General features: G+C 32.0%; 7 protein-coding genes across 8 annotated transcripts; 4 read left to right on the forward strand and 3 right to left on the reverse strand.

Annotated features, from left to right (window-relative positions):
- Positions 1-6,784: 6,784 nt before the first annotated feature.
- LOC134685262 (sulfotransferase 1B1-like) lies at positions 6,785-14,369 on the reverse strand. The gene is made up of 5 exons (XM_063544843.1): positions 14,181-14,369; positions 12,535-12,864; positions 11,524-11,621; positions 10,271-10,439; positions 6,785-8,453 (listed from the first exon to the last, which is right to left on the reverse strand). Exons 1-5 carry the CDS (start codon positions 14,362-14,364, stop codon positions 8,344-8,346), a joined length of 891 nt encoding a protein of 296 aa, XP_063400913.1. The 5' UTR covers positions 14,365-14,369; the 3' UTR covers positions 6,785-8,343.
- Positions 14,370-22,387: 8,018 nt separating this feature from the next.
- LOC134685261 (farnesyl pyrophosphate synthase-like) lies at positions 22,388-35,048 on the forward strand. 2 transcript variants are annotated; one of them, XM_063544841.1, is made up of 9 exons: positions 22,388-22,463; positions 25,498-25,698; positions 26,191-26,325; positions 26,747-26,827; positions 27,595-27,717; positions 28,702-28,866; positions 30,387-30,464; positions 32,544-32,678; positions 34,746-35,048. In XM_063544841.1, exons 2-9 carry the CDS (start codon positions 25,528-25,530, stop codon positions 34,944-34,946), a joined length of 1,089 nt encoding a protein of 362 aa, XP_063400911.1. In that variant the 5' UTR covers positions 22,388-22,463; positions 25,498-25,527; the 3' UTR covers positions 34,947-35,048. The 2 variants fall into 2 exon arrangements, with proteins under 2 accessions (XP_063400911.1, XP_063400912.1); XM_063544842.1 differs by lacking the exon at positions 22,388-22,463 and adding an exon at positions 22,509-22,608.
- A 327-nt stretch (positions 35,049-35,375) lies between these two features.
- Positions 35,376-36,419, reverse strand: LOC134684361 (adhesive plaque matrix protein-like). The gene has a single exon (XM_063543647.1). It carries the CDS (start codon positions 36,417-36,419, stop codon positions 35,376-35,378), a length of 1,044 nt encoding a protein of 347 aa, XP_063399717.1.
- Positions 36,420-37,669: 1,250 nt separating this feature from the next.
- On the reverse strand, positions 37,670-53,843 carry LOC134685263 (cleavage and polyadenylation specificity factor subunit 3-like). Its single transcript, XM_063544845.1, has 17 exons — positions 53,754-53,843; positions 50,915-50,978; positions 50,021-50,118; positions 49,661-49,789; positions 48,924-49,008; positions 47,369-47,461; positions 46,091-46,180; positions 45,337-45,487; positions 44,940-45,115; positions 44,305-44,463; positions 43,432-43,578; positions 42,749-42,901; positions 41,795-41,906; positions 41,086-41,279; positions 40,496-40,583; positions 39,215-39,378; positions 37,670-38,147 (listed from the first exon to the last, which is right to left on the reverse strand). The coding sequence occupies exons 1-17, from the start codon at positions 53,822-53,824 to the stop codon at positions 38,043-38,045; spliced, it is 2,079 nt and encodes a 692-aa protein (XP_063400915.1). The 5' UTR covers positions 53,825-53,843; the 3' UTR covers positions 37,670-38,042.
- Positions 53,844-54,033: 190 nt separating this feature from the next.
- On the forward strand, positions 54,034-69,757 carry LOC134684362 (uncharacterized). The gene is made up of 16 exons (XM_063543648.1): positions 54,034-54,075; positions 57,456-58,070; positions 58,513-58,589; positions 59,226-59,341; positions 60,337-60,358; positions 60,854-60,962; positions 61,778-61,879; positions 62,308-62,409; positions 63,094-63,195; positions 63,522-63,623; positions 63,915-63,976; positions 64,598-64,781; positions 65,573-65,736; positions 66,488-66,605; positions 67,921-67,996; positions 69,484-69,757. The coding sequence occupies exons 2-16, from the start codon at positions 57,569-57,571 to the stop codon at positions 69,755-69,757; spliced, it is 2,112 nt and encodes a 703-aa protein (XP_063399718.1). The 5' UTR covers positions 54,034-54,075; positions 57,456-57,568.
- A 2,453-nt stretch (positions 69,758-72,210) lies between these two features.
- Positions 72,211-90,162, forward strand: LOC134684363 (heat shock 70 kDa protein 12A-like). The gene is made up of 9 exons (XM_063543650.1): positions 72,211-72,550; positions 72,931-73,130; positions 80,350-80,408; positions 82,076-82,363; positions 85,346-85,435; positions 86,127-86,437; positions 87,062-87,280; positions 87,874-88,027; positions 89,105-90,162. The coding sequence occupies exons 1-9, from the start codon at positions 72,374-72,376 to the stop codon at positions 90,160-90,162; spliced, it is 2,556 nt and encodes an 851-aa protein (XP_063399720.1). The 5' UTR covers positions 72,211-72,373.
- Positions 90,163-94,506: 4,344 nt separating this feature from the next.
- LOC134683667 (inactive pancreatic lipase-related protein 1-like) lies at positions 94,507-102,358 on the forward strand. Its single transcript, XM_063542979.1, has 6 exons — positions 94,507-94,609; positions 96,028-96,314; positions 97,063-97,291; positions 99,252-99,350; positions 101,419-101,499; positions 102,073-102,358. The coding sequence occupies exons 1-6, from the start codon at positions 94,558-94,560 to the stop codon at positions 102,312-102,314; spliced, it is 990 nt and encodes a 329-aa protein (XP_063399049.1). The 5' UTR covers positions 94,507-94,557; the 3' UTR covers positions 102,315-102,358.
- The last annotated feature ends 10,734 nt before the right edge of the window (positions 102,359-113,092 follow it).

The raw sequence follows: 113,092 nt of genomic DNA on the forward strand, positions 1-113,092 counted from the left end.
ATCTGGTCTATATACCAGCTTTGATAAGTGTTAGGAATTACTATAATTTTTCACTTCTTCGTACTATGAACTTCAAAACTATTTCCTTTCTCCTTTTATACTGTATATATCACACTTCCGCGTAGAAGTTTTATCGAGCACCAATTTTATAGTTTAATTGATGATATTCATCCCACATTTACCAGTTATTAAAATAGTTTAACTGGTATACAAGAAATATCTTGGTGTTCCTAAACGTACGGTTATACAGACAGAAGAAGTATACGTGTTTACCTGTTTACCTGTACTGCAACTCCCTCCTATGTCAGGAGAACCATCAATCCTAGAATCGGTGTGATATCACTCACGGTTAAAATCCTCAAGATTATGTTTAAAAGATAAAACCTTTAAAACTATAAAAGAGATATTAATTATCTCCTCTGGGGGATGTGACCCTATCACCATTATATTGTATTGTATACTTATCTACAAAATTGTTTTCATTTACCTGTGTTTAATTTTGATATTCCAAATGGCGTAATTTTTTTTCAAAGCTGATGTTTTTCTGAAATTGTTTAGGATTTCACAGCGTTATAATACTTTTACTTTAATAATGCATCTTTTTTTTATTAACTTTGTATTTACATTGTATCATAGGTCAAATTTATTCGTTCAGTGTATGTTCATTTGGTCACTACCTCTTTTGATGAGTTAAGTAATTCCAATTAATATTTTGTAGTGTGTCTTTCTATGTGCTGTTACACTATTGTTTCAGATAGGGGTGAATGTTTGGTACTATTAAAACGTTTAAACCCGCTGCAATTATTTGCACCTTCTTCTTCTTAAAATTTATTCTTTCCTCCACTATCTGGAGTACCACTACTTTTGTCGTGTAGCACGAGTAAGCATCTGATTGAAACTGTAAGCAACTGTGTGCATGTGCAGGAATATTTTACAGTGAATATGATCGGTGCACAAACCTGTATTATTTCGCCTAAAATTAATTGTCCAAGATACTGGTGTAATGGATATAAACACAGCCTGGCGTACCCACCACCAATTTACAACGCAAAGGCAGTTGTCCTAAGCCAGGAATCTGATGTTCAGTAGTTGTCGTTTGTTGATGTGGTTCATAAGTGTTTCTCGTTTCTCTTTTTTATATAGATTAGACCGTTGGTTTTCTCGTTTGAATGGTTTTACACTAGTAATTTGTTTGGGCCCTTTATAGCTTGTCGTCCGGTTGTGAACATATATTTGTTCCGCATAATACTTGTTCCCCCTGGAACAAACTATGGATAACAAAAGTTCTTTGGAACAAAAATTACATAATATTAATTCCACCTTAATAAGATTTTTTCCTGGAACTTAAACATCATATGGTTTCATAATATTTGTTCCTTTAAAGAAAGAGTGTCATTTGATTTTTTTACACCTGATTACATCTTAATTAATGTTACCTCACATGAAATTTACCTGTACATGTAGTACATACAAAGAATGGAGTATGAGGAATACATTTATTTTTACATATTTAAACGATGGCTCTTATTCTAGACAAGGTATGAAAATGTCTGTACTTTATTATTGGAAATTTACTTCCATACATTTGTAGGTAGAAATAATTTTGGATATTGTAGTATATATTCCTAGAACTTTGATCATATAAAAATATTTCTAGAACTTTAATTATCTAACAACCATGAGAACTATTTCTGGAACATTTATAATATAGCCAATATTCCAATATGCCTGGAACTTTTTTAATATAACAAATATTCCTAGAACTTTTATAATACATATATATAGCAAATATTCCTGGAACTTTTATTATATAAAACATTGTCCATACTAGTCATGATAATATTCCAAAGAACTTTTAGCATATGACAAAAGAGGGACGAAAGACACCAAAGGGACAGTAAATCTAAAACAAACTGACAACGCCATGGCTAAAAATGAAAAAGACAAACAGAAAAAGTTCCATTGGGAACTTCCTTATGTAATATTTTATCCTTTGACAAGGAAATTTTCTCATAGCATTGGATAAAATATTATATAAGGAAAGTTCCCAATGGAACTTTTGTTATATGCTAAAAGTTCTTTAGAACAAATATTATAATTTGTTACATATAATGCATATTTTAAAGTTTTCCTTGTCGACCGTGGGGCGTCAGGATTGATCAAATAAAAGACCGATCATAAAGAAGTCTTCTATTGGACACTTCTGAAACCACGTGGTGTGTAATACAACAAGACACACCTCAAAATATACATTATCTGACTGATGCATGATATATCGCAAAAATATTATTTTTGTAAAACTTTGCAGGATTTCCATACTATTTTACCGGTCATTCTGAAGGCGGGTATTATTTTTGACTTAATACGCTCTAGATCTACGGCTAATTAGTTAAGTGAAATAAAACTCATTAATTAATCTACATTAAGCAATCATTGTTCAGTTCAATAGGATTATCACTGTAATTACAGGATATTAAAGACACACACGAATTGTTACGGTGTATAAAAAGTACAAGCCACGTTGTAAGAAATTTATTATCAACTTAGTTTATGAAAGGGGGATGATATGAGTTTTATTTGTTTATACTTTTGTGACATTTTCATCGCAGAAAAGCACTTTGGAACGACAATACATTTTTTTAAACAGAGAACTGAGTCAACATTAAATAGTACTTCATCCCCACCCCCTTATCATAACGTGGCTGTAAATATTTGATCATTTCATCATATGATCGAGTAAAAAGTATCGGTATTTATAGATGTAATGAATTCAGAACTGACACGACCAGAGCACAAAATCGTGATATATGTACAAATATCACGAAAAATAGATAGTTATAGGTCAATGTAGGATTTCAAAAATTTTATGAAGTGTTTTGTATTTTAAAATTTATCTAAAATATTGTCCCTCCATTGTAGCGATACATTTACAAAATTTTACATTATTTGTTTCCAAAGTTAAAATGTGCATCCACGACTATATTTTCGTGATTAAATCTTAAAAAAAATATGACAGGATTGTTTATTTCTTATCCACAGCAGTGCATGATAATTATCAAACGAATTAAATGTTCTAAGTAAATTAGAGTTAGCATATAATTACACAGTCAGGTCATTATATCATGCCTTGAAGCAAATTCAATTGAAACTTGGTATCGTCCGGGTTATTTCTTCAAAGGAGAGACCTGTTGTTCTGAAAGGAAAATATCTCCACATAGGTACTAGTATATATTAATTCCCCATACCTGTTGCAATCATCAGTGTTATCTATAGAAAAAAATGTTATTAAAGTATTAAAGCTCATAGCTACCCTTAGATAAATCTTAATTTTCTCGTTCATCAAAGCAGCAAACACATCTTTCTTTATATACTACTATTGTAAGATAACGTTTAAGACGAATTAGTTAATAATAAAAAATTATAATAATTATAAATTAACAAACCTGAATTGAAATTTTCAAGTTGAAATTGAAATGTCGTTGTATCTACCTCTTCTGTTATGATATTATGATCTGAACAGCCAAGTATATATACATCTATACATCTACGTAATGTGTGGTATGTTGTTGAAGCTGTTACATCTTGTCGAACATATATTTAAATAACGTTGTCAGCACGTCGATTAAAATATACCAGTTGACATTGGTTCAGGAAGCTGAAATAAATAATGGTAATATTTATGTTATTTAATGAAACAGCAATACAAAAAGGAACATTCCATCAGTCAAAGGAAAACAGCCTAATACGAATACACAAAAAACAAGGTTTAAGCATATTTCTGAATAACAATCAGCATACAACAAAAACTTGAACTAAAAGAAACCTAACATATACCAGGGATCAACTCTGGTACTCCGAAAGGGTGGGGTGTTCCTGTTTCACTGCTTGCACCTACCATGACATTTTAAGTTAAAATGAGGCCGCATTCGGTGATATCATCAGCAAAGAAACAAGAAAGATATTGTGGCGACAGGAAGTGTAACTAAAGTCTTTGTGTTTGCCTAATATTCCATATTTGTCAACAGACAGCACGATTTGAAACTAATTTACATAACATTTTGTTGTATAATGCTCCAAATTCAGAACAATCATTTGAAAGAATGAAACTATTGATAAAGTCTAATATGGATTCAAATAATATATCTACTCTTCACAAATATCACAAACTATGTGAATTTTAGTAATATTGTTTAGGATAACGAGAAGTGCCACATGTCGAACAAACATTTTGGAAGAAGATGTTCCTGTTCTAGAGTTTGAAGTTCAAACTTATACTAATATTCAAAACATATACGTAAATCAAAACGAAATATTCGATATTGAAAATAACGTTTGGTCTAAAAATGCAATGAGACAATATTTGATTTGTCAAAGAAATCTGAAAAATATATCGTGAGAGAAAAAAATGAACTAACTGTAAATAACAGGTACCATTACGTATATAAACGTTAGGGTATGCAGGTATTAATTCAAAATCTAAATAATAGCTCAAGTACAGAATAAGAACATTTGAATTATTTCATGTAAAAAAAAATACATCGGCTAACTGGGCTGGTGATAACATTTTCGACAAATAGTGGCATCGAACCAGTGGTTGTAAAAACTACGTAAAAATACCAGATATATTTCATTAAAACATCAAGTTGTGCATTTACATGATATTGCAGTCTCGGGTTTACTATTTCTGCAAAGTAATTTTATCAAGACTATGGATATACTTACCTTTCAAAACGCATTGCCGCTTTTCCATTTACCATTTATATCTTAGTACGACGCACAGTCTCTTTTGTACGCACTTTTCGATTGACATTTATTTAGTGACATTGGATAGACACTATTCTAATGTTGAAGGGACATGTTTGTTAGGTTGCAGACTCATTGACGAATACTCATATAAATGTATGTTAATATTAAGGGCCCAAAGTTTCATCAAGTTGAACCTTGTTATGGCTAGCTTAGCATCCCACTTTTTTTACAGTTGTTTATGGTTCCGCTATGTGATACATTGGGTAAGGAGCAAAAACTGATATGCTTGTTAAATGTGACAATTATTGGGTTCTATCAGCCAAAACTTTAAACAACATGGTTATCATATTACAGTCTGTCTTCAAGCACTTTACTACTGGAATGATACGCTATGTCACCATTCATATTTCTAAGCGATGCTTACCATCTATTCAATATGATATCTTCCTTTATATTAAGATTTATCGTTACATGGCAAACTGATTTTCAATAGGTACAAACAGTTACAGATAATAATGATTCCATGAACAGATCATTCATGAACAAAATTTTAAAATTAAGGATTTACTATCCCTAAAAGCTCACCTTACTTCTCAACAGATAGTATGTCGAAATACCAAAATCAGTGTAATTTAAGTAATTTGATAATGAAAATGTCAATACTGCAAAAAATATCTAAAATAGCAGACATATTTCTAGATCGAAATCAACGTAAGGATTCAAACTAAACAGGCATAGATTATCTTAGCTGTATTTAGCAAAACTTTTAGGAATTTTGGTCCTCAATGCTCCTCAACTTCGTACTTTATTTGGCATTTTTAACTTTTTTTTTATTCGAGCGTCACTGATGAGTCTTTTGTAGACGAAACGCGCGTCTTGCGTATATACAAAATTTAGTCCTGGTATCTATGATGAGTTTATTTACTACCACTGGGTCGATGCCACTGCTGGTGGATATTTATTTCCCCGAGGGTATCACCAGCCCAGTAGTCAGCACTTTTGTACTGACATGAATTATCATTTATATGGTTATATCTATAAATTAACTGTTTACAAAATTTAGAATTTTTGAAATACTAAGGCTGTTCTACCTCAGGCATAGATTACCTTAGCTGTATTTGGCAAAACTTTTAGGAATTTTGGTCCTCAATGCTCTTCAACTTCGTACTTTATTTGGCATTTTTAACTTTTTTTGAATTCGAGCGTCACTGATGAGTCTTTTGTAGACGCGCGTCTGGCGTATATACAAAATTTAGTCCTGGTATCTATGATGAGTTTATTTGTACTAATATCTATATGAATATGTGTATCAAGGTTATTTCCTTTGAGAAACTTATGGAGTATTTTGATCTTATTTTGTGCAAACATTTTGTTTTTTAGATAAGTCTATTATGAAATTAAATAAGGAGGAAAATTCCATTGAAAACTTAAATGAATAATGCATGTATGGTAGTATGAACGTTTTCATTAATTTTTTTCATAACATGACATCCAGAAAATAAGCCTTGATTTGATCTGTTCCTTATTGAACCTCCACTTTAAGCTTTGATTAAGTTTGCTTTTAAAAATGTATTCTTTTTATTTTGTTATTCTATGAATCGCACTTATATTTTAATTGTCGTTATTTCAAATGAGTCAAGATTAGATAGATTGTCCATCTTTTACAATATTAAGGCATAAAAAAATGTTCCGTTGTTTGGTCAATTAGTGTAATAAATAATTTAGTAGTTGGTTTTTTTATAATAATTTAGATGATGATTTATTCTCTGCTGGACAAATCACGTTTGCAATAACATGTTTATGAATACATGTTTTCAATATTTGTACATGTATATTTTTAAAAATATTTGTATATAAAATATAACTAAATGCGACATCTTGTATGTCAAGAAAAACATAATAAGTAAGCATTTCCGCATTTAAATATATATTTACATAATGATACATAAATTATCTTATGAATGCAAAATGATGTAATCTTACTCTTGAAAGTGCAATAATTTCATCTTTAATAAGTTAAAATGTTTAAATGTTTCAGACATGCTGGTATATCAATATAGTTTTAGCTAGCTTTCAAAACTTCCGTTTCTATTTTTGTTGGCGTTTGTCTTTGTTGCAGTTCAGTGTTTCTATTGTTCCGATGTTTTCCCTTAATAGTTGATGTGTTTTTCTCGGTTTTAGATTTGTTTCCGCTAAATCGATTTATGACGACAATTGAACAGCGGTGGTCTACTGTTGCCTTTATTTACCTTTAATGCAGGTTTGAGAACAGTAACCTTGAATAGAAAATTTCTACTGCTACTTGTGTTATTATGTCAAGGTTTTTCGTCATATGATTAAAATAATAATTTCATAGGGCCGTTTGGTTATTTTCTAAAGTAAAGGTAATGTGTATACGACTTTGGTTAGTAATCACTTGAAAAAATCACAAAGACATATATCAGTAGCTTATATTTCTGTGGAAAGACCTATTGTATTTGTCTGATTATTTTTTTACTTCTTCTGCCAAATTTCAAAACTTTTTATGGATTTGAAAGACGTCACTTAGACCTTTTGCATATGATATCAAACAGCTATTGCGCTTTTGTGACTGACCCTGTTAAGTCGAAGATTTTTCTTTTAAGAGTTATCTCCCCAAACACTGTTTTCTTAGTGGTTAGATCTCCGTGATTGCTCGCTATATCATCAGTATTTTCCCCCCATTTTGACGGAAGAAATACGAAGATTCCATATGAATGTTATTTCCCCTATTGCATTTTAAATAAGCGATATGCATTTGTAACTGGTAGACCATAAGTGATAGAGACCTAGGGTCTGTTGATTGGACTTGATTAGTAATATAAAAGTAGGTCAAGGTCAAATTTTAAATGTTGATTTTTCCATGTTCCAATATCTCCTCTGTCACGTTTAAAATTAGCTTCTCGATCGTCAATAATTTTTAAATCTGCTTCATATTTAGACCTTTTTCTCGAAATGACTACTGATGATAAATACCAAAATTTATGACAAACCCGATGATTTTAATTTTCCCATAGTCAACTTTCCATTTCTGTGTAGCGACATCCCAGCGGCACTAGCATATGGAGTATATGTGTCTCGAATGATACGTTACTCTAGAGCTAGCTCAAATTAAGTTGATTTTGTTGAGGAAAACTGCTTTCTCAAAAGTTGCTAAGACAGGGTTATGAATCAATCAAATTAAGGTCATCACTCGAGAAATTTTACGGTCGCATCATGAGCTGATCGGCCATTATGACAAAAGTGTGTCAGAAATCATATCTGATATTTTTCTTCCGTCATAATTACTCCATCATTACCGTGTACAGGTGCCGTTTACGGTGCAGGAAGTGCTTACCCTGTCGGGGCACCTGATTTCACTCCCGGTTTTTAGTGGAGTTCGTGTTGTTTCTTATTTATTATTTATAACTGTTGATGTAAATGTCTTTTAGTGTTGTGAGTCTTTGTTTACTCCTTGGTTTTGATTGTTATTGTCTTATAAGGTTGATGTGGAAAGACTTAATTTTATTCATTTATGTTCTGATATGCAATTTTATGTGTATCTATAAAAAGTCAACAACTTAAAATGTTTTGTAATATTTAGGAAAATTTAAATTCAAGATTAGAGTCATTCATTTCAGCTTTGAACTGTTTATCGAAGATCACATTTTGTGCATCTGAGAACCAGTTTTTCCAATCACCAACTTGACCTACAAATAAAATAAAATCTAATTTTAAGATGTCTGTAATTGGTTTCACAAAATTGATAAAACTTATGGATAATTGGAGTTGAAGAACAGAAATCATTACTTAAAAATTAAAAATAAGATTGATCACAATAAAACAAATTTCAAGTGTCCAGATTTACTGAGTCCCTTGTTATCCCCTTTTTTACTCCCTTAGTCAAAATATATGTTTTAGATTTAAAATCCATCCAACCTCCCTGATTGCTATTCACATGAAAAGATAAATTTTCCAGGTTTTCTAAATACAAATTATATAAAATAAAAATGTAATACAAAATAAAGGTCACAAACACTACATTTAATGGAAATCTCTAATAAACCTGTAATAAAGTGACGGTGAAAACAAATGCTTAGATGTCTAGGCGCACACAACGTGTTTCTGGAATAACCTTGACCTTTCCGTGTGGTTAGATTATTCCCACGTTTTTTTAAGACCCAGGCCGTGACGTGACGGTGGTTTAATGCTTTTGTATCGTTTAGTATACCACACATCGAATATACATTTGTGTACAAAGTTCAAAAATATAAAACGTTTAAGAGTATAAAATGGCCTGCACAGAATTACCAGCTAACATAGTTTATTAAAACTGTATCGTCAAAATAATGCTAGTACGAAAAAAACCTTTGGGAACGAGTACGAAAAACCCGTTGGGAGCGACAATTTAACTTCAAATTGGGGTATGCTTTTTGTCCTAAAAAATATTCTGATCCTCAACTTGATGTAAACAATCTTGTGGTAGATCAGATGAAAGATTTTGTTTATCATTTTCAACTTATAATACAAGATAAAACAAGGCACCACTTTCTGAAGATGTTTACATGTTATATTTGATTTTTGTCTAATGCTTAGTCCGTTTCTTTGTTTGTTACATTTTAACGTCGTGTCGTTGTTCTCCTCTTTATATATTTGATGCGTTTCCCTCGGTTTTGGTTTGTTACCCCGATTATATTTTTTGTCCATAGATTTAGGAGTTTACGAAAATTAAACAAACCAAATTTATTTTAACAGCGGTATACTACTGTTGCCTTTATTTACATAACATTTCAAATATTGTTTTTGTATATGTTCTTACTTAAAAAGACGTGTAAAGTAACCTTTTTCAAAGTCCTTTGAAAAAATATAAGAAAACTAAAACAAACTTTGAACCACACTATTCCTCTGATATTTTGTATTGGATATACGTATAGCAGTTTGAAAAACACTAAATTTGAACATAAAGAAGCTAAAAATATTTCCTTATTAAACAATACAACGTGATTAAAACGTTTAGCTGAATTTTACAGAGTTACCTCCCTGTAGTGTTAGGTGCCACCTGGTCAAAGTTAATATTTTGACAAAATTTTAAGAAAATTAAACGAGACAAATTTATTTTAGTCAAGGTGTTAGGTACCATGTACTTAAACAGCCTCTTAAAGTCCGTTGTTGAATATAAAGAACAATGTTTGTTGATAACTTAATTTAATTTTGGATGTAACGCGTCTTCTGATTGGCTGACGTTATTTTGTTATCAGCCCATAGACATCATTAATTTAGTCATGTGACCATGACGTCATCAACGTTTTTTCATGGTTTTTCACGATTTAAAATGGAATTTAGAATTAAATTATGAGAAATGACTGTAATGTTTGTTTCTGTCTATTCGAAATAACATTAAAAAAAATATGGTGGACACTGTTAAATAACCCGCTACGCCCGTTATTCAGTATGCACCAAATGTTTTTATGTTATTTCTTCATAGACAGAAATAAAATATTACAGTCATTCCTTAAGTACAATATACCTTTCCGGAATATTAATCCTTTGCCTTCAGGGTCAGTCATCTTTGATAACTCCTTCTTATTTTGTTTCATATTTTCAAATGATGTAGTTTTAATGATGTCTGTAACTAAATCGTTGGTACAAGATATCTCCAAAGATTTTGCTAAATTTGTTATGGCTGATTGTGGTTGCTGAAAAAAAGTAGGACTGTAAATGTAAACTGAAACTCTTACAATTTAATTAAATTTAAGACATGCAAAATAATAAAAGAAGATGTTATATGGATCGATGCCAATGATACAAATCTCCAGTAAAAGACTAAATAACATTGACATTAACAACTATTATAATGGATCAACGTAAGTTGATGAACAAAACCCATACTCCGTACTGCATATTCAGCTATCAAAGCCCCTAATGACAAATGTAAATCAATTCAAATGAAAAAAAATAATGTTTGAAATGTACTTTAATATGCTATTGTTTCAGAAAAAGGGAGAAGGTTTGGATCCATTAAAACGTGTAATCCCGCTGCAAATGTTTGCACCTGTCCTAAGTCAGGAATCTGATGTACAGTAGTTGTCGTTTGTTTATGTAATATATACGTGTTTCTCGTTTCTCGTTTTGTTTATAAAGATTAGACCGTTGGTTTTCCCGTTTGAATGGTTTTACACTAGTAATTTTGGGGCCCTTTATAGCTTGTTGTTCGGTGTGAGCCAAGGCTCCGTGTTGAAGGCCGTACTTTAACCTATAATGGTTTACTTTTTAAATTGTTATTTGGATGGAGAGTTGTCTCATTGGCACTCACACCACATCTTCCTATATCTATTATGATAATTTATATTTCTGTATAGTTATAAACCAAATGTAACAAAGCAAAACAAAATTAAGATGAACTTTGCGTACAACCTAACAGGAAAAGTCAGTGTCCACGATTTTCTTAACAGCAATAGCTACAGAACAAAACAAATAATGGAAACTATAATGTATAAGGACATATATATATTATTTACATTAAGAAAAAGTTTGCATTGAATAATTAACATGTTTAAATTCTAAACACAACAAACCTAAACACGTCATTTTACTAAACACTTTAATGACGGACACGTAAGCACTTTCCTAAACATGTTTAGATATTAAACATGATTAGTCCCAACCAATTCATTAACATGAAATGTACTTTGAAAAGTGTTAAGGCCTAAACACAACTTTTACAGTGTAAGCCTCCCACTTTTATGACTTATTGTAAAATATTCCTTTATTGCTCCTTACCGTCAATAAATCTTCGTACTGAAGAAATGTTATGTTCAAGCCATTCTTCTTTGCCTTTTCAAATTCTTTTACATGTCTGTACCATGAGCCATACGGTACTGTCAGAACAAAACTGAGTTAGGGCTATTCAATTGAAATGTATGTGAGAGGGTAGGAAGGGAAGTTTAGTTATTAAATGTGGGTCATGGGTCTTTTTTCAATATGTGTCTATATTAATTATCATTAAGCAAAATAATCTAAAAAATGGTTCCTGGTTGCAAGGATATTTTTTCCTTCCCATATACATTGTAATGGAATAGCCTTTAAGATATGTGTATCAGTACGAATAAGTTTACGGTACGGTGAAATAATGAAAAATATAAGTATATGCAAGTCTGTATATCCATTTAATTACCATACCCAGATATGTTAAGAAAAATTATGGACGACCGTCTTTTTAAAAAAAAGTTACGTCTGACAAAACAAGAAAACTTTTCTAGTTTTCACAGAGAGATCAGATATAACAAAAGAAATGGACTAAAACAAATAATTAAAAAAAGTGTTCATATACGCTGCAGCTTTAGTGATCCATTTGTCTTAAGTGAAACATTAAAGTTTTTTTAACAACATATTCTTTATTATATTAATTTTGGTTGTTTAAGATCAGAAATACTAGATAACTATTGACTGAGTGTATACTTTATTTCAAAACTTTTAGAAAAAAAACGATAACCTTTCCTGTTTCAATAGTACTTACACAAAATGAAAATTTTAGGAACTGAATTTTCGGCTCTCCCTTAACACCATTTGCGAGAATGATCTTAACAAACGATGATAGTCCGTTGGAAGGGGACGATAAATGGCTGACCAGTGTTAAGAGAGAGCCATATTGCTTGCACTTTAAAGACATAGATTTCGAAAAAGAGCAGGATAATGCGGCTACAAGGCAGAACTCGCAACCGCTAAGTGGAAAGGGATTGATATAAGTTGTAAAACTTGTTTCCTCTATATATAACTATAAATAGTACTTACACTCATTCCGTGTCCATATATCAAAGAAGTCATTCCAAGGAACATCTAATAAGTTTTTAACGAAGACATCTTTTTTACTGTGATGGTAAAATGAAACACAGACGTCCTTTGGATTTCGTAATATTACAACAATTTTTATCTTATTTAGCTTTTTATTGGACATCAGGAACCGGAGGGGTAAATGAGTATGGAGCGTTCTTCGTGCCATGGTCAAGTTTTGTAGATTATCAATGTCGCAGAATTCCAAAACAAGATCAGGGAAAATCGTCTGTGTTAATTCACCCTTTTGGTTAACTATCAATTCTATGATTTCTAGTGACCAATGATTTCCTGAAAAGATTAGAAATATTGATAACCATGTTCTGTTGATTCAGGATATATATCAGTGTTATAGAAAACACTTGATTCATGATCTATCAGTGTTATAGAAAACACTTGATTCAGGATATATCGGTGTTATAGAAAACACTTCATTCAGGATATATCAGTGTTATAGAAAACACTTGATTCAGGATATATCAGTGTTATAGAAAACACTTGATTCAGGATATATCAGTTATATAGAAAACACTTGATTCAGGATATATCAGTGTTATAGAAAACACTTGATTCAGGATACATCAGTGTTATAGAAAACACTTGATTCAGGATATATCGGTGTTATAGAAAACACTTGATTCAGGATATATCAGTGTTATAGAAAACACTTGATTCAGGATATATCAGTGTTATAGAAAACACTTGATTCAGGATATATCAGTTATATAGAAAACACTTGATTCAGGATATATCAGTGTTATAGAAAACACTTGATTCAGGATATATCAGTGCTATAGAGAACACTTGATTCAGGAAATATATCAGTGTTATAGAAAACATTTGATTCGGGATATATATCAGTGTTATAGAAAACACTTGATTCAGGATATATCAGTGTTATAGAAAACACTTGATTCATGATATATCAGTGTTATAGAAAACACTTGATTCAGGAAATATATCAGTGTTATAGAAAACACTTTAACTGTAATGAATTCCTAGCCCACACATATTTTTTAAATGTGTGGCTTTTTAGCTGAAATTAACGGACGTACATACTCATGATACTGGAGGGGGAGGACAGGGGTAAGGGAGACAGAGATAAAGGGGGTAGGAGAAAGGAGAAAGGGGGTAAGAGAAAGGAGAGGAAGGCTGGGAGAAAGGAGAAAAAGTTGGAGAAAAAAATAAAATATGAAAAAATAAAATATCTCTCTTTTTTCCTGTAATTTAAAAAAAGAAATAAGGAGAAGAGGGGTAGGAGAAAGGAGAAGAGGGGAAGGAGAAAGGAGAAGAGGGGTAGGAGAAAGGAGAAGAGGGTGGGAGAAGGGAGAAGGGTACCCCCTGTCCTCCCCCGCATACCGATTACTGCAGGACACCGCCAACTCACTAGATCATCGTCATTATTTCAACTTTAACAGTCATGGTATTTATAATTAATACGGTGGTTCAAATATTATTCCGCAGAAATTAATTAAAGATGCAGCATTATAAATACTAATCTAATTAAAATAGTGATCTTTGATTTCGTTATAAGTACATATAACGAAATCAGAGATCCATATTTTAATTAGATTGTACAAATACAGTATTTATTATAATAATGTCACCTGATTTCGGATAACCGCAAATTAGTATGTCGCTTTCAAGGAAGTTAAATTCGGTAATTTCTTTCATTCTCTTCTCAAGTCCGTCCCCTCTTAGAGATGAAAAGGCTGGTAATTTGATATCTTGGTAAACTAGTAATGGTCTTGGCTCCTCAGTAAGGAATACTTCTATATTTGCTTCTGACATCCTTAAAAACAAAAACCTCAATATACCACATGCACACCTTCTAAAAAAATTCTAGCATTCAAACTGCATGAGGTGTTTTCCATGTTTTCTGGAAACGCTATAGCATATGCACCTCTTATGCAATATATATATAATCCAAAAATGACAAAGTTCAACTAACTACAAAAATTAAATATTAATAAAAATCTAAACTCTAACCACATGCTGCTTGCACATCTTTAATATATAATACTTTAAAAAAAACAGCCAGCAAAGTGCATGAAAACTTCGGCCTAGCATTCAAAGTGTAGGAGGAGTTATCTGGAATAACTATATACCCATAATGAGACAGAAGGATGGAACTTTAAGGAAATGAGACAGAAGGATGGAAGGACGGACGGATATAGATAAAACCATATGTACACGCCCCCCCCCCCCTTCTCAACATTTAGTTGCGGGGGGTAAATGCAGCAAAGCAAGGTGGTAACGAGCACCAGAAACATACATTTAACATAAGAATAAAAATCAGAATTAGAACGGGGAATGTGTCAAAGAGACAACAAAGACAACAACCCGACCACACAGCAGAAAACAGGCCAAGGCCACCAATGGGTCTTCAACACATCAAAGTCAAATCATATACTAGTAACAACAAAGATCACTAAAATAATAAAAATAAGTACAAAAGACACTTCTTATAATTAATGTACAATTTAGGCATGTTATATTACTTATCTGATTTTATAAGTCCAGCCACTTGCCCTGTGTGATTTAGCAAAACAAATTACCACTGCATGGATGAATGTTTTTTTCAATCTTTTTACGTGTTGACATAAAATCAGTCACCCAGGATGCATAATATATAAACAGTGCTGAATATTTAGTTCAAGGACGCTTGGTTTAATCTTACAGACGACGGTTCATTTAAACTAAGCAACAATTTAAAAGTCGGGTAAAAATGTATAAAAAAGAAACGTAAATAGTTTGAATGACACAGCTAGGTGGAGTATTTGGAGCTAGTCAATGTATATCTATAGTTTTTAATTAACATTCAATTGTGCAGTTCTGCAGTTGCAACTAAATTATGCTGTTGCAAACAGTACAAATGTGGATAAGGGACTAATTATTTTTGACCTGAGAAAGGGCTGGTCATTTTGAAATCAAACCTGTCAAATTTTCTTAACCCCCACCCCCTAATATTTATTTATTCTTCAAAACATTTTTAAAATATGAATCCCCCCATTTGTAATTTAAAACAAAAAGCTCCCAGGGCACAGCTTGATATGACCGCAGAGGTCGAACCCTAAACAGTTAGGGCAAGTATGTGGACTCAACATTCAATCTTGATACAGCTCTAAATTTGGATTGTGATAAAAATGTTGACACAACACAGGTTTCTGACACAGAATGAATGTGGTCTAAGAACTTAAGCTTAAAAACTTTAAAAAATCTTTTTATTGGCCAATATCCAAAATCTAAATACATGGTTAGATTCAGCATATAAAAGAACCCCGAGAATTCAATTTTGGACCATTTAGACCTCAGTGTGGACCAATTTGAAAACAGGACCAAAAAGTAAGAATCTAAACACACACTTAGTTTCAGCATATCATTGAACTCTAATAAAAAAAAAATATGAAATCAAATAAAGTTTAATTTTGGACCCTTTTGTCCCCTACTTCCTAAACTGTTGGGACCAAAACTCCGAAAATTAATCCCCTAATCAAAAACTTTGTGTAGTAGATTTCTATTTATTTATACCAATTTATTGTGCGAAAACCAAATTTCTCCGGACGACGATGACATGATATGATAATATCAATATACGATCGCAAAAAAATTGTTTGCGGTGGTATTAATAAGCTTAACTTTTTAAAACATGCAAAACCATATAAGGAGGAATAAGTGCCTTCAAATAGGACTCTTCCGTGAATATAAGTAGGTGGAGCAAGCCAGTGCTTATGGAAGCTTTTACTGAGCTTTTTTCTAATTTTCTTTATTGGGCTATTAAAGGAAACTTGTCTTAAGTATCTCTGTAAAAAATATACATTAAAAAGTAAACTTTTTGAACTAGTAACAACACATTGTTTACTAAGAGGGATCAAGCATATGTCCCTCTCTTAAACACTGCATCAGTAAACTTAATTTTACGTTAAGTCATATGGAAATCTCCATTGAGTCTGTAAACTTTCATGTGATATTTTACTTGATTGTATATGAATGGTGGTAAAAATATATATCTCCATTTGACTTTTGTAATGTTCTATTTGACATTTTGTCTTTTGAAGTATGTTAACTATTTATTTCCATGTACATGAAATGATTACCTCCTTCGTGGGTACTCAGGACAAAATCATGAGCAGATCCCTTGTATGTAACATGCATTTATTTCTTATGTCAATTTTACCGATATGCCGAATCTCCAAAACCAGTGTATGTAAAGTGTGGATCCAAAAATATAAATTTCACGTATATGCCATAAATTTCTGATGTAGAATGATTAATAGACAGACGATATATTTGATTTTTTAACAAAATGAAGAAAATGAGTTAAAATGTATATGTTTAGAACTAGATAATACTAGTAAGACAATGTAAGAGATGCGAACGGGGTTTAATCGCGCCTGAAGCCATCCAGCTGTGAAATATATACCGAAATAGGTGAATGTTTAGGACATTTCACGAACAGATCGGGCAGGTGATTTAAACTAGCAGGTAAGATGTTGTTGCAGAAAATTTTCATTTCAACACAATTATTAAAGTTGTATAACGTAGAATCATAGATTAGCGTCGATAATCTGTTTATCGATATTTTACATCTGAAGACGCTGTAAATTTCATGTCAATTTCGATAGCAACGTCAGGTGATCCTTAGTTCCATCTCAAGCGAACAGCTATGAAAAATTATCACAAAAAAAAAAATCAAATGAAAAATGCACAAAATAGCGATAATATATGCTGGCCGGATGCGGCCATTTCGCCTTTTCGCGTTTTCGCATTTTCTTCTTTCACTTTCACGCGAAATCGAGAAATCGGGAAATCAGGAAATCGAGAAATCGAGAAATCGAGAAGCGACATCGGGAAATCAGGAAATCGGGAAAGCGAGAAAGCGAAAACGCGAAATCGAGAAATCGAAAAATCGGGAAAACAAAAACACAAAATCGAGAAATCTATTTCATTTTCGCGTTTTTCGCTTTCTCGCTTTCCCGATTTACTGATTTCTCAATTTCTCGATTTCGCTTTCTCGCTTTCTCGCTTTCCCGATTTCTCGATTTCTCGATTTCGCGATTTCATGTTTTTTAAGTAAAAGGAGAAAACGCGATAACGCGAAAAGGTGAAATGGCCGCATCCGTCCACCATAATAATAGGTTTTATCATTCAGTTTCTTCATATTGAACTAGATGATGCTTTCTTTATGCGAGTCATGTTTACTATCGAATACTGATACTATACTTTCATTTTCAATGTAGAGCGATTCATTAGTATTGTATATGCGGTGCATTTTCACTATATGAATTTTTATAAAATTTTTTTATCTATTAGTCTTAATTTAGCCGACTTGCTAAAACAATAGATACAGTAAGAGAAGGATTTGAAAAAGTCCAACTTGCGAACGAAAGCTTGATTTAACACTCTGTTAAATTCAATAGAAATAACATTTATTTCAAATGTATTCCATTTTAAAATTTCTTATAAATCGATGGGATCATTTTATCCGTGGTTTTATTAATCCATTTCCATGACACTTCATCACTAATTACGTACATCTTGATAGATTGAACCGTTGGTTTACCCGTATGAAAGGTTTTACACTGGGGACCTTTATAACTTGCTTTTCGGTGTGAGCCAAGACTCCATGTTGAAGACCGTATTTTGACCTATAATGGTATACTTTTATAGATTGTGACTCGGATAGAGAGTTGTCTCATTGTCACATATGACATCTTGTTATATCTATCTATGGTTCAAACCGAAACGGGATTGGATAAAAAGGGATAAAAAAAAAGACACACTGGGATGAGTGTTGTCAAATCGTACAATTTTGTCTAACCGGTTACTCGGATAGTCGTTCCAACGGAAACATGAAAAATAGGATTCTTTTCTATATTGTGTTTTCAGCAGGATGGATTTTAAAAGCTGTTCGAAAATGAATGTCTTGTTGTCTTTTTTTGTGGGATTAATTTATTATTTTTATAGGTGTTGCAACCTTTTCGTGTTCAATTTTATAAAGTAATTACCAATCTGGAGTCTTTCCTTCTGTCAGAGAGGCTGCGCCATTAAAGATGGTGTATCATGTTACCAACGCTTGAGATGTTTCTGTATTTGTTGGTAACACAACGCATTGTAGCCCTCCTTTAAACTTAGTTTTTCAATGCTATCTATCTATATATGTCTTGTTGTAAGTATAGATACCAAACAAAGCGATAAAATTGAGAATGACAATGGGGAATGTGTCAAAGAGACAACAACCTGACCATATAAGAAAAACAACAGCAGAAAGTCACCAACAGGTCTTCAATGTAGCGAGAAATTCCCGCACCCGGAGGCATCCTTGACTTGGGAAAGGCGCAAAAATGCAGCGGGGTTAAACATGTTTATGAGGTCTCAACCCTCCCCTATACCTCTAGCCAATGTAGAAAAGTAAATGCATAACAATACGTACGGGGCGCCGAATGGGACTCTTGTGGTTTTGTACTCAAAATTCAATTTTGTACGGACAAAAGTGACTTTTGTTCAACAAAAATGAGTTCAGTTTAACAAAATTTGTATCATACTACAAATTTGAAATTTTGTCATACAAAATTATCTATCAGCGGACAAAAGTCACTTTTGTCATGACAAAATTCATTTTTGTTACACAGACTTGACTTTTGTTACCTAATTTGAAAAGTGAGCGACAAAAGTCAATTTTGTATTTAAATTAGTTTAGTTTGGTTTCTGTGAACTAATTTGCATACAAAATCGACTTTTGTTACACAAAATTGACTTTTGTTACACAAAAATGACTTTTGTTACACAAAAATGACTTTTGTTACACAAAATTGACTTTTGTTACACAAAATTGACTTTTGTTACACAAAATTGACTTTTGTTACACAAAAATGACTTTTGTTACACAAAATTGACTTTTGTTACACAAAATTGACTTTGTTACACAAAATTGACTTTTGTTACACAAAATTGACTTTTGTTACACTAAATTGACTTTTGTTACACAAAATTGACTTTTGTTACACAAAATTGACTTTTGTGAGACAAAATTGACTTTTGTGAGACAAAATTGACTTTTGTGAGACAAAATTGACAAAATTGAATTTTGTCTCAACAAAATTAACAAAATTGAATTTTGTCTCAACAAAATTGACAAAATTGAATTTTGTCTCAACAAAATTAACAAAATTGAATTTTGTCTCAACAAAATTTACAAAATTGACTTTTGTCTCAACAAAATTAACAAAATTGACTTTTGTCTCAACAAAATAGATTTTTGTCATGAAAGTCAATTTTGTCTCACGAAAGTCAATTTTGTCTCATAAAAGTCAATTTTGTTGTTACAAAATTGAATTTTGTCATCACAAAAATGAATTTTGTCATCACAAAAATGAATTTTGTCGTCACAAAATTGACTTTTGTCTCAACAAAATTGAATTTTGTCATCACAAAAATGAATTTTGTCGTCACAAAATTGACTTTTGTCTCAACAAAATTGACAAAATTGACTTTTGTCTCAACAAAATTGACAAAACTGACTTTTGTCTCAACAAAATTAACAAAATTGACTTTTGTCTCAACAAAATTAACAAAATTGACTTTTGTCTCAACAAAAATGACAAAATTGAATTTTGTCTCAACAAAAATGACAAAATTGAATTTTGTCTCAACAAAAATGACAAAATTGAATTTTGTCTCACAAAAGTCAATTTTGTCTCACAAAAGTCAATTTTGTCTCACAAAAGTCAATTTTGTCTCACAAAAGTCAATTTAGTCTCACATAAGTTAATTTTGTTTCACAAAAGTTAATTTTGTTTCACAAAAGTTAATTTTGTTTCACAAAAGTCAATTTTGTCTCACAAAATTGAATCTTACCGTACACAATTGACTTTTGTGATTTAATTTCCATATCAGGTAACAAAAGTCAATTTTGTATGCAAATATGTTTATATTTGCATAACTTTAAGACAAAATTGACTTTTGTCATGACAAATATGAATTTTGTCTACAAAAATGAATTTTGTCATCACAAAATTGAAGTTCTCACAAAACATGTCTGTAGCACATAGTTTTGTAAGACAAAAATGATTTTGTTATGACAGAATTGAATTTTGTACAAAACCACAAGAGTCCCATTCGGCGCCCCGTAATACGCACATTTAAAATTCAATTCAAGAGAAGTCCGAGTCTGATGTCAGAAGATATAACCAAATAAAATAAACAAAATGACAACAATACATAAATAACAACAGACTACTAGCAGTTAACTGACATGCCAGCTCCAGACTTCAGTTAAACTGATTGAAAGATTATTATTTCATCATATGAATATCAGGCACAATCCTTCCCGTTAGGGGTTTAGTATCATACCATCATAACATATATGAGAAGAACATAACCCGTGTCATGCCAACAACTGTTTTTTTTAATAAATGCATGTGTTTAGTTCCGATGCAAAGACCCTATAAGTGAATCAATATTAACGCCAAAATAAGCAATCTTTAATGACCTGACAACAGTATCGTAACTATATCCCTTCTTGATAAGTCTATTTAAAGGTTTTGTTAGTTTCTGAGGCGAATACTGACATTTTTGTGCTTAATAAAGAATATTTCCATAAAAAATTGGATGTGAAATACCTGAACGGATAAGAAGTCTGCATGTTAGCTATATTTACGAATGATGTCCTTATACCGATGATAAAATTTAGTAAATTTTTTGACTAGTTTGTGATATCGAAAACCCTGGTGTAATAATTTTTCAGTAATACATAAATGCTCTCGTTAAAATCTCAAACATTGTTACATACACGAGCGAATCGTACAAGTTGAGATATATAAACACCATAAGATGGTGACAAGGGAACGTCACCATCTAAAAATGGATAATTAACAATAGGAAATGAAAAATCAAGCATACTATCATGATGGTCTTACTAGGAACTTATATGCTTGCTCTTTAATGGATGTTCGGGTTATGTTCAGGTTCCTCCTTAGAAAGCCTAGTGTGCTATTAGCTTTCTTGCATAGGTTGTTTATATCACAGCACATCCCATTCAGTAAGGTTGGAACTGATGGTGACCCCCATATATTTTGCTGTTGTTACATGTGCTAGTGAAAATTGTGTAATGTGTAGTTAAATGAGATTGTTCAAGGTTTTTTTTCTTTTTTTCTGATGACTGAAATTACATATTACACTTTTCTAGGTGGAATGCCATTTTCCACATAGTTTCCCACGATGCCAGTTTGTCAAGATCTTTTTGTAATGTGGATGCATCGGGATTTTATTCCGACGGCAAAATAAACTATTGTGTTGTCTGCAAATAAACGTACTGTAGATGTGTAGACCAGTTGGAATGTCATTAATAAAGTACAAGAAGAGACTTGGTCTAAGAACTGGCCACTGTGGAACCCCTGACTCAACTGCGACATACTCAGATGTGTTCCCCTCCTTTTCTGCCTGTCTACGATTGCTTAGAAAAGTTTTGTATCCAGTAATTTAATTCCCTCTGTGTCCCGTAATGGTGAAGTTTTATTAGTTAGAAAAGAATGTAAAAAGAATGACAATCATTAAGGACAACGGGTTACTGTAAAAACATGAATATCACTTTTTCAATTTCGTGTTTGATGCAACGACTTACATTGATTTCTGAAAAGGACGAAATGTTGTAGGGACGAGTTGAACTACCTTTCAGGAAAACACCGCAAAGCTCAGTGTATTTTTAGAAGCAAAATAAACCAATCATCATCCGAGTTAATTTTAGTCTTTTATTTATATTCTCGTTCCCTGTACACGATGTGGTAATTCATGATTGACTCACAGAGCTAACAAGGGTCAGTTTTTCTGTTTTGAAAGTTGAAAGGCATGAGTTCTAAGAATTCATAATTGTATACAAACAAACTAAAGAGGTCAGTAACATAAACAAGCAGTTAATGATAGGAAGCAGAATTTTCGGCAGTGGTTATGCCTTATGGGGTCGATTCAGACCCCAAATGGGTCTGGCCCTGGGCAGAGTAAAACCTCCGGAAACGTGTTAGCTTTCGTCATAACATTGTAATGTATTTTAAAAATATTATATTGTCAGCAAGACATTAGATCATTAGATGTTTTTTGACTCTTCTATAATCGCCCACATTTTTGTCTTATGAACCTCAAGGTCAGATCCAGTCATTTTTTAAAAGGGGTGTGTGTCCAACCCAAAATAAAGGGGAGGGGTTCCAGTCCAAATAATTATGACGTCTTGAAAGGCTGAAGTAAGGCGTCAAAGAAAAAATTATAATAGCCTTTCAAGACATCATAATTATTTGGATGAAGTGAGGCGTCAAAGGAACAAATTATAATAGCCTTTCAAGACGTCAAAATTATTTGGATTAGGAGGGGTTCCAACTAGTTCAAATAATTATGTTGTCTGGCAAGGCTATTTTGATTTATTATAAAGGGCATAGATACAGTTTTTAACCTGTATTTGAAAAGGAAAATACAGCTACAAATCGGAATTTTGATCAAATATACCAAATTTCGACCTTATTTTACTTAAAAAGTAACACATGAAGGTATATTTGTATTACATATTTGATTTAATCAGGTAAAAAAATTTCATCAACTTGTAAATATAGGATCAAAACTGTATCGTATGCCCTGAAATGTAAAGAATACAGAATAATGGACATATATTATACATGATTATAAAGAGGGTGGTAAAGGGTTATTTTCGTGCAACATTTTTCAGCTTTTCCCATCACTTTGCGTCCGGCGTCCGTCGTCGTTAACTTTTACAAAAATCTTCTCCTCTGAAACTACTTGGCCAAATTGAACCAAACTTGGCCACAATCATCATTGGGGTATCTAGTTTAAAAAATGTGTGGCGTGACCCGGTCAACCAACCAAGATGGCCGCCACGGCTAAAAATAGAACATAGGGGTAAAATGCAGTTTTTGGCTTATAACTCAAAAACCAAAGCATTTAGAGGAAATCTGACATAGGGTAAAAATGTTTATCAGGTCAAGATCTATCTGCCCTGAAATTTTCAGACGAATCAGACAATCCGTTGTTGGGTTGCTGCCCCTGAATTTGTAATTTTGAGGAAATTTTGCTGTTTTTTGTTATTATCTTGAATATTATTATAGATAGAGATAAACTGTAAACAGCAATTATGTTCAGCAAAGTAAGATTTACAAATAAGTCAACATGACCGAAATGGTCAGTTGACCCCTTTAGGAGTTATTGCCCTTTATAGTCAATTTTTAACCATTTTTCGTAAATCTTAGTTATCTTTTACAAAAATCTTTTCCTCTGAAACTACCAGGCCAAATTAATCCAATCTTGGCCACAATCATCTTTGGGGTATCTAGTTTAAAAAATGTGTGGCGTGACCCGGTCAACCAACCAAGATGGCTGCCACGGCTAAAAATAGAACATAGGGGTAAAATGCAATTTTTGGCTTATAACTCAAAAACCAAAGCATTTAGTGGAAATCTGACATGGGGTAAAAATGTTTATCAGGTCAAGATCTATCTGCCCTGAAATTTTCAGACGAATCGGACAACCCGTTGTTGGGTTGCTGCCCCTGAATTAGTAATTTTGAGGAAATTTTGCTGTTTTTGGTTATTATCTTGAATATTATTATAGATAGAGATAAACTGTAAACAGCAATTATGTTCAGCAAAGTAAGATTTACAAATAATTCAACATGACCGAAATGGTCAGTTGACCCCTATAGGAGTTATTGCCCTTTATAGTCAATTTTTAACCATTTTTCATAAATCTTAGTTATCTTTTACAAAAATCTTCTCCCCTGAAACTACTTGGCCAAATAAATCCAAGCTTGGCCACAATCATCTTTTGGGTATCTAGTTTAAAAAATGTGTGGCGTGACCCGGTCAACCAACCAAGATGGCCGCCACGGCTAAAAATAGAATATGGGGGTAAAATGCAGTTTTTGGCTTATAACTCAAAAAACAAAGCAATTAGAGCAAATCTGAAAATGGTCAATTGACCCACTAAGGAGTAATTGTCCTTTATAGTCAATTTTTAACAATTTTCATAAAATTTGTAAATTTTTATTAACATTTTCCACTGAAACGACTGGGCCAAGTTCATTATAGATAGAGATAATTGTAAGCAGCAAGACTGTTTAGTAAAGTAAGATTTACAAACACATCACCATCACCAAAACACAATTTTGTCATGAATCCATCTGCTTCCTTTGTTTAATATTCACATAGACCAAGGTGAGCGACACAGGCTCTTTAGAGCCTCTAGTTTATTTCACATGTTTTCTTGTTTTGACATTTTATTTCTCGTTTTCTCGTGTTTGGTTTGACGTGCGTGCCTCATGTTCTACTTAATTTATTTTCCGTGTTTCGTTTTGGTATTCTTAATTTCTCGTGCCTGTCCCGCATTTTATTAAAAAAGCAAACCGGGACTAAATTCAAAGTCAGTCCAGAGATTGTTTTAAATTATGTGTCCCTAGAATAAATTGCTATCAAATTAACTATTATGAATAATATTTTTCTTGACTGTGACTGCTAGGTCATCATGTCCATTATATAATGACTAGATGATCTCCAAGAACGGCTGATAAATAAATTATTTTACTTTTTCCATTAATATTTACTATTGTATTTCTCGTGCTTCGTTTTTTCAGAATTTTATTTCCATGCAACGTTTTTGCGATTTTTATTTCACATGTTTTCCTGTTCAGGGCCCCCCTTTACCACACCCTCTATAAAGAATAGAGAAAAATGACCTAAGATATTGAGGAATACAGAAATGAAGAAACCCCAATCCAGACCCCCAGTTTAGAATTTCTTTTGTAAAAACAGAATTTCAACAAGTGATTTTCTCTTTCAGTTTCTCTCTAATTTTTATATTTTAATTTAAACTTTTTATAACTTTGAATTCCAATTGGAAAATAATATAGAAAGTTTTTCTTCTTCACAGACAAACATCACCACACAGATACATATAATAATGGCTTTAAATGGACATGATGAGACATCACAAATTCCAAGGAAAGTTCAAAGATTAGAAGCCAGTGAACTGGAACAGTTTGATGATCTCTTTCCTGAGATTGTTGATATCTTGCATCAGAGATGGTCAGACAATAAAGAAATTACTGATGCTTTAAATTGGTTTAAAGAGGTACAGTATACAATATTAAATACATGTACAAAATATCATGTTTATGTCCATGATGTCCTGCATGTAAAACCAAGGTGGTATATACCATAAGGAGAAATCTTTATAGTATACATGGTATACATTGTATAAGTACTTTATAAACAATCAATCAACGATCAAAATCAAAACCAGAAAAACACAAAAACATTCAAACAGAAAACAAACATACTGTAAACACATTGATATATATTACATTCATAACATTCAGATAGAAGATTGAAGAGAATGCAAACAAAAAGGATAATTTTGCATCCCACAGCTACTTTAATTACAAATAAAAGTCGATAAGAAAACTGATGTTATATACGTATCATATTATCATGATCATATCTCTGTCAACATTGTTTGCTATTTTACCATAAGGTATGCATAATTCATGTTTGCCAAATGATCTTTTAGTTAACAAATGTATTTCCCAAATCTAGATTAACATGAAGTTTGATTCTTTTTTAGGTGTCTGAATACAATGTTCCATTTGGTAAGAAAAATCGTGGAATCTCAGTAGTAACAACATACAAACTTCTGGTAAAAGACGTTTCCAATGAGGACATAAAACTAGCTAGAATTTTAGGATGGTGTATAGAATGGGTAATTGTTGTTATATTGTTGATAAGATATACAAATGAAATATGTTTTAGGTCGAAGTAGACAAAAAATGTTTTTTATATCAAAGTCTTAAGTAGTTATCATGGTTATGGCGTAAATGATGAAAATAAGACCAAATTAAACATTTATACTTAAAAACAGTTGTTAAAGAAAAAATCAATTTACATGGATTGATTAATTGAGATCATTGATGTTTAACGCCACTTGCAACACTATTGTGATTTTTCATGGTGGTCAGTTTGTATTGGTGGAGGAAGACGGAGTAGGCGGACAAAACCATCTACCTTCCGTAGGATAGTCTTCATATGAAAATGATTTCAAAGTAACAGTCAAACTAAAAGAAAGTATGATTAAGATAATCATATCAAGAAGCATTTCATATATTTTTATGTAACTTTTTCAGCTACAGGCATTTTTCTTGGTTGCTGATGACATCATGGATAAATCTATAACTAGAAGAGGGAAGCCATGCTGGTATAAACAGGTAAAACAGGTTAACTTTTTCATCAGAATTTGTTTTTAAAAGCAAGAAATAAAAATGTAAATTGTACACTTAGTGAGTTAGTTCAGATAATATTTAAGTATAGAATTAAATTTATGCTCATAAAAAGTTCTTAGTATACTATATTCAAAAAATTATATGAAAAAAGTGATAGTATACATATCTGTGTTTAGGTTTTGAACATGGATATTTGAAATATGATGATTATCATGAATTTAGCTTAATTTAACCCTTTCCTCCATAATGACTTCTTTTGACGCCACCCCCTTTACTTCATATTAAATAACGCCTTTCCACGCCTGTGTAGTGCCTCTGTTGAAATGTATTACCTATGATACAACTTCATCAGACTTAAAAAAAAAATGTATCTAATATAAAGAGGATATTCATGAAAACATCTGACTGGAATTTTATTTATGAAAAATTTGTTTTCGCAATGCATTAATACTTTAAACCTGATGATTATTTTTCATTGAAAAAATCCTATATGCGAATCAAGTATGTAAACAAAAAAAATTCAATGGAGAGAAATATGTTCAAAGATAAATGAATAATATATGTAAAAAGATAGAAATCGTATTGAATAAACAAGAATATGTAATTTTGGTGAAGCGCTTCTTCAACCTCTGTGGGACTAATTTTGAAAGAAAACTTGGTGGATTGTCATATAATCCAAATCTTTTAATTACTGATCTTGTTGAATACATGTGAAATAATTTAAAAATAATATGTAACTTGTTTACTTTCAGAATAATGTAGGATTGATAGCTGTCAATGATGCTATATATTTAGAAGCATGTGTTTATGAGATACTTAAACATTACTTCAGAAAGAAATCATACTATATTGATCTTGTAGAACTATTTCATCAGGTAAACATAATTTTTACATTTTTTCGATATTTTAATGTCCCACCTTTTATAGTAGAGGGGCATTATGTTTTCTGGTCCATTCGACTGTCTGTTTTCGTTCATCCCGCTTCAGGTTAAAGATTTTGGTCAAGGTAGTTTTTGATGAAGTTGAAGTCCAACTAACTCGAAACTTAGTACACATGTTCCCTATGATATGATCTTTCTAATTTTAATGTCAAATTAGAGTTTTTACCCCAATTTCACGGTCCACTGAACATATCAAATGAAAGTGCGAGTGGGGCATCCGTGTACTTGGTACACATTCTTGTTTGGTGATAATTTTACATTTCAAGCTACTTATCTGAGCATTGTATTTCTCAGTCAATTAAAATGAGAACATGATGGCATCATAATGATTTTGAAGTTGCCTTGGAAAATAGAATAATAACAAATCTTCTTTATGGTCTTTTATTAACTTGAAGAATTCCTTGGGTACATCATTAAAAAAAAAATCAAAAATGATTCCCATGGCAAGATTTGCAAATAGGTCTGCACACACATACATGCAGTTTAGTTTTTCAGTTGTCTTCTATTAGGAGTTATTGCCCTAAAAGTGACAATTTTTACTCTTTTTTTTTTTGTGTTTTTGTGTTTTGGGCAAAAGCTATGGATGATAGACAAGAGAAACTGTAATCAGAAAAATCAGCAATACAAGATCAACCAAAAAGAAATTTTAGTCATGAATAATATTCTAGTTTACAATGTTTCAGCTTGCCCATTGAATGCACTTAGACCTAGATGAGCTACATAGATACTTTAGAGCCTATAGTTTTAAGACATTGAAAACTGTTATGAGAAAATGTTAAGATCTGATAACAATTACCAAATAACAGTAAAATCATATTTTATAATTTCAGATCTCCATGCGAACAGTGGCTGATGGGACAGTTTCTAGATCTTATTACAATTACCAACTAATAATGAAAGCTTACTTTATAATTTCAGATCTCCATGCACACAGTAATGGGACAGTGTTTAGATCTGATCACATCCCCTATTGATGGTAAAGTAGACTTTACAAAGTTTACAGAAGAGAGGTACAATGCTATAGTGAAGTGGAAGACAGCATTTTACTCATTCTATCTGCCGGTAGCCTTAGCTATGTATATGGTAATTAGACATATCTTTACACTTTTAACATGTACTGTAAATTCATTTATTTTTCGTGGGTATCAATTTACCTGGATTGCTGAAAACTTGCATATTCAATGATATTTGATTTCATGGGTTTGCTAAACTCTGTATACAAGGCCTATTGCAAATTTGTTATTTGTTGAACATTTGAATTTTGTGGTTCACCTGTACTCATGAAACCCACGAAAATTGGTATCCAACGAATAATAATGAATCAAGAGTACTTGATCATACAAAGAAATTACTGACAGATTTGGTAGTGTTCTGAGCTGTGAAGGAATTCTGAGGAAATGGAACAATCCTTGAATGTATTGAAACATCATTCAGGCATTATGGTGAAATTTTCATTCTCTATTTCAGACTTTGCAAAATGTGATGTCCTCTATGAGTGAATTTGTCAATCAGTCTCTGAATTATCCTCTATGAGTGAATTGAATTTGTCAATCAGCCTCTGAATTATCCTCTATGAGTGAATTTGTCAATCAGCCTCTGAATTATCCTCTATGAGTGAATTTGTCAATCAGCCTCTGAATTATTCTCTATGAGTGAAATTGTCAATCAGCCTCTGAATTAAACAACACTAGTGTTTCTTTGGTGGCATAAAAATCTTCTTGCAAGAGATATATAGATTCTTACACTGCAACAAGTGTATTACGATATTTCTCCACTCGAGACAGTTAAATTTTATTATTTAAAGCGTGAGGCTTGCCGAGCCCTTTAAATGATAAAATTTAACTGTCGAGAGTGGAGAAATATCGTAATACACGAGTTATAGTGTCGGAATCTGTTTCTCTAATGCTTTCAATCGTACTTTTTTGAAGATTTTCAGAAAATTGTGCTCTTTATATGCGACGTCATAAGGCAAGGTCGCCTTTTTTCATGACGTCACAATAGAAAAATTGAGAAGAAAACAAAACATTCAGACGTCATAATCAAATTTGGACTAATCATTTGCCGAGAACAGATTTTTCACTAGTGAGGAGAACTATTTTTCTTACACTGAAAATTAGAGAAAACTAGTTTCACCATGATCAGGATGTTTATAATTCTGACATTAAGGCAGATGAAGACAAACAGGATCACAGGATATCTTGAATTTGATTTGGTAATTATCATTGATCACTCACAATTGTCTCCCTTTGAAACAATTCAAAATATGGAACCATCAAATGTTTTGATAGAATTATGAAAATCAGGATTTTTTGGCTTGTTTCAGGGAACCTAATAATTTGATACTGTTTTAGGCATGCCAATCAGGATAGTTGGCTGGTCTGACTTTGGATCAAATTAGCTTAAAAGTAGGATTGTGAATAAAATAAAATTCAGCATTTTCAGTTACTTTTGCATGTTTTCACTGATATGCAAACCAGAATAAAAGGTGATATTATGCAAATCCAATATTGTAGAAGACAAATTTGTATTAATATTTTGAGAATTTTTGAAAGTAAGTACATTGTAATCTCTTTAAGCAATGTACATGTATGTATTGTTTACAGGCTGGTATAACAGATGAAGATGTACACTCAAAGGCTAAAACAATTCTGATTGAGATGGGTACATTCTTCCAAATACAGGTATACATACATTTTATATACTTTGAAATCACCTTATTTTATCATTCATTCATTCATTCATTCAAATAATGTTGAGTTTCCATGATTAGTTAAATCCTATTAATTCAACAGAATCATTGTCAAATATTCATGTACGTATAATTAGATGTTTCATAAACACTTTAAATGTAGAGCAGCCCAACGATACAATTTTTTTTTTTAATAAAACCTAGTTTTGATTACAGTAACTATAGTTTTGAATAGCACTTGTTGAAATCAAGATGTTTCTGACTAGACTGTTTCAACGAAAAATGTGTAAAGTTTGGGTGTTACTGATCCTAATGTGGCTTATAGTCATATATAAGGACAACTGTTTAGATTCCAGTACACAACCATCAGTAAGGTGGTACATAACACTACAGGGAGATAACTCTGTAATAATCAGCTGATTGTTTTAATTACATTTTATTACAGTGCTTATCCAGTGACCTTTGTGGTATCACAATAGCAATGACCAAAACAGTTTACCAAATTGCAGTTAGATTTCTACTCCAACTAACTGATCAACTGGTAAAATATTCTAGCAGATTGCTCAAGTGAAATGTTGTAAGTAAGAAGTGAGTGCTGTAAAATAAAAAGTAATACTTACCATCGAAAAACAGTTAAATAGTTGATACCTTTGTCAATCATTTCTAACAAAAATAATATCTTTCTACAGTATGAGTAACTGAATAAAAAGGTATAATTTTGACATGGACACTTCCATCATAAATAAATATCATCAATGAATAGTTCAAAACATTGTTTTGTAGGTGTATATTGTATAGCTTTGTCTTCTAAGAGAAAGTTATTGTGCAATTGTGATTTAAATAATATTTTCTATACAAATTACTGATCTGCTGGCATTAAAGGGAAATAATTTACATGATTGATAATCAGCAAAATTTTGTTCTGTCTGACAAATATCAAATTTCCCCATTTAATTTGTTTGTAACATTATTTCTGTGATTATTCAACTTTTATCCTCTGTTCTGAAAAGAACAATAAAATTTATTTAATTATGAAAGATGATTTAAAATATTGAAAAGCTGTTAAAACCCTGATTAAATTTTTAGTGTACATTTGAACTCAATAACAATTATTTCCCTTTAATGCCAGCAGATCAGTAATTTGTATAGAAAATGTTATTCAAATCACAATTGCACAATAACTTTCTCTTAGAAGACAAAGCTATAAAATATACACCTACAAAACAATGTTTTGAACTATTCATTTATAATATTTATTTATGATGGAAGTTTCCATGTCAAAATTATACATTTTTATTCAGTTACTCATACTATAGTAAGATATTATTTTTGTTAGAATGATTGTCAAAGGTATCAACTAACTGGTTCTGGATGGTAAGTATTACATTTTTATTTTACAGCACTCGCTTCATAATAACAACATTTCACTTGAGCAATCTGCTAAAATAATTTACCAGTTGATTAGTTTGTTGGAGAAGAAATCTAACTGCAATTTGGTAAACTGTTTTAGTCTTTGCTAATAAAATCAACGGTACCAATTTTGTTGCACCAGATGCGCATTTCGACAATACATGTCTCTTCAGTGATGCTCGTGGCCCAAATATTTGAAATCCAAAGCTTATATAAAAGATGAAGAGCTATAATCCAAAAGGTCCAAAAAGTATAGCCAAATTCGTGAAAGGAATCAGAGCTTTGCACGAGGGAGATACATTCCTTAATTTATAATAATTTTTAATATTTTGTAACAGCAAATTTTAATAACACAAAAAAATCCGTATTTTCATGCCAGTACCGAAGTACTGGCTACTGGGCTGGTGATACCCTCAGGGACTAATAGTCCACCAGCAGAGGCATCGACCCAGTGGTAGTAATAAAATCAACGGTACCAATTTTGTTGCACCAGATGCGCATTTCGACAATACATGTCTAATGTGATACCACAAAGGTCACTGGATAAGCACAGTAATTAAATTTTAAATTTCTCAATGATTAAAACTAGTGTTGTCAAACTGCTATATATGAATGAACTTTTTTCTAATAAATGTTAAAAGTACTGTTTTGTTATTTACAGGATGACTATTTAGATTGCTTTGGAGATCCTTCAGTTATTGGTAAAATAGGAACAGATATACAAGACAATAAATGTTCCTGGTTAGTAATACAGGCATTAAAGAGAGTCAGCATGGAACAAAGAACTGAACTACAGGTAAGAACATTACTGGGATAAAGATCATTGACTCATTTCACACACAAAAAAAAATACTTGTGAAAAGTAAAAACACAAAAATACTGAACTTAGAGGAAAATTCAAAAAAGAAAGCATGAACATTTCAGTGAAACTTTTCATGAAAAAAGCCTTAGCATTGCTTCTTCTTGCTACAAGATTCATTGTGTATTTAGGAATGACGAACTTTTTTAGAGGTTAATATTGAAGCTGAGAGTGGGGTTTAGGGCTTTAACTAATAAATTCCTACTTTTATAAATAAAATGTTTACTTTGAAAGATCAAGGCTTTTTCTTCTTTCTTATTTCTCAAAGTAACTAGTGACACGTTTTTGGAAAGATTAGAACTTGTTCTAAATCTTTACTTAGGCACCACCCTCCCTAACAACAGGACAGGTTAGCTACTGTTACTAAATGTATTCACACTGAAATATAGTTCCCTATAGTTCTCATGTATGTGCACATAATACACAAATAAACTGAAAAAAACTGGGTATATTATTGGAGCAGTTCATTTAAGAATGTATGTCATTAAGGTGTGTTGATGTGCAAGCTTTTTAAAAAAAAATTTGATTAGGTAAGTGGGTATTGATTCAATTAGTATGATTGACAACTGTCATTTTCACTAAACAATCAGAGACAAGGTGGACCTTTACTTACAATGCCCCACCTCCTAAGATGCCAATCAAATTGACCACATTACCTATCAACCTCAGTCTTACATAATTATACAGATCATTCCAATATGCATCTAATTCTTAATACACAAGTATTTGACCTCATAATTGATTACACAAATGTGTGTATTATTTGTTTGATATTTATAAGGATGATAGATTTATTAATTGCCCTGCAGTTACTTTTGATCAAGGATTTGTATAGTTATATAGACAACTATATAACTATACAAATCCTTGTTTTGATCTACATTACATAAAGTAATTCTGTAAATTATATCTGAAAGATAAATGATTAATGGATTAACATGATCTTAAAAAAATGAAATATGAATATATATGTAAATATAAATATGAATATATAAAAGGTTTTCAAGTATGGCCTATAATTTACTTGATAAATTTCCAATTATTATAATCATCTGTAATTAATCAACAATTTAGATTAGTTCACTTTTTTTTTTTATCAGGAATTGGCTTGAAACAGTTTTAAAATTCATAAACTTTTAATTATAACAAACTATTGTTTATTAGTTTATTTTCCATCAATCATTATGTCTATTTAAGTCATTTGAATTTTTATTAGAAGTAAATATATATTTTTGCAATCAAGAAAGATTCCACATTTTAATAAAATCAGTTTTTTTGATTAGTTTATGTTGAAAAATAAAATTGAAAATGCCCTGTGTTGAAAAATACATGCAAATTTGATCAAAAGGCATTCTAAAACTTTTAATTTTCAATACTATATAACCTCTGTTTCAACTAACAAAATGCCCCAAAAAAAAATTTTTAGATTATTTTTGTTGGCTCTTTAAAGCTTTTAGCTGTTGGTCTAAATTTATGTCTTACAAGGATATTTGGTAACATTTACAAGAAGAATTTTTGCATTTTTTTGTTTTTTTGAAACATGTTCAGAGCCAGCAACATAATTTCGATTAGATATAAACTGAAGTTTAAATAGAATTGTGCAAATTTAGAGAACCATATTATTTTATTTGAGCTCATTTATCTTTATACTGGAAAAGCAAGTTTCCTTCTAAAGACCTAAATGCAATTTTCAGCAATAGTGTTTTATAAATGTTCATTTTCCCCACCATACCTTAATATGAAATAATTCAAACTACTGTTCTAATCTTTCCATGAGTGATATCCATCACTTTGATTTTTAAAGAAATTATATCTCCTGTTTTTTTTTAGAAACATTTATTACAATTTGATTTTTACATTAGTACATAACATATTTATCATAATGTATGAATTGATAATGCAAATTAAATATGATATAAAAAAAAATGAGCCAAATGGAACCAAACATTATCGTGTAAAACATGTTAGATGATAATTTTCATACTTTTTTCTTTTTATTTGCAGAACAACTATGGGTGTGATGATCCTTCAAAGATTGAGAAAGTCAAAGATTTATATGAACAACTAGATCTACAAACAGTTTATTCAGACTATGAAGAAAATAGCTTTAAATTATTAATGAATCTCATAGATAAAAATTGTGATATTTTACCAAAAGAAGTTTTTACATCATTTGCATATAAAATTTACAAAAGACAAAAGTGATGGTATGCTGGTATGAATGAAAGGATTTAAATGTTATTTAATGTCTGATTGTGCAATGTAGTCCAATGAGTTTTATAATGAATACAATTTTTATGATAAGAATGTTTTTTTTTACTTGTCTGTTCATGATTTGGAATAATTTGAAGCATCATCTCAGTCTATTCCTGAAATTGTATGATTTTTAGGGATGTTACTAGTCAATCAATCATTATATCAATCCTTCAAAGACCTCTCACAATAATCATCTTTTCTAGTCCACAATTTTTTAGAGTGTTCATTGTTGAATATGCCTAATGACCTATGTGAGCGACACAGGCTCTTTAGGGCCATGGGTTTGTTCTGCCAAAAAAAGTGTAGAAAAAAACCAAATTAAACTGTGCTGTTTCCTTAAATCAATCAATTGAAACTTCAAAACACAATATTGAGAAGTCAGTGATTGACAGCAATAGACTTATACATGGGTGGTGTATAGTGATTGACAGCAATAGACTTATACATGGGTGGTGTATAGTGATTGACAGCAATAGACTTATACATGGGTGGTGTATAGTGATTGACAGCCTTAGACTTATACATGGGTGGTGTATAGTGATTGACAGCCTTAGACTTATACATGGGTGGTGTATAGTGATTGACAGCCTTAGACTTATACATGGGTTGTGTATAGTGATTGACAGCAATAGACTTATACATGGGTGGTGTATAGTGATTGACAGCCTTAGACTTATACATGGGTGGTGTATAGTGATTGACAGCCTTAGACTTATACATGGGTGGTGTATAGTGATTGACAGCCTTAGACTTATACATGGGTTGTGTATAGTGATTGACAGCAATAGACTTATACATGGGTGGTGTATAGTGATTGACAGCCTTAGACTTATACATGGGTGGTGTATAGTGATTGACAGCCTTAGACTTATACATGGGTGGTGTATAGTGATTGACAGCCTTAGACTTATACATGGGTGGTGTATAGTGATTGACAGCCTTAGACTTATACATGGGTTGTGTATAGTGATTGACAGCAATAGACTTATACATGGGTTGTGTATAGTGATTGACAGCAATAGACTTATACATGGGTGGTGTATAGTGATTGACAGCCTTAGACTTATACATGGGTGGTGTATAGTGATTGACAGCCTTAGACTTATACATGGGTTGTGTATAGTGATTGACAGCAATAGACTTATACATGGGTGGTGTATAGTGATTGACAGCCTTAGACTTATACATGGGTGGTGTATAGTGATTGACAGCCTTAGACTTATACATGGGTGGTGTATAGTGATTGACAGCCTTAGACTTATACATGGGTTGTGTATAGTGATTGACAGCAATAGACTTATACATGGGTGGTGTATAGTGATTGACAGCCTTAGACTTATACATGGGTGGTGTATAGTGATTGACAGCCTTAGACTTATACATGGGTGGTGTATAGTGATTGACAGCCTTAGACTTATACATGGGTGGTCTATAGTGATTACTGGTTGTCTATACCTACATATGAGATGTCAAGAATCATTTAAACTGCCTTGGTGTCTCATGATAGCAAATTTGTCTAAAGTGCATGCATATGGCTTTGTTGAATTTGAAACCAAGCCAGGTTAAATCAAAGATTTGGAAATTAGTATTTGCTGTCTCTCCACTTAGCACATTGACTTGGGTAATAAGAGAAGACTATGCAACTCAGAAAGACATTTCTTCCTGCAGACTTTTATCTTGTGACCTAGCATTTAAAGGTCCTACTCAGTCTGTCAGTCTCAAATTGTGCTTTGTTTCTGATATAAAAAAGACGTGGTTTGATTGCCAATGAGACAACTGTCCACAAGAGACCAAATTGACACAGACATTAACAACTATAGGTCACCGTACAGCCTTCAACAATGAGCAAAGACCATACATCATAGTCAGCTATAAATGATAATCCATTTATCATCAAATAATTACATTAGATGTATGTTTCATTATAATAGGTTATTCTGATTGGCTAATTGCACATCACATGTTATTCCGTAAGCAGTTGCATGAGACAATAACATTTCATTCATGATGACACGAGGTCCCACAATAAAGTGCACAGGTGAATTTAAAAATTTAACTTCAATTCTTAAATAACAAATGAAAATGTAATTTGTTACCTAGTAAGTTTGTTCTAGTTTGTTAATGTTTCCATGAACCATGAAACTTTCCACAAGATTCAGTGGTACCAGTAGGTATTATTGCCTCTTCGAGCATGTCAGCATCATTCTTTAAAACGGACTTTACAGTAAAGAAATGAAATAAGAAACTTTAACAATAACCATCAAGAACAATATGGTAGCCACTTTTGTTCCCCTAATCTGGATAGAAGTAAGTTTTTTCATAATTTCTGGCAAGTACAATATAGTTCTTGAGAAAGATAAAAAAATAATGTGATTTCCTATATGGTCAAAAGCAATGTGGTTTAATTGCCCCCGTTTCCTACACAACCAGTTGTGAAACGAGCAACCTCAAGTTTCAGAGGATAATGTCTTGTAGTGTCAGATGAAATATGTGTGAACTTGCATGTTAAAATCTGTGTGTCAGTATTATACAAATCAATATTCATATCACAGTAACTAAAGTTTGACTGTACTTCATGTAATATTTGCCACCCGTAGTTCCTGTACCTTATGTTATATGTGCCACTCTAATTAAAACACCAATCCAACATAATCAGCAATGACAAACAGTAATACAATTTTGCAGATCTTTATTTTATATAACAAAGTACATTATACAACAATGATACAAATCATTAACAAAAAATAGCTGCAACTTGAATGATGCCTTTTTGATACTTCTTACAAACTCACATTACAAGACTTTATCTGACAGAAGGAACAAGGTTAACTCATCAGTTTCTTAAAGAGGTGAGTTTGCTACAGCCTTGCTGCATTTTACTCCCATGATCAATATAGCTTGGTCCAACTTTATAAAATCTCTTATACTTCTGAGGTTGACACTTTTGCATGATTCTCTCATGTATGACCTCATTTCATTTATGATAATGTCCTTGACATTATGACCTCATTTTATTTATGATTATGCCCTTGACATTTGCCGCTGTCACAGATACTGTGTGTTGGCTTTGATTGGCGTCAGAGACAGGAATAGCTTGGAAACAGCTGTTTGTAAAACTTGTTGTAATGTCTCATCTTCACAGGCCACATCCTGTAATGTAAATATCAAAATTTAAGTGAAAAGTTAAAATTTTCTAGAAAATACATCCTAATACTAGACTTTAAGAGTTGTCCTACCTGCTTTTGATACTGTCAAATTTACAGTGTTATGTTGACTGGCAAAAATTAAATCATCAATTATGCTTTTGATACCTTCTTTCAATCATAAAATAACTTCTGTCATATTTTCATTAATTCCCTGAAGGATTGACAATGTAATAGATGTCTTGTTCATAAAATGCTTTAAAACTTTAACCACATACTGAACCAAACTATTGATGCTGATGACCATGGAAAATATGTCTTGCTTCTAAAACAAACACAAACAGGTAAGTTCTCCCTAACCCAGGATAATTTGTCCCATTGGAAAATTATATAAAGGCATTACTACCAAGTGCAGCACCATTCCAATGCTACTATAATTCTTACCAATGTGTCTACATTAATTACAGCTGTTTTATCATCTACTGTAACTTACCAATGTGTCTACGTTAATTACAGCTGTTTTATCATCTACTGTAACTTACCAATGTGTCCACGTTAATTACAGCTGTTTTATCATCTGCTGTAACTTACCAATGTGTCTACATTAATTACAGCTGTTTTATCATCTACTGTAACTTACCAATGTGTCTACGTTAATTACAGCTGTTTTACTGTAACTTACCCATGTGTCTACATTAATTACAGCTGTTTTATCATCTACTGTAACTTACCAATGTGTCTACATTAATTACAGCTGTTTTATCATCTACTGTAACTTACCCATGTGTCTACATTAATTACAGCTGTTTTATCATCTACTGTAACTTACCCATGTGTCTACATTAATTACAGCTGTTTTATCATCTACTGTAACTTACCAATGTGTCTACATTAATTACAGCTGTTTTATCATCTACTGTAACTTACCAATGTGTCTACATTAATTACAGCTGTTTTATCATCTACTGTAACTTACCAATGTGTCTACATTAATTACAGCTGTTTTATCATCTACTGTAACTTACCAATGTGTCTACATTAATTACAGCTGTTTTATCATCTACTGTAACTTACCAATGTGTCTACATTAATTACAGCTGTTTTATCATCTACTGTTACAGTCATTCTGTCATTCTTGATGAGCTTACTGATAGAGCTAGAACCAAACATATCTGACAACATCTCTAGTAAACATTCCTGTACATGACTTTTGTCTACCAACAAGGCTGGGGGTACATCTACAAATAACAAACATGTCTGTTAACATTTCTAGTAAACATTCCTGTACATGAATTTTGTCTACCAACAAGGCTGGGGGTACATCTACAAATAAATTAGTCATTGTAATTAATCATACTTTTTTCAGATGTATATGATGTATATGTAAGACACTGATGCCCTTGCCAAAAAATTAATAAAAATATCAACCTCTGGGAAAATTTAAAACAGAAAGTACTTAATCAAATGGCAAAATCAAAAGCTCAAAGACATAAAACTGCTCTTAAACTATATATATCTTAATACAATTATCAAGGCTGAGTTAAATTGGGGAAAAGATTTTGAAATCTGTTTAGGATTCACATACTGTTTGCCAATACTTTTAAGAATTTAATATGAGGCAGGCATTACCTGTAAATGGGGACAAAGTCTGTATGAATTATTTCTTTGTAACTTAAATATTTAAAAAAAAAAAAGAAATGGAAATAGCGTAACGTTTCTGATTTTGGTTCTGTTGTTGGGGATTTTAGTTGTGACGTTATTTAAGTTATGACGTCATAAACAAAGAAACGCTTTCATCAGGAAACGGTTTTTTTCATATCAAGGAATTATTAAGAAATGAAATTGGTATTGCATTCCTTCTTATTTTATACTAGACTGATAAATATATATTTTACTCAAAGTTTCATACAAACGAAACCGGAAAAAGGAAGTACATTGTAGATTTCTGCGCAGGTCTGGGATTTCAAAACGTGACATAAAAAAAATTGAACGATTTTGAGCTCATTAGTTCAATGAAAAATTCGGGAAATTTTCCCCGATTTTTTTTTTATTGAATTTTCTACTGTTATTGGGGACTACGTCCCCATATTATACCCACTTAGCATGGAATTTTTCATCAATGTGTATAATGAGTATATGGGATATATGTTGAACAACTTTGATACACTAGTTTAAATTTCGGAATCCAAAATGACTGATGAACTGAATGTTCAAAAACCAAAAACCAATTCCTCCTCGAACTTCCTAGATCAGGGTTTAATAAATGTTTAAGGATGCTGCATAACTAAGACAACAGTTCTAGATTTATATATTTGCTAAAATTCAATTAAATTGTTTCTGTTATTTAATTCTTACTTCTTTGTGGCATAGGATCTGATTCTGCTCTCAGTACAACAGTCATAACAGCATCTGCATACATATCTGCGACTGGATTAGCCATCCACTATAAAAATATAGATTAAAAACTTAACCAAATAACATGCATTTATTGATTCTGGAACATTCAACACAATAGTTTTGAATCAAGTTTACAAGGACAAGCAATGTATCAAAATTGTGTTAATATGATTTGGGGGTTGACAATGCCTCTACAAACTTTTACAATTACATTTTATCCATTTATATTGGTAAAGGAACACTTGGTTATAACCACTGACCATCAGTAAATAACTGACAAACCTTAATCACATATAAAATATAGATAATAGCACCCAAGTTAGTATTGTCATGGAGAAGATCAAGCCATGCAAGTAAGGATGACTTGGTGCAGGAGGACAAGGACCATATTAACCTGGTATATTCCTCTACTAAATTTTGAGACGATCAGCAGTTGCAATAAACACTATATCTTCATCTTTTGGAAAATAATAAACTGTTAAATGAGTAATTTATTATGACGTAATTAAAGTACAAGTCCAAAGGCACCACTGAACTACTATGCTTACTTCTATCACAGCCATTCTTGCTTCAATAACAACTGTTATACATTTGAAGACTTTTAAAGCTGGTTTACCAGAGATCTCAAACTGCTCTACGTCACCAGATAACTGCTGTAGGTAATAACGTAATAGAGGTAGGGTACCAGTAAAACCTATACTGATCCTTTGTGTAACAGTACTCATGGCTAGATCAGTATAATCTGAAATAAAAATAACTCATGTTTTGACTCAAGATCCAATACTATTTTAAACACTTACAAAAAGCAAGTAAACCTGAAATAAATTTAACATGTATATATCTTATATTTGAACCTTGATTAAATTAAACATGTGTTTTTGGCCTTATCAAAAAAGAAACAATCAAAAATACTTTTCTACAGATGGAAGCACTGAAATTTCAAAAAGCTTAAATAAGGTTTTGGAGGCAGAGTGGTCTAAGTAGTCCAAATACTTTATCAATTACATTTCAACACTGTGGTTATGAATTTGAATACCGCACGTAGCCTGTGTGTTCGACAACACTCTTAATTGACTGCGATTGTTAGCTTTCCTTCCAAATTTTGTGATTCTCTACAGGCACTCTGGCTTAATCCACCAATAAAAACTGACTGCCATCAAATAATCAATAGTTCTAAAAACGGCATAAAACGCCAATTAATCAATCAATCAAGCTGAAATATTTTGTTAGTTATATCAATATAAATTAAATGCTTACTAGACAAATCTGATGGATCGAGAATATGATAGTTAAAGTTCCTCTTTAATAAGATACCAGATATTTTCTTATTCTGAACATTTGTACGGTCTGCTGCCAATTTGCCTACAACCTGAAATAAAACCAAACATTATTTAAAACTTAATAAATATGAAGATCAATCAAAGATATCATAACCATTGAAAAATAATTTTTATTTCAAGTTTTCATATAGAGCTGACTTAAATAAACCCTGAAACCAAATTTCAGAAATCCTTATACATAGCAGTTCCTGAGAAAAATGTGACGAAAAATATTCATGGGACATACCGACTGATGGATGGACTGACAGACAGACAGAGGTAAAACAGAATACCCCCCCTTTTTCAAAGAGGGGGTATAATAAAAACATCAACCTACAATATACAATATACATATCAATTTGACATGGATGACTTATATTCCATATTGTCCCATTTATAACATATAAATGACAGATCAAAGTACCAATCTAAGACTAATACCACTTTGAAATAAAACAGGGAGTTGCTTACAATGTCATGCAAACTATAACACTTATTCATTAGAAGATATTGATAAAATAAACCTTGTTCAATTGGTGTCTAGCCCAGTTTGTATAATTAAAGATTAAAGTTTGGTCAAACAGGAAAGATGTGAAAATTGTATATTTATACAAGGTACAAATCTATAAGCTTTAGAAATTAACATGAAATGGAAATAGTGTTTTGATGTTAGTTGCTACAGTTGTCTTAGTGTAACAATTCTTATATTTTGAAATATAAAGCATGGACATTTTTTTTTTATCAATTTTGGATATGTAATTCCTTAATTGCATGATAATGAAAGAGCTTCAATTTGATTTTCATCAGATATTTTTCATATCCAAATACAAAATATTTTGTTATGATCTTTTTCCAGCATCCTAATAGATTAACAAACTGTTTATTTTTTTACCTTGGCCATTTTTTCTCCTCTAAAGTTTAATTCTACCGACACTGTATTACGAGGATTGTGTACAAATGGCTGATATTCAGTGTCATCTTCGTACTCTCTAACTAAAGCTGCCTTTAATCGGGACATTTCATTCTGTTCTCCATGGACAAGTACCTATGTGTAAATAAAATTCTGTTATACATTTTATAACACATATCATGCGGCACATTTAATAATAAAATATAGTTAGTTCAGTATTATCAAGTTTTGTGTGGTTCACTATCATTAAACTGCATGTATCAACTAACCAAAGATCCACCCTCTTCAATGTGTAGTTGCTTAGATCTTAATTTGAACTTTAACGTTGACTACTGTGAAAGTACTTTTAATTGTTGTATCAATTTTTGTGTTATAAGCTACATTTTCAAGTGTTCTTTAATTGATAGATTTTAGTTTTCTGATTATTTTTTTTTATCAGATCAGAATGTTATTCATAAACATATTTTGATCCCTTAAATCTCATTTGTTGGGGATCAAACGTCATTTTGGTTTTGTTTAGGTGCTTTATTTTATTTTTTTAACAGAAGGGCAATTATTCACGGAAAAGAAGCTTTTGCTCAAAAATTAAAATTTCAACAATCCATTTTTTTTTTAGGTGTAGGTTAATATAAAATAGCTCTCTTTGCCTTTCAGTCTATACTTACTATATGTGTAGGCTTGAGTATTCTGATGAATTCACTAGTCTGTTGGTAATCTGTATGAGCTGAGAATGAGATATAATCGACAGAACATTTCAAAGGTAGTCTGGCGCCAGCCATTGTAACAATATCTTCTGGTTCTGATAGAATGTGCTATAAAGAAAAGTTACATGCATTCATTAGTTCTATAACAATACTTCAAAACATAAGGGCTTCTTCCAATGAAGGGCATTTTTATCCAACACCAACCAAGGTTTTTGAATATAATTTTATCAACAAATGAATCTTATTATCTTTTGAAATAAACCATGAGACACAGTTTTAACAGATGTCCCTGCTTGCATATACATGTAACATTATAAAGACACATAACTCAAAAATAGTAAAAGTGATGTCAGACAAATTCATACATGATCAGAGTTTTGTGTTATTAAACATTGTGCATAAGATCAATAACATTTGGTTGAGGCAAACTAAATTTTGAGAACGGAAACAAGAAATTCAGCAATTTTTCCATTTGAAAAGGAGGTTAAAGTAATTGCACTCAAATTCAAACTTGATCTGTGTTTTGTGGAAATGAGCATTGTGTATTAGTTTCATAACATTTGGTTGAAGCAAACTAAAGTAAAAGAGCTAAAAACAATTTTAGAACATACAGATTGACAAGAGTAAACTTTCAAAGGCAGGGGTATAAAAAGTATGTTATATTTAAATAAAATAAGATGGAGGCAATATGGCAATGAGACAGCAACCGAATGACACATGCAATAAAAAGACATTTATAAATTTTATCCCACTTTTAATTGCACAAAAAACTAATAAGAGCCTATATGTGACAATGATAACTTTCACAGTACTTTAGATTGAAGTAATAATCACCTTTGCTAAGGTACCCTCTACACAATAGCCAGCAATAATGCAGCCATTTCTTTTATCTGTACACCAATTCTCAAATAGTTCCCTGGAGAGACCACTCTGCATCATACCTGGGCTAGCCAGTACAACTGAAGGTCCAATATCTTCAAAATGTTCCATGCTCTATAACATAAGATTAGATATACATAGCTTAAGTTATAAGTAAAATTGAATTGAGCATTTTTTGTTTTCCCATAATTTCCTATATATTTTCTGCTATCATGTTAACATTAGTTTTTCAATCATCAAAAGTATTTTAAATATTCTACAATTATCACTTCCATGGAAAGCATTGATAACCATAAACATTAATAATTCTCAAAAAATGGTCAAGATCGAAATTTTTTAGATCTTATAACCATGCTAAATACAGAAATGTTTGTTAGCATTTATTATTAATATTTTTGAAGAATGTACAAAAACATGAGATTAATTATTTGAGATTTGAACAAACTACATACAAATTATGCAATCAAATCTATAATGCAGTTTTTTATTTTTGTGATGCTAATACCTTTTCATTTCCGTATGATTTAAAAACATCATTGAAACTTCAGACTTTACAGTAAATGTTAAATGTGCCTGATTAACATACATACCTTTAAGTTAGATATATGTTTGAAGACAAATGGATTACTGATACTGATTTGACGTTTGATTTTATCGTTCATGGCGTTGATATAAGTCTGGTAGACTGTCATACATTTCTTAGCCAGCGATGAAGCATAGTATATAGGTATATCATGTAACTCAGGGTGATTACCCCAGTATTCATCTAAAAACAGAATTGTAAAAATAAATTTTCAAAACTTGACATTTAAAATAGCAAAGAAAATTTCAAATTTTATCTGCTACTGATGAAATATTATACAGTATGTCTAAATTTTTAATTTTGTCCGTGAAGTTTTTTCAAATTTGAAATAGGACTCACCAAATGATAAGATAATAATTTTTTTTCAATATATATATCTATTAAATTCTTTAGCATATACAAACCTAGAATCAGTAAAAGTTCTTGAGCTCTTCCAAGTGCAAATACTGGAATGAGACACCTCCCACCCCTACTGACTATATCATGGACTAGTCCAGTAAATCTTGCTTCCCTGTCTTCCCTCTTCTCATGAATGTGAGTGCCATATGTAGCTTCCTATAATTGAAATAGATTTATTAAAGAGCATAATGTTCAAAAATGCTCTGTATGAGTTATTTTACATTCAAAATAATTATTTTTAATTCAGTAGTGAAAGGACAAAATCAGCTTTTAAAAAAAACCTATTTAAACTTATGATGCTTGAAAAAAGTTCCAAGTATTCCACATATTTGGTTCTGTTTTTAACTTATCAATATCAAGTCAGCATACAGTATTAAAACCAAGTTCTTTTTAGAATGAAATGATTTTTCTTATTGGTGTGGTATTGTATTTTTAAAGAGTATAATGGGAATGTAAGTCTTCTAAAATTTCACACTTAAAAGAGACACTGTAAATTAACTGAATCACCATTGTACAAGTATTTGTTCATGAATCCAAGCACATTTTTTTTGTTTTTGAGTCAGTCATTGTCAATTATAACATTGATTGCCTATTCTTACAAAGTTAAAGAAAAACAAAAGATCAAAAATGGGATTTTTTTCCTTATATCTTGAGGTTCAATTCTAGCAGGTGAGGCTCTATCAACACAAATGGTTATAAACATATAATTCGCTATATAAAAAGCTGACATAATTTTGAATTGTGATATTGATAGCTTACAACAATCAATATATCTGGATGGACATTTGGTATTTCTGCTTGCATTAAATGTCTGTCTTCTTGTCTTGAGAAATCACCAGTATATAAAACCTAGAAAGAAATAAAAGAATATAATATGGTTTTTAATTGTAGTTCAACTGGAATTGAAAGATTTATTTTGAGATTTGAAAGTCAAACATGAATAATATTCCTCCAAATAATGAGAGAATCTTTTCGTTGTTTCTTTGAGTGTAAACCAGGTGCTCTGCAGGGTCAGCTTTATACTACCGCAGAGGTCGAACTCTGAACAGTTGGGTCAAGTATGGACACAACATTCAAGATTGATACAGCTCTAAATTTGGATTGAGATCAAATTTTTGACATATTATGGGTTTCTGACACAAAAAAAATGTCAAGATCTTACAAATCTATTGTGCAATATTGTAACTTTTAAAAAAATTGGAATTTGAGAAATTTGGACAAAAGATTTTGAAAACTACTGCCATCCCCGTTTTTTTGCAATTAATCCACCTGAAATTTTATTTTACATAATTTAAAAGAAGTGTAAGGGAGGTAAATCCGAACATACCTAACATTGTATGTTAAATTTTTCTGAAACTACCTTCCTTACACTGCTTTTAAATTGTCTTAATTGTCCATTGACCAGAAAAACCTAGTTTTCCCCCATTTTTTGCCCCTAATTTCAAAACATTTTGAGCCTAAAGTCAATACTAATCATCCATTCATGGTATGGAAACTTGTGGTATAATTTCAGAGTTTCATACACTTAAACACAAGTTATTGATTGAAAACTTCAAAGTTATTGCCTGGACACTAAAAAAATGTGTCTTCGGATTACAACGATGACACAGACTACAATGACATGATAGCAATATACAATGCAAAAAAAAAATTTTGTGGACGTATAAAAATGACTATATACAAGTTTGTATAAAAGTAAGCTAGTGTCAATACATGAAATTAAATAGTTTATTTTTGAATAACTATAAGTCTACACATAATTTGCTTATGAACTTTTTAATTTGATTACTGTAAGCTTCAAACAAATTAATTTGTTCCAAAAGTTGAATTTCAAGTCTATCCCTGTTTGTCTTGCAGTTTATGTTTTTCTATTCCTCTTTTTAATGATTTTCTAGTATTTATTCTTAAGAGAGTTCTTATTCTTATTATATATTTAGCAATGAATAAGTATACTATGAATTAATTAAAATGATTCAATTTGATATGAATGTAACATATTTCCTCATGTTTTCTAACAATTTGACATGTGGCACTGACCTTGACACCAGCTATTTCTATCATAAACATGGCAGCTCCTAGAACATGTCCTGCTGTGTAGCACCAAAATTTGATTCCATTCACCTCTACTTCCTGTTAATAAAAGATTCTTCCATTACTATACAGATAAAATTGAGAATGGAAATGGGGAATGTGTCAAAGAGACAACAACCCGACCAAAATAAAAAACAACAGCAGAAGGTCACCAAAGGGGTATATTGAAACAATATTAAAGAAGAAATGTTGTTCGGATATCAAAGAAAGCTTTTATGATACAAATTTGTAAGTGGTGTAATTGCAAAATGAGACAAATTATCACTATAAACCATGACCTACAGCCATCAACAATAAGCAAAACCCTTACTGAATATTTAGTTATAGAAGGCCCAGAAATGATAAATGTATAATAATTCAAACAAGAAACTAACTCCCTGATCATGTACAAAACTATAAACTAAAAAAATGTTGTGTTGTTTGTTTTCCCACCATTTTTATGTACTTGCTACAAATTACAAAATGTAGTACAATTTAAGAGGTATGTTTTTTCTTAGCAATACAATCACTAACACAATTGTTAAACACATACATGTACTAGTTACTGTGTATTGCTGTGTTATCAATGCAAATATCTACATAATTCATGATAAAAAAATAATATTATTTCACTTTTTGTCTTAAAGTAATAATCAAAGAATCACCAGTGTTGAGAGCTAGTAAGCATATCTGACTTAAATATGAACATTGATTACTTAAAAGTTACAAAATTAAGGTGGTACCTAACAATGCAGGGAGATAACTCTGTAAAATCAGCTAAATGTTTTAATTATGTTGTGTTGTAAATGGAATAATAAGCTTCTCAATGATCAAAATTGTTGTTTGTCAAACTGCTATATAACCAGTGTATTTTTTTTGTCAAAACTGTTGGTTCAAAATTTTTGAAATTTTAATACACTTGTTAAAGGGTCAAAGTAAATACTTTGTCAAAATTTTATGAAAATTAAACAAGCCAAATTAATTTTTAGTGAAAGTGTTGGGTACCACCTTAAGTTATTTCTTTTCAAATGTTTTGTTCAGAGCAGTTGTTACAAGTTTTCTTTCCCAAAGTGCTGTAAGGAATATTAACTTGTTATTTAGTGAAAATGTTAACTGAAATGAAGCAAAGTCAACAGATATAATATGAAAACTTTTGTGAATAGTTGTCTCATTGAAAATAATATCATATATCATAAATGTTATATATATTTGGGATAACTACCAATTAACTGTTACCCTTTAATAAAGGGGTTCAGAAGTTTTTTAAACAATCTCAAAGGAAATCAGGATTTCTTGTAAATATGCTGCATTAAGCTTTAAAAGCATCTGTTTCACTTTTCTTTTTTTCAGGAAGAATAACAAGCTGGTAGTAGATGATTAAAATGGTGTTTTATACTTTCTGTCATGAAATGATGAATAAATGCATTATTTCATAAATTCAGATTTCTGTATATTATAAAATCTAGAGTGATGACATAGACGCTTGATTTGGTTAAAAACTTCACCATGTTTTTTGTCTTACCTGATGAAAATTTAAAGTCTCAATTTTGTCCATACTTTTCTCTATATCACTGTCTGCGTACAGCTGATATTCTGTCGATATATTACTGCAAAATACAAAGCAAATGAAAATACCAATTTATATGACACATCTATTTGCTGATAGTATAAAAGATATGTCAAGTTGAAATAATGTGCTGGAGAAAATAATTGACTGATTAAAATGTTGATCATCATTGAAAGTGGTGTTATGTGTGAAAAAAAATCCAAAAACATTGAAATGTGAAACTTCATCTATTAATAATCTATAAAAAGAAAGAAACCATTGTTTCAACAACTTCTTTCCTCTACAAACTTTGCTTCTATTGAAATCCTCATCTGTATAAATTAATAGTGATGATGCATATACAAATTGGGGAAAAAAAGTACTGTAAATTCAGAAATTATTGCGAGGTTTTTATTATTGCGAATAATGCGACTGAGTTGTAAACGCAATAATTAAAACTCACATTTTGTAATATTTTAACTGAATTAATCATGACTTTTCTCAAAATCGTAAAAATTAAAATCGCATTCAAGTGTAAAATGACAAAATCGCAATAATAAATGCACGCAATAATTTCTGAATTTACAGTATTTAATTCAGATATAAGTTCATTCAGTATTTCATTATATTTATTCTTTTTACTTTTTAAATGTAAGTGACACTGATAAAGATGACGCTTAAATCAGTTGGGCTGCTATATACAGTAGGTATACCTGACTTTGACGTAATCTGATAACAGCCATCTATAAATAGCTTTTGTGGCATGGGTCATGAAACACCGTCCTTTGAATGCTGTTTTCTCTAAGAAATATGGCAATGCTCCACAATGATCTAAATGAAAGCTGTAAAATATAAAGAACAAAGAATTATGATGGTTTCACCAAAAACTAAACCTAGCTGTTTTATAAAAGAAAATAATACATTTGGCAGATCTGTTTTATTCCAACATGTTTCATTGAATCATTATGATATGATTTTTTTCCTGTATGGCACTGCCAAACTATAATCACTACAAGATAAATGGTTTTTTTTTAAAATGTATTAAAGATTTGTGCTTTCAATTCAACACTTACTGACTGATCAGCAACAGATCTATGTCTTCAACATCTACACAATCAAGGTATGGAAGGGAGGCAACTCCATGAAGTCCAGGGTGAATACCACAGTCCAACTACAATAAATAAAATATGGCTCTTTAACAAAACATTCTTACAATCATAAAATTATTTTAATTGTTCATTGTATGCATGGAGATTTAGCTTTAGTAAACTGATGCATCTAGTTGTGGTTCAAGTTGGGAAATTTTCTTTTTGTAAACATTTTGCAAAATATACTGAGGTTATATCCACAAGGCAATATTCAATATGCAAACCAAAAAATCTGCCTGTTTTAAAACATATTTCAAGTTTTATAAATGATTTAACCTCTTTCTATGAGCTATTACTTATCATGCTTATAACATATACAATAGAGGTATTTTATGCACCTTTAATGTAGTAAAAATGTACATTAATTGTTTTTTAATTACAATACAGTGAACTAATCAAAGATATTGTTTACTTTCTTGGATAAACAGGATAAGCATGATAAGGTCATCTACATGTTTGTATGTTTATTCCCATGATTAAGATTTTATTTCGTCACACTCTTTTAAATCATTATTAGATTAACCACAAGTCAATTGCAACCAACTAATATTTGCTTATCACACAAATGTGATTTTGATATTTGATCTTACATGCTTAAGAAATTATTACATTTTTAAATGACATATAACTTATGGTCACATTTTCATGGTTATTATATGAAAGGTAAATAAATTGTGATATTTTTTCCATTCATTAGCCATGATACTCAATGATACTGAAAGATTTGATCTCTCAAATGTCCCAGGAAAGTGTACTAGACAGAAAAATATGATAGGCTCTGGAAAATCGACACCTGTTACCTGGTAACTGAATATTTACCATAATTTTCTTTCCTTTGAATTCCAGTATGTGACATGATCTACCTACTTCTTGACCAGAACCTCTGAAATAAATATTAATAAATGAGAGAAATATGATATACATGATATAATAAACTTTAAATAGAGGTAATTCTGAACCAGTATGACTACTGTATATTCAGAAAATGTTTTGGGCATTTATTATGTTTCATCATCATGATCATTGCGATTTCAGAGAATTGGACAAAAATCATAAATGCCAGACTTATTATTGCGATTTCCAGAAAATCTGAATACTCAGATTCATGTATGTATCAGATATCAAAATTAGAGTTCTTATTTTTGCGTGCAATACTCAAACAGTCCAATTATTCAAATTAATCAAGAGGCACAGATTCCTTGGTCAAGCTGTGTAGATATCCAGATTGTGATAAGATATGTCTATTGGGACCAATGTTTGTTCAGCTCTTCAAGTTCAACACTGTTAGTAGGTGTTCTCTTTCCACACAATTTAAAGCCATCACTGGTAACTTTGACATAACAACAAAGAAATGTTGTAATTATTCAATTTGGGCACCCTGCTTCACTACATTATATGAAATCTAATAACCTAATCTATAGCCTTGTCCATGTTTTCTCATGACTTTTCATGCTATTAAGACATGTAAGAATGCATTGTGAAGTTATGATTTCCAAAAAACAAAAACATGCCTAGTACACAAATGTATCAATTTGTATGACATACGAAAACATATGATCTGACCATATACACTGATACGGAAGCGGGACAAATCGCCCAACTTAAAAAAAAAACCCGCCTCAAACTGATTTACCAAATTGCCTGACTTTTTAAAAAATCGCCCCACATGTGAAATGGGTAAAATCATGTTTAAAATTACCATGATTACTCATGCCAACTCGCCCCACTTATGGAAAACAGTAATAGATCTAGATTAATATATAATTTTCATGTCTGTCAACTCGCCCCACTTTAATGAAAAATAATCTACACAGAATACAAATAAACCAAAAAAAAACTTACCTCTTTCTGTTTGAATTCAACTAGGCAGAAGAAAAGAACAAAAAAAAAGAAGCTTTTCAAATGTTCTCATAAGTGGGACCAATTGGAAAGCCAACACACATTACAGTAAACTGTTTAATTATTTTATTCGTAAGTGGCTTTAACTCTAATTATACTTGTACTTTTCATAAGTGGGGCTAGTTGGCATAAATCAATTCATCAAGATTTCTTACCGCTATTTAAAAAAAACAAGAGGCTCTCAAGAGCCTGAATCGCTCACCTTAATTCTTTTGGTTAAATCTCTCATCAATGATTATTTTGACTTTTCAATTTATTTAAATGTTTTTTGGATGTCCTATTTTCTTCAGATAGACTTATTTGTAGATCTTACTTTGCTGAACATTGTTGCTCACTTTACAGTTTATCTTTATCTATAATAATATTCAAGATAATAACCAAAAACAGCAAAATTTCCTTAAAATTATCAATTCAGGGGCAGCAACCCAACAACAGGTTGTCTAATTCATCTGAAAATTTCAGGGCAGATAGATCTTGACCTGATTAACAATATAACCCCATGTCAGATTTGCTCTAAATGCTTCGGTTTTTGAGTTATAAGCCAAAAACTGCATTTGACCCCTATGTTCTATTTTTAGTAATGGCGACCATGTTTATTGATAGATCAAAACTTCGGATACAATTTATAAACTAGATACCCTAAGGAACATTCAGTTAAAGTTTGGAAGTATTTGGCCCAGTAGTTTCAGAGGAGAAGATTTTTGTAAAAGATAACTAAGATTTACGAAAAATGGTTAAAAATTGACTATAAAGGGCAATAACTCCTTAACTGACCATTTCGGTCATGTTGACTTATTTGTAAATCTTACTTTGCTGAACATTATTGCTGTTTACAGTTTATCTCTATCTATAATAATATTCAAGATAATAACCAAAAACAGCAAAATTTCCTTAAAATTACCAATTCAGGGGCAGCAACCCAACAACGGATTGTCTGATTCATCTGAAAATTTCAGGGCAGATAGATCTTGACCTGATTAACAATATTACCCCTGTCAGATTTGCTCTAAATGCTTTGGTTTTTGAGTTATAAGCCAAAAACTGCATTTGACCCCTATGTTCTATTTTTAGCAATGGTGACCATGTTTGTTGATAGATCAAAACCTCCGATACAATTTATAAACTAGATACCCTAAGGAACATTCAGTTAAAGTTTGGAAGTATTTGGCCCAGTAGTTTCAAAGGAGAAGATTCTTGAAATAGTTTACAACGACAGACGATGGACGACGACGGACGCCAAGTGATGGCATAAGCTCACTTGGCCCTTTGGGCCAGGTGAGCTAAAAAAAGGAATAAGTTGAACATAAGATGTTTCTATAAGGTTTTTAATGGGATGGCATCTTTTTCCATAAGTGTAGCGAGTTGGAATTACTAAATTCATCCTGGTTAATAATATATTAATCTAGATTTTACCGTTTTCCATTAAGTGGGGCGAGTTGGCAGGAGTAATATTAATACATTTCACAAGTCATTGCAAGTGGGGTGATTTTTTAAAAAGTGGGGCGATTTGGTAAACAAGTTTGGGGCGTTTTTTTTTAAGCGGGGCGAGTTGGTAAAATAGTGGGGCGATCAGTTGTGGGGCGATTTGCCAGTGGGGCGATTTGTCATGGATTCCACTGATACATGTATTCATGTGATATTTGTAAAATTGTTTCATGTGTGTTTGGTTTTGTGTCATTGTGTTTATAATACTTAATATGAAAGAACGAACAAGCTAAGAATCTATAGTAATTATATTTGACTAAAAATATGTGCTAACAATGGTTTTATAATCAACTGATCACTTTCTTCTATAGGAACTTGGCCCTCTGTTGTTTCATTAGAAGCCATTTTTTTCAAATTGTTACTTCTTGATATGACAGACAGAACTTACATAAATACCATAAAATATCAATTTTTTTTATGAAATAACACAAAAATAACTTTTAATCCGGCAAATTCATTACATTTGTAAACTATCCATTAAATTCCAATTGTTTTGTTCAATAATACTCTCTTTTTAATTAGTTTCGTTTCTTTTAAGAATTTGCTTTTGTAAAATTCAAGATGTCTGCGCCCATGAAAAAATGCCGAAAAGTATAGTAAAGGATTGAATATCTAAGAATTCAGTATTTAGTTTTAATACAACTTGTTCATTTCATATCTCTATACTTCTTAGGTGATGACCATTTGATTTTCTTGGAAAGGGGCATCAGGAAGATTTTGAAAAATAATTATCTTGGTCTCTTATGCCTGTTCAAACATAAATCTACATCTACATACATTCTACGTTGATCTGTCAAACTTGACCAATACTCAACGCTTCCTGTGGGCGCAAGAAAAAGAGTAATTTTGAAAGATAACCAAAGAATATACACACGAGTATAAAGTATAAAAAAAATAAATAAAGCAATGTATAAAAAAAGGGGGAGATTACCATTTGCTTTTCGTTCATCTGGCCTGAACCAATCCAGCTTCCGTGGCGGTACCAGGAAAAATCATCCCCGCCGGCACAGCTCCAGTCAATCATTTGACTTACTTGGCAAATGGGGGACTGCACAGGATAGATAGAAAGGGTTGAAAGCTCCCTCTTGAAAGATACCATGGAGGGAGCCTCAGCTATACTTGCTGGTAGTGAGATCAAAACTCACTGTTCTTGGGAAAAAACTGTATTTGTAGCCGTCAGTCCTGGTTGAATATTGCCGGAACTTCTTGGTATGTGATGATCTTGTTCATGTTATTTTCGATGACATTGGTGTTAAGTAAGTGTCGCTTGGTAAATAACCTGGCTACGCAAAAAACGAATGAACAGGATGAAAATAGATATAATTGTCCTTCACAAAATGCAGAAATAAATTGTGACAAACAAATGTATCGGCCACAAACTTGTCAAAACAGCAGATTTTTTTTTTAGCATACTCAGCAATGTTCAGTCCAAAAGTAGCGAGGCTATTTTAACTTTTTCCTGGGATACCTTCCTACCTCAGAAAAAAATTGAAATAGCCTTGCAAGATGTCAAAATTATTAGGACTAACTCAGCAACAGCTCCTAGTCAGATAATTATGACGGCTTGGAAGTCTATTTTAAATTTTTGCTTTAACGCCTTCCTGCGTCGATGTATTGTAAGGCGTCAAAGAGAAAAATATAATAGCCATTGAACAGTCAAGGGTCTAACTTAAATAAGTTATCAGGGAAAAATAACATGCATGTTGTTATTACAGACACTTTCATGAGTTGTCTTCTCTTTTAACCTGAATCTGTAATAACAAATGTTGGTTATCAGTGAAATATATCAAAAATGTTTTATCTTTAATGGGCACTTGGGAATTCTTAAAAACTTTTGCGCAGTAGCTTAATAATTTACCCTGATAACTAATTTTCTAATTCCATTAATACAATTATGATTAACCATGGTGAATCAATGAGACAAGGCTTTTAAGGGCAAACTAAGCTGTAATAACAAGGCTTATGTTATTGCAAGCATGTAATTTACTATATCAGAGTAAATGAGACACTTGGAATCTTGCACAGTGCCTCATTACAAACTCTGATCATCATTTCTTACAATGAATTTAACTACATTATTCTTATGCAAGTCAGAGCAAAGCCTTTAACGAGATATAGAGAAGCTGCAATAGCACCCATTGGTTATTGCAGGAATGTATTTTCTGTAATAACATAGGTGTATTGGTAAGCTATGAGCTGTTATATATTTGCAAAGATTAGTATACATAAAGAAAATTATAATATCAATAGAACTTGAGAAAAATTTAACAAAATAAAGGTTGTATATTTCCCCTTTGAAACATGTAACATACATATGTTATTACAGTTTTTTGATATTTCAGCTCACAATAACAACATGTATGTTATTTTTCTCTAATAACTTATTTAAGTTAGACCCTTGACTGTTGAAGATGTCATAATTATTTTGACTACAACAGGTCCATGGTACAAAATGTGGTAGGGGCCTTTATGTCATGTATGTACATGTAGTTTCAAACTGACGCAAGTTTAAAAATGATTTTTTTTTGTTACAAATAGATGGACGCCATTTGCAGCAATAATTTGTAAAAAATTTGGAAGCTTATAATGATTAATTTTTTTCTTGCAATGTCACACTAAAGTTCATGTAACATTAGGGAATTCCTGCCCATCTACAAGTACACATTCATTGATTTCAATTGGAAGGCACCCTGTAGGTCATTTCCTCACTGAACACCATGCACCACACACCATGGAACTCAATATGCAGCGAACACCACCAATTTTTTTTTATTCATCTTTTATCAATCATTATAAATGTGACCTGAATATAATATTTAAGTTATGAATTCAACAAGTATTTTAAGATAAACAGACCAAGTATTTACATCTAAAAGAAAGGGAAAGTCTTTATTGAACACCACAACTCCATAAACCACCACTACAACCTGACAACTGGACCTCAAATATGTTTTTTGTCTTATTTTTTTTCATTTTTAAAATATACATGATATAAATGTAGTAATATTAATACTATGTTGTACTATAATTTGTCTGTTTGTTTTTTCTTTTTTTGCCATGGCGTCAGTTTATATCGATTTATAAGTTTGACTGTCCCTCTGGTATCTTTCACCCCTCTTTTAAGGAGAGACATATTTCATATATCAAAACTAAACTGATGAACAGCATGAACAGAGGATACTTGAACTGATTACTTATTATGAATATGTTTGAATTTTTATTTGAATATATATCAATCATGTACATGTAAACACACAATGTTATCTGGAAAAATAGTGATGAATCTGGAGACGTTTTTTTGTATATTGATTTATTGATTATTGACTTTAACATAACAATGATGCACATAAAAATCTAAAAATTGATTTAAAATGCAATTTAGTTTATTTTATCGTTTAATGGTATAATATCACTGTTAAAAGACTCTGTCACGGGCCCTGATTTTGCTGATTTTCCTTTTTCTGTTTGTCTTCTGTAACTTGCCACAAGACCAAAGCTTTGTACTTTATGCCAAGAACTCTGATTAAATTGAAAAAATCACCCACTTATCTGAGCAGTAGTAGACCAGTTTCAACTGCTGTAACAGAGCTAACTCACACATACAACTTTTCTTGGTGACCATCTGCACCCTACTATTTTGACTGTCAGTATTTGCAAAACATTGAGTGTTCAACTCTGTTGTGATCTGTGATTCGACACTTCACAGTACCAGTTCCCTTTTCTGGTACCTTCCATGTATTGTAAAGAATTGTACATTTGCATTGGATTAGGGACATTTGAAAAGTCCCATCGCAATATATATTTCTCAAGTTTGCATGTGTTGAATAGATAAAACCACCCGGGTCCAGCCCAATCATTGTCAGCATGAATCTATCTTCTGAAGTGTTCAAATTTGAATGAACATGTTAACAATTCAACTGTTGACAGGCTACCTACTCAAGTATTGTTGAATAATATATTTCACCTCTCTTTTCAGATTTACATTCGCAGTAAAAAGTTCAGTAGTAATTGATTGAAGATTTTAGGGGAAAAGTATACATACACAGTAGTATTCATTGATTGAAGATTTTAGGGAATCTGTTCGATACAATGGTTATACAGAGAATAAACTATTGTTTTGGAAAGAACTTGTACAGAATAAAACAAAAATGGAATCCAGTTATGACTTGGTGTAAATATTCACACATGCTCAGTGCTATTAGAGAGCCATGTGGTATGATAAAGACCAGGAAAGGATTACTATTGTCCCAATTAAGTATGAGGTGTAGGACTCTTCAAACATGTGTTGGTGCAGAAACAGTCTTAAATTTTGGCAGACATTGTAGACCATTACAGAATTGTTATAGGAGAAATAAACTTTTCATTTTTACTCGAGGATATGCCTCTTTACAGAATATAGATGATGGCCTATTGATAAAATATTTGGACAGTTTGAATAAGGAATATAATGATATTTTCGAATTATACCAGACAGGAAAGAAAACAAAGGAAATGGGTTCTAGAAGGGTATTTTTAGAACCAATTGTGGATGTTTATAGTGGAATGAAAGAAAAATATAAAGAACTAGAGGAATTAAAACTTCTTGTTGAAGGTAAGCTTATTTATGTCTTATACAGATCTAGATTTGTCATGTTTTACAAATTAAATGTATTACCTTTTCATTATATAAATCAAAAGAAAAAAAATAAAATTTCTTTTTAAATCCTGTCCCCAAAATACAAATGAAATATTAATAAAAACAAGCATTTTCCATTTGTCTTCATAAATTTGTTCAAATATATATTTTTGATTGACATCCATGTCAAAAGATCATTTCAACACTTGAATTTCAGTGAATATATTACCATGAGATTATAGACCTTCGTACATGTCCATGTATTTTTTGTATGTATAAAATGTATAATTGTATCAATAAACCAATTTTTGAGACGATTCTGTTTGAATATATAAAGTATGTTCCCTATCGGAATTTTAAAACACGGTTACAAAATGTATGCTTTCAAACCATTAAGTTCAGAAATTTTGTTATTCAGAAGATGAAGAAATGAAGACAATGGCAGAGGCTGAACTTGAGGCAATAAACCAACAGATAGATGACATGAAACAACAGGTTAGTAGCTAATCATCAAGGATGTTTATAAAACATATCAAACATGTCTAATCCATATCTTTCAAAAGTTAAACCTCCCAAACAAAAATACTCCAATTGCAAAGAACATTATTGTTTAGGAGCACATTACACTACATGACATAAATATACCTTGAACACACATTTTTAAATTTTCTTCTTTTTTGTAATATTGTTCAAGTAATTAGACAGCTGAAAATTACTTTGAACTAAATGTTCTCATTTGAGATACATGAATTTAAGCATGTGGAGGATGTTTTCTGACGCAAGAATTTTAATTGACACTTAATTAAAATGACACATTCAGTTTGATTCATTGATAATTTGTTGGAGAGTAATTGACTTGTTGATACTAGACAATTTGTCCTTTTGAATTACTCTCTTTTGAAATAAATAAAATTTAAAGTTTTTTTTGAAAGGCAGAATACTACAATTGAAAATTGGGCTGTAAAAAATATATTGTTTTCATTGATATATCCCAATTATAATTATTATCAGAACACGAATTACGTTGTTATACTGTTTACAGTACATTACTACATCAGAAAACTAAATATCTGCATTACAAATCATTTGTTATTCAACATGTTCAAGATTTGATCTGTACTTCTCTATTAGATTTTAGATATCCTCGTACCAGACCTGAAGTATGATAAGAATGATGGTATACTGGAGATAAACCCAGGAGTGGGTGGGGAGGAGGCTAAGCTATTTACCTTAGACTTGTGTAACATGTACCTCTTTATTAGATTTTAGATATCCTCATACCAGACGTGAAGTATGATAAGTGGAAATAAATCCAAGAGTAGGTGGAGAGGAGGCTAAACTATTTACCTTAGACTTGTGTAACATGTACCTCTTTAATAGATTTTAGATATCCTTGTACCAGACCTGAAGTATGATAAGAATGATGGTATACTGGAGATAAACCCAGGAGTCGGTGGGGAGGAGGCTAAACTATTTACCTTAGACTTGTGTAACATGAAGCTAAACTATTTACCTTAGACTTGTGTAACATGAGGCTAAACTATTTACCTTAGACTTGTGTAACATGTACCTCTTTATTAGATTTTAGATATCCTCTTACCAGACTTGAAGTATGATAAGAATGATCGTATACTTAAGATAAACCCAGGAGTCGGGGGGAGGAGGCTAAACTATTTACCTTAGACTTGTGTAACATGTACCTCTTTATTAGATTTTAGATATCCTCGTACCAGACTTGAAGTATGATAAGAATGATGGTATACTGGAGATTAATCCAGGAGTCGGGGGGGAGGAGGCTAAACTATTTACCTTAGACTTGTGTAACATGTACCTCTTTATTAGATTTTAGATATACTTGTACCAGACTTGAAGTATGATAAGAATGATGGTATACTGGAGATAAACCCAGGAGTCGGTGGGGAGGAGGCTAAACTATTTACCTTAGACTTGTGTAACATGTACCTCTTTATTAGATTTTAGATAGCCTCGTACCAGACCTGAAGTATGATAAGAATGATGGTATACTTGAGATAAACCCAGGAGTTGGTGGGGAGGAGGCTAAACTATTTACCTTAGACTTGAGTTACATGTACCTCTTTATTAGATTTTAGATATCCTTGTACCAGACTTGAAGTATGATAAGAATGATGGTATACTGGAGATTAACCCAGGAGTTGGTGGGGAGGAGGCTAAACTATTTACCTAAGACTTGTGTAACATGTACCTCTTTATTAGATTTTAGATATCCTCGTACTGGACCTGAAGTATGATAAGAATGATGGTATACTGGAGATAAACCCAGGAGTCGGTGGGGAGGAGGCGAAACTATTTACCTTAGACTTGTGTAACATGTACCTCTTTATTAGATTTTAGATATCCTTGTACCAGACTTGAAGTATGATAAGAATGATGGTATACTTGAGATAAACCCAGGAGTGGGTGGGGAGGAGGCTAAACTATTTACCTTAGACTTGTGTTACATGTACCTCTTTATTAGATTTTAGATATCCTCGTACTGGACCTGAAGTATGATAAGAATGATGGTATACTGGAGATAAACCCAGGAGTTGGTGGGGAGGAGGCTAAGCTATTTACCTTAGACTTGTGTAACATGTACCTCTTTATTAGATTTTAGATATCCTCGTACCAGACCTGAAGTATGATAAGAATGATGGTATACTGGAGATAAACCCAGGAGTCGGTGGGGAGGAGGCTAAGCTATTTACCTTAGACTTGTGTAACATGTATATCTTTATTAGATTTTAGATATCCTTGTACCGGACCTGAAGTATGATAAGAATGATGGTATACTGGAGATTAATCCAGGAATAAGTGGGGAGGAGGCTAAACTATTTACCTTAGACTTGTGTAACATGTTCCTCTTTATTAGATTTTAGATATCCTCGTACCAGACTTGAAGTATGATAAGAATGATGGTATACTGGAGATAAACCCAGGAGTCGGTGGGGAGGAGGCTAAACTATTTACCTAAGACTTGTGTAACATGTACCTCTTTATTAGATTTTAGATATCCTCGTACCGGACCTGAAGTATGATAAGAATGATGGTATACTGGAGATAAACCCAGGAGTCGGTGGGGAGGAGGCGAAACTATTTACCTTAGACTTGTGTAACATGTACCTCTTTATTAGATTTTAGATATCCTCGTACTGGACCTGAAGTATGATAAGAATGATGGTATACTGGAGATAAACCCAGGAGTCGGTGGGGAGGAGGCGAAACTATTTACCTTAGACTTGTGTAACATGTACCTCTTTATTAGATTTTAGATATCCTTGTACCGGACCTGAAGTATGATAAGAATGATGGTATACTGGAGATAAACCCAGGAGTCGGTGGGGAGGAGGCGAAACTATTTACCTTAGACTTGTGTAAAATGTACCTCTTTATTAGATTTTAGATATCCTCGTACTGGACCTGAAGTATGATAAGAATGATGGTATACTGGAGATAAACCCAGGAGTCGGTGGGGAGGAGGCGAAACTATTTACCTTAGACTTGTGTAACATGTACCTCTTTATTAGATTTTAGATATCCTCATACTGGACCTGAAGTATGATAAGAATGAAGGTATACTGGAGATAAACCCAGGAGTCGGTGGGGAGGAGGCGAAACTATTTACCTTAGACTTGTGTAACATGTACCTCTTTATTAGATTTTAGATATCCTTGTACCAGACCTGAAGTATGATAAGAATGATGGTATACTGGAGATTAATCCAGGAGTTGGTGGGGAGGAGGCTAAGCTATTTACCTTAGACTTGTGTAACATGTACCTCTTTATTAGATTTTAGATATCCTCGTACCAGACCTGAAGTATGATAAGAATGATGGTATACTGGAGATTAATCCAGGAATAAGTGGGGAGGAGGCTAAGCTATTTACCTTAGACTTGTGTAACATGTACCTCTTTATTAGATTTTAGATATCCTTGTACCAGACCTGAAGTATGATAAGAATGATGGTATACTGGAGATAAACCCAGGAGTAGGTGGAGAGGAGGCTAAACTATTTACCTAAGACTTGTGTAACATGTACCTCTTTATTAGATTTTAGATATACTTGTACCAGACTTGAAGTATGATAAGAATGATGGTATACTGGAGATAAACCCAGGAGTCGGGGGGGGGGGGGAGGAGGCTAAACTATTTACCTTAGACTTGTGTAACATGTACCTCTTTATTAGATTTTAGATATCCTCGTACCAGACCTGAAGTATGATAAGAATGATGGTATACTGGAGATAAACCCAGGAGTTGGTGGGGAGGAGGCTAAGCTATTTACCTTAGACTTGTGTAACATGTACCTCTCTATTAGATTTTAGATATCCTCGTACCAGACCTGAAGTATGATAAGAATGATGGTATACTGGAGATAAACCCAGGAGTTGGTGGGGAGGAGGCTAAGCTATTTACCTTAGACTTGTGTAACATGTACCTCTCTATTAGATTTTAGATATCCTCGTACCAGACCTGAAGTATGATAAGAATGATGGTATACTGGAGATTAATCCAGGAATAAGTGGGGAGGAGGCTAAACTATTTACCTTAGACTTGTGTAACATGTACCTCTTTATTAGATTTTAGATATCCTCGTACCAGACCTGAAGTATGATAAGAATGATGGTATACTGGAGATAAACCCAGGAGTCGGTGGGGAGGAGGCGAAACTATTTACCTTAGACTTGTGTAACATGTACCTCTTTATTAGATTTTAGATATCCTCGTACCAGACTTGAAGTATGATAAGAATGATGGTATACTGGAGATTAATCCAGGAATAAGTGGGGAGGAGGCTAAACTATTTACCTTAGACTTGTGTAACATGTACCTCTTTATTAGATTTTAGATATCCTCGTACCAGACCTGAAGTATGATAAGAATGATGGTATACTGGAGATTAATCCAGGAATAAGTGGGGAGGAGGCTAAACTATTTACCTTAGACTTGTGTAACATGTACCTCTTTATTAGATTTTAGATATCCTTGTACCAGACCTGAAGTATGATAAGAATGATGGTATACTGGAGATTAATCCAGGAATAAGTGGGGAGGAGGCTAAACTATTTACCTTAGACTTGTGTAACATGTACCTCTCTATTAGATTTTAGATATCCTCGTACCAGACCTGAAGTATGATAAGAATGATGGTATACTGGAGATAAACCCAGGAGTCGGTGGGGAGGAGGCTAAGCTATTTACCTTAGACTTGTGTAACATGAGGCTAAACTATTTACCTTAGACTTGTGTAACATGTACCTCTTTATTAGATTTTAGATATCCTCGTACCAGACCTGAAGTATGATAAGAATGATGGTATACTGGAGATTAATCCAGGAGTCGGTGGGGAGGAGGCTAAACTATTTACCTTAGACTTGTGTAACATTTACCTCTTTATTAGATTTTAGATATCCTCGTACCAGACCTGAAGTATGATAAGAATGATGGTATACTGGAGATTAATCCAGGAATAAGTGGGGAGGAGGCTAAACTATTTACCTTAGACTTGTGTAACATGTACCTCTTTATTAGATTTTAGATATCCTCGTACCAGACCTGAAGTATGATAAGAATGATGGTATACTGGAGATAAACCCAGGAGTGGGTGGGGAGGAGGCTAAGCTATTTACCTTAGACTTGTGTAACATGTACCTCTTTTTTAGATTTTAGATATCCTCGTACCAGACCTGAAGTATGATAAGAATGATGGTATACTGGAGATTAATCCAGGAATAAGTGGGGAGGAGGCTAAGCTATTTACCTTAGACTTGTGTAACATGTACCTCTTTATTAGATTTTAGATATCCTCGTACTGGACCTGAAGTATGATAAGAATGATGGTATACTGGAGATAAACCCAGGAGTGGGTGGGGAGGAGGCTAAACTATTTACCTTAGACTTGTGTAACATGTACCTCTTTATTAGATTTTAGATATCCTCGTACCAGACCTGAAGTATGATAAGAATGATGGTATACTGGAGATAAACCCAGGAGTCGGTGGGGAGGAGGCGAAACTATTTACCTTAGACTTGTGTAACATGTACCTCTCTATTAGATTTTAGATATCCTCGTACCAGACCTGAAGTATGATAAGAATGATGGTATACTGGAGATAAACCCAGGAGTCGGTGGGGAGGAGGCTAAACTATTTACCTTAGACTTGTGTAACATTTACCTCTTTATTAGATTTTAGATATCCTCGTACCAGACTTGAAGTATGATAAGAATGATGGTATACTGGAGATAAACCCAGGAGTTGGTGGGGAGGAGGCTAAGCTATTTACCTTAGACTTGTGTAACATGTACCTCTTTATTAGATTTTAGATATCCTCGTACTGGACCTGAAGTATGATAAGAATGATGGTATACTGGAGATAAACCCAGGAGTCGGTGGGGAGGAGGCTAAGCTATTTACCTTAGACTTGTGTAACATGAGGCTAAACTATTTACCTTAGACTTGTGTAACATGTATATCTTTATTAGATTTTAGATATCCTCGTACCAGACCTGAAGTATGATAAGAATGATGGTATACTGGAGATAAACCCAGGAGTCGGTGGGGAGGAGGCTAAGCTATTTACCTTAGACTTGTGTAACATGTACCAGAAATATATCAGTTATAAAGGATGGTCAGTAGAGACAGAAACTTCATTGTCAAAGGAGAGTGGTGAGAATGATATATTTTATTACTACATGTATAATTATCCCACAAAAAATAAGAAGAAGACTGCTACATAGTATCTAGTATTCCCTTGTTAACTGCAAAATTTGTACAAGTATGTTGAATTTCTCAAATGAACTGATTTCCAAAGGAGAAGGTCTGTTGATGCTTATGTTGGCCTAAAATTTGGAAGTATATTGCAAATAGAATATAAATTCATTTTTAAATTTAACTAATTATGGAAATAGAAATGTTCTTTTCACACAATTTGTATGTTGAAGCAAAAAAAATCCCAATTAGTAGTAGTAGTCATATTTTCAAATTTAAAATTAGATATTCATGTAAGCGTAATATAGAAATGTCATGTTTTATATTCTATGCACAAACAAACATAGTGAAGGAGTTCTTTCAAAACTATTTCATAATTAATTAACTTTTTCTAGGATCTTTATGTTTTAGAGTATTTCAAAAGATTTTTTTACACAGTTTGTCATCTTCAAATCATTATGTATGTCAAAATTGTGTTTTAAATTAAGTTTACATGATTTTTTATGTACTCAGATAACAAAAAGAAATGCAAACACTGAAACAGGTTAAATTTTTTAAATGAAACTAAGTGTAAACATAAATATTATATATTACTTTTAGTCAAAGACCAGATCCAACACCTGTATGCTAGACTTTATCATCACATCCATAAATTAAATGTACATGTTTCAGTAGAAGCACATATAAAAAAAGAATAGTTTTTTAAATTTAGAACTATGTTTACAAATATACCATTTTCATTTTTTTAGGTGGTTTGGCATATGCTAGATTATTAATATCTGGTTATGATGTTTTTAAAACATTAAAGTATGAATCTGGAATTCATCGTGTCCAGAGAGTTCCTGAGACAGAACGTGGTGGGCGTATCCATACAAGTACATCAGCTGTTTCTATTTTACCACAACCAACAGAGGTTTGTATGCATTAGTTTGATTTGATTTGTGAATGTAAATTCTTTATAATAGGGATAGATCTACAAATAAATTTATAATACAGTTAATTAGCAAATCTCCAGTATTTTCACCAGATTAATTTACGTACATTTCATGCCTTTTGAATTTTGAATTATAAATAAAATAAAATCATGTTTTGTTTCCAGGATTATTAAATAAAAAGGAAAGGAATCATTGCATTTCAAATTAAGGTTTGTTTTGTATACAGCTATAGGAATATACAAGAGTTATTTTCGCCTTTAATCTTACATGTATTTATATCATAAAACTTGAACATTTGAAATGTCATGACTTTTTTTTAATATTTAGTACCATCTTTTAAGGCATGATACAAAAGAGATAATATGTTGATTTTCCTTTATATTCACTCTCAAAATATTCCAAGAAAAAAGAGACTTACGTTTTGGGATATTTAGTTTCATCTTTGTATTTTTTCAAGAGGCATATTACTTGTTGTTCAATATTGCAAACAAATCAAAAGTAGATTTTTTTCCGGATGCATGTTGTTGTGGCAAGAACATTGTCTCTAGTTTTGAACAACAAGTAACATGCCTCTTGAAAAAAAGGTTATGTTGGTTTAAAGGAAAGAAAACTTTTCATAATATATACTTATTTTGTTTTATTAGTGGTTGCAATAGTAATTTGTATTATTAATAAATAAACAAATATTAAATGTTATGATTATATCAACCATATCTATTACTTTTTCAGATTGACATTGTAATAAATCCTAATGATCTGCATATAGACACATTTAAATCTAGTGGACCTGGTGGTCAGAGTGTCCAGAAAAATGACACTGCGGTCAGACTTACACATACACCTTCAGGTAAAATACAATAATATATTATACCCTAGTGAAATATCCCATTGGTTACATTGACAGCGAATATGAACCTATAGATCAAGTGAACAAAAACAAAGATCAGAATGGTCATTAATGTTGAAATCAGGACACTTTAATATAAGTTAATTGTTGTTCAAACAACATGTACAGATACTGGTAATACAAGCTCCTATCACCTGTAAAGATCCTGAATAACATATAATATTAACTGTGTATTTGAATACTTGAAGTAAAATTGGTTTACTGTTTATACATGATGTTTTTTATATAATTATAAATTTCATATAACTACTTGTACTGTAAGGATATAAGGCTTGACAAAAAAATACCAGAACTTCAGTTATAAGTTTACTTTATAGAATTTTAGAACAAATGAAATACAAAAAGAATGAGTATATATATACTATAGATAACAAGCAATAAACAAATTCATTAGACAAAGAAGGAGAAACAAAAGTGCATAAACTTTTTTTTTTTTAAAACCCACACTATACAATGTGTAGGAAATTTAAGACTAAACAACTTCACCAAAACTATGGAAAAACTCTGTTGCTACACTGTTCTTCCTTGTATTTTCAAAAAGAACCATCAGATTTAAAATAGCATGGTGCTAAAAAGCCATAGTCAGAACACAGTGACAGCTATAGAAGAATGAGTTGTTCCTGACATGTAAAATGTAGTCACAGAGTTGCTCCAAATATGTAAAAGAGGGACGAAAGATAACAGGAGGCATACAAAATCATAAACAAAAAATAAATTGACAACGCCAAACACAACATAGAAAACTAAGACAAAGCAACTTGACAACCCCTGCCCCCCCCCCCCCCCCCCCCCAAAAAAAAACCCAAACAAAACAAACAAAAAACCTCAACAAACTGTTGGTGATCTCAGGTGCTCTTTTAGTCTAAGCATATTCTGCTCCAAATGTGGCACCAAAACTTATGGCGATAATCATTTACAAGGAAAGGACAATCACAAAGGTCATCTTTAACAAGTACTGTCTGTAAATTTCAACATGCAAGAAGTTTATATATTTAGGATAGCAACTGTTTATAACACTGTTTATCATCGTTGTGGCTATTTGTTATTGGTTAACCTGTAGTAATTCAATTTGGTTTTCATAATTTTAACAATAATTAAACTCTATATAGATCAAAGGGCATTTTTTTTATCAGTTTTAACAAATGATGGCAATAATAAAGTACTGATTTTAATTTATTTGTTATTATTTTTTTCTTCAATATTGAATAAAACTTTCATGATTAAATATTGTACTACTTTTCATTTATTATTTTAGGTGTTGTAACTTCTAGTCAGGAAAGTAGATCACAAATACAGAATAAAAAGAATGCAATGAACAGATTAAGAGAAAAGTATGTTTCACCTGATTCATGAGGGTTGTGTGTCTAAAGTTACTTCCATTATCCTTGAAAAAAAGAAAGTAGTATTTATTTCACAATGTTTTTATTTATAGTTGCATTACTTCTTTATGATATATGAATAAAAGGAGATGTTTGGTTCATTCCATTGTAACAATAAAAATAGTGAATATAGATTCTAAACCTTTAATTTACATTGAAGTTAAAATCAGCTATAGCTACTTTATCCATTTTTATGACATAAATAATGCAAAAGTATGAAAAAAGAGTCCATATCTCCCTTCATAAATCAGTATACAAACATTATTTTTTTTTAAGTTTTCTCTAGACCTCAAGAGGGACTTTCTAACAATTTGTATTAAGTTGTATTGTTTTTAATTAAACTTAAGGAAATACACTTTCAATCAATTCTCTATAATTTGTATTAAATAAAATTAACGGTACTAATTTTCTTGCACCAGATGCGCATTTCGACAATACATGTCTCTTCAGTGATGCTCGTGGCCAAAATATTTGAAATCCAAAGCTTATATAAAAGATGAAGAGCTATAATCCAAAAGGTCCAAAAGGTATAGCCAAATCCATGAAAGAAATCAGAGCTTTGCACAAGGGAGATACATTCCTTAATTTATAATAATTTCTATCATTTTGTAACAGCAAATTTTAATAACACAAACAATCCGTATTTTCATGCCAATACCGAAGTACTGCCTACTGGGCTGGTGATACCCTCGGGGACTAATAGTCCACCAGCAGAGGCATCGACCCAGTGGTAGTTAATAAAATTAACGGTTCTAATTTTCTTGCACCAGATGCGCATTTCGACAATACATGTCTCTTCAGTGATGCTCGTGGCCAAAATATTTGAAATCCAAAGCTTATATAAAAGATGAAGAGCTATAATCCAAAAGGTCCAAAAAGTATAGCCAAATCCATGAAAGAAATCAGAGCTTTAACTTGATTTTTTTGTTTATATTCTTTGTATGATAAATACTTAAGGGAATTACTTATATTTTAATAACTATACACTTACTTATTTTTACTTATCTATTTATCTAAAATAGAATTGAAATAATTTTCAATAAATTTTAGGATTATGAGAAATACTTCCCTTGCATAATACTTTATTCTTTAGAAGAAAATATATAATGAGTGCATATACCAAATACAAGCTTAAGTACTGTATATTCAGAAATTAATGCGAGGTTTTTATTATTGCGAAAAATGCGACTGGGTTGTAAACGCAATAATTTAAACTCGTATTTTGAAATATTTTATATGAATTTAATAGGATTTGTCTCAAAATCGTAAAAATTAAAATCGCATTAAGGTCTAAATGACAAAATCGCAATAATAAATGCACGCAATAATTCCTGAATTTACAGTATTTGGTATACAAAATGTACCATAAATCTTACCTAAAAACTATTTTTACTGTTTCAAAGTTTATACATCTATTTGATTTTTTGTTTTTTTCCCAGGTTATACGAGATTGAATTTAATGCACAGATGAGCAAAATGAAGTCTCAACGGAAAGTACAAGTAGGAACCAAAGGTCGATCAGAGAAAATAAGAACATATAACTTTCCTCAGAACAGAGTGACAGATCATAGAATTCATCATACTTCTAATATCCAGGGCATCTTAAATGGAGAGGATGTTCTGGATGAATTGATAAACCAATTACACGAGGAGTCTAGAAAAGAAACTTTAATTGAAATGTTACAAGAATTTGAGTCAAAGGGATCATTATAATGTTAATTTATTAAAGAAAATGGAATTATTCATTACATGCATTGCTTTTACTATCCTATTTTTAAAAAAAAAGGTTGCAAATTATCAACTTTTATAGTTGCTGCTAATTTTTAGATTGTGTATCTTCACATTGTTTGATATAAATTTGATATATAAATCTTTTAAAAATATCTACATGGAAATGGATTTATTGCTATTTTGTGCATTGTTCCTTTGATCTTTTTTTGTGATAATTTTTATATCATGCTTCTCGCTTGAGATGGAAAAATTATCGCTAGAAACTAATGAGGCCATGTGGCGTTGCTAACGAAATTGACATGAAATTGACAATGTCGTCATAGATAAAATAGCGATAAACAGATCATCATTGGTCATCTCAACTCGATTGCTTTTCTCACTTTCGCTGTACCAGCTCAAGCGAGAAAATCAATCTCGTTGAGATGATCAACGATAATCTATAAATGTCTGAATATTGATCAATAATTGTCTTAATGTTCTAAAGTAATAACATTATATTGCAATAACAGTATGTATGTTCAACAGTTCATTCAACAAATATTTTCTTTAGAATTCCCCCTGTACTTCTTAGCAGAATGACTCCATATTCATTACACAATTTAACAGTGATAACATGTGAATTCTTTTTCTGATCACATGCATACCTTTTGTTTGCTGATACATTGAATTGCAATATGCTGAATGAAGTTAATAGTTATGTCACACATTTTTCTGGTATTAAGGGACAGAATGACTTCTTATCTGGTTTGCATCTAATAAATGGTGACCTGTTTGTTACCGCCTTGATGGTCTAGTGGTAGGTTATGGGTTCCAACACTGGCCAGGTCAAACCCGAGACTTTAAATTTGGTATTTACTGCTTTTCTGATAAGCAAGTGGCATTTAAGAGTTAAAGTAAAGAATGGTCAGCTCGGAGTCTGAATAATAAGTCTAGGTAAGAGGACATTTACCGCTGCACTTTAAGCAGCCATCCATCATCACCTGTTTTGTGTAACCCTTTTCAGTTTGTCAAACACTTACTTCTTATTTTCAGATACTTCTAATTGTTAGTGTGTGTCAGACATGGGGTAATTGAAATATGTAATTGTAATTGACTGTAATTAATTACAATTTATCATGTAATTGAATGTAATGTGTAATTGAGCATTTTTTCAATTACATGTAATTGAATGTAATTAATTACATAGCCAAAATTGCCTGTAATTGACAATTACTTTTCAATTACAAGTCAATTACATTTGAAATTTTGGATCAAAAGATTAAATCTTGTGTTTTCTCAAAAAATTATTAAAAGCAATAATCTTAACAAATGTTGTAAGCTGACAAAGAAAAGCCTTCACAGTATACTTTCTGTATTAACACAACCATGGTAGATTCTTCATTTTGTATTGAATGATAAAAAAAATGTAGACACATGCCATAATTTTAAAAGAAACCACTAGGAAGTCACTGTCTTGACCTTAATTAGTAGATTTAGATAGATATTTTAAGACATTGATTTAACATAATTAACTTTATTCAAGGACTTAAATAACCAATAAATATAACCTCTGGCTATTTGTTTTATTAGAGGTCGGACATTTAAAGACGTATCAACCGTATCATATACGTTGACGTATCCGCATCTGCAGATATACCGAAAAACCAGTATGTGATTCCGAGCTTTAATTTTATGTACTTTCAATAATGCAAATGGGCAACTGATTAATTTCTAATTCAAAAATTAACAAAACAATTATGAAAATCGAGTTTATGTGGAACACGTAATCCAACTTTAAAAGATATTCCGGATAGTTGGAACAGTTTACAGCCATGATAGGAGTGAATTGATAGGAGTGAATACGGTAAACTCGTTTGTTAGTGTGCTAACTTGTGCTCACGTAGAACCAAATTGTTATTTGACAAATAGAGTGATACTCAGTACTGTTTTTTTTAAATGTGTGAAAACAACTCGTGTTTCTATTACCTTTTATGATAAAATCGCAAATGAACACTATTCAAAGTTCAATGTTTTTATTCATGCAAGATCTTGAAATATTTTTTAACTAGATTATTAAAGGATTATGTTTATATATATGTATATGTAGTACCTGCCCTACATTGGCTCCTTTTTAAGTGCATGTAAAAGTAGTTGATAGACCCCCTTATATTTTTTTTACAAAACACCACTATCGCAAATATTGAAAGTGAATGTTTGATTGTTTCGAAGATATAATATTCCAATTAGTTTTTTTTTTAAATGAAGCTTCTTCTTCTTCTTCTTTCCTCTATAACTTCCTCCAATAGTTGGAGTACACCAACCTACTTTTTGAAGCAAAACGTATAATGGTATTGAGCTCGGGATCACATAATACTTTTTGATATATCTGCAGATGCGGATACGTCAACGTATACGATACAGCTGATACGTTTTTAAATGACCAACCTCTATTACAAACTATATAATGACTGTTTTTATAACAGTTATGTTAAACAGATATAAGGCTAATTAGAGAGAGATAAATATACCCCTAGGGCCTATAGGTACATGTTTAAATTCTTGAAGGGATAATGCATATGACAAAATCTCACTTGCAAAATTTGTTCACTATATATATGAATGTTGAAAGAAAACATTTTATCAGATTTAAAAATGAGCTCCAAGAGTGTACTGGAACATTTTACTGTTCCTGATGACTTCCAAAATGGAAATACTTTCAAAGGAAAATGTATGCATTGTGGCACCCTCATTAGTGGAAGTTATAAAGTTACATCCAACTTTGTTACACATATGAAGGTAATACTATATAAGAATTTTAAAAATTAATAAATTCATAATGCTTCTTTTTCATTTCTAACCAGATTTCATTTATCTTATATCCTCTAATAGCTTACATTTAAATTTGGAAAATATTTTGTTTATTAAATTAATTAGTTGTGATTAAAACTAAAGTTTATTTTTGTTTTAAGAAGTCAGATTTCTAAATCACTTATTTAAGATAAATAATTTGAATAAGCTGGGATAAAAATGAAAATCATTTCAAAAAATAAAAAATAGTGCTCTTTTTTTGTATCATTTACAATCAAATAAATTTAAATAAATGTAAAATTTCAATAGGTAAATTAAAACAATTTAATATTTTCAAGATATTAAATAAGGCCTTTTGTAATTTTCAGAGAAAACACAGAGATTTGTACATTCTGCATTCTGAGAATAAAGAAATTCAACCAACATTGACACAATGCATAAAAAAAAGTGTAAAATATTCACCGTCTGATCCAAAACAGTTAGAAATGACAAATGCTCTTATAATGTTCATAGCTGGGGATCTTTTACCACTCTCTATTGTCGAAAGTGAAGAATTTAAAAACTTGATGTTTTATCTTAATTTTCCTTTCAAATGTAATTGAAGTAATTAATTACATTTGCCAAGTAATTGGAATGTAATTAATTACATTGGTAAAAAAAGTCAAATGTAATGTGTAATTTAATTGAAGATTTTGTAATTGTAATTGAATGTAATTAATTACTTTCAAATGTAATTGACCCCATGTCTGGTGTGTGTATTCTTTGCATGACAACACATGCAACTTCTTGTTTGCCTATTTATTTGCTACTGGACATAAAGAAACCAGTTATCAATCAATTTTGTTTGCTTTGACTGCTGACTTTATTACTTTGAAATTTTAAAAGTGTTAAAAAAACTATATATGCAAAAAAAATACTTATAAAATGTTTCGGATTGTCATTTAAAAATACTGTTTTCAGATAGTTTTAGCACACTTGACTGTAAGGGTCACATGTCATTTTTGTCAATATTGCATCTATCATCCTCAGAATAATTAGAGTTAAAATGTATCAAAGTTGGGAGACAAAATAATTGGTTGGTCCTCAAACAAATGTGCCATTTTGGTTCGAATACAAATATGCATAAGCAGCTTTTCTTGAAAAACATTTTAACAGGCTGAGATGGTATTTCACATGGAAGATGTTTGATGTGTTATTTTGGTTGATACATTTGAAAAGTAGAATAACAAAAATACCAAGTTCCAAGGAAAATTCAAAACGGTAAGTCCCTTATCAAAGGACAAAATCAAAATATCAAACACACCAAACGAATGAAAACAACTGTCATATTCCTGATTTTGAGTAAAATATGGTGGATTAAACCTGATCTTATAGCTAGGTAAACCTCTCACTTTTGTGACAGTAGCACCCATTCCATTATATTGGCAACAGTGTTTCATCAAATAATAGGTAAAAAATGTCGAAGAAAGAAGAAGTGCAGTCAACATTCAGTCATTGTGTTATGCTCTAAATCACTTTAAAACAAGCAAATATTTTAACAAAGAAAAACAAAATGAATATAGAAAAACAAATAAGCAAAAATTAAAGAAAAGAATACAAATATGACCATAGCACAATAACACATTTGGGGGATGAAGAGCAAGAAGCTACCCAAAAATGATATAGCCAAAAATTGGAATAAACAGTCAGGTGAATGATTTAGGGACGACATCAAAAGATCAATGTAGGATAAAAAACTTAAATCAAATAGGTGGGGGGATGGGGGGTAAAATTCTGCAAGTTTTGCATATCTTAAATCGATTTTTACATATATCCCTATTGGTAAATCAATTTTTCTAAATTAAGTTAAGAGAGGGGGTGTGGGGGTCAGTAAAAAAACTATGTGAATTAAGTTTTTTATCCTACATTGAACTTTTGATGTCGTCCCTTACAAAAACAAATAAAAAAAACAATTTAACGCATTATCATAAAGATGATAGATAACTTCAAAACAGATTCTGTACTTCAAGACAATCATTTTTTATTGGTGAAGATGATCCAGAATATTTAACAACAAAGTCTTGGTATCTCCCGATGAACTATTTTAGAAAAAGGAAGAAACGCTCTTTGACATAATCTTGATTCATTAACTTTTTCCCAGACGCTGGCGACTTTTTATAATGTCTGAGTAGCAGCTGCAAGGTCTTGAATACCAAAAGAGTGAAACATTTGTATCCCATATGCAGGTGAAGTTGGTATATTGCTACTAATTTAAGGTTGGGGAAATTTATAATCAAATTTAAGTTGCCTCCTTTGTTGTTGATTCTGTTAAAAAAAAAAAGGATCTAAAACACTAGTTTCTATAGCAACAATGAATGTTCAAGAAGATCTCCACATATTAGCTGCATGTCCAATACTAATTTTCTGCAAATGAAAGAGTCGGTGATAGTTAAAAAAAAATCTACTATTTAAAAGCCAGAAACATGACGTCCAGTGGTTGACGTTTACTACCGTCAAAATAACGTTTCTTATACAGAAACATGATAGAGGTAAAACATAATTATACTAGTTAATGATAAAATTGTTGATATATCAAAATACATCTGAGCAGGCATAGACCGTACTTTGACCATTACTGGTCTACTTTTACAAATTGTGACAGGGATGGAGAGTTGTCTCATTGGCACTCACACCACATTTATGTCTGTAGTCTTTAAGCAGATCTAGGCCATAATCGTATTTGGAGATGCAATAGAAATCTAGGTATTCAAGTCAAAACATGGAAATTTTCTTATATACTGAAACCCAATCATATCCTAGTAAAACTGGATAAAACACATATTTTCCTTTGTATATATGCATGATATTAATTAAACATTGTTGAATCAGTTTTGTAAGTTATTTCTATTGCGTTCAATTTGCACAGATGATTTTTTTTTGCCTGAAAAAGAAAAATCATTAAAATATTTTAATACAGTTTTTTTTTCCTTATGACATAAACGATCACATGATATTTGTAACATATATTGGATTTTTTTCCTTTGATGTTTTTATGAAACAATTTGCTTAACAAGTGTGGTGAGGGAAAACCATGGTATATTATATGCAAATTGATGTTGTACCATACTTTGCTAATTAAAAATGCAACTCAACTAGAATCCTAAGGAAAAAAGCGGAGCTTCACCCATGGTATAACATATTCATGTTCATGTTATTCCATGGCTGAAGCTCCACTTTCTTTTTGTAAGGTATCCGCCTCTTAAATATTAAGGAAACTGTAAAACGTACTAAAAGGTCAAGATCTTCATTTGTTTTCATTTTATAAGAAAAAGAAATAAATTATGTGTACCACATTTTAAGAAACCTTTTTCAAACTATATCGGATTGTTACGAATTCCCTTAATTTTGGAAACAATTACTAACTGATTCTTCTTTCAGTTTTGAAAAATAGAAAATGGAAACCTATCATTTCCTTTGCGAAAATTCACTATTAAATTTCGATTTAAAAAGGGGGGTACCTATAGAAAAAGGAATAAATATCGGCTACAATTATCTGTGAAAAAAACACGATTTCTTTTTTGGCGATCAATTAGGAGGACGTACATTGTACATTGTACACTATCTACGCCCCCTGGGTCTGCCACTGTTTAAATACATTGTTTTATCATTAAAATTGTGTTTTAATAAATAATCTTATAATCGAATTAATAAATTGACGGAAGAAAAGCATTCGATGAAAATTCTGTAAAATATGATTAATTTGTATGATACATTGAAAAAAAAATACAATTCTTACCATCATTAGAATAATTATTTAATCCGACATTTTTGTTTACCTCCGTCGATGACATTATGAAATTACCTGCGCATACAATCATACACGGGGCGCAAAACTAAAAAAACAACATTTTCTTTACTTTCTGCAAATTTAGGGGTTCTATTACATAAAATACACAGACGATCATACACGAAGTGCAAAAGTGACTTGCGCGAGCTTTTATTTCATTGGATAAAACTGCAACGTGATCAATTTCCAATATTATTTGAAGGTCTTGAAGCTGTCAATCTATTTATTTATATTACAAATTTTATATACCATGTGTCTTACTCATTAACATATTTAAACAAACTCATCCTTCGGATTCGTTTGTTTAAATATGTTAACTCGTAAAAACCTTGGTATATATAGTACTTAATCTTTATGTCATATATTTTAGGCTCACAATTTAATACGCCAGCCTCGCGCTCCGTCTACATAAGTCTCATCAGTGACGCTCAGATCAAAATAGTTATAAAGCTAAAAAGTACAAAGCTTAAGGGCATTGGGGACCAAAAATCCAAAAAGTTTTGCCGAATACGTCTAAGGTATTCATATGTCAGCGCCGAGGACAGTCTATACCAAGTTAGTATCTCGAGTCCTTGGTCAGATCTAAAATTTAAAAAAACCATGACCCAGTGTAAGCATATTATATATTAAGCAATAGTGACATCAACAAAACAAGCCACTGTTATTGTGTACTAGTTTTGTCACAGTTCATGAAACAAAATGTATACACGCATTTGGCAATCTTACAAAAGCAGCGCATTCAAAGCCACAATAAAACCTCAAAATTAGTTATTGTTTTCAGATCCCTTCAAGTTAAAGACGACTCAACGCACATATGAGAGTAAGTATATGATTGATGTTGAGAACTTTAGATTTATGAGGGACAACTTCATTCGTTTGATGTGTTTTATCTTTTCATTTTGCCATTTGATTAGGTATTTTCCGTTTTAAATGAGTTCAGTATATTGGGTTTTTATGTACAGCATTCTTTTTTCTTTTGTAGTTAATGCAAATAGTTAAAAGTCATAAAAGAGGGTTGGAAGATACCAGAGGGATAGTCAAACTCGTAAATGGAAAATAAACTGACAACGCCATGGCTAAAAATGAAAAAGACAAACAGACAAACAATACTGTATATGACACACCATAGAAAACTAAAGAATGAACAAAAAACGAACCCTTCCAAAAACTTGGGGTGATTTCAGGTGCTCCGGAAGGGGAAGCAGATCCTGGTTCACATTTGGCACCCGTCGTGTTGCTCATGTTATAACAAATCCGGTAAATAGTCTAATTCGGTAGGTCACACTCATGAAAGGGAAGAAGATTGTAGTTACGACGTAAGGAACATGTCCAATATCATTTGTGAAACGGTTATTCCATAACGGTCGACCAACTCGTGACGGTGTCCGTAAAATTAACGAAGGGATGATTTCAACTTCATCATTCGTAACTTTTGCTTTGATAACTTCCTTGTGAACAGCAAACCTCAGCAAGAAAATCATGATATGAAAGGCAAGCACGGGATTATCGTATCATTGGGAGACATATACCCCGTATACAAGTGCTGCTGGAATGTTGCAAATTTGAAAATGGAAAGTTCCCAATTGGAAAGCTGAAATTATCTCTCTTGTCGTAAAGTTTTGTTTTCAACCGACCCTCATTGTCAATTTCTGGATGTTATTCATGATATGAGGCCGACTTAATTGTATCTGTTGTATCCTTTATCTATATATCCTTTATAACTGAGGAGAAAATGATAAAACATTACAATCAACGAGGAAGATGACTTTGAAGTTGATATAATTGATAAATGTAAACTTTGTATATAGGGTATCACAAGGTTTTTAATATCTTATTGTTGTTATGTATATCTACCAAGGTAAGAAATATTCTGAAGGCAATATGAACAATTTAGAACTAATTGAAACTGATATTTTGTGTGAATTTGAAAAAGGAAACCGTGCTTGATATTTTTCAATGTTCATTTCTATAAATTGAGTTGTTTCTTGTTATCTAAAAAAAGGGATGTAGAGCAAATTGAATATCACCCATAGATTTCATATGAATTGAATACACATGATAAATAGAAATGTAAAGTATGCGTTACTATCATATTTTCTGTTATGCAAAGTTTTTAATTTAATAGTTTTAAATGCCTATTTATGTATATTTCAAAGTCAAGATTTGAGTCCCAAACATCAAAGGCAGTCGAAATGGATTCAGAGTATGACATCAATATTACCCGCGAACATAATGAGACTTTTGGGTTCACTGTTATTACATCTGAAGACGGCGGTTGTTGTATAGGTAATATAATTTTGAGATTGTTACACATGTTTTAATTTCTCGCATCAAACCTTAGAATAGTAACAAAGGTACCAGGATTATGATTTAATACGCCAGACGCGCGTTTCGTCTACATTAGACTCATCAGTGACGCTCAGATCAAAATAAAAAATGGATAAGAAAATCCTTACTTTTTCGAAAAATTCAAAGTTTTGTAAACAGGAAGTTTATAAAAATGACCATTTAATTGATATTCATTTCAACACCGAAGTACTGACTACTTGGCTTGTGATAGCCTCGGGGATTTATCTTAGAACAAAGACAAAACACGTTCTATTTTAGTAATGTAATATTACATATAATAGCCACCTGATGAAGGTAAATCTAGAAATGCGCATCAGATCCTTGTATCTATGTTCAAAGTATTCGGATGCATGTAATTTATAACGTGTTGTTTTTAGTTTTTGATGACATGTTGTTTAATTACTAGTATTATAATTTTGAGGGTTAAACTGTATAAACATTAAATTCAACTAAACATTTGTCAGAAAGTTGCATGAAATAGTATGCCGATCGAAATGTGGTCCCAAAGATTGCGTGTTGTGAAAATGTTTACTCAATTATGTTTAGTTGTCTTTAACATTTGTTGAGATGTATTGAGGTTCACTTTAGGGAAGAGAAGTCATTTGTTATATCGAATTGAAGTCATTGGGTGCCAAAGCGTCAAAGCGTCAAAAGTGACACATTTAACTAAAAAAAGGTATTAAAACATCTTCTTTGGTAAAAATGAAAAGATAAGACAACGATCATAATTATAAGAAACATTAAAAATACATAATTATATAATAAAGCAGTTTTACGTCAATGACTCACCGCCGACAGAAATAACAAAAGAACAATCAAAGACACACTATAAGACAACTTGCTTCAATAAAAACACTTTGTGTTGTAGCTCATTTCAAATGGAAGATACCAAACAATGTTTTTCCCCTTTTTATCTGGTATATACTAGTTATTTACATACATGTACTTGTACCTGTTGAATAGCTGTCACATTGGAAATCATACTAAATCTCCATTTTTAGACTGCAGTTTTGATAGTATATATATCCAGCGCCTATTCATATATCGATCGTGTACACAGTTCCAAAATGGATAAATATTTAGCCAGTGCCTCATGCAATCATTTCACCACTATTGTTATATAGGTCGAATCACCAAAGGCGGTCCTGCTGATCGATGTGAAGGATTACACGTAGGAGATCAAATCCTCTCAGTCAACAGAATAGACATTACATCTTTGCAGCACAACGAAATTGTCACCTTAATCAGAGATTCTACAGAAACGGTGTCGGTCCGCCTGATGCAACGAGGTTTGTGTTCACATAGGTTTTGTAAGTCTTTAATGATTGGGTCTTAGCTGATCGGGGAAGACTGTCAAATTAAACGTTATAACTAAGTACAGAAAACAACGTTGGGTTTTATCTGGTATTTTACATAGTAAAAGCTTTTTGAACAGCGGTATACTACTGTTGCCTTTATTTACTTATATGTGTATCTAAGCTTTATCGTTTTTAGTAACGAACTGACGTCAGAATGAACTTTGACACCACATTATTAATAAAGTTTTGTCCAAAGGACATAAAGCATTGAAGAAAAACATTATCGCTTTAAGATTTATTATGATATAATACAGGTATGTTCAGGATATGCCTCAAAAAGCCAGTTATAAACTTAAAAAACACAAAAAGTCTTGTAAAGACTTAACGCGAGTCTGACGTTAAATTTGTTAATCCTATTTCCTATGATGAGTTCACTGGCAATAATCTCAGTTTGACATAGTGAATATGTCTGAACTGTAACAGAGTCAGAATGACACTTGCTGATTGAGAAACTGAGACACAAACGATCCATGATTCCTAGAGTAACTTTTGTTTCCTGCTCAAGTAGTTGCAGTTGTCGTGTTGTTCATTGGAAAGATGATGGAATTATGAAAACGACAATTTGAACATATTCAAGGTCATTCGGGTAATTCAGGTTGTTGTCTCTTTCTCTTTAGCACATTACTCATATTCATTGTCATTTTTATCATCTGTGACACAGATATTCAATAAAGCAAGTCACATGGAAGTCTGTTAAAATTTCGGATAATTTTCTTTATTCATGGAAATAATTGAGGCAAACCTGAGTCTAATTATAACTCTTGTATGCGATACTTGCCCTCAATAGTGAAATAATCTTGATTTGTTTGGTGATAGATTACATTTATACATCTATAGACCTGATCGTAACAATAAATGGTAATGAGAGTATCTATCCATTTTCGTGTCTACCAATAAATGAGGGTACGTGTAAATAAAGGAACATGTTGAGTAGAAGGGCACATTTTCTTCAGATGGAAAAACCAAAAGCTGTTAAACACGTCAAACATACGTCAGAATTAGTTTATCAAAAAAATATTAAAAAAAAAAGTTTCAAAGCAATTTTTATTTGAATTCATGTGTTTTAATTTTTGGTTCAAAAATATAATAGCTATAGTGTATCAAGAAGAAATGAGAAACACACCAAAGGAACATTCTAACTCATTAGTTGTTAACAAACTAGCAAAGCCATAGCAAAATCAGAAAAATAAAGGAAAGACAAATATCAGTAAATAAAACACAAAATAGAAAACCTAATACTGAGTAACAATAACCCCACTTAAATCCGGACTGATCTAAGATTCGCCAGAAAGAGGACACGATCCTGCTCCACCTGTGGTGTGCGTCGTGTTGATCATGAAAGTACAAACCCAGTCATAATTATAATTCGCTAGGTTACATTTGAAGGAAAGATGTCGGGATCGTAGTTACGATAACTGCAAAATACCCGTCTTCATATACCACATATCTGTCAACCAACTCGTGATTGCGACCAGAAATTCTTTAAAGGGATGATGTCAAATTCACCACTCGGAACCTTCGGTATAAGAGCTTCATTATATGCAGCAATCTTCTATTAAGGTAATCATGGTAGAACAATGTAGACTTTAACATATCGCATATCTGGGATATATATAATACATATATAGACGCTCCTGGAAATTTGCTTCATCGTACAAGGAAATGCTATATCGAGAAGCTGACATCGTCTCTTTTGTCGTAGAGTATTTTCCACAATCGACCGTCAATTATCAATTTTTCGATGTAAGCCAAAAAAATAAGACAAACTTAACTGTTTCTGTTATACCCTTTGTTTCACTTTCGATGGTATAGATACGTTCAATATAGTCAAGCACCAAACTTTGCATTTTTAGTTGTTTGAATCTATATATCCATATTTAAGCAATTCATGAAACAAAAGCACATTGAAAATATAAAATTGAGAGGCTTGATAACTTAACATTTAATGAAATGCGTTAATGAAATTACAATTCTATACAGGTTGTATGTCGAACGTCAAATGTGCAACGTTAAAACCTGTTAAAGGTACATTGGATGTACAAGTCAAAGGAAATGATACTGGACAGATCAATAAAAAGCAAACAGAAAGTTTAAAAGTACACAACCAAGAAAACGGCAGTGATGAAAAGACGAACGGATTCAAACTGACATTGGCGAAAATCCTTAAGCGAAACAAATCAAAAGAGAAACGAGAACAAGAAACACTTATCAAAAAGGACAGTCAAAGGTCTGGCCAAGGAGATACAGAAAAACCCCAAAATGTACAAAGTGAGTTGATTTGAAAGAATAGTTTGACTATTTTGAAGCAATACTGTTTGTCCTTTATTCTCGTTTCAAAATTGTAAGTTATTCATATCGATTATTATGTACCACAATTTTTGTACAGTAAAACCTGTATAAACCGGCTGGCTACGGGACTATAAAAAAGGGCCGGTTTGGACAGTTAGCCGGTTTATTCAGGTTTCCGTATCGACCGGAAGTTAATGACTTGTGATGTTCGATGTTTTTCATATAAATGTTCTCTTTGATTGTTAAGAATATCTGATATATTGTTTACTTTCAAACGTTTGGATGTGCTCCTTATGCAGGCGTCTAAGTAAAAACAATTCAGACTTAACTCAAATAAAAATTTATAACGTGTTATTCAAATGTTGCAACTTCTGCTGTCATTTTTCGGGGTTTTTTTTGGTTTTTTTTTAAATCAAATTGTCTATATCCAAAAACATTTACTATCTGCAATAAAATCTCAACAAAAAACAACATGTTTGGATGAATAGCGAAATGGTGAAAAGATGATATGTTTCTACTTTAAGTATGTTTATGTAACACATTTTCTCCAACATGTTCCGAGTTCCATAGCAAAATCGTTGAATAGGACAGTAAGATATTTGTATATATATAAAAAAAAAATGTATTACATTACCAACAAATAAACTTATTCACATTGTAAAGTCGATTCTACACACATACAAAATATACAGATAACTTGAACGGTTAGAAATTACATCTTGACCAAGAAACCGAGAAGAATTATTTCCCGGTTTTTAGTATACGACGTATAATTGCAGACGACTACAACACTGCTACTGATGAAAATGACAATGACGCAATATCACTGAAAAAAATCGGGTTTAATGTATATATAAGACACAAATAAGAAAATGAAAGGAGCCAACAATAACATGATGCCATTGTAACACACAACAAGGAAGAAAAATAAATCGTTCCAGTATATGGCAAGTTATAATCCAGATTGTCAAAAGTACATGCACATCAATTAAAAGCGGGTTTGTCAACGATAAGTAAGCTACTTTCTCCACATAGATTTGATTTCTTGCAGCAATAAATAAGTTTATGAAAAAAATGCGACTCTAACAGCTATTAAAATAGTTATCAAAGGAATCAGGCTATTTATTTGATACGCCAGATGCGCTTTTCGTCTACATAAGACTCACAATAGACATATCAAATACAATCGGATTTAATGCATATATAAGAAGCACTTAGATCAAAATAGTTAGAAAGACAAACAAGAATAAAGTTGATGAGCATTGAGGACCAAAAAATACCAAAAGGTTGTGCCAAATACGACTCATTTAATCTGAGCCTGAGATGCGTGGGATAAGAAAATCCATAGTATGTCGAATAATTTGTACTTTGCAAACAGTAAAATTAGAAAAATGACCATATGATTGATATTCCTGTCAACACCGAAGTGATGACTACTGGGCTAATGAAACACTCGGAGACGAAACGTAATAGTTATCAAAGGTACCAGGTTTATGATTTGATACACCATACATCTACATAAAACTCATCATTGATGCTCGGATCAAAATAGTTAGAAAGCTAAACAGTATAAAGTTGCAGTGCATTTAGGACCCAAAATTCTAAAAAGTTGTGCCAAATACGTCTATGGTTATCTGTGCTAAGAGTAAGAAAATCCGAAGTATTTCGAATAATTCATACTTTTGCAAACAGTTAATTTAAAAAAAAATGTCATTATATACATTAGTTATTGATAGCCATGGTCAACATCCAAAACACTGATTATCATTTTAATGTTATTTAACATTGCCATAAATGCGGGATGTTTAGCTAGCCACAAAACCAGGTTCAATTCATCATTTTTTCTTAAAATATCCTGTACCAAGTTAGGAAAATGAGCATTGTAAGATTATAGGTCGTTTCTGTGTGTGTTGCATTTTAGTGTTGAGGTTATGTTGTGTCGTGGTTTTCCTCTTATATTTGATGTGTTTGCCTCAGTTTTAGTTTGTAACCTGGATTTGTTTTTTTCTCAACCGATTCATGAATTTCGAACAGCGGTATACTACTGTTGTCTTTATTACTACTCGCATTGTGAAGAAAGAAGCTCTACGAAAACGTAACAACTGCAATTTATGTGGTTGGCCATGAACGCTGTTGATTAAAAAAAATATATGACTTTTTGGAAACAAAAAATCTTACGTCTCTTGGTTTGATTAACTCAAGATTTTATGAAACACATTTTTTAAAGGTTGCGTTTCAAATTAACGTAGTGTGATTTCAGTTAGTGCCTCGGATTATTTAATTGATTACCCTTTTACCGACTTTGACTCATCTCTGAAATTTGCTCAATTACCCAAAAGATATATATATCTGGTAGATTAAACAGAAAATGATTTGATTAGAATTCAGTTGAACTTTGATAATTTCCTCGTATGTTTGTTTGTATTTGTGTTTTTTTTTTGTTAAGTTGTTCAATCATAATTCACATTGTTGCTTTTATTGATCAATTTTTAACCAAATAATAGACAACTTTCGAGTTCGATGCATTTCCGTCAAAAACTTTAGTTTTAGTGAACGTCATCACTCCGTTCCAATGGTGAACGAGTGGTTGGAAAACTATAATGCTATATTGTACGAAATATTTGGCAAATTGAATTCTAATAGTTGACAATCAGCTCTGTTGTCATTATGGAATTGTGATTAAGAACCTACATAGCAACCATTATTTCTAGTTTATCTTCCACAATGACGATCACTAAGACGCTTGATGAACGTAATTGGTGAAGGGATACAGATGATTCCCTCTATCTAGTAAATGACGTCATAAAGGCGCGCATAATTGACGAATTTTTTTCCCGGTGATGGACAAACTCGAAAGTGTTCTATTCAAACACAGTCGGTAAACCTATTTCCATCTGTTAATATTAAAAATGTAAATGAAACCATAAATCGTCATGTTTAGTATTTGTGACTTTATTTCAGAGTGTGATACTGGGGTACCAAGTACGACTCTTAAATCTGCTCAAAGTATCATTATCAAAAATACTGAAGCATCAGAGGATTATTATGAAGGTTTGTTATGTTACTGATATATGAGATAGTTTACAAATTAATAAGAACCCACTGACGCACCTGTTCGCCCTCCTCTTACATGTCTAAATAACAAATACATTTGGTGCTAGTTTAATTGTCATGCGTACTGTGTGTCTTTTCGTTGTATTTCTCCGACACGTGATTGTTAATTGAACTTGATGAATCTTTACCCCTTTCGTATACATTCACTTTTGATACTATTACTACAGCAATATTTTACATTTTGTTAGTTGTAATACAATACTGTTATACAGCGGCAGTTCTATATCATATATGACAAAAGTTTTGTTTGTATTATATAGACCTTTTGAATTCACAATCAAATGTTTCGATAAATATAGACCCAAAAGGCCGACAATCAAACAATATGGAGTTAATGTTTACATTATTATGTGACAGCAATGAGAACTCTTCATTTAATATAAACCGATTACTGCTGCCTAACGCAAAAGAATATTCATAATATGGTTGCATGATCTTTAATTATTCATAAATGATATGAGTTATTACTATGTAGAACTTTAAAATTGAAATTACTTGATATGTTATTCACTTTTGCACTTGATAATGCTTTTTCCGGTAAGTAGGGACTTACATTTCTTATAAGAATGAAGTTGTTATTGTTGTTTGTATTACGATTTGCCTTTTTTCACTATCTCTTTACTTTCAGAATACAAAAATAACAATTACCTTATTGTTGCGGCACTGGATTTTGGTACAACTTATTCCGGATTTGCATTCTCCTTGATAGCGAATATGAATGACAAGCCCTTAGATATTTATGTTAATGAATCATGGAATGCTGGAGGAAGGCAACTGTTGTCTTTGAAGACACCAACGTGTTTACTTTTAGACGCCGAACGGAATGTTTCTGGATTTGGTTATGAAGCAGAAAATAAATATACTGATATTGTGTTGGATAAACAGCAGGCTGATTATTATTATTTTTACCGGTTTAAGATGGAACTTTATAATAGAAAGGTTTGTTATCTTGACAATTCAATTGTTAATCAATATTTCACATAACAAATGATATCATTTTACAAAATATGTTTTAAAGACTCTTCTATTGTTGTCTGATTTAATAACTGTTTTGAATTTAAGCAACAAGATAAGTCAATAAAAAATGAATATTTTTTCTAATTGTAGAGAAGAAGTATAAAAAGAAAATAAAAAGAAACAGGGGTAAAACTGCCAAATAGATATCAAGAGTACCAGGCTTATAATGTGATACGCAAGACTCACGTTTCGTCTTCATAAGACTCATCAGTGACGCAAATTTAAAAATAATTAGGTAGTCAAACAAGTATGAATAAAGGCAACAGTAGTATACCGCTGTTCGAAATTCATAAATTGAAGAGCATGAACTTAAAAGATTCATGAAATAAATTTGAAGAAATTAATACAGACACCCCCTTTTTATTGAAAACAGAAAAAAAACTAAACTAACCACCTGTTCTCTATAATCATTTTGCTTCACAACAACCCATTCAGCATCACAACTCTAATAATGATCGTTTCCAACACACATGCCCTTTTCAGAGTGTAGCAAAATTACATGACCTGAAAATAGTCTTAAATAACACATTTTGTTTTCATTTTCAGAACGTAAAAGCCGATATGGAAATTCAAGATGTTACTGGAAAATCGATTCCGGCCATTGAAGTTTTTAGTAAATCCATAAAGGCCTTGGCAGATAATGTGTTTGAACTGGGAGTAACGCGGGGTTTTAGGTTCAAGATGCATGATATTAAGTGGGTTCTTACCGTACCAGCAATTTGGTCTGATGCGGCAAAGGAATTTATGAAAGAAAGTGCAACTAAGGTAACTAAAGAATGAGCATGTCTCCCTAAAATTATGAACTATGGACTTATTATGGAAATATCTTTATGTTGTGTGCCTTTTTTTCATTTTTTTTTAATTCGAACATTTCTTCAATGTAGTCAGTTAATTTCTTAAAGTCAATAAAACTAAATAGTTAATGATAGCACAAAATAAAAGGAAGAAAAACTTTTCCGAATAGAATATTTCAATGTGACACTGAAAACTTGTTTAAATGATCCATTTCGAAAATCTGGTAACAGGTGATTGACGCAATGACGGAATTAATTTGAAACGGAATTTAAGTATTTTAATTGATTGCATTGCGACTGCTAGTTCTTCAAATACTAAGAACTGCCTTGTTCTTTTATACGCCTTCTAATCAAAATACCTTAAGTTTTATTTTTCTTGTAACTCGAGAAATTTATTTGCTGTTAATATGTTTCTATTTGTTGCATATTTGATATATCATACACATTTTTGTCCAATTTAACATTTAACCGATGGAATTTCGAGGCGTCAAATATGTAAAATATAATGTAAATGGTTATCAAGTGCTTAACTGACGAACTCAGACATCATATTGATTATTGTAGGCTGGTATTCCAATCCATCAACTGTATTTAGCACTAGAACCTGAGGCAGCATCTATCTATGGTCAGTATTTTACATCAAATGAAGTCGAGAAAAGTGCTGTTGGGAAGTTTATTGCCAAAACAGGCACAAAGTTTATGGTCGCTGACCTAGGTGGTAGGTAATTCTAATATACTGTAAATTCAGAAATTGTTGCGTGCTTTTATTATTGCGATTTTGTCATTCTATAAAATTGTGATGTTTTTTTGCGATATTGAGAAAAATGCTGTTTAATTAAAAATACGACCTTAAAATATTGTGATTATAATCCTGTCGCATTTGTCGCAATGATAAAAACATCGCAAAAATATTTGAATTTACAGTTTATTTTATTATCCTTTACGACAAACCAGTATACAAAACACAACATAAAAAACCAAAAGACTGTGCAACAAGAATCCTATCAAAAACAGGAAGTGATATCAGGTACTATGGGAAGGATAATCATATCTTGATCCACACGTGGCATCCTTTGTGTTGCTCATGTAAGAACAGACTCTAATTCGGTAGGTTACAGTCGGGGAAAAGAAAAGCATAACTTTAGTAACGACGATTGAAATATATAGGTGATATGTGATACAGATCTATTTACTCCGTAATATCAACCAACTCGTGATGGCCTCTATATCATATTTGAAGTGATGATTTAAATTCTAACACTTGAAGCTCTTGGTTTAATAGATTTCTTGATAGCAACAACCCTTTATCAAGGTTATCATATTATGTAATATTATGTAATGTAATCTATAGCTTGAATATCGTACTATCTGGCAAATATGTATTCTCCATATGCAGGCACTTTTATAAAATGCCTCAAATGGCTAAACCGTTTCTGTTATATTCTCCTTATTTCAAGTGAGATGCGTTGAAAATAGTCATCCAACATGTAAAATGAAATGACGGTTACACCCTAAATATATTAAAATTCATACCAGTATCCAAAAATAATTTGCACAATTATCAGAGTTCAAACCATTTTTTAAAAAGTAGAACATAAGTTTTCTTAGAATATCAAATATCTGCTTACATCCATAACTTGAGGTAATATAGCAAGTTTGCATTTGACTTATTACCTAACACTTTTGCCTTTCAATTTAGTCTTCAATAGCATAGGAAAATAAACATACAATCGTATAAAGCTCCATTCGAAATATATATTGAAAAGTGAATAAACACGAATTAAATTCAATTCAGGCGGAACAGCTGATATCATAGTCCAAGAGAAACTTGAGAATGGTCATTTGAAAGAACTTCATCATGCAAGTGGCAATGATTGCGGTGGAACTTCAGTCGATAGATCGTACCTACAAATATTTGAAGAAATAATGGGGGCAAAAACAGTTACAAAATTACAGAAAGAAGATCCTTTAACATTTTTGGATCTTTGTCGAGAGTTTGAAGTATTAAAGAGAACTATTAGTCCGTCAAAAGAAGACAGGGTTAACATAACTATTCCAATTGTAGGCTTAAATGATATATGTGATAAATACTTAAAGAAAGATTTTACAAACGCACTCGCTTTGTCTCCATATGCGGACAAAATAAGAGTGTGGAAAGACAAAGTTCGTATTGATGCATCTTTTATAAAGGCTTTATTTACTCCAACGATTAATGGTATTATAATGGTTATCAAAGACATACTATTGTCCGTGTCAGGAGTAACTCAGATATTACTAGTAGGGGGATTTTCAGAGTGCATACTAGTTCAAGATGCAGTACGTCGGTCATTTGAAGAGTCGCATAACATGAAAGTCATTGTTCCTAAGGATGCAGGAATGTCCGTGTTAAAAGGAGCCGTATTATTTGGCCATAAACCTAATTATATAGTTTCTCGAAAAATGAGGTACACATATGGCGTGTTTACGATGGAGGATTTTAACCAGAAAATTCATGATAAAAAATATATGATTAGTGTTAATGGTCGAGTGAAATGTACCAAACTGTTTTCACCAATCATCATGCTGGACGATACCGTCAAAATAAGACAGGAATTTATTTTTACTCTTAAAACGAACAGAGAATTCCAACCCGACTTATGCTTGCCTGTTTATTGTTCCACTAAAGCAAATCCAAAATACACAGATGAGGAAGGATGTTATGAGTTAGGAAAAATAACTATAGACTTTCCAAATCCATCAAAAGATATACGATCGATCCAAGTAAGCTTTATATTTGGACATACAGAACTTGAAATTAGCGCTGTAGATCAGACATCCGGGAAAGCGATATCATCACGGTTAAACCTAATTTAAAAGCTAGATACATAATTGTATTGAAGAATTCGAATGTAATCAGTTTTGCGTGCAAAATTAATAAATTAGCCGCGATACATCTGCAGTTAATTTTTTAATGCCAATTAATACTACATGATATATCTTGGACTTACGGAATTATAATATGTTACCCATTCAAAAAATGTTCTAACGAATCCTTCTAAACGAAAGAAAGTTATATACATCATTTTTTTCGCCGATCTCAGTTTTAATTTTTGTTTTATTTTGTTCCCTTTCCTTGATAACTTTTACAGTCATTATCAATTTCGCTTTGAAACTTTGAAATACAACTGGGATAGGCATGTTTATGGTGTTTCATATATCTTTTGTTTAAAGAAAGTATCATAATATTTAGACAAAAAATAAAAGTATACCAATACAATGTTCTATAAAATATATTTAACAAAAATCATAATCATCGTGAAGCAAACAAAATAATGTTATTTCATTTTCTGAACGAATTCTTGAATGTTATAATAAAAGCAACAGCGAACTATAAGGCATATACTAGTAAGCTTAATTGTCAACAGGAAAATTGCTAGTAATACTCTTGATGTTTCATATTCTGTCTATTTCAAGAAAATTAGAGTCAAGATACAGTATTGTTAGTGTCTGAACATACAAGTGAGAAATCACTGCCACATTTGTTAAAAAGAGAATGAAAACAGATGACAATCAATAACATTTTAGAAGTGCATAGCTATATAGAGACAAAACAACCACGGAGGTATAGAATAAAGCAATATTACGAGGATACCACACATAGGCATATGTCAAGAATAGTATATTAATAGGTATAGGAAGATGTGGTATAAGTGATAATAAGACAACTCTCTATCCAAATAAAAATTTATAAAAGTTAACCTTTATAGGTCTAGGTACAACCTTCAACACAGAGTCTTGGCTTACACCGAACAACAAGCTATTAAGGGCCCCAAAATTACAAGTGTAAAACCATTCAAACGAGAAAAACAAGGGTCTAATCCATATAAAAAAACGAGAAACGAGAAACACTTATAAATTACATACACAAACGACAACTTCTGTACATCAGAATCCTGACTTAGGACAGGTGCAAACATTTGCAGCGGGATTAAACGTTTTAATAGTGCCAAACTTTCTCCCTTTTAGTGAGACAATAGTATATCATTACAATATAGAAAACACACGATAGAATATAAGCAGGATAATAATCACTTATTTGATTCACAATTCAGAACACTACAAGAGCGACACATAGGTTCTCGAAAAAATGCGAGGCACATACGACATTCAAACTATTGAAAATTCCAATAAGGATAACCATGATATGAAATATGTATTTCGAGACAAGGGTCAAATGAAATGAAGAAAAATATTCGAGTCAATGTTAAGCTGGACGTAACTCTTCTTACGACGAGGGGAATTTCAAACTGAATTTTCATTGCTTATTTACTGTACTTCTGAAGCGAAGCCAATGTAGACAAACGAGGAAGGTTTAACTGAGTTGGGAAAAATTAAGATGTTTTTTTTACAAATCCACCAAGAACAGAAAAAATGGTTCAAGTAAGCTTCATATTCGGACAAACAGAACTTCAGATAAGCGCTATGGATCTGACATCGGGGCAAGTGATATCATCACAGTTAAATCTTCTTTAAAATATGCATGCATAACGATACGGAATAGTGTGTCAAATATTTTCATGCACTAAATATATTCTTATCAGCGGAAAAACTTGGCAGTTTTTTCAATTGACATAATTGACAAATAATACTAAATGGAATTTTTTGAATGTTCCAAAACAAAATCCCTTATTCACAAAATTGTTTTACGAAATTCCTCTCAATGATATGAGGTAAAAACATCATTTCTTTTCAGCAGTGTCAATAGTTTTGCTTTGCATTGATACAGTAATTATTCCTTTTGATTAGGAGATTTGAAAATGCAACATTTGACATACATGCAATCAATGTTACGTATATTTATTTGTTTTGTAATTATTCTTTCTTGAGGAAAATAAAATATACTTTAAAAATACACACAAATGATCCTATTGATCTTGGTGCAAAAATATAAAATGCTCTTTCCTGAGCGGTTTACTTAAATGCCATATCAAAACAATGGCGAAAATAATTTTATGTTTGTAGTTCGTTCATTTGTCAATAAGATAGCGCAATACCCTTGATATTTCATATTCTTTCATTCTGTCTATCTTGGGTAAAATTGAGCGATAGTGAATCACAGAAACATAGGCGTATGCAGTTGCAGATTACCAATCATGTTCATGTTTCACAGTTGGAATATGCTTAAGAGTACTACAAATCAAAACAAAAACGATGGGTAAAAAATATTTCATTTAACAAATGTCAAATACTTAGTATACAAACTCCAGTATAATAGATACTAGAACAGAGTTAGGAGACATATTTGCGACCCTCTATGCATTGTATTTTCGGAAAAACAATCATTGGGTAATGCAAAATCAAAGTAAAACGTATTGATCTGTAATATTCTTGGCAAATTTATTTGTCGAAAAGAAACAATAAAGTGAATGGACACATATGCAGCGATACTAGACTAAAATTACTCGCAAGGAAAACACAAAATGGAAACTCTCGAAACAAAGGGCAAAATCAAAGGTTTGTTAACACCAAAAAGAATGGATCACACTTGTAATATCCCTGACTAGGTACAGGTATTTCCTTATGTGGAAAAATGTTGGATTAGGCGGGGTTTTAGAGCTAGATAAACCTCTCACTGGCATGACAATGGCTAAAATTACAGTATAACGACAATAATGTGCGAACAAATCAAACAACTATGCCAATGAAGAAAAACAAAATGGTATATAAATACTCTAAAGACAAAGCACAAAAACAAAAACAGACAAGAATACAAAACATGACCATACCACATGAACAAAATGGTGGAATATGCAATACAAAGCAAAGCCAAAAGGGTATTACTAAAAATGGACTAAAATTAAAGGTTAAAAAAAATAAAAACATACACTGTAACACGTTATTAAGATGTCAAACACCATTAGTACCTAGAATCTATATTTCCAACCAATCATGTTTCATTTATGCAGTTGATAAGGAATATTTATCAAAAAGGTATTTCATCTTTTTTAGAAACTTGAGATTTTTTTTAAATAACCCGGATTCTTCACTTCTTCTCGGACCATGGTGACGTTTTATAAAGCCTGAGTAGCGGCTTCTTGAATACCGAATGATTAGAGAAATAGATATTCCATTTGCAGATGAATTTGGGGAATATTGCTGTTATAATTGTGTATGACCCTTATTTTCGAACGGACCGCATTGATTTCACTGCAGAAAAAAGGTGATTTTTCAAGCCAATATCTTTTTTATTAAATGAGTCTTAAGAACAATTTGAAAAGTATCAATTGTCAACATTGCAGAACGAACCTTGCAAACTTGATTCGATTCTTGTACAATTTAATAAATACCATCTTATCAACCAAAAAACAGGAACACTTAATCTAAGTTTGTTGGAATCGTTGTGTTATTGACACTTTCTGTTCCGGAATGTGTAGCCCTTGTGTAACGCTCCGATTTCTTATGTGTGTTTGCTATCATATCAACTATTCTTCGTTTTTATGGGATTTTTGGTTTTCAACTATATATTTTGACTTCGAGAATATCTTAAAAAATACATTAATTATCCAAATGGCAACTGGTGTAGCAAAATTGGACGTGTTAGAAAAGTCGATACTTCTGTTGGCGCTCGTGTTGGATGGAAGATGAAAACAGTATGATGTGGGGATCATCTCTGAAAGAATAAATACCCTGCATTTTTGCATTACATGTATGTTCGATAGTGTTACACATACATTATTTAAAGTATGCAAGACATAGTCAACTAGCATTTTGACAGATCCCAAATTAATCATTAAATAACATCTTCAGTTCAACAGATTTCTAATATCGGTAAACCAAATGATGCTTGCAAAATATTGTAAAAATCATCTTGTTGGAACTTTATCTTTGGTTTTCTTGGCTAAATGTCAGATGTAAAAAAAAATCAAAAAAATCGATACGGAACAATTATTTCTAATTGTTTGATTTCGTTTTCTTTTATCTTGTCATATGTTGAGTATAAAACTGGCCTTTTCGGTCCTCCAATCATATGGATAATGCAAATTAAAATGCAGGATTATCTTGTTTTATAGACTACTAGTATGTTAAAGCAAGATTCTTTTACGACAACTGAAGTTTGCGTCTGTAGTTAAATATAGATGATAGGAATGTCAATGATAAGTCTTTCTGTACGCTCTGACCTGTACTTGACACATATTCTTATCAGGTACTATTTAAACTGTGAATTGGTGTTTATATTAACATTTCCATTTCTGCACAACGCAACATTATATGATGTGGTGTGTAAGTCTATTTGCTGCATCCCTTTTGCTCGTAGCAAATGGTAAGTCAAAAAAAAAAATTATAAGTGTTTTTTTTTCTACAATATGTTTTCTCATAAAATATGACAATACCATGATGTTTACATTTAATAAATATCAAAATTTGCTGATTTTGCCTTTTCATCTCTTGGTATGATAAGCCTGAAAACGGGAATGAGAAAGGAATAATATATATTTTTCTCAGGATATTTTTGTAGATATTCGCCGTTTCAGAATATGATGGATTTTTAATTGGTAATATATTGTTCTCAACCATACACCAAAACGTTGTGATAACGTCCTAAACAATGGTATTTCAACCAATAACGTGACGTTATTTAACATGTTTGGTACAAAACCATCGAATTGTATGATACATATATTTCCTGGTATATCAACAAACATTATCAAACATTTGACGTAATTTTTTAATAGTCAAATAATTATGATAACATTAACGGTACCAATTTTCCGGCACCAGATGCGCATTTCGACAATACATGTCTCTTCAGTGATGCTCGTGGCCAAAATATTTGAAATCCAAAGCTTATATAAAGGAAGAAGAGCTATAATCCAGAAGGTCCAATAAGTAAAGCCAAATCCGTGAAAGGAATCAGAGCTTTGCACGAGGGAGATACATTCCTTAATTCATAATAATTTCTAACATTTTGTAACAGCAAATTTTAATAACACAAAAAAATCCGTATTTTCATGCCAGTACCGTAGTATTGGCTACTGGGCTGGTGATACCCTCGGGGACTAACAGTCCACCAGCAGAGGCATCGACCCAGTGGTAGTAATAACATTAACGGTACCAATTTCCCTGCACCAGATGCGCATTCCGACAATACATGACTCTTCAGTGATGCTCGTGGTCAAAATATCTGAAATCCAAAGCTTATATAAAAGAGGAAGAGCTTTTATATAATAGTTATCAAAGGTACCAAGATTATAATTTAGTACTCCAGAAGCGCGTTCGTCTACATGAGAATCACCAGTGACGCTCAGATCAAATACATATCTAATAAATTTGAAAAGAAAAATGATCTTGAATTTTTTATGTTTCTGGTCAAATCATTTCCATTTTCTCAACATTCAGGTAAATAAGACTGACTTGATTGGTAATGACACAACCACTTATTGTACACAATTTATTTTCTTTTAAAAGTAAGTGACACTGTGTGATTATAATATATTATTTAAATTCATTAATATGATGCACTTGTATCTCATATTGTGCAAATAATTCCAGAGGCGAGATTTCAACGAGACTGATATATCGGAAGAATACATTTTTAATTCGAGATTTATATTATAAAGAGGTTTGATGTTATTATTTTCGTATTTATTGATTAAAATCATTTAAAAAAGCAAATGCAAAAAATGATGCATAAGATGTACAGATAAGTGTTGAATATACTAATTTAAACATGTTTTATAGCTAACCAAGTATGTTATACACACATTGGATGCTTTAGTAATTCTGCGCCATTCTGGAACACTTTCGGTACGCTTCCACTCTCTCCAAATCACATTGCAACCACATTCCATCTGTATACTCGAGCCAACCCAACCAACGGTCAACTTCTGGATCCAAATGGAACTGGAGCGTCTATAAAATCTACACACTTCAATGGTGCGCACAGGACAGTGTTTATCATACATGGTTTTCATGGAGAAGAAGACAATAATTGGATAAAACTTATGACAAGTGCTCTCGTAAAAAATGTAAGTTGATGAATATTCTATTTTTGAAATCATTATCTTTTCTATAGAATTTTATCTACATTGAAAATCAAGCTTTAATAAATTGATGGATTATCATAGGATGTAATTCAGAAGAAAAGACAAAGAGGATCCTAGTGTCGACTAAAAACTCATGAAAGATACATGGCGGATAATTGAGAAAAAGAGGGACGAAAGATACCAAAGGGAAAGTCAAACTCATAAATCGCAAATTAACCGACAACTCCATGGCTAAAAACGAAAAAGACAAACAAGTAAGCTAGACGTCCAGTTTCTTTACAATTATGTTTGCGATAAAATATCAACACATGATAAGATTTACATATTTCTTTTTGATCTGAAAAGTTAACACATCCTTGTAATGTGACATTTGAAATAAGAATGTTACTGTATATGTAAATAAATAGTGCTTGGTTTATAGGTTTATTCATATGTCATTTGGTTATATGAAATCCTGTTTTGTAGAAGATTTTAATCTTATGAATATTTTTTTTATAAAGAAGGCCTGCAAATGAAGATGATTAATCGTACGCTCTGATTTATTTCTGCATTTATAAGTGATAAAACGAGATGCTTTTTCAACGGTGTTAATGTCATGTGTGTCCATACAGAACAGGCCTATACTGTAGAGTCGGCTTAACGATGTAAATGCTTACACGATGATGAATATATAGTTTTCCGCTATTCATAGATTGAACATAATCATTTTATTATGTGTTTATTTTGGCAGTTTAATGTGAATGTGATCGTTGTGGTTTGGACAAAAGGAGCTTATGATAAATATAACCAAGCTGTAGCAAACACTCGTGTTGTGGGTGCCATTACTGCTAACATGGTCAAATTGCTACACACTTCCGGTGGTCTGACGTTGAACCATGTACATTTAGTTGGTCACAGTTTAGGTGCTCATATTGCTGGTTATGTTGGTGAGAACATTCCAGGCATAGGTAGAATAACAGGTACTTAGTTTTTATATACAGATTACTTCTTTCGTCTTCGTTGATATCGTTTTGACGCGCGTCTGGCGTACTAAATTATAAGCCTGGTACCTTTGATAACTATCTGAGCAAAGTAAAAAGGTAAATAATTAACTGAAATCCCCTTTTTGCACGCAATACGGCAAATGGTGTGAATGACTGCGTTGTCTTTTTCGTGACAACCCCAATTGAATAACTGTATTTCTACATGGTATGTTGGGTTTATGTGTATTTCGTCAGGCAAACAATTATAGTAAATAATTGATATTATTGCTGATGGCTAAAATATCAATTTCGTTATTGAAATGCTGGTGTCATACCAAATGTATAGAACTACTATAACAGTTCGAAAAACAGGTCTATTAGATATCTGATAAGAGTGAATGCTTATAAAACTTTATCTATTGTCAAATGTAAGACATACTTTTCGACATTTCTGGCTATACATTTTGAACCCTAGTAAAGTAGACGCGTTTAGTTAAATCAAACTGACGAGTGCAATCAACCAGTTACCTTATTTTTTACGTTATTTGCGGCTACATTACGCTGTTAAATCACACTGTTGAAAATCCACAAACAAATTAAGTTCAACGCACTTATATCCAAAACCAATGCCCGTAGTCTGTCTGTATCCCCGCAAATGTAGTTGTTTCGCTTTCATATATGTATTTTGTTTGATGAATGTAACTTTAATAAGATTGTAAGTTGTCTTTTTTGCATTGTTTAACATTTATTTCAAATTTAATGTCAACTTAGAGCGGTAAAACTCTGAAGTTAGAATTTTTAACATCCAGGGGTCTTTTGAATATGAAAGTTAATACATTGTAGTTATGGATTGAAGGGTAAAAAAATACTTAAGTACTAAGTTTATAATTTCTTATATCACACTCGCTTAACAGTTGACCTGCATTGTTATCATAATTTTCGAACGCGTTTTATAAATGCGCATCTGGTGCAAGAAAATTAGTACTGTTAATTTTATTACTACAACTGGGTCGATGCCTCTGCTGGTTGACTATTAGTCCCCGAGGGTATCACCAGCCCAGTAGCCAGTACTTCGGTACTGGCATGAAAATACGGATTTTTTGTGTTATTAAAATTTGCTGTTACAAAATATTAGAAATTATTATAAATTAAGGAATGTATCTCCCTCATGCAAAGCTCTGATTCCTTTCAAGGATTTGGCTACACTTTTTGAACCTTTTGGATTATAGCTCTTCATCTTTTATATAAGCTTTGGATTTCAAATATTTTGGCCACGAGCATCACTGAAGAGACATGTATTGTCGAAATGCGCATCTGGTGCAAGAAAATTAGTACCGTTAATTGTATTAATACAACTGGGTCGATGCCTCTGCTGGTGGACCATTAGTCCCCGAGGGTATCACCAGCCCAGTAGCCAGTACTTCGGTACTGGCATGAAAATACGGATTTTTTGTGTTATTAAAATTTGCTGTTACAAAATATTAGAAATTATTATAAATTAAGGAATGTATCTCCCTCATGCAAAGCTCTGATTCCTTTCAAGGATTTGGCTACACTTTTTGAACCTTTTGGATTATAGCTCTTCATCTTTTATATAAGCTTTGGATTTCAAATATTTTGGCCACGAGCATCACTGAAGAGACATGTATTGTCGAAATGCGCATCTGGTGCAAGACAATTAGTACCGTTAATTTTATTATTGACTATTCAATTATTCCACACCTCCAGTTTATTCGATTCAAATAGTTTATGTCTTTTCTCAGATAATTTTATTTGTACATTTCATATCTTCTTTTTGAACTTTGTACATATGTTGAAATTATAAGCGTCACTGCATCAATATATCGTTGAATATTGTTTTATACATTTGTACCAGCGTGCGAGTGAAATATACAGTATACGAGGAATAATAGACAAAAACAGCGTTATACATATGCTATATCCTTGCTTTTTACAGGTTTAGACCCGGCTGGTCCAGAATTTAATCGTGCGGATCAAAATGTAAGGTTGGACTCTTCGGATGCTACATTTGTCGATGTCATTCATTCAGACGCAAGTAAAAATGATATTCATTATAACAGTTTCAATTGATGATACCGTGCTTAACGAATCTGTATATAATGACTTACACGATGAATACAATTTGTGGAGCAGGATATGCCTACCTTCTTTTTTGTACAAACATGATCCTAATATTTTGACTTGATGCGATTTTGTTAGACTGATCTCAGAAGAAATAAATTTTCAAGGTTTTATTTGTATTTTTATTTTGAATCTTATGTCCGACAGCGTACCTTTTATCTGTTTTTTAGATTTGTTAATATTATTCCAATAACACGACATGTAAATGCAAGCACGCCGCAGTGTATTGTCAAAATAACTTAAAATTGTGTGGATAAATGCAGACAGTTTTTAAGATTTGTATCAGCAAATTGAATTTTAAACGCAACTTTTGGCATGATTCTATAAATAACGTGGTGGTGATCAGTTATTTATTATTGGAGGAAGCAAGAGTGCCGGAAGAGAACCATCAATTTTGGAAATGAAAACCTTCAATCCTAGTGAATTTAGATTAGAGACAAATACACTGCAATTGCTGCGTGCAAAGATCGAACTCGCATCTTTATTTTTGAAATCGTAATTTATCAGCACGTGTTAATAACAAATAAATGTCAGGCATGACACACCCATTGTAAACGATTTATCTAAATGGGGAATTAGAAATTCCCGTTTCATATTGCATAATCCATGACGTATATTGATGCTATGGCTATAGAAGAGGGGCAAAAATAATGTTGTGAACACATTTTCAGTATCAATTTTCTCGATTGTAATTCTTGAGAAAAGATTGAAATTTAATAAGCTTACATTAATTATTTTACACAACACGAAGTTGTCTATAGGCTTTTCCAAGTATTTTTCCTTTTTCTCGATTACAGTTTTTGGATTTCAACATGCGAAACAAAGATATGTATTATATATGAACTGTTATTATCTCTGTAGCTATGTACTAGTTTATGAGAATAAAATCATTCATGCATTCATGGGGTTTTTCAACAATTGGAAATATATGACAGATATTTGCCGCTGAACGATAAGATAGTAATAATCAATATGTACAGGCTTGGCAGAAACCATGTTTCGAAATTGAAACTACAAGACTTCACACGGATAAAAAATACGATACATGAACAAATGCATGCTTTGTAAATTGATTGATTAATGGACGTTTTAAGCTACTTTCAGTAATATTGGCTATTTCGTTGTGGTAAAGTGGACTACGTTGGGTTCTGTAGACCACTTGGCCACCACAGCACCCCTGCTTTGTGAAGAAATAATGCAAGTTTAAATGAATTTTGTATTAAAGGGGTAAAAAATGATACTATTACCTAAGCAGAAATTGCTAAATTGATTATTTGGTTAAAAAAAAACCACCAAGGAATCACATGATAACTAAAACAGCAGATCCACAACCTTCGTGTTGTGTAAAAGAATATACTAGTTTATAAGTTCGTTGAATTTTAAGCCATTTCCAAGGACTTACATATTATTGTGCAGACGATCTTATTGTTCACTATGTGTCTCTACATTATTTTTATAATAAACATTAGCAACACTGAAGGGACATCCATTCGCTATTTAATGCATTTTGGGTATTTTTATCAAAAACGTACCAAATCGGTTCCAACGTCATGTTAACGTCTGTAAATTCAATAAAAGTTGAAATGACTCAATTTTCGATTGGAATCCGAGTTTGATACGATGGATTGTCAAATAGTGCATCTATGATCTAGTTCAACTTAATTGTAATGTTAATGATAATAAATTTGGTAGATTATCAATGTTAGTATGAAGTAGCATTGGAGGTAAATTTTGTAAAATACTTGTAAAATAAATAGATGTACAAAGATGTAATTCAACATTAAAAGTATGAAATATTCATGTTATTCTTATTATATGTTTTCATTAATGTGAACATGTATTTTGATATGTATGTACATAGCATAGGGAATCTTAAATGCAACGGCATCTTTCATAACCTTAATCTTACTTTTTATTTCGATCCTACCATCAAAATGCTTAGCGTGTATATTTTTGCAATTTTTCATTTTTCTCGCTTGCAGTTTTTGGATTCCAACATCGTATGGGGCATGCAGATTTTTATCCAAATGGAGGGAAAAGCCAGCCTGGATGTGCTTTTGACCGTACAGTATATTTATATTCAATGAGTGTTTCATATCTTTTTGTCAATATGTAAATTAAGTATTGCCCTAAAAAAAATCATATATGCAACACAATCGTAGTAAATCCTGGTGATATAAAAAAGAAAATGTTGTATGATTGCCAATGAGACAACGATATGGGTTTTTTTTCAAAAAGAGGTTTTGATTTATGTGATTTCTATTTTTTTGTAATAATCTAGGCAATATTTGTTGTTTCTCTCATTCCGATCTTATATCTAAACTTAATAAGTACGTCTGAATTAATGTGAACTTGAGCTGTAAATGTTTGGATAGATAATTTATTCTCATAAAACCATGCAAGTACACAGGTTACAGATAAGTTAGAAATAATATACATGAAAAAAAAAATGAATTAAAAATGCATAAAATTTCGGATGAGATAACATATAAAAGAAAATATAATAATATATACTTATACAGTCAAATGCGAAAAGTAAAAATTGTATTAAGAAATACTTTTTTTGCAATCATACCACATCTTCTTATTTTTATATAACAGAAAACTCATCAAAATCAAAATATCTTTTTTTGTAGCAATAGCACCTTTCTACAGTTGTGGTCACATGAGAGCAGTTTACTACTTCATTGAATCAGTAAGTTCAGACTGCCATTTTACGTCACATCCATGCAATAGTGAGGAAGATTTTAAGAATGGGCACTGTGCTCATTGTGGAAAAGGCTGTCAAGAGATGGGTTATAACTTGTCACTTTATGCACGTGGAACTTTCTACCTTAGGACAAATTGGCATTATCCCTATTGTGCGGGTTCACATTAAAACTATTGTTTAATTTCTTTTGTTTTCTTTCTGAAAACGTGATTCGCGAGATGTCTGAAAATTTACAACTTTAGAACTGAACAAAAACAATGTTAAAAACTGTGAAGGAACTTCAAATCAGTAGATTAGTTATGATATTTCAGCCTCGTGTTATAATTGTTATTGTCTATGTTAATCATATGAATTTTACCAAATATACCAGCTTTAATGGATGTTGACAAAAAATGAAAAGAACGGTTTGATTTCAGATAATCAATAAGTCATTTTCAAATCAACCGAACTATAGGCTCTTTGCTAGAAACTGACAAAAACGAATATGAAGAGCATAACAACACAACACTACAACACAAGCTTTGAAATTTGATTGAAAAAGATTGGTTCATCGGCTTGGTACAGTGAACAATATAAGTTAACAACCCAATTTACCAACAAAATACAAAAGAACCATAGTGAGCTCCTAAACTGCTGAACACTTATTTAGATAACAACTTATCAATATACCATGTTTCCTAAGGGTTAAACACTATATAATCCATGTCTTTTCTCTTCGGTTGTATATTGCATACTTTTGTAATCCTGTTTTATACAGATACATAGACAAAATAGTCTTTTTAAAAAGGATAACCCTTGCACGGAAACTCATGTTAACCTCTTTTTAAGTTGAATCTGATATGAAAAATGTTCATATTTTGTTCTTATATGGCTATTTCCATCCAATTCATACGAGATCACGACTTTGAGCATTATATTCAGGAAATAATTCCGTCGAAATTACTGGTTACAATTGAAGAGCGTAAACGTATGTTGCAATGGGTTCAGGAATAAAATCATCAAATATATAAGCGTATGAATAAATATGTCAGAATAGAATTGAGAATGGAAATGGGGAATGTAAGCATGTTTCGTTTTCATAAAAATCGTTCTTGGCGCTCAAACAGTTGAAATTTCAAATAGTTTTTGAATTTAAATAATTTGTCCATTCAAAAATCAAAAAGGCCATGCAGGCGAGTTCATTGATTGATACGTCCCTTAGTTGCGACTGTGGGAAAGAATCATATATATCATGTCAGGATTATTTCTTTCCTGTTTGATATCATTTTCAGCAGTTCTAAAAAAATCAAAATGCGAAAAGCTAACGGACGAAAACTACATGATACAAAAAGCTCGCAATGGTGCCTTCCTTCTTACCGTCAAAGTGTTATAAAGCTTCTTCCGTTTTTGGCTGTAAATTTTGACTATGTAAAAAACTTACATTGTTGTTTTGTCATCTAAAGGATTATGTGATGTCACAGTATGTTTCATTATTACGTAAAGAGTATGCTCCATTAAGCTTTATTTGTGTGCTTAAGGTAAATTTGTCAATGCTTTGTTCAAATATATAAATCAGAAGGATAATCCTGTACTAAATTATAATCCTGGTACCTTTGATAACTAACTACTACTGACATAGTGAAAATATTTTAAAAAAATAAGAAAAATACTGCAAAGTTGTTCCGTAATTATAAAATCAAAATATGCTGTAAAATGTATTTAATATAATTATCATGTCACGTATACATGTGATACACGATGCTTTTTGTCCGCAAATTGCTTTTTGTCCGCTTTTGCTTTTTGTCCGATAATTTTGCTTTTTGTCCGACAATTTTGCTTTTTGTCCGTTGCTTTTTGTCCGTTTCGCTTTTTGTCCGATAATTTTGCTTTTTGTCCGACACTTTTGCTTTTTGTCCGTTGCTTTTTGTCCGTTTTGCTTTTTGTCCGATAGTTTTGCTTTTTGTCCGACACTTTTGCTCTTTGTCCGTTGCTCTTTGTCCGTTTTGCTTTTTGTACGATAGTTTTGCTTTTTGTCCGATGCTTTTTGTCCGTTGCTTTTTGTCCGTTTTGCCCTTTAAGCTCACTTGGACCAGAGGGCCAAGCGAGCTCTTCTCATGACTTGGCATCTGTCGTCGTCGTTAATTTTTAGAAAATCTGAAACTAATGACAAAGGAGTAAGTTCGGTAAGGGCCATATTTGGCCCCAATTATAAAGTTCATATTTAAAAGACAATAAATGTATTAAGTTACCTTAAAGACATGTGAGAAAGTTAAACAGAACTGTTTTTGTCAAAGTTTAATTCTAACACGTGGATTTTTACATCCAAAAAAGGTCAAGATAAGGGATTTTGGTGAAATGTGACAAAATCAGCTAAATTTCAACCAAATAAAGGACCAGGAAACATAGAGCGCAGGCGTCGACAAGCTTAAAATTCAAATAAGACATGTGAAATGTCTTCACAAACATTATTTTAAAAGATCTTTGTTGTCGACGTATGCGCTCTATGTTTCCAGTCCAATAATATATGGAAATTTACCCATTTTCATTGATTTTTTCGTAAAAAATCGTTATGAGTACAACTTGTGACGTCATAATGAAACGCAGAAACGTAAAATGTTTAACAAAATGGTTTATATCCTAGCTAGTCAATGTATTAGCTTTAGTTTATCACGATATTGGTCGATAAATCCGAATTAAAAATTTACCCTAAAAAAGGGGGCCATTTTAGGACCTTATCGAACATACTCCAAATTTAAAGCAAATATGACAAAAATCATCCTAAGGGTATCTAGTTTCAAAAAATTATCCGATGACCCCGCCAAATTATCAAGATGGCCGCCATGTCTAAAAATAGAACATTGTGGTAAAATGTAGGTTTTGGCTTATATCTCTGAAACTAACGCATTTAGAGCCTGGGATAAAAATGTTCCTCATGACTGTCAAGATTTATCTTCCCGAATTTTCTAAGTTCCAGTAGAAAATGCGTTTTTGGAATGCAACGAAATCTGTACAGCACATGCTACATGTAGTGACAACACTAGATGTTTAAATGGATCCCGCGAACAGTCTGACTTTGGTCCACCAAGGTATCAAATTGTCTATGTGACCATCGCTGACAGCTGTTGGTACACATAAGATATTTTGTTGGTTAACAGATATATCTTTTACGCCGGGCCGCCATTAAAGCATTACCAAGGAAAGGTTGTCATGCTCTTTGTTAATTTCCATGAAATTGATATAGCCCCAAAGGTTTTACCATGAACATCATTTGATACTCGTGTCAATTTGAAAGCCACGCGGAATCAATATCAGAGATGTTTAAGACAAATGCATCGTTCCTGCTCGGCGTTTCTTGCTTTATATCTCCCTTGACATGGCCTAACAATAAAATATCCCTTTTGAGGTATTTGTGGATTATGTGGTCTGCTGTAGAGGGTAAATATACAGTTTACAAGCAATTGCATCCTTGTAAATCATCCTTAAATTACACTCTGAATTGCCTGTCACTACCTGGCATATAGTCTGCTGTGTATCGAAGTTTCTTAACAATAAGGGCATGACAATCATGACATAAGCTAAACTTTACATATAGAACGTAAAAGCAAGAAAAAAGTCATACTTGAGTGAGATAACGTTCGAAATCGAATTACGTCCGTTCAAACATCCCTGAACTTCACATCTGTTCCAAAAATCTATCAAGCGAAAAATATTCGACATTAGTCTTAACAGTCATTTTTAATCAAATATGCATAGATCTAATGATTATAAATTAAAGGCTCTAAATAGCCTTTGTGATCGCCGTGGTCTATGTGCATATTCCACAAAGGACACTCTTCAACATTGTACACAAGAATATAATTTATGACAAAATATGTATTGTTGATCTTGTATTGTTGATCATGTGCGGTTTAACTTCCTTCTATCTTCTTTAGTTTTGCTCAAAACACAAAAGAAGATGAAACAAATCCTCATTTAAGGGCAATAACTTCTATAAAGAGTCACAGTCTACCTAACTTTGTTGGCAATATTTGACTTGTTAGTATAGATCTTGACTTGCTGACAATTTTTGTGATTTAAAGTATATCTTAATCTATTATAAATTTCTATACTATATAACAAAACTAAAAAAATTAGGTATAATCTTCTTTAAGGTGGTTCTTTAAGTATAGATTAAAAATTCGTAAGGGTTACGCGGAACACAGTATCTCACCTACTTCTGCAGTTAAACGCAGGGTCAGCAACTAGAGGCTCTAAAGAGCCTGTGTCGCTTACCTTGGTCTATGTACATATTAAAAAAAGGAAACAGATTGATTCATGACAAAATTGTGTTTTGGTGATGGTGATGTGTTTGTAGATATTACTTTACTGAACATTCTTCCTTCTTGCAATTGTTTTCTATCTTTAATAAACTTGGCCCTTTAGAAACAGAGGAAAGTATTTTGTGAAAATTTACAAAAAATTACAAAAATCTACCAAATTAATGAAAATTGCTCAAGTTAAAAAGCATTAACAACTTGTGAAACTTTTGTCTATAAAGGGCAATAACTCCTTGAGGGGTCAACTCACCTTTTTTGTCATATTGACTTAATTTTAGAACTTACTTTGCTGAACAGTATTGCTGTTTACATTTTATCTCTAACAATTATAGTATTCAAGATCCAAAAACGGCAAAGTTTATTTAAAAATACCAATTGGAGGCAGCAACCCAACAACCAGTTCAACTTAAACTTTCAGGGCAGATAGATATTGACTTGATTAACAATTTTACCCTCGTTAGATTTGCTCTAAATGCCTCGGTTTCAAAGTTATAAATTCTATTTTAAGCCATGACGGCCATTTTAATTTGGTTGGCTAGGTCACCGCACACATTCTTTAAACTTGATACCCTAATAATGATTGTGGCTAAGTTTTGTTAAATTTGGCTCAGTAGTTTCAGAAGATTACAAAATTTTACGAAAAGGTTGGTAAAAAATGACTATAAAGGGCAAGAATTCCTTGAGGGGTCAACTGATCATTTTGGTCATGTTGACTTATTTGTAGATCTTACTTTGCTGAACATTATTGCTGTGTACAGTTTATCTCTATCTATATTAATATGCAAGATAATAACCAGAAACAGCAAAATTTCCTTAAAATTACAAATGCAGGGATAGCACCCAACAACCGATTATCCGATTCTTCTGAAAATTTCAGGGAAGATATATCTTGACCTAATAAACAATTTTACCCCATGCCAGATTTGCTCTAAATGCTTCGGTTTCAGAGATATAAGCCAAAATCTACATTTTACGCCTTTGTTATATTTCAGCCATGGCGGCCATCTTGGTTGGTTGGCCGGGTCACCGGACACATTTTTAAAACTAGATACCCATATGATGATTGTGGCTAAGTTTGGTTTAATTTGGCCCAGTAGTTTCAGAGGAGAAGATTTTTGTCAAATTAAACGACGACGAACGACGGACGCCAAGTGATGAGAAAAGCTCACTTGGCCCTTTGGGCCAGGTGAGCTGAAATGAGAAAAAAAAACTAATAGAAATATACCTTTTGATACTACATGTATCTTTTAATTGTAAGAAGCTTCTGACCAAGTTTGGTAAAAATACAAGCTAGTTTATGACTGTAATAAATGTTTTTGAAGCTTTAAAAGTTTAACTGCAATGTTAACCGGAAGAAAAAATAAGTCCATTTATAAGTAAAATACAGATACACAGGAACAAAATTTTAACATTTTTTTTTATAGACACTAGGTTTTAATCATAAACAAGCTTCTGTCCAAGTTTGGTCTAAAAATAGTATAAGAAAGTTATCAAAATTTTAAAAACTTTAACCACAGAGTGAATGTGATGTTTCATGGCAGAAAATTTAACTCCATTTTTAAAAGTAATACATGGAAAAAATGGATTAATTTTTTTACAAAATTTACATCTGGATACTATCTTATGATCATAAACAAGCTTTTGTCTAAGTTTGGTAGAAATTCAGTATAGTTTTAGAAAGTTGTTAAAATTACAAAAACTTTAACCACAGAGTGAATATTTGTGAACGCCGCCGACTACGACGACACCGGCGCCGACGGAATGTAGGATCGCTATGTCTCGCTTTTTTGACTAAAGTCGAAGCTTCGACAAAAATTATAGAATTTGACAAAACGTAGTATATACGGTACTGTGAAATGTTCAAAAATTTTAAAAATGTGATAAGACAAAGAGCATTTTCACAAGCTACAGGTTGTGACAAAATGACACAATTTGTATGGATTATACGGAGAAAAAAGCATTATGTGATATGAAGCTAAACACAATGCAAGAAGATGGCTTTTAGAAAATGCTTTGAGAATATCAATAGATACAATAGGGTGACCGAGCGTTTTTTCTTGCCAAAATTTAAGATAGCAACAGTTCATGTAGATTCTTTCAGAAAATGCACTATACCAGAGATATCTCCCCTAAAAAACATTCGAACAAATAATATCTACGCTTGTAAAAATATTTTAAAATACTTATAAGTTCAATTCTTATAAAATTGTTCTTTTAACTGAATATTCACATTAGTTATCTGCATTTTTGCATCAAATTTTGCTACAATGATTAATAAAGGCAATAGTAGTATACCGCTGTTCAAACTCATAAATCCATGGAAAAAAACAAAAATCGGGGTGACAAACTAAAACCGAGGGAAACGCATTAAATATAAGAGGAGAACAACGACACAACACTGAAATGTAACACACACAGAAATTGACCAAGCATCAGACAAAATTCCACGAGAATTTCAAATATAACATCAAAACTAAATACATGAATTTGGGATAGACAAGTACCGTGACACGTCTTATCGCAATGTCAGTTTACACTAAAAAAAATAAGAGAAAACAAACGACGCAACGGTAAAATGTAACACACACAGAAACGACCAATAATATAATGGCCATATTCCTTAGGTTTTCTTGTTATTTACAATCCTAGAATGCGAAAGACACTACATGTATACCCTCAAGAAACTTGTCAAAGAGGAAATCCTGGATAATTATAGGTCTGTGCTATGGTCCTTTTGATTTTAACCTAAGATAAAGTGGTAACACTTTATTGGATACCTAAACTTCATAAGTGTCCTTACAAACAACGGTATATTGCTTGGTCTTCCAAGTGTTTCACGAAACCTTTTTTTCTAAATTATTTGCATCTATTTTAACAGCAATAAAACCCAGGCCCCAAATTTCTTGTGAAACTGTCTATTCTAGAGGTGGTGTGAGTTCGAATTGGATACTAAAAAAATATTTTTAAGAGTACATACAATCTAAGACTCTCTCATCTTGCAATAGTATTAAAAAAAATGTCTTTTCTACACTTTACACAAGTATTGCCTATTCCAACCTAAAAGACAAATTGAAAAAAGTTGGTATCACTCCGTTTCATTAAAAAGAATGGCGAACGTAGATACAAGTATCTTGTCTTGGGGAGAGATAAATCCTACTTTGTGAAAAATCACTATGATTCAAACAAAAAATTCTCTGAAACTGAAATTATCAAGATGCTTGATTTCTTGATCGACAACTTGTTTGTTACGTTTGGGGGACGTGTTTCTCAACAGACGGTCGGAATTCCAATGGGAACCAATTGTGCATTTTTCTTGACGAACTGTTTCTTTATTATTATGAGGCTGACTTTATACAAGAACTTCTTATGAAGAAAGATAAGAAGTAAGCAATATCCTTTATTTTTACGATTCGCTATATACATTAGATGATGTTCTCTCACTAAATAATACAAAATTTGGTGACTATGTTGAACGAATCTCTCCCATCGGACTAGAGAAAAAGGATACTACAATTACTGTTAAGTCTGCATCATATCTTGACTTACATCTAGAAATTGACAATGAGGGTCGGTTGAAAACTAAACTTTACGACAAAACAGATGATTTCAGCTTCCAAATTGTGAACTTTCCATTTCTATGTAGCAACATTCCAGCAGCGCCTGCATACGGAGTATATATCTCACAATTAATACGATAATCCCAGGCTTGTATTTCCTATCTTGATTTCCTTGATAGAGGATTGCTGCTCAAAAGGATGCTATTTAACCAAGAGTCCCAAAGGGTGGAGTTGAAATCGTCCCTTCGCAACAACCACAATACTCTTCCCTTTTCACGTATGTGAACTACCGAAATAGACTATTTACCTGATGTGTAATAACATCAGCAACACGACGGGTGCCACATGTGGAGCAGGATCTACTTACTCTTCCGGTGCACCTGAGATCCCCCCAGGTTTTGGTGGTGTTCGTGTTGCTTAGTCTTTAGTTTTCTATGTTGTGTCTTCTGTACTATTATTGGTCTGTGTGTCTTTTTAGCCATGGCGTTGTCACTTTATTTTCAATCTATGATTTTGACTGTCCCTCGGGTATCTTGCGTTCCTCTTTTAAAGGGCAATAAATCAAATTAGTAGTCGCCTTCGTCTTGTCTTTATTACAGATTTCAGATATAAGGTGAAAAAAAACCGCAAATAAATATTAAAAATGGTCAAGATCATCATCAACGGACATTGATTGTAATAAGGAGTTGATTAACGATTTTGCTCGTCTTAATTGTCTCATTTATACTGGTTTCTCAAATGATATCGGATATGTTCCTTACGTCGTATCCACAATCCCCTTCCCTTTCATGAATGCAAGCTACCGAATTAGACTATCAACCGGATTTGTTATAATATGAGCAACACGACGGGTGCCACATTGGAGCAGGATCTGCTTACCTTTCCGGAGCACCTGAGCATACCCCTAGATTTTGGTGGGGTTCGTGTTACTAATTCTTTAGTTTTCTATGTTGTGTCATGTGTACTATAATTATTTGTTTTTTATGTCTTTTTCATTTTTAGCCATGGCGATGTCAGATTATTTTCGACTTATGAGTTTGACTGTCCCTCTGGTATCTTTCGTCCCTCTGTTGTAGAACCGATCTTGCTGATCAATATAAAGTTTTCCTATATCTATTATAATTTTCAAGATAGCAGGCAAAAAAGTTTGATATTTTAGGGCGGCAATTAATCCTATAACAAATGGGAAATGAGTCCACGGGACTCAGATAATGCTCCTACTTGCATATAACTTTAAAAAGGGACATAACTTGATAACGACAAAAGTGACACTACCCACTTTTGTACTTGAGCTAACTTAAGCATTGTGTATAAGGTTCGTTAAATTTGCTTGAGGCGGTTAGTTTTTCTCGTTTGAATTGTTTTACATTGTCATTTCGGGGCTGACTATGCGGTGTTGGCTTTGCTCATTGTGAAGGCCGGACGGTGATCTTTATTTGTTAATTTCTGTGTCATTAAGTCTCATGTGGAGAGTTGTCTTTTGGCAACCATACCTGATCATCTTAATACATTTTGTGTACATACTTTATATTAAGTAAGAAAACACAAACGATAAAGTCAGTATTTTCCCCATTTATATAGGGCATATCAGGAAAAATGAGGCTACCACAATTCATACTTGACCCGTGTTTTGTGGTATACTCACATATGAAAGCTTCATACCATTTTTTAAGGCAAACTACAGTTAAAGAACGGATATAAAAAAAATCAGCAGTTTTTCCATTTCCAAAGGGGCATAACTCTAGAACAGTAAAAGTGACGCAATCAAAAACTCAAGCTTGATCTGGGTTATGCGGTAATAAGCATTCTGTTTAAGTTTCATAACATTGGGTTTGGGCGAACTATAGTTAGAGAATGGAACCAATGTTTGGAATTCATCTGATAGTTTTGACAATTGGTAGAGCTCAATATCCTGCTGTTGGCAGATTTTCTCTCTTTTTAATGGTTTTAAAATAGACATTTTACTCCGTATGTTCTATTTCAGTCATTTTAGCCATCTTGGTTGGTAGGTGAGGTAATCAGATAAGATGCCCTAATGATGATTTTTCGAAGTTCAAAATGAAACCTTAAAAATATACACATTTTCATACCGGACATAAAGCAAAACGGACCAAAAGTAACGGACAAAAAGCAAAAATGTCGGACAAAAAGCAAAATAATCGGACAAAAGGCAAAACGGACAAAAAGCAAAATTATCGGACAAAAAGCAAAAGCGGACCAAAAGCAAATTGCGGACAAAAGCATCGTATCATACGTGCAATCAGACGATTAATTAAAATTAGTGTTGTCAAATCGTACACTTTTGCCTAACCGGTTACTCGGATAATCGTTCGACCGATTAACCGGTTAACCGGTAGTTTAAGTTGGTGTTTGAAAGCCTTATCACATAAATACAAGATGTGGTATGCGTGTCATAACCTTTCATCCAAGACATAAATACGCTTTCAGAATCGAAGTTTTTCCTTTAGCATTATAAGGCTTGTCCGTGAGGATTCCTGGCGTAGTTTGACTTTTAATAATCAAATATCCCGTATCAACTATAACGTTTGTACAAACTTCAGATTGTAAAATTGAATATGTCATATGTCTGAAACCGATTATTCTTTCCTTTTCTCTTGTTGTCTCCGAAAATAATGCGGTGTCAGGTGTGAGATGTAGTATGATTGCCAATAAGACAATTCTCTACAAGAGACCAAAAATTACACAGAAATTAACAACTACCACCGTACGGCCTGTTTCTTTACTGTGTTTTTTTTTCTTTTAAGCGTGTTACTCGTAATTGAGTACATTCACATTGGACTGCAACCCACAATTTTATTTGATTTAAAGTAAGACTAACCCTTGCGCTACCGAGATTGCACATTTAGATGTAGGTTTACACAATATTAGATCAAAAATGAAATAATGAAGTAATTAGTAAAGTTTAATCTCATTACTGATTTAAAGTTACTGTTAAAAAATGTATACTATACTAATTATGTTTCTTTAAGATCCTGCCCCGAAATCTAATCAATTTTATTTATTTAGGATTAACAATAGCAATCAATTTACCTGACAATTGATCTGTCAAATTAATTAACACAACGACAATTTA

The sequence above is a fragment of the Mytilus trossulus genome, chromosome 9 (genome assembly GCF_036588685.1).
Source record: "Mytilus trossulus isolate FHL-02 chromosome 9, PNRI_Mtr1.1.1.hap1, whole genome shotgun sequence".
Classification (NCBI taxonomy): Eukaryota; Metazoa; Mollusca; class Bivalvia; order Mytilida; family Mytilidae; genus Mytilus; species Mytilus trossulus.

What these genes read in the sequence shown, in the direction of transcription:
- LOC134684362 (XM_063543648.1), top strand. Translation starts at nt 57,569, where the DNA reads ATGGTTATACAGAGAATAAACTATTGTTTTGGAAAGAACTTGTACAGA. An exon ending in ACCTTAGACTTGTGTAACAT is followed by an intron (nt 59,342 to 60,336) that starts GTACCTCTTTAT and finishes ATTAGATTTTAG; the next exon opens with ATATCCTCGTACTGGACCTG. An exon ending in ACTTACACATACACCTTCAG is followed by an intron (nt 66,606 to 67,920) that starts GTAAAATACAAT and finishes TTATTATTTTAG; the next exon opens with GTGTTGTAACTTCTAGTCAG.
- LOC134685263 (XM_063544845.1), bottom strand. Translation starts at nt 53,824, where the DNA reads ATGGCTTCTAATGAAACAACAGAGGGCCAAGTTCCTATAGAAGAAAGT. An exon ending in TCAGATTACGTCAAAGTCAG is followed by an intron (nt 49,009 to 49,660) that starts GTATACCTACTG and finishes TGTATTTTGCAG; the next exon opens with TAATATATCGACAGAATATC. An exon ending in TACTCAAGCCTACACATATA is followed by an intron (nt 42,902 to 43,431) that starts GTAAGTATAGAC and finishes ATTTACACATAG; the next exon opens with GTACTTGTCCATGGAGAACA.
- LOC134684363 (XM_063543650.1), top strand. Translation starts at nt 72,374, where the DNA reads ATGTTGAAAGAAAACATTTTATCAGATTTAAAAATGAGCTCCAAGAGT. An exon ending in TAAAAAACACAAAAAGTCTT is followed by an intron (nt 80,409 to 82,075) that starts GTAAAGACTTAA and finishes AATTCTATACAG; the next exon opens with GTTGTATGTCGAACGTCAAA. An exon ending in TATGGTCGCTGACCTAGGTG is followed by an intron (nt 88,028 to 89,104) that starts GTAGGTAATTCT and finishes AATTCAATTCAG; the next exon opens with GCGGAACAGCTGATATCATA.
- LOC134685261 (XM_063544841.1), top strand. Translation starts at nt 25,528, where the DNA reads ATGGCTTTAAATGGACATGATGAGACATCACAAATTCCAAGGAAAGTT. An exon ending in TAGGATGGTGTATAGAATGG is followed by an intron (nt 26,326 to 26,746) that starts GTAATTGTTGTT and finishes TAACTTTTTCAG; the next exon opens with CTACAGGCATTTTTCTTGGT. An exon ending in AGCCATGCTGGTATAAACAG is followed by an intron (nt 26,828 to 27,594) that starts GTAAAACAGGTT and finishes GTTTACTTTCAG; the next exon opens with AATAATGTAGGATTGATAGC.
- LOC134685262 (XM_063544843.1), bottom strand. Translation starts at nt 14,364, where the DNA reads ATGTCAGAAGCAAATATAGAAGTATTCCTTACTGAGGAGCCAAGACCA. An exon ending in AGTACGAAGATTTATTGACG is followed by an intron (nt 10,440 to 11,523) that starts GTAAGGAGCAAT and finishes ACTTTTTTTCAG; the next exon opens with CAACCACAATCAGCCATAAC. An exon ending in AGGATTAATATTCCGGAAAG is followed by an intron (nt 8,454 to 10,270) that starts GTATATTGTACT and finishes TTTTATTTGTAG; the next exon opens with GTCAAGTTGGTGATTGGAAA.
- LOC134683667 (XM_063542979.1), top strand. Translation starts at nt 94,558, where the DNA reads ATGATGTGGTGTGTAAGTCTATTTGCTGCATCCCTTTTGCTCGTAGCA. An exon ending in TGTCATTCATTCAGACGCAA is followed by an intron (nt 99,351 to 101,418) that starts GTAAAAATGATA and finishes TCTCGCTTGCAG; the next exon opens with TTTTTGGATTCCAACATCGT. An exon ending in GCCTGGATGTGCTTTTGACC is followed by an intron (nt 101,500 to 102,072) that starts GTACAGTATATT and finishes CTTTTTTTGTAG; the next exon opens with CAATAGCACCTTTCTACAGT.
- LOC134684361 (XM_063543647.1), bottom strand. Translation starts at nt 36,419, where the DNA reads ATGTATAAGTCTAAGGCTGTCAATCACTATACACCACCCATGTATAAG.